The sequence below is a fragment of the Rhinatrema bivittatum genome, chromosome 3 (genome assembly GCF_901001135.1).
Source record: "Rhinatrema bivittatum chromosome 3, aRhiBiv1.1, whole genome shotgun sequence".
Classification (NCBI taxonomy): domain Eukaryota; kingdom Metazoa; phylum Chordata; class Amphibia; order Gymnophiona; family Rhinatrematidae; genus Rhinatrema; species Rhinatrema bivittatum.
The window spans coordinates 335,170,087-335,314,265 of NC_042617.1; positions in this window are offsets into that span (position 1 = coordinate 335,170,087).

Here is a 144,179-nt window from a genome sequence, read left to right on the forward strand (position 1 = left end):
AAACAGGATGCTGGGCTTGATGGACCCTTGGTCTGACCCAGCATGGCAATTTCTTATGTTCTTATGTTTTTGTCCTTGAACTTTTAATTATATGCAGATATTTTCTTCTTTTACTTTATTGAAGCTTGCTAAATACAGTAGCTAAATGTTTCTGTCATATATCCCCTTCCCCTTCTTTTTTTCTAGAGCGTGCATCCTTAACTACCTTATTCTTTTTGTACTTGATTTACTGTGTAATCCCTATGGCATTTTTATGGCCCTCCTTCAAACTACCTCTATCTTGTCAATGATCTTTTGTAGTTGTGGTCACCAGAACTTAACACAGTTCTCAAGCTGGGATCTCACATGAGAGCTGTAGAGAGGTAATATTACTTACATCTGATCTTTCTACAAGTGATACCTCTCTTTATGTACCCAAGTATACTATTAACTTTCCCACTGCTGTGCTGTGTCACCTTGGCTGGCTATCTTGTCATCAGAGATGATGATTCCCGTTTCTGTTGTTTGGTAGCTGCTAGTTCTTTACCTCCAAAAAGATATTTGGCCCTTAGATTTATGCATCCTGCTTGCATGATTTTACATTTTTTATTAAAGCATACTTGGTATGCTTTTGACCACATAGTCTTGCTATGGTACACAATTGCAATAATTGATAACACGGTACTTTGCAAATCTTTTTTCATGTTTAAGGAGCTCCCTGTTAGGACAAATTAACAAAATGACTATTATTCAATGCAATAAATGTGATGCCTTTGTCTTAAGACAAACCATCTAGAGGCTTGGAGGTTGCCTCATTTGTTTGCAGCTCTCTTCAATGAAAAGGGAGTTGACTCAACTCAAATTAGAATGAGCTACAATATAAAAGGCTATACAGGAATTAGTAACCACCAAAGAAGCCTACCCCACTTTACAGCATTCAGAGGACCTGCCCCCATTCACACGGAAGATTAATAAACCCAGGAATAAATGGATTATAGTTGACTTTGGTAGGCCAAGATCTGTGACACAGAGAAACCCACACTCTCAGATGATACTGGTACAAAATGCCTTTTCTGTATTGGAAAATTAGGATATTCTAGCAATGGAAGCTGCAGAGGTTTCTGAAAGGAAAGAAGATACCCAATGCACAGAAAAACCCCATAAGACTATTACAATTCATAACAGAAAGATCCTTGTGCTGAGGAATTCTGATATACTAGAGACAGTGACCATCTTTTCCCAGTCTCTTGTAGGTCGGCCCAAGGGTTCACTAAACAGTCTCCCAAAACAACTTCCCTCCCTCATTTTTTAGTCTTTTTTATCTCAAAAACACACTCTGGTGAAATTTGCTCTTCATAGCTGCCCCTGTCTCAGACTTTATACAGGCTGAAAATTATTCTCTAAAAGACCATCAGACTTCATTCAGATGGTGAAATCAAGCAGATAACCTGACTGGCCTGAGAAACAGAACCAGATCCTCTGTGCCTCTGCCTGTCAGTGCGTAGTACATATGTCACATGTATTCGTTCTGTTTGGTTTCGCTAGTTTACGCACATACATTTTTTTTAATATGTGCAAAATTGTATTAATGTGCATAAAATTGATTTTAGCAGCAAACACAAATGCACTTAAAAACACCTTTTACATATATAAGTCACAAAATGAAACCAAACAAAATTTAAAAAATGCAATGGAAAAGGATAGAAAAGGGAAAGAAAAGGAATAAAATTGCTCCCTGACCCGTGCCTACCCCCAGTGCACTGAGCCTCAGGTCTGGGCTGAGTAGAGGTTTCAGCTCAGAATCCAGGCACCAGATGTGGATAGCACAAGAAATGCTTGAATATTTTGAAACCAAAAGGCAAATGCTCACTTCATGCAAATCACAAAGTATGGCTCCTGAATGTAGAAGATATAGATTCTCTTTGCATTTCGTGACCTGGGTTAGTGATTTACAATAAATGCCGTCATATTTAATAAAGGTGTTTTTCCTGTTTTTCAGTTCCTGCTGAAGCTAGTTAAGCTGAAAGGAAATTCACGTTACTATACAGGCAAATGTAAAATATTTTATACAGACATATCTTTGCCTGACAAAATGTGTATGATTAGAAAAAAGAATGTGCAATCAGAGCCTTTTTAATGGTAACTGTATTCACATGTATTTATTTAGACATTTCAGAACAGCATTAAAAAAAAAAAAGGTTCATGTGTCTATTTTTTTAAAGGCTTTATTTGACATTTATAGATGGCCCAGAATTTCAGCAAGGCTTCCTAAAAGACAGAATTTGTTCACATACATTTAATTTAAATAAAAATATCCAAAGGGGAGATTTTAACATGATTTCAATTTGAAAAAAGATCAGTAGCTCTATGTTTTAATACACCTTATTGCTGGGTTCCTGTTTTATTTTGCTACTTCATTTGCTGGCATTTTATTTAGGATCACCCCTGATAATCTATGAATTTTACATGAGACCAAGCAACCATGAGAAGAAATACGAAGAAAACCCAAAGGTTTCTTGCTTATCATCACTGCAACAAAAACATATGGGCCGCAATATTCAAAGATATCCAGTTATCTAAGTTATCCTGATATTAATTATCCAGTTAACTTAGAATGGATATTCAGCATGGCTATGCTGCGGAATATAACCAAATAAGTGCTAGTTAACCGGATAAGTTATATCCGGATAACTTTACACTTGCTAATGAGCTGGTCTAACTTATTCAGTTAACTTAACTGGACAAGGCTGAATATAGGCACTTATCCAGTTATGATAACCGGATAAATTGCCCCGCCTTAATCTGTCCATTACCCACCCCTAAGATATCTGGCTATCTATTAAATGGATAAATACTTATCCAGATAAATGGCAGCTGCTGAAAATAGCCAGATATTCAGCAGCTGCCACTTAGCTGGATAACTCCTATTTATCCCCACTTCATCCATCTCACTCCTCCCCTTATCCCTCGTACCCTTCTCTCTCTCTCTCTCTCTCTCTCTTTATCCCTTTTTGCCTCAACCTTGGTTCACTTTCCCCTCACCTCTTATCCCATACCCCTGATACTTTCCCTCAATCATCTTGCCTCCCCCCCCCCGCCCTTCTCACTACTACCACAAGGGCAATGAGTTTCTTCAGTCATTTCAGCCCCAGGTTGTCAGCCCATACTGTTTATGTGACCTCTTGCCATGCCACTTTTCTCATGTTACTGATGGAACTCACCATTCCTGTGGACAATAGCTGCCCCACCAGCCAACTCTGCCTCCATGGTCCTGAACCAAAGCCCATGGCTCCAACGTAGCTGGACTGCTGCCAGTACTTTTTGTGGCATGCCTCTCCTCTCCTCTGTCTTTTTACTACCAGGCCCCATGCAGCACAAATATCTCGTGGCCCTAATGGTGCTCCCTCCAAAACTGTGGCCTTACGTCTTCAGTGCTCTGTGCAGCTTGGAATTCTGACCTCAGTGGATGCCAGCACTGCCACAGATACAGCTGGAGCAATTCTAAAATTTCCAAAACTATGGGGACAGCACTACAGCACGTGCGATTCAACAAAAACTGAGCCCTTTGAAGGGCATCCGAGCAATTCATGTGCCAAAAGCTAACTGACCTGGATATCTTGTGCACATCAGCAATTTTTTGCATGCTGTTTTGTTTGTCCAGATCAGGAAATGCAAGAAGCTGCAATGCCAACAGTAGCCAGAATGTGTCAGTATTATATATATTACATTAGCAGCATTCTGCCACCTTGTGGCTATTGCTGGAGTGATCGTTCACTGACAGACAAATACCATGAATCTACAAATGTATTATTATATACTAGCAGACACCATGGAAATTTCCTAGAGTCAACTATGAATTGCCCTCCCCTATAGCACCAGCACAGTTTACTCTCTAGTTCTGAGCCCCAATACAGCCTACTCAGCCCCATCACAGGCTGCTACCCTCCCTCCCCAAAAGCCCCAGGAAGAGCACAGCTTGCCTCTACCCCAACTCCTCAGCCCTGGACTAGGTTACCCCTCCCAGCCTCTCAGCCCCAGCTGCAGCACAGTTGCCCATGGAAATTTCCCAGAAGCTTCTATTATCACCTTCCTCCCAACCCCAGCAGCCTGCCCTCTCCCCCCTCCAGCCCCAGGACAGCCTACCTGAACCTGCAGCCCCAGTCTGAGACCCAGCCTACTCTACCCTCACCCCCGCCAACAGCTTCAGCACAGCCTGCAGGCCCTCAGCTTCAGCAGACCAGTCCCTAGCCCCAATACATCCTGTCCTTCCAGGCTCAGCCCCTTCCCTCAGCCTCAACGCAGCCTGCACCCCTCCCTACCAGCTCGAGACAAAGGCACTCTAGCCTCCAAATATTGGACTCATTCTCTGAGGGCTAGGAGCTCTTTGCACCAAGTGCACAAATACAAACTCTCACCATCTGGAACATAATCATATATATGAGGGCAAAAGACTGGATATCTCCCCTTTCACAGATGGACTACTCTCTCTGCATCTTAACTTTCTTCAGTTGTTAGCGATTTAAAATTTCTAATGGAGTGGGATGTTCAAGCTATGCTAAAGGATTTGTAATCTATTGGTTTATTTTAATGTTTGTCTTTTAGTTGTTATGGTGTTATACATTTTATGTATGTTGTTATTGTAACTTGCATTGGTCTGTGCATGGAAATTAGTAATAAATGCAATAAACTAACTAAACTATATTTGTATGTCAGTCATCCTCTAGAGACTACAATTAATCTACTTATAACTACTCAGTTGCACACCTTATTGACCCTTGTTTTGAACTAATTATCTGTTATTATAGAAAATAAATAAATCTGTTGTTCAAAACTAATAGGAGTTGGTATTTTGGTGCATACCTTCTGATCCTCTGTCGCTGGAAAGAAGAGGGATGTGGAAATTGAAGCCTAGAGTGCTCAGGGCTTTCTCTAGAGACCTCTGCTAGGGCTGTTGGGAGAAGTATGCAGATGAACCTTCTGGTCCTCTGATGCTATGTGTGAGTGGTTAGTGAATGGGTTCTGTGTAGTGGAAGGTTAATGGCTATGTGTTGAATGTGTTAGGTTTTTTTTTTATAAATGCACAATAAACAGCGTTTGTAAATCACAGCAATATTGGGTGAGATTTTATTGATGCTACTCCTTTTTATATGTATGTTTGTGTGTATATACATATATATATATATATATATTATATATATAGTTTTCATTTACCCTCCCAGAAGTGAGGACTGTGAAACTGTAATCAGCTCCAGCCTGATGATGCAAAGGACTCTAAAGTCAAATTAGAGTGATAACCCCAGATGCCACTCTTGAACCTGCGGATGTTTCAGAAAACTGTTGTAGGCTAATCCAGAATGGTCCGAGGGATACTGCACAGTTAACTTGCCTGGTGTAGGTTGAGCTTGTGTTGAACTTTTGGATCCTGCATAATTACTTAATTAACCTGCAGAAGTCTAGGCTGTGTTTGGATGGAGATTTTCAGCCGTCAGAGCGAAGAATTAGTGAGAGACTTCCTGACAATAGCAGAGGGAGCAGTTTTCTCTCTCTGCCCTGCAGTGAGTTATTGTATACAGGGAAGGAGCTGCTAGCCTAGAGGTTAGGTTTAGTGGGCTTTGAACCTTGGCCTTTTTGAAACTCAGGAAAGAAGAGACCATCTAAAAAAAATTCTACTTGTGTTTGTTTCTCTTCTTCAGATCCTAGGAGGGTGGATCAGTGGAGAAGTGCAAATTCTCCCATACTCCGGGAAGGTAGCTCTTGCTACAGCAGATTTTGTCAAAGAAGGACTCCTATTTGTGGTCAGAAGTGATTTTCCAGGTGGTTTGCTAGTAAGGGATCTGGAAACCCCATAGCTACCCACTGTAGTTCAGTGACTGGAAGAAACTTTATACTAACTCTCCCAGGTGCTAACCGGGTTCTACATTTCAAGAGAGAAAGGAGCATACACCCATCTGGTACTTAACCCATAAACACAGAGGAGAGGTACAGCAGAGCACAGCCTTGGAAATTCATGTACCAGGAAGGTAAGGGCTCTCTATAGCCTACACATTAAAAGGTACAGCAAGGGGATCCTGATAGATTGTGGATTGTGACAGCAAATGGAGGAACCAGATTCATGCCTATGTAAATGTACCTTGTTTCAGAATGTCACTATATATTTATTTTAAGAATTTATATACCACTTTACCCAAGAGAGCAGCAGAGCACAGCCTTGGGAATTCAAGTACCAAGAAGGTAAGGAAAGGACTCTCTGTAGCCTATACATTAAAAGTGCTCTAAGATCTTTACAAATATTGCAGAACACTGCAGCCCATATCTTATCAGGCACGAGAAAACATGATCATGTTACACCTGTATTAAATTCAATACACTGGTTGCCATGCGGCTTACAATGAATATATACATAAAGTATGCTATTCTTGCATAGGGATAACCTGCATGAAGAAGTAGTTGCTGCCATGGGAAGCTTGCTGGGCAGACTGGATGGAATATTTGCTCTTTTTCTACCAACAATACTATGTTACTGTGTTACATAGATTGCAAAACTGAAGAAGTTGAGCTTTAAGTAAAAGCTTAGGGGCAGATTTTTATTCTACACATTAAAAGTAGGGATGTGAATCGTATTTCTGACGAAATATTGTATGATATTTTCAAAGTCATCAGAAATCGGGGGCTCCCCGAAACCGATAGGAAAACCACACAAAATTGTTTGTGGGGGTTATCTTATCGTTTTGGGGGAGGGCGGGAAAAACGGCACACAAAAATAATCCCTAAACCCACCCCGACCCTTTAAAACATCTCCCTTAGCTTCTCCCACCCTCCTGACCCCCACAAAACTTTTTAAATAACCCGGTGGTCCAGTGGTGGTCCCGGGAGCGATCTCCAGGGTCGGCGTGCGCAAGAGGGTTCCGGCGCCTCGCTGAACGACCTCCTGCAGTCGATCTCCTGCCGGCGCCATTTTCCGTACGAAAACGATTCGCGGCGGGAAATCGCTCCCTGACCCCCGCTGGACCTCCAGGAACTTTTGGCCAGCTTGGGGGGGGCCTCCTGACCCCCACAAGACTTGCCAAAAGTCCAGCGGGGGTCCGGAAGGACCTCCTGCCGTCCAATCGTGTTCGTCTATGGCCGCCGCCATTTTTCGGCGCCATTTTGGAAAATGGCGCCGGCTGAAGACAACAAGATTCAGTAGCAGGAGCCCGTTCCGGACCGCTGCCGCTCCGGACCGCCGCTGGACCCGCAGGTTATTTAAGTCATTTGGGGGGGGGTTCGGGAGGGTGGGGGATTTAATTTAAAGGGTCGGGGTGGGTTTTAGGGGGTTTTAATGTGCCGGTTTTGCGATTTTACGTTTTTTCGATTTTTTACGATTTTTCACGATTTTTCACGATATTTTACCCCCCCAAACGGCAACAATACGATTCCCTCCCCCTCCCAGCCGAAATCGATCGTTAAGACGATCGAGGACACGATTCACATCTCTAATGTGGACTAAAACCTACAACCACAGTTCTTTGTTGGAGGACCAATCTATGAGTGAGGGGTGGTTTATTGAAGTCCAGCTCTTCAACCCCAAGGATCTAAAAGTCTATCTTCCCTCACCCACCTCCCCTGCTTGGGAACAGCCCAACATGCACATGTTCCTCAAAGTCCTTCCCCCATTTTTGGGGAGGCCATGGGTAAGGAGGCTACCATTTTCTTCAGTGGACAACATTCTCTATTTAATTATTTTAATTTGATTCTACCTTTCAAGACTTCAAAGTGCATTACATTCAGGTACTGTAGACATTTCCCTATTCCCAGGGGACTTACATGCAGGTCTTCTATTTTGGAATGAACTACAAGTGGCTTTAAACCTCAGTGTTGAAGTTTAGTAAAATGCTTAAAACCTGTTTATTTCATTTTGCTTTTGATCAGGATTAGGCACCGTCACCATCTAAGTGCTCATTTATAGATTGTAGAATTTGAGTTATACCTGGCTTCTGGTCTGTTTCTCTAGGCAACAGCATTTTTATCTTACTTCCTTTCAGGTGGTTGTATTGATACATTATAGGATACAAAGCAGGAGTTGTATGATAATTGGCTTTGTGCCTTTTTGTTATTAGCCATTTCTATTGTATGTTTTCTTTAGTATTGTATTTTATGATTGTTTGTTTGTTTTAAAAGTTTTTTGTTTTTATATTTGTTAGGGATGTGAATCGTTTTTGAACGATTAAAATTATCGTCAGATAATTTTAAAATCGTCCAAAATCATTAGAGTGCAGATACAAAACAAATGCCCCCGATTTATCATCAGGGGCATTTGTATTGTATCGTTAAATAGGGCGCGAGAAAACCGGCACACCAAAAAAACCCTAAAACTCACCCCGAACCTTTAAAAGAAATTCCCCACCCTCCCGAACCCCCCCAAAATGTTTTAAATTACCTGGGGTCCAGTGAGGGGGTCCCGACGCGATCTCCCTCTCTCTCTCTCTCTCTTTGGCCACGGCTACATTGAGAAATGGCGCCGGTGGCCCTTTGCCCTTATCATGTGACAGGGCGACCCGTATGACATAGTGAGGGCAAAGGTAGCGCCGGCGCCATTTTGAAGGTTGGCAATACAGCCCGCGTGCAGGAGGTCGCTCCCGGACCCCTGCTGGACTTTTGGCAAGTCTTGTGGGGGTCAGGAGGGCCCCCCAAGCTGGCCAAAAGTCCCTGGGGGTCCAGCGGGGGTCCGGGGGTGATCTCCAGCAGGCATGACATCGGGAGCCAGGAAACAAAATGGCGCCAGCGCTACCTTTGCCCTGTCACATGATAAGGGCAAAGGCCACCGGCGCCATTTCTCAACGCAGCCGTGGCCAGAGAGAGAGAGGGAGATCGCGTCGGGAACCCCCAATGGACCCCAGGTAATTTAAAACATTTTGGGGGGGTTCGGGAGGGTGGGGGATTTATTTCAAAGGTTCGGGGTGGGTTTTAGGGTTTTTTTGGTGTGCCGGTTTTCCCGCCCTCCCCCGATTTACGATTTTTAACAATTTTTTAAAACAAAATCCCGATAATAAGATTTCCCTCCCCCCAGCCAAAATCGATCGTTAAGACGATCGATCACACGATTCACACCTCTAATATTTGTCTATAATTCTTTAGCAATTTGATTATTATATATGTAGATTGTAACCCGACTAACATTGTAGATAGGTGAGATATATAGATTGATAGGTAGATAGATATAGATATAGATATATTTAAAGATAGGAGGATAACTATGAAACAGCTGCATGCCTACCCAAATACTCATGTACAGGGGCATGCAGAAATCTACTCCTATATTTTATAACCTGCACGTATATGATATATGTGGGTTATAAAATTCATGTAAATCTACCCATCAAACCTATGCATGTGTATAAAAAAGCACACAAATACATATTGGACTTATCTGGATAAGTTCCTGTTTATCTAACTACATAGCAGATAAGACTTAAAAGCGTTACTTATCTGGTTATGCCAGATAGCTGGATGTCTTAAATAGTGCTACATATCTGGATAAGTAGCCCTATTTGAGATTTATCTGCCTATCTTACTTAGCCAGATAAGCAGCACTTTTCAAACTTATCCGGCTAATTATCTGGATAAGTGGTACACAAATACTATATCCACCTATTTTTACTTCTAACTTTAAAAATATGTGTGTGGTGACTTTACCTCATAATTCCATTATTCCGTAAGCTGGGGAATTTTCTCACATGTGTGTAGCAATGGAATTACCAGTGTTACCATTTAGTCTACCTGTTTGCTCAGTCCATTTTCAGGTCATTGACGTGCTCCTGGCTCTTCAGCCTCATCTCCCCCCATTTCCCCACCAGTCAGTATTTCACTTTTAAGATGTTTACAATTATGTACAACAGATAAAGAACAGGTGTAAATATATGCAAGTAAGCTGCCAAATCTACATATGCAAATCTCTTATTAATTAGCAACTTACACATATAAATGGTGGCCCTGCCCAGGAGCACTCCGGACCACCTCCTTCTACACATGTATATTTATTCATGTAACCTTACTTATGCGTATAGTAGGTTTCTAAAATAGCATATATGCTATTTACATGTGTATACATGCACAGCTTTTGAAAATGTAGCATTACGTTTTTACCTGAGGCAGTGGGTAAAGTGGGTAATGTGACATGCCCAAGGTCACAAGGAGGGACAGGAGGATTTGAACCCTGGCTTCTCTGGATCGCATCTCATTATGTACAACATGTAAGATATACTTTTTCTGTTCATCTGTAGGCAGTAATACTGCACAGATTGTGTTCCCTGGTAGCAACCTCTGCTCATAACAGTAAGTAACATAATTTTATCATTATAGATTGCTCAATGCAGGCTACAATAAAACATAAAAAATAGTCAAAATTTAATAGAAATAGATGTATAAAACTTAAAATAAAACAAAACAACAATGAACAACAAACGGTACATAAAAAATGTTTAAGGACTCGCTAAAAGACATTGCATCAATTGATGTGTACAGATTACAGTAAATTATTCTATCAATTTGGAACTGCAAAACATAAGCCAGTGATTTTAGACCATAGCTGAATTAAAGGACTTTGGTGGTGAATTCATTGGATAATTAACCTTTTATGACCACAAAGAGTAAAGTAGAAAGCAGGCAATCAGCTGATCAACTAAATAGTAATTTAAAAGATGTGGTGGTACGTTTAATTAATGTCTTCATTATTCCATATTTTTCAGAAAGTGACACAAGAAGCCGACTTTTTCATGCCAGTTCAGGACATTGACAGAGGCTGTCTCCCTGTGTAACTCCATGATGGAAGGGTGACTGCATAAGTGCCATGGGGCTTAGGGGATACCCTTACCTGAATGGCTCCCTATGGCATATGTAGCATATCCATTTCACCCTTCCTGTGAGTACTTTTATTTCATTCTTTCTTGATTGCTTTCATAATTGTACGTATATAAATGCTAATTTCTTTTCATGTTGTGGATTTTTTTCTGATTCGCATGCAAAAGCTCATGAGTGTTGTTCTAGTTCTGGTGTTTTGGTAGTTTTGTCACGAGAACTAAAATTGTTCTCTGCTTTGCTGTTCTTTCCTAAGGTTAAGCTGAGTTTTTTCATCATCATGGTGTTTTATGACTTGATACCCTCCTTCTACTACCTGTACTGATCATTGGGTTGAATTTCAAATGATTTATAGGGTTAAAATTGTTTAACTGCATAAGTCTAACTGGTTCAATATAACCCCCAGTTAATCAGCTAAATCTGGGTGCACAAAATCATTGAGCACATAAATTTAGTCAGTTTAAAAAGGGGCCAGGTCAGGTCATGCCCAGGATAATCTCTTCAAATTTAGCCAGTTAGCATGATATTCAATGTCACCCTTCTAACTTTGTATAGCCAACACCATCCACACAACTGACTGTACTAAATCAAACCACACAACTGGATATTCAGCTTTACACTTAGGGGTAGATTTTATAATTTAGCGGGAACACGTACTTTTGTTCGCACACCAGGCGCGAACAAGAGTATGCGGGATTTCAATAGATATGCGCGTAGCCGCGCGTATCCATTAAAATCTGGGATCGGGGCGCGCAAGGCTGCCAATTTTGGGCAGCCTGCGCGCGCCGAGCCGCGCAGCCTGCCTCCGTGCGCCGAGCCGCGCAGCCTGCCTCTGTTCCCTCTGAGACCGCTCCGAAATCGGAGCGGCCTCGGAGGGAACTTTCTTTCACACTCCCCTCACCTTCCCCTCCCTTCCCCTACCTAACCCACCCCCCCCGGCCCTATCTAACCCCCCCCCTTACCTTTATCACCAGATTTACGCCTGCCAGAGGCAGACGTAAATCTGCGCGCGCCAGCGGGATGCTGGCACGCCATCACCCAACCCGGGGCCTATTCCGGAGGGCGCAGCCATGCCCCCGGAATGACCCCGGGCCGAAACCACGCCCACGGCACCGCCCCGAAACGTCGCGTCACCCGCGCCTCACCCCCGAAACGCCGCGTCACAACCGCCATGCCCCCCGCCATGCCCCCCGGAACACCTCTCCATGCAAGCCCCAGGACTTACGCACATCCCGGGGCTTGCGTGCGCTGCCGAGCCTATGCAAAATAGGCTCGGCGCGTGCAGGGGGGTTTTGGGGTAGGTTTTCGGGGGGGGTACGCGCGTATTCTACGCGTAGGATACCACCTGATTGGTGGGGAAATGCTACGCATATCCTACGCGCGTACCCCTTTGAAAATCTACCCCTTAATTGATTATTGCTTCTGAATACAGGGACAAAATTAACCAGTTATGTCAACTGTTAGCTTTCTTCTCCTCTGTCCTACCATTCAATAAAATCTTCTATGCACTATCTATATATAAAAAGGATAACTGTCCATTAATTGATGCATGCTAAGACTTTTTCAAGTGCATGCAGAATAGTGTGCTATATATTAAGCGGGCAATTTTCAAACATCTTGCCAAAATTAGGAGGCAAAAATGTGCCTAAGATACATCAATTTTCAAAGTGAAGTTATGTGCAGAAGTTCACTTTGAAAACTAATCCACCAAATTTACTCGCACACAATTATGTCAACTGTTATATGCATGGAACATTTTCTGGAAAATATATATGCATGCTTCTGAAGATGCAGAAGTATTCACACAAGTCCAAACCCCTTCCTCTCTTCACCCTGAGTATGCCTCTACTTAGTCTCGATAAATGTATGCGTGAGCAATGTATCCACGGGCAAGTTTGCCAACATATTGTGCAAACGGTTTTGTAAAACAGTTTTGTAAAACGGTTTACCTGCATTTCCTCTGAGAGGAAATGCAGGTAAAAATCTATTTTACCAATGGGAGTGTCTTTAGAAATTACCCTCCCTGAATTTAGCATGCTCACTAATCCAATCCCAGGAACATTAAGGGTGTCATTTTCGTAGCGTATCGCATGTGAAAAGGGACCAGCTTGGGGTGGAGTCAGTGCAGAGTCGGCCCCGGAAGAGGAGGAGTTGGGGTGTCGTCGGGACGGGCGCGGCGGAAAGATTGCTGGCTGCGAAAAGGTAAGAACCCTTTTCGCTTCCAGTAGCGCGCCCAATAGCACCACCTTTTACAATGGCACTATTGGGTGTGAAAGCCGGCAGCGATCGCACCGCGGAGGTGCGATCGCTGCCGGCTTTCGCAGGCCCGCCCCCCGCTTCATCCCCATTAGCGCCGGGATTCACTATTCTCTGCAAGAATAGCGAATCCAGGCCTAACAGATTCTAGTTAAAATTAGCATGTTTGGCCATGGACCAAGCTTGTTTTATCTGGCTCCAGTTACAATGAAATGTCCAAGGTCACTGGCACTCGCTGTGACCTTGGGCAAAGTCATTTCACCCTCCATTACCTCAGGTACATACTTAGGGGTAGATTTTCAAATAGCGCGAATTGGCCTACTTTTGCTGGCGCATCAGGCGCAAGCAAAAGTAAGCTGGATTTTAGTAGATATGCGCGGAGCCGCGCGTATCTGCTAAAAACCTGGATCGGCACGCACAAGGCTATTGATTTTGTATAGCCGGCGCGCGCCGAGCCGCGCAGCCTACCCCCGTTCCCTCCGAGGCCGCTCCGAAATCGGAGCGGCCTCGGAGGGAACTTCCTTTTGCCCTCCCCTCACCTTCCCCTCCCTTCCCCTACCTAACCCACCCACCCGGCCCTGTCTAAGCCCCCCCCCTTACCTTTGTCAGGGGATTTACGCCTCCCGGAGGGAGGCGTAAATCCCCGCGCGCCAGCGGGCCTCTTGCGCGCCGGGACGCGACATGGGGGCGGGTACGGAGGGCGCGGCCACGCCCCCGGACCGCCCCGGGCCGTAGTCACGCCCCCGTACCCGCCCCCAAAACGCTGCCGACACGCCCCAAAAACGCCGCTGCGCTCGGTCCCGCCCCCGACACGCCCCCAACATGCCCCCCTCCGAAAACCCCGGGACTTACGCGAGTCCCGGGGCTCTGCGCGCGCTGGTAGTCCTATGTAAAATAGGCTCACCGGTGCGCAGGGCCCTGCTCGCCTAAATCCGCCCGGATTTGGGCGGATTTAGGCGAGCAGGGCTCTGAAAATCCGCCCCTTAGATTGTGAGCCCTCTGGGAACAGAGAAATACCTACAGAGCCTGTAAAAGTGGAATATAAATAAAATAAGTAAATACAAATAACAGTTGCATAAAGCTCCATCTATTTTGTGCCATTGACATTGGTTGAAATGTTCTTGCAAGCTGTTATTTTCTCTCAGCAATATCTTATCCCCATTTTTGTCTTTAGCCTGTCTACTATTGTTTCCTAGGGCCCAACATCCTATCTTTTTAACTGTGCTGGCCTCATGTTCCTCCTGTTCTGTCACCCAATTCCAGACAAATGGGTATTCTAGAAGAATCAAAACGTGACTGGTCTGACTTCATTGTGTTAGTCCACAAATCAAGTGATTCAGTACAGTTTGGCATAGACTTCCCTGAAATAAAATCCAGCTCCAAGAGAAACTGTTAGATCCTTTGTTAGATTCGGACGAAACCAAACGCTAGGAGAAACTGGTCTGAGAGTCAATTCTTTGAAAATGCATCCTGGCTGAGGAAGAGACTTGTTACCTTGAGTTCCTGGTAGGCCATGGGCAAGTGAAACCCCTAGTGAACAAAGTCCAGGTGGTAGCTTTTTTTCCAACTCTCTCTGTCTCAAAAAGAAAAAGAAAACAAGAGTCAGAGTATTTTTAGAACAGTTGGCTATTAGTGTAGTTCAGCCGGTGATTTTTTTTAAATAGCAGCTCCGCTGATGGATCTAATTGAAAACGAGACTGTAAATAAATGGAGTGGATAAGGAAAGGCAGAGAAGCATTTGATAACCTAAAAATTACCTGTGTGAGCTACCAGTACTCCACAAAGCACGGAGTACAGTAAGTGATTCCTCCTCCAAACAAATGATTCTGAGAGGAAATGTATTTAACAGTGGAAAGTTATAACTACAGTACACCACCGTATAATACAGGACACCAATGATTAAACTTGACTCACTGCTCACAGAGAATCAATTTTTTAAAATGTTTTCAGGATTCACAGCCAGGTTAAATTGATTGTCAGCACAATCACAATTTCCCTTGGTGTTAGACCGATGAGTAAATAAAGGTTTGTACCTGCAGTAAGCATTTCTTGCTTGACTGGGATGCTACCGGTTCAGAATTCAATGTTAAGGGAGCTGCCTCAGCTAACGCCTTATCAGCCAAGCAGGCTGGTGAATCCTTCAGCTATAGAGGACGATAAAAAAAAAAAAATAAATAATAAATACAACCAAAGCTCTGGTGCTTTTCAGAGCTGAGCCCTGCGTTGTAGCAAGAGTGTTAATAAGGTCCAAAGGGCCAGACGTACTTAAGGGTTTCTCTTTTTATGCGCCTGTAAGGGGTGGAAAAAAAGTGCTTAACACATGTAACCTAAAGACTTCTCAGCTTGTAAAATCCTTTCGTAGCCAGTTCTGTGGACACACGGTATAAACTAGAGCACCAAGCTGCTGAATATTAAAATAAATCCTTTGGAAGCTTGCAGCATTCTGAGCATTCTTGTCTTACTACAGCAGAAACAGGTCTCAATGGCGCAAATCATTTCTTAGAGAAAATCCCCCATCCCAATGTTGACTGCAGACGGTCACCTCGGCATGATCAACTATTTAAAAAAAAAAATAGTAGAGTGTTATGAAATTTATCATCCATGTCTCCCTCTCTTCAGGAGTCTCTTTTCTTCCTTTTTGTCTGCCATCCTATTCATAGCGTCAAAGGATGGTCTTGTGGGAGTGATTCTAAGTTTGGAATTCTTAGCTGAGATTCAGTATAGCTAAAGTAAGACATTACTTGATTTGAAAAATCTACCAGCCTTTCTTCACATGTCACCATGGGCAAATGGCCATACTGACGAATCGCACTCACTGTAGGCACAGGATTGGGTTCACGGGTAAAAAAAAATAAATAAATCACATTTTCATTTCCTTTGCTGAAAATACATTATAAAGTCAATTTTCAAAAGCTTAAAGGTGAATTTTCAAAAGTTGTGCGTGTAAAAAATATCACCTCCACAAGTAAACTAGCATATACGTTAGTATATTCTATTTTAAAAAAAACCCTCAACATTCACGCGGAAATCAGGATCCGTAAATAAATGTACACACATAAAAAAAGGAGGGGGGCCAAGGATGTTCTGGGGGACTGGCCACCATTTACACGAGTAACTTGCTATTTTATAAGCAAGTTACACACGTAAATGTGGCACCTTATGTGGGTGTATTTACTCCTGCTCAATATCAGTATCTCGAGTGATCGTAAACATCTTAAAAATGAAAAAATGACTGGGTAGGGAGTCTGGGTGTAATGGGGTGCTCCCAAGCTGAAGAGCCAGGAGAGTTTGCACAAACTGCAAAGGGGCTGGGGGAACTGATAATCTAATTGGTAAAATTGGTTATTTCATGGCTACATGCATGTTAGAAAATAGCCTGATTTAGCCGACTTACTGGGGATAAATGCATCTAAATGACATGAGTAAAATTCAGTTGCAAATCCTTTTAAAATTTGAAGTACAAATATGTGGATATAACATTTGCACATACTTATCTGACTGAATTCTGATTTATGTGCCTATGTAGCACCGTTATGGCTACTTAGACAAAGTCAAAATTATCCGGATAGGTAGCAACACTTATCCAGCTATATTCTGATTTAACTGGTAAGTATCAGCAAGATCTACTTAGGCAGATAAGTCAGAAAAGCGCCACTTAGACAGACAAATAATGCATTCCAGATGTTTCCGTTTAAGTGTTGCTACTTATCCAGATAAATCCGAACTTGGGCAGCGCATAGTTTTACATATGTAAGAATGTTTAAATGCATAAGTACTCATATTTTATAACTTGCACATGTCGTTTGTGCACAAGTTGTAAAATACTGTGGCAAATTGGTGCAAGCCCATATACACACATATTTGGGTGCACGCAAGCAGTTCCGAAAGTTATCCTCCCTACCGGGATATATGAACATAAAACAGGGACTCACGTGTGTCAATTGATTGGATACACTTTCATTGATTTTTAACCTCCTAAAACTTTGTACATGAATTTATAACACACACAAACCTATCTGCAAAAAACACATGAGAAGAATGTGTTGGACCTATAAACATACCTTACATTTTCCAAAGATATATGCATAGATGGCATACTGCATAAATTTAGCTGCATAAAAATAAACATTTTTGTATTCAATTTACATGGGTACCTTGCGTTTGAAAATTAGCCTGTTTTGTGAGGGTTAAAAAGTATGAGGATTACTTTCAGACAACGCCACATGGCCCCATATAATGCACGTACATGCGGAGATCTACCATAGTACTATTTTATAACCTGCACATATCTGGTCTGCGCAGATTACAGTATACGCATATGTTTGCTTGCATATGTTTCATTATGTGTGAATATCAGCAATGATTGAGAGAATGAACTTTCTCTATATATTTTGTAAACATAATGCAGGAATATTTTACAAGCAAAAAAAAAAAAGTTGTAAAAGCCTGATTTATATGTGGAGTAGGTGTATTTTAAAAAACGCACACATAATTGAAATCTGCAGTTTGCTGATACTTCCACCAGTTCACCCAGTCCATCTCTAGTACTTCACTCTGAACTCCCTCCAGGTCACCGAAACCTCGAATCCAACAGCAGACAACAGACAATTGTGCTAGATAATTAGCAGGGATAAAATTGAGAAAATAAGTTGCCTAATGTTTTCTTGTAAATTTCTTAAAAAATAGCAACTTCCCTATGTTCCTCTCGGCCCCACCCTAGAATGCCCCTTTTTTTGCTCAGGTAAAAGTGTGCATGAAACCAAAAATATACACATACTTTTGATTTTTATAAAATAGTATATACGTGAGTACAGGCTACTTATGTGTCATAGTCAGGCAGGCTGGAATCAGGGAGCACCCCAATAGAAGCAAGACAGGGCTGCAGGACAGGACTGGAGCTGGTCTTCTGCCTATCCAAGCTCCCTCCCCCTCAGGTTGAGCCCTTGGGTTCTGGGGGCTTGTCTTCTGTGGAACATTATGGTATGGATGGACCTGAGGCAAGCTGGCTGGACAAGGCAAGACTGGAAGCTGGATACAGATATTGGCTAAGGACTGGACACAGGTGCTGGCTAGGAGCTGGACACTGGTGCTGGCTGGGGCTGGATACTAGAGATGTGATTCGGCCGAACCTATTGGTTCGGCCTTCGTTATCGGCCTGCCGCAGGAAATTTCATTTTCCTGCGGTTCGGGATGATTTTATTTCGGCTGCCCCCCAAAACAAAACCCGAAACCCGCTCCAACCCTTCAAATTGAATTAATTATGGGGGTATGTAAAAAAAAACAAAAAAAACCCACCCCAACCTTTCAAATTTAATTAATTGCAATTCCCCCACCCTCCTGACCCCCCAAAACTTGCCAAAATTCCCTGGTGGTCCAGCGGGGATCCCGGGAGTGATCTCCCACTCTTGAGCCGTCAGCTGCCAGTAATTAAAATGAAACCGATGGCCCTTTGCCCTTACCATGTGACAGGGGCTATCCTTGCCATTTGCCGGCCTCTGTCACATGGTAGGAGCAATGGACAGGCGGCGCCATCTTAGAAAATGTTGCGGGCCATCCATTGCTCCTACCATGTGACAGGGGCCGACCAATGGCACCAATAGCCCCTGTCACATAGTAAGGGCAAAGGGCCATCTGCGACATTTTGATTAGTGGCAGCCAACGGCCAGAAAGGGGGAGATCGCTCCCGGGACCCCACTGGACCACCAGGGACTTTTAGTAAGTCTTGGGGGGGGGGGGGGTTGGGCTAGTCTTGGGGGCGTTGTAATTAATTAAATTTGAAGGATTGTGGTGTGCCCTTTCTCCCCCTCCCCAAAATGATAAGAAAACCACATGAAATTTCATGGGTTTTCTTATTGTTTTGTCGCCCCCCCCCCCCCCCCCCCCCCCCCCCCCCCCCCCCGGAACATGACAAAATAGGAAATATTGTCTCTATTTCCTATTTCATCGCAAACGAATGCACATCCCTACTGGATACAGACCACAAACTGAGGCTGGATACAGGACACAGACTGGGCTGGATACAGGGTAGAGATGGAAGCTGGATACAGGGCATAGTCTGGCGCTCCACATAGGATACGGAGTTAGAATGGATACAGGGCACAGACTGGAGCTGGATACTGGGCATAGACTAGACCAGAGACAAGAGCAAGGACCAGGAAACAGACAAGGGATTGGACTGGGTGGTCTAAAACAGAAAAAGGACTGGATTAGACAAGGACAGGACTGGACTAGACAGAACAATCAACAGAAAGCAGGAAAGCCCAACAGGGCACAAGGCTGAACTTAGTAGGCTCCGAGAACTTAGCAGGCTCAGAGGCCACAGAGCAAGACAAGGAGGTTGAAGAAATTCCAAAGAATTTTAGGTCTCTGGGCATTCTCTGAACTCAGATGAAATAAAAATCACGTCCAAGTTAACATCAATAAATATTACCACTTTATTGATATGCATATGAACAAATCTCATCAGAGTTCTAAAAAAACATAGGAATACCCTAAAATGTGCATGCATTACATATATCACCATTCATAAGTCACCCTGACCTGTAAATTTCCATTTCTACTTTTTATTTTCTGCAAGCAGACATAATTTCATTTTGGCATATTTTTATATGTGCATTGCTAAGCATGACAGAACATCTTTTCTCTGTAACCTTTCACTTTCTTCTTCTTTTCATCCTGTCTGACTTCTGACGTTAAAACGTTAAAACCCATATCCTGCACAGCTGTAAGAAATCAGACATGCTAAGTATATACTACTAATTGCTTGTCTCAACATTGCGCAATCAATGACCTCTGGTTCACTTCTGATAACTTGCACCGAACAAGCTGAAAGCATGGCTTGGCTATTCATGACAAGCCTAAGAGGTCACAGAGCAAAGCAAGAAGGCCCAAGAAGCCAAAAGGAGGCCAGGAGGCCACAAGGTAAGGAAAGGCCTGGTTAGATAGAATAACGAGAAAGAGGTGGCCAAGGTGATTGAATGAAGAGGCACTGAGGCATTGAGCAGGCTGGATTAAGTAGGGCTGAGGCTTGGGCATAGTAGCATCAATGAGCAAGGTTCACTGAGGTCTCCTGGTGGAGGAAAGACTCCACAGCAGGCAGAACCTTGGCAAGGTAATGAACGAAGCTTGTTGGAGGCCTCTGCGGGTTGCCTGTCATCTGCCTTCATGTAAGATACCAGGGCCCCACCATTTTGATGTTGTTGTTGTTGTTGTGGCATACAGACAATGACTGAAACATTAGGGTGTTCTATATTTTTGGGAACCCAGTGGTTAAGATTTATCTGTTGTTGGTTAAAATCTTACAACACTGTCTGGTCCTAACTGGCAGAGAATATTGTCTGCAATGAAACTTATGCATGTTTGGGAATCACTGATGCAGGGGTTTCATGTTCGGCTCTGCTTAGCGATAGAGATGGTAGGATCAGCACATGCACTGCAGTTTTCATTCAGTTTTGCTGCAAATGCATTGGAAATCCAAATCCAACCTTCTTTAAAGTGAGTTCCAAGAGTTAGATAGGTTATTTTGCAGTTTTAAACTGGCTTTAAGCTTATTTCAGTGGAGGTGGATTTTAACTGCTAAATGAATCGTCTTCAATCATTTTAGGACAGATTGCATATTGATTACATTGATTGTAATTACATTACAAAGATGGATAAAGGAGAGCTGCTCTCTAAAGTGAAGGGTGTGTGGGGAGAGGGCCAGCAGCTGCCACATAGGCACCTAAGTAAGGATAAAGCAGAGCACTGACAAGAGATGGAGGTCCCTCATAAAACATTCTGCGGGAAGCGCTTTGCTGAATGCATCAGAGAGGCAGGATAGATAAAGGGGCACAAAGTCTCCTGTGGTGCTATTGCAGTGCCTGCGTCAAGCCTTTCATCTTCCCAAGCTAGCAATTTTGCTGTAGTTTAGGAATTCACAATGGAACTCGTGCATGATTGTACTTGGAAGCTCATGTAAAGGAGCCTGTGTACTATAACACTTGATACTTTTTACATTTGCATTTACTACATGTGCTAAAAAATGGTATAAGGATTTCTATGATTATGCTGTAGCTGGGAGGATACTGCCCGTTTCCCTCCCCCTTCTCTCTCTGTGAGAAGTGACAGGGCTATTGAAAATTACTACTTATTACCTTAATGTGCGATCCCAGAAGCCGAGGAAAGGATAACCATTTATCTCAGAATCAGGGCCTTTTATTTCATGCATGTCAGATTTCAGACATGTCAGATTTACAGCTTAGAATAAAACAAACATCTTATGCCTCTTAGATAAGAAACTTACACTACAATCCTAAAAGTAACATCCACTTATAATGATTAAAGCTTAGCATATTATTGGTGAACTCAGAGCGGTACACATTAGAATAACTTTCACTTGCTTAGGATGCTATTAATAACTTAGCTACATGCCCCTAATGCTTAAGGGGTACAATAATTACGTGCAATCCCTCTGTCTAATGTATGAACATAATAACTATGCCAGAGGTAAGTAGGCAAAAATCCGAAGCCCAATAATTAAATAAATTTATTATGTATATTAACTTAGTATAACATGCTGGCTTATGTGAAACATATGTGCATCCTAAAATCTAATATCTTAACATAAATATTATCTCATTCATACTGCATACATCCATTCAATAAAATTACAAAACATATACATTGTAAACACCATGACATTAATTAACACATGTCCAAAAATACCCCTGTTAACATCAATCTACCCGCTCCATATATATTTAACATATACTTAAATCCTATACTCCATGTCCAAAAATACCCCTGTTAACATCAGTCTACCCGCTCCATATACATGTATATGGAGCATAGGATGCCCGTCCTTCAGCTCCTCCTCTAGTGCTGGCCCCGCAGTATTGAACCCTCACAGTGCTAGCACTTCCTATATTCTCATGAGATGAGGATACAGGAAGTGCTAGCACCACGAGTGTTGAATTACTGTGGTGCTAGCACAGGAAGAGGAGCCGCAGAACGGCTTTTCTCCATAAAGGAACAGGCTGGCAGCAGCAGCGGAGGAGGAATGATCCATGGACCCTGACTGACTGGTCTGTATGTATGTGTGTGTGTGTGTGTGTGTGTGTGTGTGTGTGAATGGAAGGCTGCCTGAGATGGGGTTATGTGTGTGTATGGGAGGCTGCTTGTGATGAGGGTTTGTGTGTGTGTGTCTGTGTGTATGTGTGTATTTATGGGAGGTTGCCTGGGATGGGTATGTGTATGAGAGGTTGCTTGGGAATAATGTGTGTGTGTGTGTGTGTGTCTGTGTGTGCCTGTGTGTGTGTGAGGCTGCCTTGGAGGGAGTATGTGTGTCTGTGTGTGTATATATGAGACTGCCTGGGATGGGTGTGTATCTGTGTGTGTGTGTGACTAGGAGTCTGCCTGGAATGTGTGTGTGTGTGAATGGGAGCCTTCCTAGGGTAGGTGTGTGTGTGGGTGTGTGAACATGCATGCATGTGTGCCTTCCTGGGATGAGCAGAGTGTGTGTGCATGTGTGTGTGTGTGTGTGTGTGAGAATGAAACTGCTTTCTGGGATTTGGGTGGATATGGATGGGAGCCTGCCTGGGGTTGCACTTCCTGTATCCTCATCTCATGAGAATATAGGAAGTGCTAGCACTGTGAGGGTTCAATACTGCGGGGCCAGCACTAGAGGAGGAGCTGAAGGACGGGCATCCTATGCTCCATATACATGTATATGGAGCGGGTAGACTGATGTTAACAGGGGTATTTTTGGACATGGAGTATAGGATTTAAGTATATGTTAAATATATATGGAGCGGGTAGATTGATGTTAACAGGGGTATTTTTGGACATGTAAATGGGAGCTTGTCTGGGCTGTATGTGTGTCTGGGCTGTGTGTGTGTGTGTGTGTGTGTGTGTGTGAGAGAGAGAGAGAAAGAGAAAGATAAAATGGGAGGTGCAGGTGGATTCCAACCAGCTAGCAACTGAAATGAAGATGAGGGCCTGGGGCTGCTGGTAACCAACTAAAGAAGAGTTGGAGATGCCTGCGGGTTTCTCTGAGAGGGAGTGTATGTGTGTAAGAGTTTGTGTGTGTGTGTGTATATAGATAAGAAAGAGAGGAGAAAGTTTTTCATCCTATTCCCACCACTCCACGACAATCCCAGGGTGACTGGAAATCAAATGTTCCCAGGCATGGAGAACTTGAATTTTTAAAATCCGTTTTAGTTTTATTTTCCAGGTGTTATTTGCTGTGTCTGGTATTTTGAAGTATTTTATTGGTTTTTGGAACATCTAAAAAAACTTGTATATGAGTTTTTAATTATTTGTATTTATAAGCTTTTTGAAATATTATTATTAGTATGTTTTTAGTATTATGATTATGTGTTTATTTTATTTCTTGATTTTATTGTTTGATGTTTGAGGAATGGTGATGGTTCTGTTTTTTCACTGTTGCATTGCATAGAGAGTCTGGCTTCTTGCAATTTCCAGTTCAGGTTTTGTCTGCACGTTTGTATTTCTACTGTATGGTTCCTCTATTCTGTATTTGGTGAGGCTCTGTTTAAGTTCTGCATGTGTGACTGAGATGAGGCATTCTTCTAATAGGAAGTGTTTTAGGGCTTTGAGAGGGTCAAGCCCACACCCAACACACATCACAATAGGCCTAATACCATATGGGGTCCAAGTGTCTTTTTTGCAAGGGTTTCTGGTTGGCATCACAGCAGTGCATAGAAATATAATGTAAGTGATATTTTTACCTCAGAATACTGTACTTTGATATTTTTCATGTAAAATATAAGGGGCGGATTTTAAAAGCCCTGCTCGCGTAAATCCGCCCAGATTTACGCGAGCAGGGACTTGCGCGCCGGTGCGCCTATGTTCCATAGGCCTACCGGCGCGCGCAGAGCCCCGGGACTCGCGTACGTCCCGGGGTCTTTCGAGGGGGGCGGGTCGGGGGCGTGTCGGGGGGGCGTGTCAGATCAGTGCGGCATTTTGGAGGCGGGATGCGGCGTTTCGGGGGCGGGCCGGGGGCGTTGCCGCGCCCTCCGGAACAGCCCCCAGGTGGTGTCTTGGCGCGCTAGCGGCCCGCTGGCGTGCGGGGATTTACTTCTCCCTCTGGGAGGCGTAAATCCCCCGACAAAGGTAGGGGGGGGTCTAGATAGGGCCGGGGGGGTGGGTTAGATAGAGAAAGGGAGGGGAAGGTGAGGGGAGGGCGAAAGCGAGTTCCCTCCGAGGCTGCTCCGATTTCGGAGCGGCGTTGGCGGGAACGGCGGCAGGCTACGCGGCTCGGCGCGCGCCGGCTACACGAAATCGGCAGCCTTGCGCGCGCCGATCCAGGATTTTAGCGGATACACGCGGCTACGCCCGTATCTACTAAAATCCAGCGTACTTTTGTTGGCGCCTGATGCGCCAACAAAAGTACGCGAAGGCGCACTTTTTGAAAATCTACCCCTAAATGCATAACTCTTAACTGTGTGTGTGTGGAATGGGGCTGGGGTGGGGGCATTGTGCAAAGCTATAAGGTTCACCTAGGGCACCTAATACCCTTCCACCAGCCATTGGTACGGAGTGGGGGGGGGTCAGTTTTTAAAGGTTTTTTTTATCACTGAAGGGAGCTGGGCTTTTTTTTGGTGGGCCCGGGACAGAGAATGAATGAACGGGGGGGGGGGGGGACGGACAGTAATTGTTCACACAGGGCAGCAAAAAACCTAGCACCGGCCCTGGGGCCAGGGCCATTATTGTCTGGTTGTCTTTGGAGAGGACCGTTGTCTCGTGACTGCAGTTCAACTTTTTTTTTTATTTGGGGGAGTCGGGGGCCACCTCAAACGGTGGCCGGGGTTGAGATGGGCCGACCCCAGGCTCAACCTCCCAATTTTGCCGCAATTTTTTAATTTTCTGGCCAGCTCTTTAAATGTGAGGCAGGAGTTTTGGGACCCGCGTTAGGATCCTGGGCCTCCCACCTCGCATTTGACGCTTTTGAAACAGGTGTTGTCATTTTGTCGTGGCTGACCACCTTCTCAGTCGGCCGCAATAAAATATTTGCATAGGAATGCCTGTGCATTTACCTTCTTTGCATGCAAGCAAATCACAGGCAAAGAAGGCCATTGCAATAGGGGAGGGAACCTGGGCAGGGAGATGCAAAACACTGCAGGCATCTCATGCGATATAACATGCGTTCGAGCATTACCGCAGCTTGATGACTCTCCGTGTTAGTATATTTAAATAGCATTAGTATGCATGTAATAATAATATACCCATTATGGTGGGATGGGCGCACTATTATGGCTTTTCAGCCTTAATCTGTCCACCCACCGATCGTGGGAGAGGGAACATAAGAACATAAGAACATAAGAAAATGCCATACTGGGTCAGACCAAGGGTCCATCAAGCCCAGCATCCTGTTTCCAACAGTGGCCAATCCAGGCCACAAGAACCTGGCAAGTACCCAAAAACTAAGTCTATTCCATGTAACCATTGCTAATGGCAGTGGCTATTCACTAAGTAAACTTAATAGCAGGTAATGGACTTCTCCTACAAGAACTTATCCAATCCTTTTTTAAACACAGCTACACTAACTGCACTAACCACATCCTCTGGCAACAAGTCGTGTTCAGCAATCTAAGAGAGCAGCCTCTTGGGTAACTTTTCCTTGCAAATTTGCCTATTTAAAGTGCGCGCTCTGCAGAAGGCAGGTCAGAGATGGTACTCATGCTACCTTTTGGATAACAAGTTTGATTTACTCTGCATAACCTAATCCCGGCTGTTAGACTCAGCCACTGTTTTACTAAATCAAACGTGTCCCACTAATTATGCCTGGGTTCAACAGGCCAGGGAGCTACAAAAGGGTGGGGGGGCGGGGCGTACTTTTCTTTTTTTTTCACTCAGAACAGCAGGTTTCCACTTCTGTGATTAAAGGCTGTGAGGGCTTACTTGTCACTTTTAAACACTGTACTTTGGGGTTGGTGTATATTCCCTCCACCCCGCGTACCCACTGGATATTATTAAGGCAAGTTTTAATTTTTTTTTTTTTTAGTGGTTTTAGGTTTCATCCCGTCCCAGACTGTAGAACCTTCACCTGATGGGGGTAAGGTTTAACTTGCTGGGAAAGAGTGTTTACAATTTATTAAGAAACATTCTTAAAGGGTTAAACTGTTACTGGCTGTGCTAGCTTTTTAAGGCTGGTATTTGTTTGCAAACGTTAAGAATTGTGGGGCAGATTTTAAAAGCCCTGTGCGCGTAAATCCAGCCGGATTTACGCGCGCAGGGGACTTGCGTGCCGGCGCGCCTATGTTGCATAGGCCGCCAGCGCGTGCAAAGCCCCGGGACACGCGTAAATAGTTAGGGCTGGGGGGTGGGTTAGGTAGGGGAAGGGAGGGGAAGGTGGGCGGGGGGGGGGGGCCGGAAAAAAAGTTCCCTCCGAGGGCGCTCTGATTTCGAAGCGGCCTTGGAGGGAAAGGAGGCAGGCTGCTCGGCTTGGCGCGCGTAGGTTGCACAATTGTGCACCCCCCTGCACGCGCTGACCCTGGATTTTATAACATGCACACGGCAACGCGCGTGTTATAAAATCGGGCGTAGATTTGTTCGCGCCGGGTTGTGCGAACCAATCTAAGCCCGTGCAGAACTTTAAAAATCTACCCCTGTTTGTGTAGAAGTGGGGTGACATCATTGTGCTTTTTGTGTATGTCAACAAAGTCCCACTAATACCTTGACTTGTGGCTGTGACACTGGAATAAGCTGCTGTATGTCCCTTATATGTTCAACGAGAATGTGCACGCAAAGAGTTAATCAATGCGCAATGGATTTTATTGCTAAATACTGTGCTCTCTGCTGTATGCATTGTTCCCCAGTGTGCTTTCTGCAAAGTATTTCTTTCACATACTTGGCCTTTTTTTTTACGCTAGAGATGTCCACTTCCACTACATGTTGCATAAACCCTCTGTCATGTAAATGTGAAAACAGGTGATTACCGATTAGTCTATTTGGGTAATGTCATAAAAATCTGCTACACAGTGTAGATAACCTGTGGCCAATCTAGGTGCTGTTTTGTTTGCATTAATGATTGAATAAGTGAATTTATTCTCAATTCTGCTGCTATTTCATTATTGCACAGAGGCAGAAAAAATTCACACTCCAATCTGGCAGTATCTGACTAAACCTAATGAAATTACCTTGATTGGCAGCCAATTGAATCTTTCAATTTTTGTCTTCTAGCTTCCCAGTAATTTAATTAAGACTGGTGCTCTATTGTTTATTGTAGCTTAACACCATAAATGCCAGCTACAGTACTGGTTCTTTACATCTGAGTTAACTATTGCCTGAGCTCATCAGGTGCCTCTACTTGAATAGGATTTAATGCTTTATGAGATAATTTCAGTACTGACCATAAAAGGCCCTATACTGAAGTGTACAGAGCAATGACTTAACGTGGTAATGTATTTCTGGCACTCCCCTCTTCTCTCCGCCTACTTCCTAGCATCCCCCTTCCTTCCCCTGGCCTAGGCTGTAATTCAAGCCTCAGTTAAGAACGAAATCCCAACAAGGCTTGTGGAGTCAGGGAGGATGCTGGGAATTTAGGGAAGGCTATGTGGATGGCTGTTTAAACCCTGGTGTGGTCTTCAGATATTTTATTGGTGCAGATTGCTCTGATTGACCTGGGCTGGAATTCACCTGTGGCCTGACTCCATTCAGGCAGCTTGTGGTTCCTGCCTCACTCCTGACTGGCATGTGTGGGGAGCTACTGCTTTAGCCTACCCATCCAGTGCTTCATCAAGTCCATGCAGCTGGGGTGGCATCACTCTGTCATAATGTGTGCCCAAGGAAGCCTGTGGCTGCCATTTCAGTACTGGGTTGCTACTGTAGGCTGCCTCCTAGGTCTGCTGCCCTTACTGATCACCAGGTGTGGCCAGGGTTGCCATCCAGCTCCAGATTTTCATGATAGGTTGATCCGCTCCTGGTTTTACTCCTCTGCACTCAGGCACTTATAGCCTTGATTATCTTAGGGAATGCAATAGGTAAATCAGAAGAAGTCCCAGCATTCAATGGAGTAAAACCAGGACTGGATCGAATGGTCCTGAAAATACGGAGCAGATTGACAACCTTAGATATGGCTGTTGCATCTCTATGGCCCTCTTACCTCTGGCATGATTCCCCAGTGCTGCTGCTCCATACCACGACTCAGGTCCCTTTCACTGTAACTCATCTCTCTTGCTTTCCTTCAGGCTAATGCACAGCTCTACAAGACCCTTGACCAACTCTTAAAAGGTTTTCATCTTCACTAGCAGGCCGATACAGTACAGTGCGCTCCAGTGGAGTACACTGTTAACTCGTGTTTTGGAAGCGCTAGCTTTACCCCTTATTCAGTAAGGGGTAATAGCGCGTCCAAAACGCTGTCTTGGCAGGGTTAGGCGGAATCTCTTCATCTCCCACCCCACCCCCCACACACAGGGTTTCCATTTCAGATTTTGTCTGCATTATTCCGTTCTTAATCTGTGGTCCCTTATTATGTAAGGTCCCTTATTCAGTAAGGGGTAATAGCACGTCCAAAACACGCGTCCAAAACGCGCGTCCAATCGCGGGTTAACAGTGTGCTCCACCGGAGCACACTGTACTATATCGGCCTGCTAGTGAGGGTGAAAACCTTTTAAGAGTTGGTCAAGAGTCTTGTAGAGCTGTGCATTAGCCTGAAGGAAAGCAAGAGAGATGAGTTATAGTGAAAGGGACCTGAGTCGTGGTATGGAGCAGCAGCACTGGGGAATCATGCCAGAGGTAGGAGGGCCATAGAGATGCAACAGCCGTATCTAAGGTTGTCAATCTGCTCCGTATTTTCAGGACCATTCGATTCAGTCCTGGATTTACTCCATTGAATGCTGGGACTTCTTCTGATTTACCTATTGCATTCCCTAAGATAATCAAGGCTATAAGTGGTCAGATTTTCCTGGCTAAAACCCAATTTTAGCTGGGTACATCTTTCCAGAATCAAGCACCATGATGTTTCCTATGTTGCTATTCCCCCAGAGATGGCATTCATCCTCTAAGGCAGCGCTTCTCAACCGGTGTGTCGCAACACCCTAGTGTGTGTACAACTAGGAAAAAGGGAGAAGGAAAGTACAAAGGAAAAAGGGAGAAGGAAAGTACAACGGGGCAGTGTCCCACTGCCCCGTTGTACTTTCCTTCTCCCTTTTTCCAGCCCCCACGGGCCAATTGAAAGCCTCCTTTCTTCCTACCCCCACTGCCCAATGGGAAGCCTCCTTCTTTCTGCCTTCCCCCGCGCAGGCCAATTGGAAGCCTCCTCCCACCTGCCAGTGGGAGTAGGAAGAAGGGAGGAAGCCTTTGATTGGCCGGTGAGGCAGGCATGGCACTGCCCGGAAGTGGGGTGGGAGGAATAGCAGTGTAGAACCCAGACAAAGCAAGGCCGCTACGGGAGCCCATCCCCGTAGCGGTGAAGAGGAAACCCCGACCCCGACGGTGCAAGGCTGCTATGGGAGCCCATCCCCGTAGCGGTGAAGAGGAAACCCCGACCCCGACGGTGCAAGACCGCTATGGGAGCCCATCCCGAGCGGTAAAGAGGAAAACCCGACTCCGATGGTGCAAGGCCGCTACGGGAGCCCATCCCCGTAGCAGTGAAGGAGAAAACCCGACCCCGACGGTACAAGGCCACTACGGGAGCTCATCCCCGTAACGGTGAAGAGGAAAACCTGACCCCCAGCGGCGAAGAGGAAACCCGACCTCCGACTGAGGCACCCATCCCTGTGGCACCGAAAAAAGAAGGCCCGCCGGATTAAAGCCGCGGCGGAACTGGACCCCATCCCTGCAGTGAAGGAAGAAGTTATTTTTGGTGAGAGCTGGTGTGACTGTGTGTGAATGGATGCCTGGATGAGAGCTTGTGTCTGAGGGTGTGAATGGATGCCTGGGTGAGAGCTTGTGTCTGAGGGTGTGAATGGATGCCTGGGTGAGAGCTTGTGTCTGAGGGTGTGAATGGATGCCTGGGTGAGAGCTTATGTCTGAGGGTGTGAATGGATGCCTGGGTGAGAGCTTGTGTCATTGGGTGTGAATGGATGCCTGGGTGAGAGCTTGTGTCTGAGGGTGTGAATGGATGCCTGGGTGAGAGCTTGTGTCTGAGGGTGTGAATGGATGCCTGGGTGAGAGCTTATGTCTGAGGGTGTGAATGGATGCCTGGGTGAGAGCTTGTGTCATTGGGTGTGAATGGATGCCTGGGTGAGAGCTTGTGTCATTGGTTGTGAATGAATGCATGGGTGAGAGCTTGTGTCTGAGGGTGTGAATGGATGCCTGGGTGAGAGCTTATGTCTGAGGGTGTGAATGGATGCCTGGGTGAGAGCTTGTGTCATTGAGTGTGAATGGATGCCTGGGTGAGAGCTTGTGTCATTGGTTGTGAATGAATGCATGGGTGAGAGCTTGTGTCTGAGGGTGTGAATGGATGCCTGGGTGAGAGCTTATGTCTGAGGGTGTAAATGGATGCCTGGGTGAGAGCTTGTGTGTGTGGGTGTGAATGGGTGAGAGCTCGTGTGTGTGGGTGTGGATGGAAGCCTGGGTGAGAGCTGGTGTGAATGGGTGCCTGAGTGAGAGCTTGTGGGTGTGAATGGAAGCCTGGGTGAAAGCTTGTGTCTGTAGGTGTGAATGGAAGCCTGGGTGAGAGCTTGTGGGTGTGAATGGGTGCTTGGGTGAGAGCTTGTGTGTAGAGGTGTGAATGGAAGCCTGGGTAAGAGCTGGTGTGAATGGGTGTGAGAGCTTTTGTGTGTGATTGAGAACTTGTATATAAGAGAAAATGAGTGTGATTGAGAGAGCGAGACTGGTCAGGGTGGTGATGTGTTTCTGTGTGAGAGAGAGAGACTGGTCAGGAAGATGACTGGTGTGAAAGAGACCGAGACTGGTCGTGGGGTCTAATTGGGGGTGTGTGTGTTGTGAGTGACTGGTTGTGGGTGCTAAGGAAGAAGATTGAGGACAGAGCTTCAGCAGCCCTTGCTGCTTCTGGTGAGTGCTATTGGCCTGGAAGGGAAAGGAGTAGGAGAGTTGCTGGAGAGGGTAAGTAAAGGTGTTTTTTTTAAATTTATTTTTCTTGATTGCCATTTTAATTATTGGATATTATGCGATGTCTGCTGTTTTGAAATATTTTATTGATATTTGGACATGTTTTAATAATTTTTATGAGTATTTAATTGAATACTATTCTATTCAGCAGCTATTTTGTAACATTTTTGGTATAACTTTACAATGATTTCTGTGTGGGGCTCTGTAGCAGCTTGGCTTATTCTGTTTTCCCAATAGGAAATGTTTTAGTGTTTAGGGCTTGGTTTAATAGTTGTATTTCTTAGATAGGGTTGTTACTGTTTGTATGTGTTCCGTAATACAGGTGTAACTTTGTGCGTGTTAGTTTGTGTGCATTATTGCAAATCCTGAATCTGTTAGGTGCTATATTTCTCTTTCCATTTTTCCAGGTTCACACTGCATGCAGAGTGGCTTTTTTGGTTTTCCATTCCAGTTTCTGTCTCCATATTTATAATTTGTGGCTTTTCTGTACTTGGTGAAGGTCAGTTCTGGGTGTGTGACTGAGGTGAGGTATTTTACTAGCATGTAGGCATTTGTATCAATCTTATTTGTTGTGTTTTCTCAATAGGATATGCATTAGTGGTAAATTACTGTCTTTTCATAAGGAAGGCTATTGTGCCTGGTAGTAAAGGGAGTTTGTTTTGCTTTTACTGAGATGTCATCAGAACCAGAACATATTTTTTGTATGGTGAGTTGTACAGGTTATGCCCTAGATCTGCATCCTGAGGATGCAGAGTGCATGTTTACATTTAGCCCCGTGATGGTCACATGTTCAGTGTGTCACGCATGTGAGAACCATTTGTCAGGTGTGTCCCGGCCAAAAAAAGGTTGAGAACCACTGCTCTAAGGAAACACAAATCAGCGGAGACCATCGGCCCTGAAGTCAACAAATTTGGAAGTCATCTGCAACTTCCTCCGATGACCTCCATGTTTTGGAGCAGATAGAATACGAGGAGATTATTAAAGACAAAGCTTTATGGTCTCTGGAATTCCCAAGACAGAAACGGCTGGCACGCTTGTATTGTGATGCCAAGCTTTCTTTGGATTAGGTAGAGACCGTTAGATGCCATTCAAGCAACATTGATCAAATGATTGTTCCTCTAATGGGCAGTCCTAAATTCTGTATTAGCACATTGCTATCCTTCAGTGTGAATCTTTAGCAAACTGAGTTCAGAAGATCAGTGCAATCTTAATTGTATAGTAATTTGTACAGACTGCCTTTCTAGCATCTCTGTGAATTGACTGGCGCTGCAAAAACTGCCACCATTCAAATTTGCATTTTCATTCAGTCTTCATTGTGCTTAAACTCTCCATAATGCACTTCCTTTTAAAGACTTCTACTCTGTTTTACTCCATTTATTTGGCATAATGGCAATAAAAGTCCTATTTAGTAGGGGTTACAGTGAGAAAACAGCTCCCAGCTTTACAATAAAGCTCAAGGTGTTTAGAACCTAATGAGAGCTGATTATGCTACTGGAACATGTATTGAAAATGTCACTGCTTTAATACATTTACGTTTCATGTAACAAAGAATAGCTTGAAAGGTTAAGACTAACATTCAGTTTAATAGGTTTTGGGAATTGTGGTTAAAAAGGAGAATGTGTATAAACGAGTGTGAAAATAAAGGCTCTGTGTAGGATGGGTCATCTCTAGTTTGGTTCTATCAGTAGCACCTCTTGCCTTTAGAGTCATTATTAGAAAACTGAGGTCATCATTAGAGAATTATTGTTAGACTACTGAAAATTAATCATTAATTCTTGCCTACTATTAACATAAATGATTATAACACAACAAATTACAGTTTATGAAATTCCATGCCAATGTTAGCAAAAGCAAACGAGTCTGACTGGATTGTCCTAGCTCTGAGCCCTGACTGTTATTTAATGGGTGTCAACCTTAAAGATAATCCAAAGAAACAATGCAAGGCAGAGTAAAATAGAGATGTAAGCAGACCAGACATTGCTATTAGCAGAGTAAGATGTGTCTTCATGAAATCTTTTGAAAAATGAAAGGTTTTAAACAATCAAAGGAAAGAGTTTTATGTCCATATTTGTGCACCATGAAAAATATAAGAGGGGCAGTTTCCAGTATTAAGGGCACAAGTTTCAATACAATAAGGCTGATTACAAACTCCCTCAGAGAATTTGCACCTTTTCTCAGAGAGAAAAGTGGATGCGTATGTTCCCTTTGAAAATCACCTTAAATTTTATAGAGAAGGACTTAACAATCTTAGGGAAAAGTGTTGGGAATAACCAAAGTTGAAAAAATAACCCAGTGCTCTTCACTAATTATTAAACCTTATCGACGCTGCACAACTGTAGATACTAGAAAATGACCATCATAATAGGCTTCCTCGTAAGGGCTTTCGCCTAATTCAACTCGGCCTTATGTATAATCATAGGTCATTATTATTCAATCTCAAAAAAGGTTCTCACTATTGAGATACATAAAGGAAAAAAAATTTTTGAGTTTTTTCTTTGCATTTAAAATGTAAAGTCATTGGCTGTTTCTGCCTTCAAAAAAGTCACTTATGAAAAATCCATCACTTGGAATATTCCAACTTATCTTAAGATGCTTCACTATTTCAGTCCAAAGCCATAACGGTGTTCTCAGTGCTGATAACCCGACACGGAGCCGTGTTTCAGACTGCTACTGCCATAGTGCCATCTACCAGTCCTTCTTCAAGGGTAATAATTAGGTTTGTCGAACGTTTTCAAAAATGGCGCTTTAGCTTTAGCGATTTGGAAAACGCTAAAGCGCCATTTTTTACATTTTATAAAATAAATTAATGCAGATTAAGGAATTTTTAATATTGGTAAGTGCTTGAAATAATAGAGTTAAAATATTCTGAAAAGTTTCACTCATGATGCATAAGGGCTGTTGTAGACTACTAATACTAAGGCATTATTTATTAATAAGAGTACAACTAGTAGGGTTCATACCTGATGCCTACAGCCCACCCTTGTTAACCTTGGGCCCACCCAAAAAAATCAGTTCTGGTTACATCACTGGGAGGAGGCGATTGACTGCCAGAGAAGAGGAGGCCCACGGCTTCCAGGGGAGCCCATCCAGTCTGGCACCAAAAGAGGAGGAGGCACATAGATGCCAGGGGAGCCAATCCCACCCAGCGGCAGAAGTGGAGGAGGCCCACGGCCACCGAGGGAGCCCATCCCACCCATTAGCAGAGGTGGAAGAGGACTGAAGCCAGAACCACCTATGTGTGTGTGTGTGTGTGTGTGTGTGTTTATGTGGAGGAGATTGGGTGGAGCCAACATGTTTGTGTGTGTGTGTGTGTGTGTGTATGGAGGAAAGGGAGTGGAGCTAGCATGTGTGTGTGTGTTTGTATGTTTGTGTAGGAGAGGGAGAGAAGCCATTGTGTGTGTTTGCCTAAGAGAGGGAGCCAGCCAGCTTGTATATGTCTGTGACCACGTGTGAGTTTTTAAAGAATATTTGTGTGTGTCTGTATGAGCTTGAGGATAAACTTGTGTGTATATGAGGGAGAAGAAAGTTTGTGTACCGCCCTTCCCTCCCACTACTCCACAACAATCTCAGGTTGACTGGAAGCCGAAAGTTCCCAGGTATGGAGAGTGAGTAATTTTTTTTTTTTTTTTTAATCCTTGTTAATTTGAATTAATCGGGTGTTGTTTGATTTGTATGCTGTTTTGAAATATAGTCTTGGTGTTGGGGAAATGAAAAAAAAAATAGCCCGATTTTAAATGGCCGTGCACATTTTAGAAGAGGTCCAACTGTGCACGTAACCCCCATTACACGCACAGGAGCCAGGCCTCTTCCAAGGAGTAGTCCCGGGGGTGGGGAGGGGCGGGGAGAGGGATGGGCATGGACAGCACCTTAATTGGAGCGGAATGGGAGGGAACTGGGGAAGGCCGCAATGCGTCACCGCACAAATTTGAAGAATTTTACACCCCTTTGCACACATGGTCCGCCAATTTTATAATATGCGTGCACCTGTGTGCATGTTATAAAATCAGCACGCATGTACGTACTAAAATCTACCCCATGAGTTTTTAATTATTGGAGGTTAATCTGTTCATCTGCTGTTTTGAAATATTTATTCTTGTTATTAGTATGGTTTTACTATTATGATTGGTGGTTTATGTTTTTTGATTTTATTGTTTGATGTTTTCTGAAGAACGGTGATGCTTTTGTTTTTTTATTGGTGCACTACACATGGAGTCTGACTTGTTGTGGCTTTCAGCACGCACCTCATTCACATGCCCCTCATGCTCATGCACACATCTCATTCTCCATCCTCATACCTCTCACGCGTACATGCTCCTCTCTTGCACTCTCTAAACAGCAAAAGACAGATAGACAAACAAAACACAAACTGGACACTCCTTTCTCTCACACAAACACACACAATAAAAGACAGCATAAAAAGGGGAAAGTAAACAGTTGAGACACAAGCAAAACTCTATGGCACAACACTCAGGTAATCAAATTTGAACTGTCCTCACTCTTAATGCTCACAAAACTCCTACCACATCTCTTTCTCTCTACAAACTCCTGACACATCCTGAAAGGAGATGCTGCAGCAAGCTGCATTATAATAAACATAGAAAATATCACACAACACAATGCAATCATCACACAATTCAATATTAGTTTACATGATGCAATGTCACTGAATTTGCTGAACCACACCTCTTTTTTTCCCACACAAGAATTAATCACTGTTTCATACAATATTCTTTATCATAGCTAAGTAAATCTAGCTGTAAACTTGCATCTGAAGCAATGGAGGGCAAAGTGACTTGCCCATAGTCACAATGAGTGGTAGACTGATATGAACCTTGGTTTGTAACCTGCTGCTCCACTCCATTTAATATTCTACCTTATCCCAAAGTTGGTGTCAAGGTGGATTACAATAAATGTAAATGAACAGATGCAATATAACATCATACAGTCAAATCAGAATTTGCAATGAATGAAGCATTGGGATCCAATATAGGAAATTTCATTTGTGAATAGTTTCAAGACCCATTTATATCCCTGTTGTGTATAACAGAGTATCTCGTCAGGAGTTCAGGAAGTTGGGCAAAGGTATGGATGTGGATTATTTCCTGAACTTAAGGTAGCATTGCTCCAGATGCTGGGATAGTGATACTTTTTTCATATTTTTGATGAAAACACAGAGTCTCATGCAGGACAATTTGATAAGAGTCAGGGGAGGAGAGTATCGAAGAGCCATTTTGGTGGACCAGAATTCCCTTAAGGGTGCATAAGGGGAGAGGAGTTGAGAGAGATATTAATTCAAGCAAAGTAGAGAGTATTAAATTTTAATCTGTTCTCTACAAGGAACAGTAAACATGATGTAGAATGGGCTTGATATGAGAACTTGCATTTGCACCTACCAAAATTCTTGCAGCAATATTTGTAGGAGATAGAGGCACTTCAAACTGTATTGTGAGATGCCATTGTATAAGGAATTGCAGTAATCGATTCAGCTAGTGATTAATGCATAGATTACAGTAGCAGGATTGTATTTTTCAAGGAAATTACATGGCAGATATGATGCTGAGACGTGAAGAAGGACCTTACTACTTTCCAAATTTGAGGTTTATGAAGAAGTGGTCCTTTTTCCTCTCCTTAACCTGTGCAGGACCAGGCATCTAGCTTGATCCACCTTAATTCCCATAGTGGGAGAGAGCCATGTGGGTAGGACCCTGCTAAGAGGGGAATAAGTATGCGAGACCAGCTATGATCAGGAGGCCCCTGCATCTCCAGGAATAAGAGCTCCTGTCCCTCTCTGGTGAAGGTTTGTGAGTTCACCATCATGAGGTAAGGCAGAATACTAGTATTTGTAAGCTAGAAATGTTAAATAAAGCTGAAAGTATATGAAGAAAAGGCTGTAGTCAGTTAATGTCTGAGTCTGCAGTCTAGAAAGATTGCTTGGTATCCCACATATGGTGGTAGAAGTAGGAGTTTTTATCTAAACTTCACTCAAATCCCAAGCAGTTTAGAAGTAAAGCATTGCTGCTAGTTGGGCACAGAGCTCTGAAGAAGTAAAGCACAAAGAAGAGCACACAGTTTTTCTTTAAGCCAGAGAGTGGTCTTTGGGGACCTGTAAGGCGTTAAGATAGGTTTGATATAAGAAAGATTAGCTCCGCTTGTTGTGAGTCAGGGAAATTAAAGCATCAGTGCTGGAAAAACAGACTTTTTTTTCCCTTTTTTTGTTTTACTTTTTTCAGAGAAAAAAAGAGAGAGAAAGAATTATGCAGAGAGACTGTATATTTTTAAATTGGGCATGGTTCCTGAAAAGAGAAGCTAAGCTGCTAGAATGATGTGTGATTGAATAGGGCTGGGGTGGCGAACTCCAGTCCTCGAGGGCCACAAACAGGCCAGGTTTTCAGGATGACCACAATGAATATGCATGAGATAGTTATGCATACATTGGAGGCAGTATAAATATAAGACCTGCTATGTAAGAAAATTCTTAATGAGATCAAGTTTTACCTTCATACGATGCTATTGGTGAAATAGCTATTGTGTCTATAAGCCATAATTTGTTAGGCTTCATAAATCATTAGGTAACTTGATCACTTAATCGCGTCTGCTTGCACTGCTTGCACTTGCTTGCATTTGTGCTTATTAAAGTCCACTTTCAAAATGAAAATGTTTTTACTGTGCCACTTATCTTGTGCTGCTGGATTAAATCTGGCCAATATTATGAAGCCATTGGAGGCAGAGCATGCAGATGTATCTTATGTACATTCATTGTGGTTATCATGAAAATATCGCCTGTATGTGGCCCTCGAGGACCGGAGTTTGCCACGTGTGGAATAGGATGCAGTCCTCCAGAAGCAAGCATGAATAAGAAAGCTTTGCTAGAACTGTGTCAAAGCCTCATGGAACATAAGAGCATAAGAAATTTCTATGCTTGGTCAGACAAGGGTCCATCAAGCCCAGCATCCTATTTCCAATAGAGGCTGCACCAGGCCACAAGAACCTGGCAATTACCCAAACACTAAGAAGATCCCATGCCACTGATGCCAGTAATAGCAGAGGCCATTCCCTATGTCAACTTGATTAACAGCAGTTAATGGACTTCTCCAAGAACTTATCCAAACCTTTTTTAAACCCAGCTACACTAACTGCACTAACCACAACCTCTTGCAACAAATTCCAGAGCTTAATTCTGCATTGAGTGAAAAATAATTTTCTCCAATTAGTCTTAAATATGCTACTTGCTAACTTCATGGAGTGCCTCCTAGTCCTTCTATTATCTGAAAGTGTAAATAACCGATTCACATCTACTTGTTCAATACCTCTCATGATTTTAAAGACCGCTATCATATCCCCCCCTCAGCCATCTCTTCTCCAAGCTGAGCATCCCTAACCTCTTCAAGCTTTCCTCATAGGGGAGCTGTTCCATCGCCTTTATCATTTTGGTTGCCCTTCTCTGTACATTCTCCATCAAACTATATCTTTTTTGAGAAGCGGTAACCAGAATTGTACACAGTATTCAAGGTGAGTTCTCACCATGGAGTGATATAGAGGCAATATGACATTTTCCGTTTTATTAACCATTCCGTTTCCTAATATTTCCTGACTTTCTGTTTGCTTTTTTTGACTGCTGCAGCACAGTGAACTGATGATTTCAAAGTATTATCCACTATGATGCTGAGATCTTTTTTCCTGGGTGGTAGTTCCTAATATGGAACCTAACATCGTGTAATTACATCAAGGGTTATTTTTCCCTATATGCAACACTTTGCACTTGTCCACACTAAATTTCAACTGCCATTTGGATGCCCAATCTTCCAGTATCACAAGGTCCTCCTGCAATGTATCACAATCCACTTGTGATTTAACTACTCTAAATAATTTTGTATCATCCGCAAATTTGATAATCTCACTCGTCGTATTCCTTTCCATATCATTTATAATTATATTGAAAAGCACCGGTCCAAGTACAGATCCCTGAAGCACTCCATTGTTTACCCTTTTCCACTGAGAATATTGACTATTTAATCCTACTCTCTGTTTCCTGTCTTTTAACCAGTTTTTAACTTTTTAATCCACGAAAGGACATCACCTCCTATCCCATGACTTTTTAGTTTTCTTAGAAGCATCTCATGAGGGACTTTGTCAAATGCCTTCTGAAAATCCAAATACACTACATCTACTGTTTCACCTTTATCCACATGTTTATTAACCTCTTCAAAAAAATGAAGCAGATTTGTGAGTCAAGACTTCCCTTGGGTACATCCATGTTGACTGTGTTCCATTAAACCATATCTTTCCATGTGCTCTGTGATTTTAATCTTTAGAATAGTTTCCACTATTTTTCCCGGCATTGAATTCAGGCTCACTGGTGTATAGTTTCCCAGGAACCCTTTTTAAATATTGGGGTTACATTGGTCAGCCACCAGTCTTCAGGTACAATGGATGATTTTAATGATAGGTTACAAATTTTAACTAATAGATCTGAAATTTCATTTTTTAGTTCCCTTAGAACCCTAGGATGCATACCATCCAGTCCAGGTGATTTGCTACTCTTTAGTTTGTCAATCTGGCCTACTACATCTTCCAGGTTCACAGTGATTTGGTTCATTTCATCTGACTCCTCACCCTTAAAATCCATCTCTGGAACTGGTATCTCCCCAACATCCTAATTAGTAAACACAAAAGCAAAGAACTCATTTAGTCTTTCTGCAATGGACTTATCTTCCCTAAGAGCCCCTTTAACCCCTCAATCATCTAACAATCCAACCAACTTCCTCACAGGTTTCTTGCTTCGGATATATTTTTAAAAAGTTTTTATTATGAGTTTTTGCCTCTATGGACAACTTCATTTCAAATTCTCTCTTTGCCTGTCTTATCAGTGTTTTACACTTAACTTGTCAATGCTTATGCTTTTTCCTATTTTCTTCAGATGGATCCTTCTTCCAATTTATGAATGATGTTTTTTTTAAGATGTGCTTTGTTTTTATCTGCCGGGTCGGACGACCCGTGGAAAACTTTATTTTCCAGTGGGTCATTTTTTTTTCTCCACAATTTTCACCGAAAAAAAAACCCGGAAAAAAAACCTCCATCCCAACCCGTCAAATTTACTTAAATACACCCCCCACACACACCATCCCGATCCCCCCCAAGACTTACTAAAACCCCTGGTGGTCCAGCGGGGTCCCGGGAGCGATCTCTCCCTCTTAGGCCATTGGCTGCCAGTAAACAAAATGGTGCCGGTGGCCCTTTGCCCTTACCATGTGACAGGGGCTACCAGTGCCATTGGTCGGCCCCTGTCACATGGAAGGAGCAATGGATGGCCCGCGCCATTTTCTAAGATGGCTCCGGCTGTCCATTGCTCCTACCATGTGACAGTGGTTTACCAATGGCACCGGTAGCCCCTGTCACATGGTAAGGGCAAAGGGACACCGGAGTCATTTTGTTTACTGGATGCCGACAGCCTGAGAGTTGGAGATTGCTTCCAGGACCCCTGCAGGACCACCAGGGACTTTAGACAAGTTTTGGGGGGATCGGTAGTGTGGGGGGTTATAATTATGTAAATTTGAAGGGTTGGGGTGGGTTTGGGGTTTTTTTTAAAATAAATGTGCCCCTCCTCCCTGCACTAACCTGAAAAATGATTTTTTCCAAAATTCTCGGGGAAAACACAATCATTTTTCGGGTCCTCTGATCCCTACAGAATTGGACAATTTCATTGAAATTTTCCAATTTGGCAAAAATGAATGCACGTCTCTAGTTTTTTTGGCTAAAATAGCCTCTTTCATCTCACCTTTTATCCATGCCGGACAGATATAAGTGCAAACCTGGGTTAAGAGAAGTCAAATTGTCTGGACATCTATTTTGAAAGAATGCAAAGCAACAGCACTGTTCTTAAGTGCCAATATGACAAGAGTGCAGCCAGACCTTGATACAATGCAAGTGAACACAGATGAAGAGGATTATAAAAGCAGCAATGATGCTGATGACAGAGAATAGCCTTTGGATACTGGATAGTATGATAAGAAAACTTGGATTGGAAATAGGGAGCACACCACTGGAACAGGTGGCACAAGAAAAGCCTGACTTACAAAAAGAAAATAAGAGTCAGCTGATGGAACAGGTTGTGAGTGTGACTGAGACACAAGGGAGATCATGATAGATCTTTACAGTCTGGCCTGAGGATAAAGGCATCACAGATTTTCCAGAAGGGGGCAGTACAGACTGACCACATGAAAATAGCATGGACTGGCCTGAGGAAGGCACTAACATGCCAGGGAGAAGCGCTGGCGAAAGTCCAGAGTGGGGTGCTGCAGAGGAGCCAGAAGGAGATGCTACAAAGAGCCTAGACAGTGGCACTACAGAGAGTCCAGAGAAAGGCGCTGTAGTATGCCAACACAATCACTGCAGAATGGCCAGAGGGAGATGCTACAGTTGGATACTGTGCAGAGAAGTCAGAATTCACAGTGGCACTTTTGAGAGAGAGAGAGAGAGAGAGAGAGAGAGTGCAATCCTGGTGGAGGGGGAGATGTGCAACAATTGGAGAAAAAGCCATCAATGGAACACCCAAAGACAGTTCAAAGAATCCATGGGAGTAGAATTGGAGCTGTGTAAAAGTTTAAGGACTGAGGATGGACACTGGGCAAAGGATACAGTGGGTGACGGTTATGGTGGTGGGTGTTGGGGTAATCCTAGCGAGAAAGGGAGAGCACAGCCCTATAGCATCACCCAAGACTTTTCCTGTGGGAGGCCAGGAAGAATCTTTTGGGGTGTGAAGCCGCTTCCCTTGATGGGATCCAGGGTGAGTGAGGACACTTGCTCCCATTTCAAGCTGAGGGGGAGGGTATGTGAAGAAGTGATCTTATTTCCTCTCCTTTACTTTTGCAGGACTAGACATCTATCCTGGTACACCTTAAGTCCCATAGTGGGAGAGAGCCATGTGGGTGGGTCCCTGCTGGGAGGGGAATAAGTATGTAAGCCTATCTGGGATCAGGAGGCCCCCATATCTCCAGGAATAGGAGCTCTTTTCCCTCTCTGGTGAAGGTTTGTATGTACACTGTACTGAGCTAAGGCAGTCTACTATTGTTTGTAAGCTGGAAGTGTTAAATAAAGTTGAAAGTATATGAAAAAAGGATGGAGTCAGTGAGTGTCTATGTCTCCAGCCTGGAAAGTTTGCTCAGTATCCCACAAACTTCAATTATGAGATTTTGGTCGAGCTGAACCCTTAGGAGTTATACTGACTCCTTAGGATATAAGGCAGTACCTGCTAGTGAAGTAAGCAATTTTAGGAGGTGGTCTCGGCGGCTGAGCCAAAAGAGTTCCAATTTAGATGGGTGTAGTCTTTTGTTTACTAAGCCAGTGGGCTACCTCTGTAAGACAGTTATTGAGATTGGTAATAGAGGATGTTTGGTCAGATACCATTTTGATACAGAGGTGTATGTCATTTGTGAATAGGAGGCATTCAATATTAAGGACTGGATGAGATCACAGATAGGATGCATGCAGATATGGAAAAGTGTCAGGGAGGACCAAGACCCTGAGGCACTTCACAGGTGATCTTCCTAGGGCAGGATGTATTGTTAGTACATTTGCATTCTATTGTCAATTAATGATTCAAACCACTTTAGGGCAATGCCATCAATGCCAATGCCCTTGAGTCACTGGATCAGGAGATGATGATAAACCATATTGAAGGCAGCCGAGAATCAAGTAGGACAATGAGGGGGTCACCACATTGATCAGCATGGAGCTGGATACTGTTTATGATTGCCAATAGAACTGATTCTAGATATGTGCATTCATTTTAAACAAATTAGATAATTTCAACAAAATTGTCTAATTTGTTATGGTTCAGGAGCGCTCTGAAATGATCAAAATTTTTCAAAAATTTTTGAAAAGTTTGTATTTCATGTTAGTGTGCACTAACATGAGATTTGAGAACCACAAAAAAAAATTCTGAACCATGGAAAAAAAGAAATTACCTGTGTGGGACCAAACCTGAAAATGAAAAAAGAAAATGATACACATCGATTCTGTTCCATGACCTTTCCTGAATCCATATTGGTATTGATGTAGGATATTGTCCTCCTCTAAGAAATCTAAGAGTTGGGGGGGTAAACTACTTTTTCCTTACCTTGGATAAGACAGCAATGCTGGAGACTTGGCAATAGTTGTTGATTATTGTTAGATCAGAACCAGATTTTTTTTATTATGGGTTTGATATCAGCCTTTTTGAGTGATCTGGGTAGCAAGCCTTGGGTTAGAATGGGATTCATTATATTGTTTAGCCAGGAGGCTAGAAGAACTTGTTTCAGATTATAGATGAATCTTGTGTAAATTGAATGTGATTGATGTACTGGAGGACAGTTTCCACTTCTTATGGAATGATTATTCTGAAGTATGACAATGGGATTAGGTTTGGAGTTGGTTGAACAGAATTTGCCTGTTGCAATTGTTGCATTAATGGGTGCCATGAGCGTGTGAGGTGGAGGAGGTAGTGGCCGTGGGATGAATAGCTTGTATTTTTTCAGTGAAAAAAATGGCATAGTCTTCAGTGATGTGACACACTGTGTTGAAAGAGGGAGTTTGGTTTCCCAGTTTGGATAGTTTCCATACTAGGTTAAAAAGTATGCTTGGATGGCTCATGGACAGTTCTATTTGTTTGGAAATGGAATCTTTTTTGGCTTGCCAGGTGGCAGCTTTGCATTTTTTGTAGTGTTCTTTGCAGAGACAAAGGTTTTATGTTTCTGCCATGCCTGTTTGAGTTGTTGAGATTGTTGTTTTAGGAGCCAAGGAGAATTTCTGTGAATTCTAATAGAAGAGGAATGAGAGTGGCTAGAAAATCAATTGCTATAGAGAATTTGTCATTCCATTTCTGATAAAACTTCTGCTGGGACCGAAGTAATAGTTGTTATGGGTATCTTGATAAGATTGCTTATGTTTTCACTTGAAATGCAGGATAGGTTCCTGGTGGGAGGTTTGGTTGTAGGAGCAGTGAGGATTTGATTTGGGAATGGGATAGTACTAGTTCAGACAAGTTTATAGTCTGACCATGAAATCGTGACCACTGATATTGAATCGGAGTTTATCTTGATGCCGGCAGCTTGGAAAATTAGGTTGAGAATGTGACTATGTCTGTGTGTAGGGATATTTATTAGTTGGGTGAGGCCAAAGTCATCCATGTTGCACAGGAAAATTGCGGTGTTTAAAAGAATTTCTGCCTGATAGTTGATATCTCCTAGAACTAGGAGGTTGTGTGTAGTAGTACCCCATCCTGAGGTGGGGGGGGGGGGGTGGTTGGCTGCTTTCCCAACACTTACAGCTCTTTAGGATTACTGCACCCCAGATGCATGACTCTGCACTTCTCGGCATTGAATCCCAGCTGCCAAATTCCTAACCCAATCCTCAACCTTTCTTAAATCATTTTTTATTTTCTCTACTCCTTCAGGCATATCCACTCTGTTGCAGATATTAGTATGGACAAATTTTACCTTCTATCCCTTCTGCAATGTTGCTCACAAATATATTGAAAAGAGCCAGTCCCAAAGCCGAAGCCTATGGCACTCCACTTAACACCATTCTTTCTTCACAGTAGGTTCCATTTATCATTACATGCTGCCTCCTTTCAGTCAACCAGTTTTCAATCCATGCCACTACCTTGATACTCACTCCCAAGCTTCTCAGTTTGTTTAAGAGTCTCCTATGTGGGTCCGTATCAAAAGCTTTACTAAAATCCAAGTAAATCACATCAAGCACTCTTCCCTGATTCAGTCCTCTAGGTACCCAATCAAAATAATCAATCAGATTTATCTGACAGGACCTACCCTTGGTGAATCCATGCTGCCTTGGGTTGAGCAGCCCACCAGATTGTAGATAGTTCACTATCCTTTCCTTCAGCAGTGTCTCCATTTTTTTCCCACCACCGAGGTGAGGCTAACCAGCCTGTAGTTTCCAGCCTCTTCTCTGCTCCCACTCTTTGAAGCAGGACCACCACCACTCTTCTCCAATCTCGTTGGCACTTCTCCTGTTTCCAGGGATCTATTGAACAGGTTTTTCAGCAGACCCACCAGCATATCTCTGAGCTCCTTTAATATACGGGGATGTAACTCATCTGGCCCCATGGCCTTGTCCACGATCAGTTTTCCTACATTCGATGCATTCTCCTCTGTACCGGGGTTTCGTCTACTCTACCCCCATCTATGTCTTTTCAACCAGCAACAGTCCTTCTTCAGGGTCTTCTTTAATGAACACCAAACTGAAGTATTTGTTTAATATTTCCATCATGTCTTCATTTCTCTCTGCACATTGATCCTTGTCACCTTTCAGTTTCACTGTACTACTTCGGACCTTTCTCCTTTCTCTGGTATATCTGAAAAATGTTTTCTCACCTCGCTTTACCTCTTTGGCAGTCCTTTCTTCCACCTGACCTTTTGCTTTCTTGATTTCTTCATCTCACTCAGTTTCACCTGATATTCTTCCCTGTGTTCCTTTTTTTTTTGGAATCCTTTACACTTCTTGAACGCTGTTCTTTTTTTCCTTTATTTTTTCGGCCACCTCCTTTGAGAGCCAGATCAGTTTTTTATTCCTTTTGAATATTTGGTTAAAATTATCCAGGTAACTTTGCCTGGATAGCTTAGCAACTGGCCGGCTTGCTGAATATGGACCTCCAAGTTTGAAAAAGTGCACCTTACAAAAATTCATTTGGTGAGTTTTCAGGAGGGCACCTAATTAGATTCTAATTGCCAACGTTTTAGCCATACAAATCCAGCCAACTTTCAAATATAAGGTAGCCATGTATTTTTTGTTTGAGTATCAAGCTGTTATATGGTTAAAAGTAAACGTACACTTAAACCAGATAAAATGGTCAAGTCATGTCATTGGGAATATCTCTTTACATTATGCATAAAATATGCATTTTGTGAAATTATGTGCATACTTTTAACTGGCTGAATAGCCACTTAGGGCAATTACGTATTCTAACCAGATAACCTTATATTTTATCTGCAAAGCTCCTGACTAAATCTTTCAAAATTTTCCCCAATATTCCATAAGGGGGAGGGGGGGTCCCAAAAAATAGAAGCTTCAGAATACATCTTAAAATCTTATGGAAAACCTTAAACGGAATTAATGCTGAAAATGATGGTAAGTAAAACCATTCAGTGAATTGGGCACTTTGGGGTAATGCCAAAACCATAACAGCTTGAAGAGTTTACCCTAGAACCCAGTGGCATTTTAAAATTCTCATTATAAAACAAGTGCTTGCATCCCTGCGGGTTTACTTAAATGGACTTATGTTGATATTTAAATTTACAAATCTCTGCAGCAAGCACATTGCAGTCTTTTAAAACACAGATACTCAACTCCCATGAAATACCCATTTGTCGCTGTTCCAATGTCTGTTCATTTAAACAAAATAGTAAAATGAGAGCAGATGTTCTTCTAGTATTCTAGGTCATTATGCTTTCTTTCCTTTGCAGATCTTTTATTTACTCCTCATTGATTGACCTGCCATGCACTGTATATAACATCGTCATAAAGTTAATGAAGCGTTAATGAGGAGATGAGAGATTGAGTGGGATCTATGGCACCACAGTCAGCAGGCATAAATGGGTGGATCAGGTGATTCCTCCTCTGACAGCATCTTCTCTGTTAGGAATCTTCAAGTTTAATTCCTGCATGAGCATCTTTTGCTTGACGAAAGTTGTGTTTTTTGTTTTTTTTTTAACACTACTATACTTGCATGTCAAAAAATGAATTTACTTGGCAAATCAAACAAATAAATAAATGATTTCCCTTATTGTGCTCTCTAATTATATTTCTTTTTTTTTGTAGAAAAATAGGAGAATTAATAGGCAGGAGAATTTTTCAAGTCAATTCTTTGTGTAAAATATTACTTACATGCAGAAATGGGTTTTTAGAAAACTGCTCACTCTCTGTGCGAGTAACCGTAAATGTACAGTGCCATTCTGCGTGTCATGCCATCCACATGTGGGGAAGACATTTCTGAGGGCATGGGTGGGGACAGGGGTTGAAGGAGCACGTATATTTTTTGAAACTTTCAAAAGTACGAGCCTTATTTTACTCACCCAAAAACAAGTAACAGTACAAAACGTTAGTGCAAGGTTGTGCAGATATTTGTTTTCTTAGACAATTTTCAGAGGGGAAAGTTTTTGCTTTGAAAGTGCCTACAGGCTTTGCACTTCTGCAGGCAGCTTGAAAATGACCCAAGTTATGGATATTTGCTTGACTTAGTGCCACTGTGCTGCTTTTTATCAGAGCTGCACACACACAGTCTATCAAGAAGAAAATTCTACTACATTGGATGAGCTTCGAAGGGCGGTTAAAAATATTCCCAAGGGCCTCTGCTGCTGCCCTCCAGTTGCTTCCCTTTCCATCACCCCCTCTCTCTATGCTTCCATGCCCTCAACTCTTCACTTCCCTGCTTGACAACTTTGCATCCGGTTGTCTTTACTTATGTCTGGGGAGGGGTGAAATGGAAATGTTCCCAGGAGGGGAAGGAGGTGGGGCAGTGGCATCCAGGGGCTTGTGATGATGTGGTAACTCCTGGTCCTTGAAGTCACATGCTGATTCAATCTGGTGCATGGCTGGTAACTGTGGCAGGAGACTCCAAACTGAACAGAAGCTGCAGGGGTTGAATGGGAGGAGATGGCCGGTGGATGTCTAACAGAAATAGGAGAGGGGGTTAAAGGAGAGGAGGGGGACTGACAGAAACCCCACTGGAGGAAGTGGCAGCTTAAAGTATGGGGGAAAGTGAGAGGCTGAGGTCTGGAAGATGGGGGGAAAATCCAGGGGCCAGAGCCAGAGAAGGAGGATAAGCAGCCCTGCATGCAGGATCAGTGGAAGCATCCAGAGTAAGGCAGCAATATGTGAAGCTATCATGAGATGGCAGAATTTAAATTATAAGTTCAAAAGAAGCAGCCAAAGAGTTAGCTCAGGGAAGGAAGTTTTCAAAAGGGGAGCTGTCGTATTAAATCATCCCAGTCTTTAATATCAAAATAACATGAGAAAACACCCCAGTGAATTAAAAAAACAAAACAAAGGGGAAGCTGTAACGTCAAGAAACAGGTACATTTATATTTTCAGCATGTAATGTTATTGCTGAAAATATAAATAGTTGAATAATGTTGTGTATTATTGGTATATGTAAAAATGCACACATTTGAAAGCCTTGACAATATATGGTTTGGTCTAAATTTAGAAAAGAATAACTAGAAAGTATTAGCAGGTATCCTGCCTATAAGATGTTGTGAGGTAAAATGTCTTCTATTGCTGGGATTCAAGAGATAACACATAAAACCCACTGATTCTTTCTAATTCTACTTTCCAGAACATTCCTTTACACTTTTTTCCCATTGCACATTCTTTTATGATACACCACAGAATGCAATTCAATAGGACACCGCCATTAAACTGTGGAGAATGGTCATTGCATGCAACAGTCACACAAACTAGTTTGTAACCATTCCTCACACTACAAAAGCATAACTGTCACCCCTAGGGATATCTGCTTTATTTCAAAGAAAATGATATGAATGTTCTTCCCCTAAAGATAAGCACAGTTTGATTATAAAAGGACACTAGCAAAAGTTAACAAAATAAGATTGACTGCAATTTGTTTAGGATCATGGACAAGCACAAACAAGGCAATTTAATCAGAAATACAATTAAATTACTTAGGAACTTGAATCTTTTAGAGTGATTGGCTTATTTTTGCAAGTTGCTTTAGTTTGTCTTTCATTTTTCTCTGTGGTACACCAGCAATCATATGGAAATTGAACTAATGCATTTACAGAAGCTACTCTAAAACTATAAATCATTGCTGCCCACTGTAAGTATTTGTATTAGCTCTCTACAATTGTCAGTCAGAACATATTATCTTAGGAGGGGTAGAATGGGGATTGCAGCTTCTGATTGGGTCTATTAAGATGTTCTGTATTTTATTTTTGATAGTCATGTTAGATGTGTTTTCCTTTTGAGAAGCTAGTATCAGCCATATAAAATCGAAGTCTGTACAAGGGCATTAGGCATCCCAGTTGAACCTTTAGCTGTGCATTCCCTCCTCACTCCTCACCCAGCCCTACCTAAATCCCCCCCCCCTACCTTTTGTTGTCAAAGTTCTGCCTGCCCGAGGCAGAAGTAACTTGTGAGCGTCGGCCAGCTGCCGGCGAGCGAACCTCTGGCACAGCTGCTGTGCTCAGGACCGCCCCCGGACCACCGCCCCACCCCGGACCACCCATTTTTGAAAGCTCCAGGACATATGTGCGCCCCAGGGCTTGCGCGCTCCGCCAAGCCTATGCAAAATAGGCTCGGCGCGCAATGGTAGGTTTTCGGGGTTTACGCACATATATTACACGCGTAACTCTTTGAAAATCTACCCCCTAATTTTTAGTAACTCAGTGGGGGAGAATTTTTTTTAGGAAGATCTAGACACTTGACTCTTGAAATTAAGCATCTAGATCTTTTGAATATCTATGTTACTGAAAGATTGCTTGTTGCTAGGCAAACTATAAGGGGATGTAGTGAGCAAAGCAGATGTTCCCTACTGCATGTCCATATGATGATAACAAGGGGAGTAGGGGAGGAGGGAGAGTCAGCAGCTTTCTTCTGCCTTCCATCCAACAAAAGAAGGGAAGAATCAGGGAACTGCCAAATAGAGTCAGAGCAAGGACTCCATGTGGCCTTATAGTGCTACCCATGTTCCATGTTTATAGCAAAATTACTTTCAAAACAGTGCCAAGGGGTTTGAGATGGAAACAAAGGGGAAAATATACACACACAAATATATTGCATTTATATATTTTGCTATGATATTGTATTGATTTCTATTGTTTAATTAGACATGCATATTTTAGGACTATTGTAACATGTATTGGGTGTGGTCTTTGCCCACATAAAGGCATGAGTAAACTGACATGATAGATATTCACCACTTTATCATCTTAGAAAAATGGGGTGACCCCCAGCTAGTCATGTTTTCAGGATATCTGCAATGAATATGCATGAGATGGATTTGTATGCACTGCCTCCCTTGGGAACCACTGTCTTAGAGGACATTTTGCATTGATCTAAAAAGTAATTAGGGTGAAGCTATCCTGAAAGAGTTCTGTAATTAGAGTTCTGTAATTAGAGAACATAAAAAAAACTGGAAGTAGCAGTGGTATGCGGTCAGGGCCTTCAAGGGATTCAGTGAATTTCCAGCCCTGACTGATTTCCTTTATTTATTTATTTTCTGCTAGACCCCTTTCCAAGCCAACACTGCACTCAACTACCCGATCTACTTACTTATCCCCACAGCCAGCAGCAGAAGTTGTATAAAAGTGAATATCATCTTCTGCTACAAGAGTCATCTTATAGCTTATTGCAAGATTGGCCCTGCAGCAGCAGGAGATGACTTTGCATCAATGTGATTCCTGTGACAGTCCACATCACATAGAGAACCTGTGAACTGGAAGTCCACCACGGAGCCCATCTTGCTGTAGCTGAAGAAGACAGGAGACCCCATGGACACCATTGTAGCCCATCCCATTGGTGGCTGAAGACAAGTCCTGGCAGGCTGCAGTGAAGGCCGAAGAAGAGAGGGCCTGTGACCTGGTGGCATAATGAAAAGGTGGTGAAGAGAGGGGGAGGCCCAGAGCATATGTGAGTGAGTGAGAAACAGAGTGAGTGTATCTGAAAGTGAGCAAGCCACTGAATGTGCGAGAGTATCTGAGCCTGTGTTTGTGTAGAGTGAGCCACTGAATATGAGAGAATACTCAAGTGTGTGTGTGTGTGTGTGTGAAGGAGAGAAGGTCACTGAGTATGCGAGTGCATGTACATATGAGGGAAAGAGAGCCACTGAGTATGAGAGTGTGCCTGTGTGTATGAATGTGAAGAAGAGAAAACCACAGAGTGTGAGAGAGTGCCTTTGTATGTGTGTGTGTATGTGCGTGTGTGAGTGTGTGAAGGAGAGTTAGCCACTGAGTGTGAATGTGTGAGAGAGAGAGAGAGCCAATGAATATGAGTGCCTTTTTTGTGAGAGAGTACCTCTGTGTGAAAAACCCAGTGTTAGAGAAAACCTTTGTCTGTGTGTGAAGGAGAGAGACACTGAGTGTGCAGTGCACCTGTGTGTGTGAGGGAAAGAGATCAACTGAGAGTGAGAGCATGCCTTTTTGTGTATGTGTGTGGTGAGAGCCACTGAGCAAGACAGTGTGCCTGGATGTGTATGTGTGAGGGAGAGAGAGCCACTGAGTATGAGAGAATGCCTTTTGTGTGAGACCTTGCCTATGTGTGTATAGCCAGAATGTGAGAAAGTGCCTTTGTGTGTGTGTGTGTGTGTGTGTGTGTGTGTGTGTGAGATCGATAGAGCCACTGAGTGTGAGAGTGCCTGTGTGGGTATACAAGGGAGGGAGAGAGCCACTTAGTGTGAAAAAATGTCTTTTTGTGTATGTGTGTGAAGAAGAGAGAGCCACTGAGTCTCAGAGAGTGCCTTTGTATTTGTATATGTGAAGAAGAAAGAGTCACTGAGTATGAGAGAGTGCCTGTATGTGTGTGCGAGTTCCAGTGTGGTATGGATGAGAAAAAGAGGATAAAGTTTGTGCACCTTCCTCCCAACTAATCCAGGGTGACTGGAAATCAAAAGTTCCCAGGTATGGTGATCAGAGGATACATTTTAGCCCTATTAGTTTGAATTGTTAGATGTTATTTAATAGGGATGTGCATCAGGTGCCCAATCGTTTGTGCTTTTGGGTTCATCTGGCCGCGGGAAAATCTTGTTTTCCCACAGATCGTCATTTTTTTTTTTAGTAAAAAATCATTTTTCGGCTTAGCGTGCACTAATGGAAGTTAGCGTGAAAATTTCGTGAAAATCGTTTTTCAGGTTAGTGCGCGCACTAACAAAAAATAAAAAGTAACAAAAAATAACAAAAATAAACGAAAAATTGCGGGAAAAAGTGTTTGTTTCACGTTTAACCGATATATAACAAATTAAGAAATATCGTACAATATTTCAATTCATTATAAAAATGATTCACATCTCTATTATTTGATATGTCTGTTTTAAAATGTTTTGATATAATATCTGCAGTGATTCTCTTTCCTAGGTAGGGTGGTTGCTATTCAAGTCCTGGGAGTTAGTGTTGTTTTGATTACAACAGATTTGTTTCTTGGGGTAAACTGTATTCTTGACAGCTTGTAATAGCGTTTATTGGACTATGCAAGTATTATCCCAAAATATTGTACGTGAGTTATTGAGACACTATAGGACCCATCTTTAGATGTGAATGTCCCCATTCTGACATCTGAAAAAGATACCTATACAGTTTTAAAATATTTTATACAATATTTTTAGGTAAAGGTATTTTTACTTTTATTTTGTAGGTATTTTTAGGCAGCCTGGCTTGTTGTGTTTACCTAATAGTGTATTGGTGCTTAAGCACCTGATGTAATATTTGCAGTGTTGCCTTCTTATAGGTGGGGTTGTTACTGTTTGAGTGCTGGCAGTTAGTACTGTTTTGGTATGGGAGATTTACTATATGTTAATTGTATATTTATGGCTTTCTGAAGGCCAAGCATACACCCAATACATATTACAAAAGGCCTAATGTCACATTGGTTTTAACTATCTTTTGTACGTTATGGAGAAGGGAGAGAGGAAGTGAGACTGCTGAAGGCTTCAGGAGAGGTGTATGGGAGAATAGAGAGGATGGTGGGAGCGAGATTGCTGGTGACTCAGGAGTGGGGATGTTGCTGGGAGATGTAAGTGGAGAGGGGATGAGACTGAATCATCTACTATAAATGTCACTGCGTGCCACTGGGAATTTTTTTTTTTAATTTCTGAAATTGAAGGTCTCTAAACATATCGCAGGGACATAATAGTAATATGCAACTTTTCTGAAGAAAGCCACTTGAGAATTTGCAAAATCTTTATCAGTGGAGTTGAATTATTTGCCATTAAGTCCATGTTTATATGCCAATAAAAAGCTATCATCCTATACTATATATTTTGTGATTTTTATTTTTTAACCTTTATTTCTGTGCATTCAAGTGAATTAACATGGTAACCACACTACTTTATCTAAGATGGAAGAGACTAATATAGGATAGGAGAGAACTGATCATAGATTGCCATTCTGATCAGATGAAGACACCAGAAAAGCACACTGTGATCCCTGTAAGAGAATTCAGGAGATTTAAAAAAAAAAAATCATAGAAAACTACAAAAAATATTAAGATTTCTGTGCACCATGGGAACTGATATGACTGCAACAAGTCTTTCAGTCCACGAGGACTTTCTGTTATTCTGTTTTATATTTCCTTAAATGTTCTCACTGCTAATTCCATGGAGAAGCACATGGGAGAAGTTTGTACTTTCCCTGATGTTACCCTGGTTAGGGGCTCTATGGAAACATTTCTCCTTACCTCAGTGACATTGGACCCGTTTGGGAATCACTGGGAGTTTCATTGGGTAAGGGCTGACCAAACAGCTCCCAGTCGGAAAGTTTTCAATGTCTCTGGAGAGACGAGAGCCTCCCATGCAGCCAGAATTTCTGGCCTAGTCACCTGAGTTGCAGACTACCATGATAGACCATCATGCTCCTGAGAAGATGATGACTGCCCCCAATCCAGAGGATGCTTCATTATAACCATATTCTGATAAGTTTTACTTTCTACATTCCATCATAATATCATATTCTGATATTCAGAGAGATAGCTGTGTAGAAAAAGAGGCAGGTGGCTTGTTAAAGACTAATTTATTGAAGTATGAGCTTTCAAGGACAGAGTCCACTTCGTCAAATGCATATTCTGATGTTTCATGTACTGCATCCCTAATTAAAACAGACACAGGAACTGCAATGATAAGTAGACATGTAAAAAGCATGCAGGAAATGTCTTGCAGTTAAGGTAAGTAAATCAGCCTTTTCCCTGATGTATTTGCCCTTTTATCTTTAACTCCCATCACTCAAATCAGGTGTTCAGAACGTTTGTGGAGCTGGATTTCATGAATTATTAATTCTGCAATTCGGTTTGAAGAGTTAGTAGAATGAGAAAAAAACAATTTGCAATATTTTGTTAAAAGAAAAAAGAGGAGAAAGTTTATTAATTCAGTTCATATTTCATCTTGGAAGTAAATGAGATGTGTTTTGCTTTTATAAGTTATCAAAAGCCTATTCTGTGCTATTCAAACTCAAATGTCTTTCTTTCTTTGAAGAACAGTCATACTTATACACCATAAATTCCTTAAGATTAGCCTTGGTGATCATTATGCCACTTCAATGATGAAATAAAAAAAGTCTCAGAACTCTTGAGAAGAATTTGTCATTGAAACATGCCAGTGAATCCTGTTGTCATCATTAGAGGAATAAGAAAATGTGATATTTCACTGCATGAATTATGTGAACATTTGAGTACTTTTCACCATAGGATATTGAGAAACAAACTCTTGCATGAATAGCCGAAGTGAATAGAAAGACTGTAACTTTTTTTCAATAAAGCTGTGTAGCCATTACTAGGGGTGTGCATTCGGATTGACCGCATTAGTAAAACGCAACTCATATTTTTTTTTTACTTAAAAAATTGATTCGACATAAACGATCGGATTTCCCACATATCAAACATAGATATGTTCGATATGTGGGAAATCGCGATTGTTGAGCCAAAATAAAAATATAAACCCCCTCACCCTCCTTAATCCCCCCCCCGACTTACCACAACTCCCTGGTGATGGAGCGAGGAGTGAGGACGCCATTTCTGCAATCCTTGGCGAGAAGCATGTGACGTCGGCGGCACGTCGAGTGACGCCGGCGTCACGTGATTCCCGGCTCGTTCGCGCCGGACGGCTCGTTCGGCCCAAAAAGAACTTTTGGCCAGCTTGGGGGGGTCAGGAGGCCCCCCCAAGCTGGCCAAAAGTTCTTTTTGGGCCGAACGAGCCGTCCGGCGCGAACTTGCCGGGAATCACGTGACGCCGCGTCACTCGACGTGCCACCGACGTCACATGCTTCTCGCCAAGGATTGCAGAAATGACGTCCTCACTCCTCGCTCGATCACCAGGGAGTTGTGGTAAGTCTGGGGGGGGGATTAAGGAGGGTGAGGGGGTTTAAATTTTTTTTTTGCACATATGTACATATACCCAACTCATTGGATTTTTTTTATGTCCATATTGGCCGCAAGTGGGACCCCCTTTCGGACATAAAAAATAAGAACATAAAATTTTGCTCTGCACATCCCTAGCCATTACAAATAAGTTAATGTGAGATACATACTCTACACTTTAGATAACATTTGTTTTTAAGATGATTGAATTAGGAATGTACTGAATGTGAAAGATGCATGAATGGACACAGCAGCCAGGATTGAAGACTTGACGACTGGTGCTACAGCGTGTGCTAATTCAACCCTTTTGTTAACAAAAAGGTAAAAAGCTAACAGAGGACATAACCCCATTTCTATCCTCTCCGGATAGATCAATGTTGTAACTTTATGTTCAGAAAGCACTGAGTGATTGGTTACAGGTTCAGGACTGGTATAAAGCACTCAGTTTTAGAGGGCAGGGTGAGATATATTGGAAAATGTCTGCATTATACAGAGTCTTGGAGTCCCTGAGAGGAATTAATGGATGAATGAGAATGGTTAAATTGTAGTTTAGTTTTTCAAGGCCTCAAAATGAATAAAACCTTAAGGAAACTACCACAAATATGTATATATCCCCTTTCTCTCCATCTTCTCTTTGTTAGAGAGGGTGCCACCTTCAGCACTACTGAGTCCTTGCAAACCTGCTGCATTCCATGGGTTCTTCCAGACAGGAGGGGGACCACCTGCTCCTAGGCCCAAGGACATTTCTAGGACAATCACCAAAATAAAAGGAGTAGCCTAGTGGTTAGAGCAGTGGGCTATGATCCAGGAGAGCAGGGTTTGAGATCTGCTGTTGCTCCTTGTGACCTTGGGCAAGTCACTTTACCCGCTATTGCCTCAGGTACAAACTTAGGCCTGGATTTATCAAAATGCAATAAGTATCACATGTGATAGCAAAAGGGGCATGGTTTATGCTAAGTTGCAATTTGCACTATTTACCTATGTGAAGAGCTAAGTTAGTGCACATTGTGATAACCTTTTCAGACTTTGTGATAAGTGCCAGACATAAGAACATAAGAAAATGCCATACTGGGTCAGACCAAGAGTCCATCAAGCCCAGCATCCTGTTTCCAACAGTGGCCAATCCAGGCCATAAGAACCTGGCAAGTACCCAAAAACTAAGTCTATTCCATGTAACCATTGCTAATGGCAGTGGCTGATGTATTTCCTGCATTCAACCACTGGGGGGGAGAGAGAGAGAGACTAGCCAATTTAGGGATGTGCAGACCAAAAGTTTAAGTTCATAAGTCCATAAGTCGAAAGGGGGTCCCATTTGCGGTCAATATGGACATATGGAGAATTCCATAAGTTGAGTCTATGTCCATATGTGCAAATAAAAATTTAAAACCCCTCACCCGCCTTAATCCCCCCCCCCCCCCAAGACTTACCAAAACTCCCTGGTGGTCCAGCGGGGTCAGGACGCCATTCCTGAACTCCTTTGCAAGGAGCACGTGACGTCGGCGTCACGTCGGAGTGACGCGCCGTCACGTGATTCCCCTCGGGTTCGCTCCCGGACCCCTCGTTGGGCTCAAAAGGCACTTTTGGCCAGCTTGGGGGGGCCTCCTGACCCCCCAAGCTGGCCAAAAGTGCCTTTTGGGCCCAACGAGGGGTCCGGGAGCGAACCCGAGGGGAATCACGTGACGTCGGCGCCACGTCAGAGTGACGCGGAGTCACGTGATTCCCCTCGGATTCGCTCCCGGAACCCTCGTTGGGCTCAAAAGGAACTTTTGGCCAGCTTGGGGGGGCCTCCTGACCCCCCCAAGCTGGCCAAAAGTGCCTTTTGGGCCCAACGAGGGTTCCGGGAGCGAACCCGAGGGGAATCACGTGACGTCGGCGCCACGTCAGAGTGATGCGGCGTCACGTGATTCCCCTCAGGTTCACTCCCGGAACCCTCGTTGGGCTCAAAAGGAACTTTTGGCCAGCTTGGGGGGGCCTCCTGACCCCCCAAGCTGGCCAAAAGTGCCTTTTGGGCCCAACAAGGGTTCCGGGAGCGAACCCGAGGGGAATCACGTGACGTCGGCGCCACGTCAGAGTGACGCGGCGTCACGTGATTCCCCTCGGGTTCGCTCCCGGAACCCTCGTTGGGCTCAAAAGGAACTTTTGGCCAGCTTGGGGGGGCCTCCTGACCCCCAAGCTGGCCAAAAGTGCCTTTTGGGCCCAACGAGGGTTCCGGGAGCGAACCCGAGGGGAATCACGTGACGTCGGCGTCACGTCGGAGTGACGCATTGTCACGTGATTCCCCTCGGGTTCGCTCCCGGACCCCTCGTTGGGCTCAAAAGGCACTTTTGGCCAGCTTGGGGGGGCCTCCTGACAACCAAGCTGGCCAAAAGTGCCTTTTGGGCCCAACGAGGGTTCCGGGAGCGAACCCGAGGGGAATCACGTGACGTCGGCGCCACGTCAGAGTGACGCGGCGTCACGTGATTCCCCTCGGGTTCGCTCCCGGACCCCTCGTTGGGCTCAAAAGGAACTTTTGGCCAGCTTGGGGGGGCCTCCTGACCCCCCCAAGCTGGCCAAAAGTTCCTTTTGGGCCCAACGAGGGGTCCGGGAGCGAACCCGAAGGGAATCACGTGATGCCGCGTCACTCCGACGTGACGCGGACGTCACGTGATTCCCCACGCGTCCGCTCCCGGACCCTCACGGAACTTTTGGCCAGCTTTGGTAAGTCTTGGGGGGGGATTAAGGAGGGTGAGGGGTTTAAATTTTTATTTAGATCAACAATCGCGATTTCCAACGTATTCAACATAGCTATGTTGAATAAGTTGGAAATCCGATCGTTTAAGCCTCATCTTTTTTTTAAGTTAAAAAAAAAAAAAAGTTGCGTTTTCCATTTAAGTTCAAAACGAATGCACACCCCTACTAGCCATAGTATCCTCTCCCTAGATAGGTATTTGTATCCCTATGGTAGGCCCACCTAGTAACTCGAGGTGAGGGTTAGGTATTGGTGTAGGGGGTTAGGGGCCACTTTGACATTCAATGTGAGACGTACAAACAGAACAGTGGTCTCTTGTGAATATCTGAGGTCCGATGGAGAGAGGAAACTCACTCCAAAATGAGATTTGTGCAATGTTCTCTCCACCTAGCTTGATGTTACCCAGGTAGAGAGTCCATCAAGAGTTACTAGGTCCTCGAGTTACTAGGTGGGCCTATCATAGGGATACAAATACCTATCTAAAGAGAGGATGCTAGTCTCTCTCTCTCTCTCTCATCTATTCAAACAGGCCTTTCAGGAGACATCGCAAAATGTGATAAAACCTTACCACCCGGTAACACAAGCTATCGCACGGCTTAATGCTATTCAAAAAGGTGTAGTTAAAATCGGCATTAAGTCTGTGCGATAGCCTTTCGCAAACTGGCATACCCAGCTGTAAGGGATATTGCAGAATCAGCTGCAGCACTGACATTCGGCCTGGAATGGAGATGACCTATCCTTGAACTGCAAGAACAGATAGTGAGCAATCCTGTCCTGGCATAAATAAGTTTGCACTTGGCATACAGTAGGCTATAAATAAGTTTGCACTTCGCATGCACCCTTCGGCACCTGGCATACAGTAGGCTATAAATAAGCTTGCACCTGGCATGAAGATAAGATTACTTCGCACGCACCCTTCGGCACCTGGCATACAGTAGACTATAAAAGAAAGGTAACTTTGGACGACAAACTGAGAGAGAATTCCTTTGCAGAAGAGCAAAGTGATGTTTTGTCCTTTGTAGACGTACAAAGTGAAGACCCCTTTTTTTCGCCTGTGATGTGCTCTCTCCTTGCCAGGCTGATGATGAAAAGGGTGTAGTGAGTATTGGCCGAAATATTGTGCACGGATACAGATGTATATGCTTAAGCTTAGAACTGTATATGCTTAGAACTGTATATGCTTAGATACTTTTAATACTTGGACTTAAGATTGTATACCAATAAACATATTATTTTACTTTTACCTTATCCTCGCCTACCTGATTCCTTACATTTGGCGACGAGGATGGGATGGCTTTATTTAAAAAGAAAACGAAGCAGCCATCCGAACCTGTTACCCCTGTGGGTGTTAAAATCCCGGCACAGGAATGGGCAATGAATATGGGATTGGCAGAGGTATGGGATGCAGGTGGCGAGCCTGTAGATATTGTAAAGAAGCTACAAAAGGTCCCAGTAATTAAAGGGAAAGAACTAGGGACAGTAAGAAGACGTGGTTGGAAAAAAAAAAAAAAGTTCAGGGTTCTCTGGTGAGAACTTGGAGCCTCACTGTGCACTGATGAGTGGCGCAGGATCTTTCCCGTTGATAGCTACGGGAAATGAAGTATGTGTACTGTAAATAAAGCTATATTTTCATTATTGTATATCTCTTATCTTGTATCATAGTATGTGTATGTGTGTGTTTAGTACTGTGCAAAGTCTGCCTAAGAAAGAACAGAAGAAGGGCAGAAAAGAATTTGAAGGGGCAGAGGTGAAAGCCCTAGCAGAAATTCCCAACTGGGAAGATGTAACTTACTCACTGCTGGTCAATGAGTGGGGGTGTAATATGGGGTTATGTGAAAATTGTGATAGGAAACTGGGCACAGAACCCCACAAGGGGATAGATATTTCTTACTAGACATAGGAAAGCTCACTTAAGGGTTAAGGAGTTGCAGTAGCAACTAGCCGCAGCCCGAGAAGAATTAGAGATATTAAGGCGGCATAGAGTGGCGTTGCAAGGTCAGTTGCAGCTTTATAAAGATAACGTGGATATGTAACCAGTGGTGGCAGAGAGGGCAGCCGTACAGGTAATATAAATACAGCGTGGCGCAGTGAGCTGGGTTACGTAGGAAATGAAAGCATATTAGTATAGCGACTTCCTGGATATTCCGGGATGGGAGAATAAATCATATAAAATGCTATAGGAATACTGAAAATCAAAGGTGAAAGTATAAATGAGCCTTTAATTTGTGTCTGTGTATTCCTTGATCTTTTACTGTGAAGGTCTGATTTGTTTATATTGGGAACGTCTGGCCTGTGTTCAGAATTGTTCTTGTAATTTACAGACAGCAGGATAGTGCATAAGAAAATCTATTGCATATAGAATATTCTGTGTGTGTGTTTAACTTTAGCATTATGTGGCAACAAAGTGTCGCTTGTTAAGAATCACAAGGACACTAAACTAGAATTAAAAGCAGCAACTAAAAAAAAGCACTTTTTAGAGCAGCAGTATGTGGGATGAATCCATGGCATTCTAATGCCTTAGCAGACAAATCCTTTTGATGATATAGAAAATAAGATTTCTAAGTATATTCATGCCCCAATGCTCAAAAATGAGCACAGCCTTAATATGGCTATTGTTAAATATTACAAATGCTTGGTCACAACGCTTTAAGATATTGACAAGCAAACTGTAATTGGTTAAAACTAGAGAATTTTTTTTTTCTCCTTCCCCTTTCTCCCTGCCCAGTTGGCAGAAGATAGACAATGCTATGAGCAGTGTGAGACTGATTTAGATAAGAAGCTAAAAATTGCTTGTACTCAGAATGAAATTTTAAAGTCTGAAATTAAAACCCTTTGGGAACACCGTAAACCCAAATCCTCCTCTGATTATAAAAATGAAAAAGAAGTTAACATGCATCTGTGACAGGATGTTAAAGGGAAGGCATATATTTAGTTAGAAGTTTTGTGGCATTTGGTATCGATGCAGGAAAAAAGGACATACAGTAAAAAATTGTCATAAACCCCTGAATTTTACTTTCAGTATTTACCTTCCCTTCCCGGCAGGCCCCTATGTGGCCTCCGCTGATAACCTAATGAAAAGCTTGTAATATTTTAATTGTGCAGCTATAGATTTAGCTAAAAGATTTTACAGAAGATACCTCAGAGAGAGACTAAACTTTTTTTTCTTTCTCCCATCTATCCCACATGACTAAACTTGAAAGAATGTAAACAATTCTGGTTTCTGTGATTAAGCAATTAGAATCTTTTAGTTAGAAGATACTCAAAGTAGTGATTTTTAACCTTAATGGTGCTGCTCAGTTACTTATAGCTAGCCGTTTAATACTTTGTAATGTGATTTAAAAGATTGGAATTAACCTCTCTTTATATGTGAGATTTTTCTTTTACAGACTTACAAGAATAAAAGCTGCTGTACAGGAAGCTGAGGGTTTTTCTTTCTCCTTGATTTTGTTTTGTTTTGTTTTTTTTAACAGATCTGTTTTACAAATTTTTTTATTTTTGCTTAATTTTGGATCCAAAGATTTTTGTTTTCACTTTTAAAAGGCCTACTTTTTGAACTTTAATGTTTGCTAATTGTTTTCTGTTTGTGGTTCTCTGTCATTATGTGTTCTGTTTGTGTATCATTATGTGTTGTACATACATGACGACAGAGTTTACTGACTGTAGAAAAGTGCACTGAATACACAATAGCTTTTGACGTCATTTAAGTGAAGCAGTCACTGCTAAAGTTTTATGGACAGACTGTTTTAAATACTGTTCTAGAGTATATTATGCTATTCAATTTTTAAGCTCACAATATGTGTTAATTGTTGTTTTGTTTTTTGTGCAATGAATAGATGTGTGACAGTTTGAATGAAAGGATGTGTAAGCATCTGGGTTGCTTTTGTCTGAATATTGTGTTACTTTATAGAAAAGTGGGGAAACAAAGAAGGGATTAGATATTATGTAACTGTTTCCTTGAATTATGATAACATAATATTGGATATCCATATGAATAGTGTATATAGGGCTTATTGCATACGAGAAGTTATTGATGTTTATTGTAAAGTTTCTTATTTACTTAATTTCGGTTTTTATTCATCTTATATCAAGTATTAATCCATACACACAAACATCTGAATTAGTGCTGGGAGTGCAGCGGCTGTACTTCGAGGACAGCTTCCAGAGTGCTGTGCTGCAAGACATATTCACATCATTTGTCATTGACCTCATAACTTGAAATCATCCCACCCTTTGCCACAGAAGACATCTTGAATCTTTCATTTTATGGACTGAAGTGCTCAGAATTTCTTTGTTCCATGGGGGTGGCCTTACTTAGACAATGTTTTTAAGTAATATGTATTTCTCTTTGAAATGTAATAACTGATAATTATGATGAAATATGATTGTGATACACTGAGTAGTACCTAGTCACATTGTTAGTTGCAATTGTTATTATTTTGATTCTCACGTTAATGATACTAAATTGATGCAGTTTTATTGCTCTGTAGTTGCTCTTCTCTGTGTTAATGGTTCAGACAATATATATATTTTTTTTTTTAGAAAGACCTAGACTAGATTTTTGAAACAGTAATTTTTGTTGTTTTCTGTTTTGGCACCACCAAGGGGTGGGGGACTATGTACTACACCTGAGTTTAACTGTTCCAGATACCTAAAAGATCATGAGATTAGCAGGCTGCATGCTGTCAGTGGGAGATGCTGTTGAGCAAGGACCTAAGACCATCGAGGGGTGGAGAGGCACCCAAATACCTGCACATGTGGACGCAGGCTATACTGAGCGCAGTAGGCCTGATGCTGGATAATCAATGAAAGGTGGCCTATATATATCTCCTGATGAGCTGGGTGTCCCCCAGAAGTCAGAGAGGCCAACCACATACAACAAGAAGAATGGAGATCGCAATGGATGACCAATCACTGTGGACACTCCTGGCAGGCCACAGGCACGCCTTGCTACTGTTTTAAATTGGGCAGATCTCTGGGTCAGTTCAACTCCAGGGCCATGCAGTTTAGATGGGGCTTAGGTATTGATAAGGATATTCTGACCCATTACTCAGAAGGAGTTTTTCTTGCCTATCTTGTTTTTCTATTTGCTAGTCCTGAGAGGACCAGCGTTTCATGCATGTTCAATTACATATTGTTTTGACCTATGTAAATATAGATTAGCACACTGCCTCTCATTAATTACAGCACATGTTAGCCTGTTTGAATAAGTCTATAGATATTGTATCACTTAAAACTCTATTTGTAGCTGAACATCTTCATTCTTTGAGTCACAAAATCATTGACGACCGGTCGCTCCGCTATCATACTTGTCATGTGTATTTGTATCCTGTGTTGACCCATTGTGTTCACCAATTAAGTTGACCACACCCTCCTACTATAGCCTCTTCCACTGCTGTGGATTGCAGGACATGATTACTCAGGGGTGGAATGTAAGGGATATTGCAGAATCAGCTGCAGCACTGACATTCGGCCTGGAATGGAGATGACCTATCCTTGAACTGCAAGAACAGATAGTGAGCAATCCTGTCCTGGCATAAATAAGTTTGCACCTAGCATACAGTAGGCTATAAATAAGTTTGCACTTCGCATGCACCCTTCGGCACCTGGCATACAGTAGGCTATAAATAAGCTTGCACCTGGCATGAAGATAAGATTACTTCGCACGCACCCTTCGGCACCTGGCATACAGTAGACTATAAAAGAAAGGTAACTTTGGACGACAAACTGAGAGAGAATTCCTTTGCAGAAGAGCAAAGTGATGTTTTGTCCTTTGTAGACGTACAAAGTGAAGACCCCTTTTTTTCACCTGTGATGTGCTCTCTCCTTGCCAGGCTGATGATGAAAAGGGTGTAGTGAGTATTGGCCGAAATATTGTGCACGGATACAGATGTATATGCTTAAGCTTAGAACTGTATATGCTTAGAACTGTATATGCTTAGATACTTTTAATACTTGGACTTAAGATTGTATACCAATAAACATATTATTTTACTTTTACCTTATCCTCGCCTACCTGATTCCTTACACCAGCCCACTCCCCGCCCCTAACAACTCCTCCTCTTTTTCAAATTTGCATCGCACCATACGATGTGGTGCTATTGCATGCGTTAATGGGGCTTTTTGCATGCGATAAGCCCTTAATGCATGCGAAAAAGCCTTAGCGCATTTTGATAAATGACCCCCTTAGATTGTAAGCCCTCTTTTGATAAGGAAGTACCTGAATGTAATCCACTTTGAAGTGCTGAAAAAAGTGCAAAAAGTGGAATCTAAATCTAAAATAAATAAAAACCTCCTTACCCCAGGAAAGTTGTTTCAAATAAAAGAAAAGTTTATTGCTTCAGATACTGCAGTCAAAAATCAGGATTACATGATCACAAAAGAAAATAAATAAAGCACATACAAAGTGCAATGATTGAAGATCCTAAAGTCCCTTTGGCTTCCTTGCCTTCCAAGATTTTCATAGAACAACAGTGGAAAGTTTTGCTGCTTCTACAAACTATCCCTGTATTATGTGCATTCTGCTGCTCCTTGGAGTGCATTTCCTGTCCTCCAACCTTGGATGGCTACCCTCCTGTGGATGCAGATACCACAGACCTTATACAATCTCCAGCTTTACCCTTGCTTTCCCACCACTAAGATTTCTCTGTGCTAAGTCCATGCAGTTTTCAATTCCAGCACACACAGACCAAGGCAGCACCAACGGTGGCAAGAATACACCTTCTCCAAAAGAGGTCAAAGGAAGCAACGGTGGCATGAAAATGCCAAGCCATGCTAAGATACGGGCCGATACAGAAAAACCCGTGGGAGAGCCAGCGAGCACCCACTCTGCCAACGCGCACCCAGGCCACTCTCCTGGGCGTCCAATTCAATAAGAAAAAATATGCTAATGAGAGCCGCGATAAAAGGAGGCGCTAGGGACACAAGCGCGTCCCTAGCGCCTCCTTTTTAACAGAAGCAGTGGCTGTCAGCGGGTTTGACAGCCAATGCTCAATTTTACCGGCGTCAGTTCTTGAACCCGCTGACAGCCACTGGTTCGGAAAACAGACGCCGGCAAAATTGAGCGTTTGTCTTCCAACCTGCGGGCAGGCGTTAATTTCTCAAAGTAAAATGTGTGGCTTGGCTGCACATTTTACTTTCTGTATCGCGGGGGAATAACTAATAAGTCCATCAACATGCATTTGCATGTTGCAGGCGCTATTAGTTTCGGGGGGGGTTGGCCGCACGTTTTCCATGTGCTATTACCCCTTACTGTATAAGGGGTATAAATAGCGCGTCAAAAATGCGCGTCCAACCGGGGACTAACAGTGCGCTCTGCCTGAGTGCACTTTACTGCATCGGCCGACAGTGAGTGGGCAAAGTAGACCAAACAAAGGCATAAACAGAGCAAGGCACCACAGAGGAGCAATGGAGTATCAGCAGTGGCATGAACACCCCAAGGTGCTTAAAGCTGGGGAAAAGGCACTAACAACAGTGAAATAAATGCACCAAGGCACCAAAGGAGGGATAATGTAGTACCAACAGTGACATGAACATTCCGATTTCGGAGCGGCGTCGGAGGGAATGGAGGCAGGCTGCGTGGCTCGGCGCGCGCCGGCTGCCCAAAATCGGCAGCCTTGCGCGCGCCGATCCAGGATTTTAGAGGATACGCACGGCTATGCGCGTATCTTATAAAATCCAGCGTACTTTTGTTTGCGCCTGCTGCGCAAACAAAAGTACGCAATCGCGCTGTTTAAAATCTACCCCTAAGTGAATTATCTCATTCTATGTTTCCTGCAAATAGAACAAATTAAGTATATTTCTTGTGAGCTGATTGGTAGTATCTATTAGATCTTATGGGAGCACTGTGAGGAGATGGCTGAAGAAAAATTTGTAAGTACTGCTTTGGGAAATTTTAGAACTTTAAAAGTTTTGGGGAGAAGTAAACTATTGGGTCATATTCTTTAGTGTGTTTGCGTGTTAGAAGGCAGAGAGAAGCCAGAAGGTTGGGCGTTTTGATTTCCCTCACGCCCTCCCACTCACCATCCTTTGATTCATAGGTAAAAAACACTTTTACATAAATAATAATAATAAAAAAAAATCAGCCTTTTAACTTTAACACAGGATTTCCCCAGGCCTTATCAAGAGTTTAATCATCCCCTTATAGGTCACTATGAGATAAATAATGAATAAACTAATACATTTAAAGGACTCAAATTGCATGCATCCCTACACCCATAGCAACCTAAACTTAACTAGGATCTGAACAAAATTAACATGAAGGCAGCAGTCCAGCAGTAAAAGGGGGGGCCTTCCAGTCTTTTACATCAAGGGTCACATATATTATTTTTTACCCACCAGTGAGTTATGTATGTCTTCATCTGGTGCAAAGAGCTCTTGTCTCTCAGAAAACAAATTTAATCTCTGGAGACTAAAATAGTAGATCTGGAGAAGCTGAGGCAGACAGAAAAGTATACAGATGAGGCCTTCAAGGAAAGGTAGCCAAGTCCCAACTCCAGTCTGGCAGCCCTGTTGCTGCATTGGAGGAGTAAGGTCTCCTGGTCAGAGAGCAACAACCTGGAGTGGAAGGAGATGATCCTATAGCAAGGAGATGATGCATTGCCCTCTTGCACCGAGGATGTTTCTCCTAGGTTTACTGCCCAGGATGGAAGGGTTAGGTCGACCGTCATAGTTGGTGATTCAATTATTAGGAATGTAGATAGCTGGGTGGCTGGTAGGTGTGAAGATCACCTGGTAAACTGGTGCAAAGGTGGCAAATCTCACACAAGACTTTTTAGACAGTGCTGGGGAGGAGCCCGCTGTTGTGGTACCTGCGGGCACCAACTACATAGGAAAATGTGGGAGTGAGGTTCTGGAAGCCAAATTTAGGCTCTTAGGTAGAAAGCTGAAAACCAGAACCTTGGGGTAGCATTCTCTGAAATGCTTCCTGATCCACAAGCAAGTCCCCAGAGGCAGTCAGATTTCCGGAGTCTCAATATGTGGATTACTTGATGGTGCAAGGAAGAGGGATTCAGTTTTATAAGGAACTGGGGAATCTTTTGGGGAAGGGGGAATCTTTTCTGAAGGGATGGGCTTCACCTTAACCAGGGTTGAATCAGGCTGCTGGTGATAACCTTTAAAAAGGAGATAGAGCAGCTTTTAAACTAGAACAAAGAGAAAAGCCGACAATCGCTCAGTAGCACATGATTCAGAGGGAGGTATCTTCGAAGGATAGTAATGAAGCATTAGAATTAGGGCATCCCAACAGAGAGTTTCCAGTAATAAGAAAAGTAGTCCATTTGCCTGTAAGTAAAAAATCACCTGAGGTAAAAGATTCCAAATTATCCCTGATAACTGGAAAGCAGAATGTTAATACAAACAAAAAACATGCTTTGAAATGTATGTAAGCTAATGCCAGACGTCTGAGAAGTAAGATGGGAGAGTAAGAATGTATAGCAGTGAATGATGGCAAAGACTTAATTGGCATCTCAGAAACATGGTGAAAGGAGGTTAACCAGTGGTATAGTGCTACACCAGGTTACACATTATATAACAATGACAGAGAGGAGCATCCTGGTGTGTGGTGGTTCTTTATGTCCGGGATGGCATAGAGTCCAACTGATAAAGATCCTGCAAGAGGCTAAAGGCATAATCAAATCTTTTTGGGTAGAAATCCCTTATGTGTTGGGGAAGAGTGTAGCTATAGGAATATACTACCAGCCAGTTGGCCAAAAATGATCAGACGGAGTGAAATGCTAAGAGAAATTAGGGAAGCTAACCAAATTGGTAGTGCAGTAATAATGGAAGATTTCAATCCCCCCAATATTGACTGGGTAAATGTAACATCAGGACATGCTAGAGAGAAAGTTCCTGGATGGAATAAATCACAGTTTTATGAAGCAATTGGTTCAGGAACTGACAAGATAGGGAGCAATTTTAGATTTAATTCTCAGTGGAGACAAGGATCTGGTGACAGAGGTAACATGGTGGAGCCACTTGACAATAGTGATCATAACATGATTAAATTAATGACAAGAAGGTGGATAGTAAGTAAATCCATGGCTCTAGCACTAAAATTTCAAAAGGGAAACTTTGACAAAATGTGGAAAACAGTTTAAAAAAAAACCTGAAAGGTGCAACTACAAAAGTAAAGAGTGTGCAACAGGCATGGGCATTGTTTAAAAATACTATCTTAGAAGTACAGTCTGGATGTATTCCACGCATTAAGAAAGGTGGAAGGCAGGCCAAATGATTGCCAGTATTGTTAAAAAGTGAGAGAAAAGAAGCTATTTCAGCCAAAAGATCTTCATTCAAAAATTGGAAAAAGACATTGATAAGACAGGCTAAGAGAGAATTTGAAAATAAGTTTGTCTTAGAGGCAAAAACATAAAATCTTTTTAAAATATATCCGAAGTAGAAAGCCTGTGAGGGAGTCAGTTGGACTGTTAGATGATTGAGGGGTTTAAAAAGGCTCTTAGGGAAGATAAGGTCATTGCGGATAGAATAAACACGTTCTTTGGTTTGGTGTTTACTGAAGAGGATGTTGGTGAGATACTCATTCCAGAGACAGTATTCAAGGGTGATTCAAATGAACTGAACCAAATTATGGTGAACCTGGAAGATGTAGTAGGCCAGACTGACAAAATGAAGAGTAGTAAATTGCCTGGACCAGATGGTATACATCCCAGGGGACTGAATGAACTCAAAAAGGAAATTTCAGACCTATTAGTAAAAATGTGTATCATTAAAATTTTCCATTGTACCTGAAGACTGGAGGGTGGCTAAAGTAACCCCAATATTTAAAAAAGGGCTCCAAGGGTGATCTGGGAAACTATAGACCAGTGAGCCTGACTTCAGTAACGGGAAAATAGTGGAAACTGTTATAAAGAATAAAATTACAGAACATTTAGATAGACATGGTTTAATGGGACACAGCCAACATGCATTTACCTAAGGGAAGTCTTGCATCACAAATCTCCTACATTTTTATGAAGATGTGAATAAACATATTGACAAAGTTGAATAAGTAGATGTGATGTATTTGGATTTTCAGAAGGTATTAAGCAAAGTTCCTCAAGAGAGGTTTCTAAGAAAACTGAAAAGTCATGGGATAGGAGATGATGTCCTTTTGTGGATTAAACGATCAGTTTTTATAATGGAAATAGATAAACAGTGGAATGGCTCAGGGATCTGTACTTGGACTGGTGCTTTTTAATATATTTATAAATGATCTGGAATGGGGTACAATGAGTGAGGTGATCAAATTTGTGAATGACACAAAATTATGCAGAGTAGTTAAATCTCAAGCAGATTGTGATGAGTTGCAGGAGGATCTTGTGAGACTGGAAGATTGGGCTTCCAAATGGCGGATGAAATATAACGTGGACAAGTACAAAGTGATGCATATAGGGAAAAATAACCCTTACTGTAGTTAAAAAATATTAGGTTCTATCTTAGGAGTTACCACCCAGGAAAGAGATCTAGGTGTCATACATTGAAATTGTCAGCCCATTGTGCTGTGGTGATCAAAAAAGCAAACAGAATGTTAGGAATTATTAAGAAGTGAATGGAAAATAAAACAGAGGATATCATAATGCCTCTGTATCGCTCCATGGTGAGACCACACCTTGAATACTGTGTGCAGTTCTGGTCACTGCATCTCAAAAAGGATATAGCTGCACTGGAGAAAGTGCAGAGAAGGACAACCAAAATAATAAGGGGCATGGAAGGCTACCCTATGAGGAATGGCTAAAGAAGATAGGACTCTTCATTTTGGAGAAGAGATGACTGAGGGGGGATATGATAGAAGTCTACAAAATCATGGAAGGACTTGGAGAATTTAATGTTAATTGGTTATTTACTCTCTCAGATAATAGAAGGACCAGGGGGCACTCCATGAAGTTAGCAAGTAGCTCATTTAAAACAAATCAAAGAAAATTCTTTTTCACTCAGTGCATAGTTAAGCTCTGGAATTCATTGCCAGAGGATGTGTAAGTGGGTTTAAAAAAGGTTTGGATAAGTTCCTACAGGATAAATCCATAAACTGCTATGACGGGAACTAATAAGCAACAGTAGCTTCTGATCTATCTATTTGGGTACTTGCCAGGTACTTGTGACTGGGATTGGATGCTGTTGGAAACAGGATTCTGGGCTTGATGGACCCTTGGTTTGACCCAGTATGGCAATTCTTATGTTCTAACTCTTGGGTGTATGTCCATTCTTTTCACAGCAGGAACAATTGGACATTAGTGATCATCTTCAATGCTTTTGAGTAAATGCTGACTGCTTTAGGCAGACGTGCATATTAGAGATGTGCATCGTTTTTTGTGTTCATGTCGTTCTTCGTTTTCGGCCGCCATGGAAAATGTCATTTTTTTCGGTTTGGTTCTTTTTTTCGCGAAAAATCAATTTTTAGTTAGCGCGCACTAACAAAAACCATTAGATTTTGTTACTTTTTGTGCGCACTAATCGGAAAAACAAATTTTTGCGAAAAAACGGGAAAATCCTGATTTTTTTCGGGCTCCCTGAAACATGCCGAATTGGACAATTTTGTTGCAATTTTCCAATTCGGCAAAAACGAATGCACATCTCTAGTGCATATATCAACAGGAAAATCGTGTTCATTTGCAATGCTTTTATACAATGGACTTTACAGAGAGGAAATGCCTCAAAAGGGTGTTTGGTTTCTAAATACTTCTATTGTTGTCATCTACCATTTTTTAGGATGTACCTTTGAAAGATGTAATTATAACTTTTCTCAAAATCTTGAGGAATAGAGAGATAAACCACCCAGAGATATAAGCATACAATTACAACTTTTTTAAATCTTTTTTTTTCTTTATATATCATGAATAGTGTCCCCTTTTTAAGATCTTGCTGCACATAAAACTGTCGATTGGGGGTTTACCTTCTCTTATATGGCCCTTTTGTTGTTTCCTTCCCTCCTCCCGATTATGCAGCAACCACTAGTTACTCCTGGTAGACACAGATGGCCTGCAGACCCCCTTTCCCAAGCCTCCCTCCCCCCCCCCCACACACACAGACAGTATTATTTGTTCAGCTGCCACATTGATACCCTGGACCTCACACAGGGTCTGCCTCCAAAGAGGTATGGCCTCTCGTTAAATGTGTTCTGAGGTTTTTTTTCTTAAAGAATCCCCTACAATATACTTATAATGTCCCTTGAATTATGTGTGCACATTAGTTTAATCCCCACTCTCTTTCCTAAGATTGATTGCCATAATCCTCCTGCACACATCAGACCTCAAATCCCCTTTACTAACCATGTGACTTTAATTTGTTTTCCAAATCACAATAACATCTCAAACTCATGCACCACAATATCTTTTAACTATTCTTGTGTTGGGCCACTAGAAAGCATTATGGCCTACTGAGATTCCAGTTTTCTCAGGAGCAATACAGCTCTTTGTACTGTACTTGTGTAGGGGGAGCCCATTTTTGTCAATAAAATGGTATCCCTGCCCCTTACAAACATGCATTTGGGAGAAGCAAGATGGCAGCTTAGAGAGAGGACATGGTTTCAGAACTCCTCAATATTACCTGTTGCTTGTATTTTCATGCTTCATATAAAGCGTGAGGGCTGGATCCGAGAGAGGCCCCCAGTTCCTCCAATGGTTGATCCCTCACAGCTAAATATTAAGACCTTCTTAACCTAAGCCTCTGATGTTTCTCTTGGGGCTAGTTCCATTATGAGGAAATCCGTTGAGTGAGCAGTGACCTTGTTGGATGTCAAGTCATTGCGGATTCCAGGAGTACCAAGAACTCTTCTCCCTCCATCGTCATCAACGGACGACTCTGCGCCACTGTATGGATAACTTCTGTATACTGAGGAAGCGGTGTCTGGGAATGTTTCACTCATGCTGAAGGGGGTCTTCTATCAGGTTTTCTCAATGAGACAGTGCCCTCCATGTCAGATCTTGGTAGTCCCTAAGTGAGTCGAGGTGCCACAATGAACTTGCAGGCTCAGACTTCAACCCCAGTTGATGGAAGAGAGGCTACTGGAAGCATTTTTTTCTTCTTTTGCTTCCAGTAAAGAAATTGAGGTAAGAACTATTCAACATGCCATGCTTGAGAAACTACAAGTTGTGGCATTAGATTCTGCTTGGTCCGCCTTTGTTATTTTGGAGAAGTTGATTTCCTCTTTTGTGGATGTTACTTCAGATATTAATACTAATATACAAATTATAAAATCTATGCTTTGATCTCAGAAGGGGAAAATTGAAGATTTAGAGCAACATGTGCATATATTACAGAATGCACAAGTGAATTTTATTCATAATGATCTGATTACCTTTAAGTAGATAGAAAATATTGAAAATTCACTTCAATATTTAAACTTGAGTGTCTTGAATTTTCCTATTCTTGATTTAAATATGACCTGTAGAACTCTATAAAACATATTTACTTGAAGTTTTGAAATTTCCACTTGCTAACATTGTGCCTATTGCTAAGGTTTACTACTTCTCCAAGGAAACTCCAGTTGACCAGGGTCAAGAAATGGATATAGACCTTGTTGCGGTTCTGGCTGCGAGCACCACGGCCAGGCCCTTACCTCTGGGTTCCCGGACCTGCTCCCGCTTCCAGAGGCCTGGTTTGCGGCCTAGTTGGCGGTGTCTCCACTGGGGCTGTGCCGCTGCAAGCCCTCCCATGGACGCCCGGCTCCTAGGCGCTTGTGCGCCACTTAGGTGCTTTTCTAGGCCATTTCCCACCAGTGGTGACTCCGCCCAACTTCTGATGTCAGACGCCGCAGCCTTGGCCGCAGCCATCCAGTCTTTGCCTTGCAACGGGTTAGCTTCCTGGTTTCCTGTTGCGCTGTGCCCCGGAGTGACTTGCCTTGCTTCAACACTCCATTCCTGCTACAGTACCTGCTTGGTTCCTGCTCACTTGCTACAGTACCTGCTGGTTCATGCTTGCTTGCTACAGTACCTGCTGGTTCCTGCTCACTTGCTACAGTACCTGCTGGTTTGTGCTTGCTCGCTACAGTACCTGCTGGTTCCTGCTCTCTTGCTACAGTACCTGCTGGTTCCTGCTTGCTTGCTACAGTACCTCCTGATTCATGCCTGCCTTCTCAGTACCAGTTTGGTTCCTGCCAGCCTGCTACAGTACCCGGTTGGCTCCAGTCCGCCTGCTCCAGTTCTTGCCTGGTTCCAGTACCTGAATCCTGCTACAGCTCCTGCCTGGTCCCAGTACCCGGTGCCTGCTGCCATTCCTGCCTGGTCCCAGTACCCGAATCCTGCCACAGTTCTTGCCTGGTTCCAGTACCCGAGTCTCGCTTCAGTTCCTGTCTGGTTTCAGAACCCGAACCCAGTTACAGTATTGCTACTGTCTTAGTCTGGTTCCAGTTACCTGGCCTGATCCACAACCCGCCTAAGTCCCAGCGGCCAGGCCCCTACGGGCTCCTCCCAGGGGGGCTTCGGCTTCCAAGGGTGAAGCTGCCTAAGTCCCAGTGGTTGGGCTCCTACGGGCTCCTCCCAGGGGAGTACCAGCTTCCAGGGTGAAGAGCATCTACGTCCTGCCTGAACATCTGCCTCCCGGCCTGCTACTCACTAGAGACTTTGACCATCTTTCCCCATCTCCAGCAGGTCGGCCCAAGGGTCTACTAAACAGAGACTCCCATAACATACCTGACTAGAATTTTGGAGTCTTGTACAGAGTCTCAGTTTTAAGTTCTGGGACTTTATTGATTAAATTTGGGTTTCCTCAAGATCGGGACTCAGTTTAACAATATTTTTTCCATAACAGACCATGTTTATTCTATGGCTGGAAGATTTGGTTATTCCCAGATATTATCAGAGTTTGTATCAGTATCAGTTATGTAAAAAGAAATGTTTGTGAATGCGCCAGGAATTTTTTGCTCTTGGCATACAATTTGTTCTTCGTTACCCATGCAATTATATCATGAAACTGTCTGCTATGAAATTTATTTATTTAGAGCCTTTTCAGTTAATTTGGATTCTCATGCTAGTCATGGTTAGTCAACTTCTAATTTTTGGCTTTTTGATGTGTACAGGATGCTTTTCTAACTTATCTTTTTTCCTTTTCCTTTTCGTTTTGGTTAGTTTGGTCTTGTCTCTCTCCTAATTTCCTGTAATATATGGGGGGGTTCAGCAATATATTACTTTTCTTTTATTCAGCTAAACTTTTGCTGCTGAACGTCCTCATCTTTTTCTGTGACAAGTTATGCTTCCGTTTATATTAATAAGAAAATAAATAAAAAGTTTAAATAAACAAAGATGCATTTGGAGGCTTCAGCTGGTCTGAGTACTCTCAGTGACAGAGGTCTCACTAGACTTTGTCTTCCTGTGATGTCAGTGTAATAGGGAGAAACTTCACTCCCTAATGGGAGGGATGATGTGAGGTTATAAAAACCCCTGCACCCACTGGTGCAGAGGAGAAGCTAAGACTAAGGAGTGGGATTCCAAGATCTGGAATCTGTGTGTGGTTGGGACCATCTCTTCACAGAGTGGTGCCTCTGGGCCTTTCTCTTCACAGAGGGGGCTCAGAACAGAAAAAGTGATTCTGCTTGAAGGAGGTGGCTGGGTCCCAGGGAGAGGTTGGCCAGGTCTTATCTGAGAGAAATGACTTCAAATAAAGGGAGTTCCTGGGAGTCCAGAGTTTGAAGATGGTGAAGTGTTCTGAAGAGCATCAGATCTGAGAACTCCTGAATGAAAATGGATTCCCTGGAAAGTGGAAACCAGTGTGCTGGGAGGTGCCAGTACATAAGAACATCAGAAATTGCCATGCTGGGTCAGACCAAGGGTCCATCAAGCCCAGCATCCTGTTTCCAACAGAGGCCAAACCAGGCCACAAGAACCTGGCAATTACCCAAACATCAAGAAGATCCCATTCTACTGATGCAATTAATAGCAGTGACTATTCCCTAAGTAAACTTGATTAATAGCACTTAATGGACTTCTCCTCCAAGAACTTATCCAAACCTTTTTTGAACCCAGCTACACTAACTGCACTTACCACATCCTCTGGCAACAAATTCCAGAGCTTATTAATTGTGCGTTGACTGAAAAAGAATTTTCATGTGTTGAGTGAAAAAGAAGAGTCATATTCCCTGGAAAAGTCCACCAAAGTCAAAGTTTGAGTTTAATAAATTCAGCAAAAACTTGAAAGAGAGAGAGAGAGAGTGAAAATAAACCCTGAAGGAAAAGAGTTCAGCTACCCAACAGGTACTGGGAAGGCCCATGGTGGAAGGGGTACCTATCCCAAATATCTGACCTGTTTTTGGGAGAGGTGTGAGATGGTGATTTTTGAATTTTGTTACTGTGGTGCACTGTTGAGCATTGTAACATTTTGGACATTGTTTTACCCTGTTACAGAAAAGGACTTTGTTTTTGAAGAACCACGATTCTGGATTTCTTTTTTTCTGGTGTGACTGTACTGGTGAGCAAGAAGAGCCCCTGTCCGAACAAAACACAAAGGGCCTCGAAAAGGCTGTACTTTCCCCCCCCCCCCCTCTGTGTGGGAATCCTGGGAGGTCATGGGGCCTTGCACAGTCCGTGACCCTCCCCTCGTGCCCACATGCCCAGAACCAGAATGGGATAGGGCTACACATGACACAACAAGGAGGATCTTTGGCACTGTTTCTAAAACACGACAAAATGTAGCTGGAAGTATGAAGCTGGGAGAAGATAGATTTGCCTTTCCTTATTCTCATTATGATATTGTTTCCTTCTAGTCCTTATTTTGCTGTTTGATTTTTTTTTTTTTAAACTGAATATAAATAGCAGTGCAGACAATTTAATGCCCTTGGTACCTATGGGCACTGATTACTTTAACAGCAGAAAGTACTCATTTCTCCTTGGGGAACTTGTTGACGATGAAGAGCCCCTGAAATGAACTCTCTCTCTCTTGCTGCTTTGAAAAGTGAAATGTTTTTATAATGGCAGAAGTAGTGAGGTTGATAATATGCGTGTGCTGCAGGTCTTTTCATTATTGCACGCACCTTCACTGTATGATTGGGCTTTAATAGATAAGAGCATTAGTGTCTCATGGAACACCAAAGATTTCCTACCCAGCCTACCTTTTTTCAATTTAGTTTAGCTATATTTTCATTAATATTTTATTGAGGTACTATTTTTAAGTCCTAGGCTTAGAAATGACACATAAGTACTATACAGCATGATTCTCTGCATGTTGTGCTACAGGCACTGATGCAGTTTATCTAACAAATGATTTTATATAATAAGATATATATATAAATACAAATGAGGACTTTAAAATATATATATAAATACAAACGAGGACCTTAAAAATCCAAGGCTTATAAACTTCCAGTAACGTGCATGACCTAACTAGGTTAAATTGTTCCTCGTTGTATGAAACTGTGTTCAAAACAATGATTGTTTCTAGTTATCAAAATGTAAATTTATTTTTAATTTGTTCTCTTTGTGGTATAATGTCCAAACAAAATGTTATAACATCCAAGAAAATGAACTGAATGGAATGCAAGCCATATAGATGTTTATAAAAATACAGTTTGATACCTTAAATTTAAAGGTTATTCACAATCGGGGTAATTTAAAAAAGAATACAAATGAGGCCATGAGTGCACGCATTGGCACACAAGTGGAGATATGCTGCAATTTTAAATCATGCATGCAAGTACGCACATCATTTAAAATACCCCTCGTGTGCGTGATCTTAAGAGATTGCTTGAGTAAATGTCCCGCTAGCAGCTTTTATGTGCATATGGAGGCGGATTTTAAAACATGATCTTGTGAGGGAAAATCCAGTTTTGGCAAATAGTCTGTTTACCCAGTTCATATCGACGTCTTCAAGACCCCTTTGGTTCTTTATCCTTCAAGCCCCCTACTTAACCCTGAACCCTCATGCAGTTCTAAATAGGGGAGTGCATTCGGTCCCTACGTATTGGCAATCCGCAACGGATGTTGCCATATTTGTTGTATTCATGGGGAAGCGAAACGTATCGCGATTCCCCATGAATACACAAATCTTCGCCGAATTATTTGGCCGCCTAAATAAATCAATTTAAACAAAACCCCCACCCTCCTGACCCCCCCAAGACGTACCAAAACTCCCTGGTGGTTCAGCAGGGGGTCCGGGAGCCATCCCCTGCACTCTCACACCCTCGGTGCCGGTTTCATCATGGCGCCGATAGCCTTTGACCTACTATGTCACAAGGGTTACCGGTGCCATTGGTCAGCCCCTGTCACATGGCCATCGGCACCATCTTGTGCTCCTACCATATGACAGGGGCTGACCAATGGCACCGGTAGGCCCTGTGACATAGTATGGGCAAAGGCTTTCGGCGACATTTTGTTTACTGGCAGCCGATGGCCCGAGGGCAGGATATCGCTCCAGGACCCCTGTTGGACCCCCAAGGACTTTTGGCCAGCTTGGGGGGCCTCCTGACCCCCATAAGACTTGCCAAAAGTCCAGCGGGGGTCCGGGAGCGACCTCCTGCACTCCGGCCATTAGATGCCAGTACTCAAAATGGCGCCGATCGCCTTTGCCCTCACTATGTCACAGGGACCGATGGTCGGCCCCTCTCTGATATATTTTATAGCAAAAATATTAGTTTTAAAGCAAGCTATGCACTGACTTTGTACATAATAATGGAGTATAACTTGTTCTTTGTCTTTCTAACATCTTGTTTGCCATTTTACTAACTTCTGATCATAGTAGAGGAGGGGGGAAAGAGGGGGCTGTGAAGCAAGAGCTGTAACACAATGTTTCTTAGTAAACTTAAGCACAAAGCTACATGCTTTAACTGAAACTCATTATAAGCAAATCATAAATGCATAATGGGATTTCTCTCTCATAAGGAACTAAATTAATTCTTTGTGTGCTCTATCAAGATTACGTCCACAAGACTGTCCCTATCCAATAATACACAGGGGCAGGGGAGCATTTCTTGTGACAACCCATAAGTGGCTAAATATTTATGTCCTTGTGGAGGTGTTAGGGGGCACTGTATAAGTGTTACATTATACAGCACTGGGGGGGGGGGGGCATTCTTTAGGCAGGCCTCTTTCTGAACTTATTTCTGCCTCAAGTCCAATGATCAATTTCAGGTGCTCCAGAACAATCAAAAATAAAGCAATGAAAATCTGATAATTACCACAATTTTGGTCCAGAAACTTTCCTCCAGAAACAAAGCAAAGCAATATCATTATTCTATCGTGATTATTAGACTGGAAGCCAGCATAACACAGCTTCAAAATTTGCTTTTTGAAGAGAATGTATTTACCAGGTAAAACAAGGAAGGATAAACAGAATAGAACCGCAAGCCTAACTCTAAGCACTAACTAAATATTTATCAGGGAGTGCCTGAATAACAAGGGACAGTCTTTGCATATAAGCCATATCAAAACCTGACTCACCCTTCTGAACATTTCAGGCCCGAATCATCTCACCCCTTACACCCTTGTCCCTCCCTTCCAAAGGCAGAGGCTCTATTGGATTATCTCCTTCATCTGGCCTCCAAATCTCTGATCTATGCAGCTTGATTCCCAGTTACAACTGAGGAGGCCTCCTTTTGTCAGGTGTCTGGATTGAAGCTCTCCTTCTGTCTCTGCTGCAAGCCTCGCTTGTTTCTTGCTGCCTTCTCTTTTTCTAGGACAAAGAGGGTGTGGCCAGTCTTGGAGCAGCTTGGTCTTTCCCACTCCCAAGTTTTTGCCCCAAGATCAACCCCCTCCTGTTTTTTCCTTTTCTTTATTTTTATTTTTAGTACTTTTTTGTCTGCTCTTCTGTTCCTTTTATGGAACTATGTCACCTTGTGGATTCCTGCTCTCTGGGGTGCAAACACTCTGTCACACACATTTAGGAATTCTCTCTTGCTCCATCAGCCTTGCCTGCTTTAGGTGGTCATTATCATCATCATCATCATCATCAACATATTCCACAAGCACGGAATCTGTGAAAATTCAGATTCCAGTGCAGGACAAACATAAACATAAAAAGAAAACTGTGACAGTTCTTAATATAAAATGCCGCTTGTTTTTTGCCTTTTTGGAAATCGGTGTCATGACCTCATTTACTGATGACTGTACAAACAAAGAAAAAAGATTATCAGATTGATTTGGATTATTTATGATTCTTTTGCATGCTTTATGTGTGATTTTCATATTGTATAGCTTGCTGTAAATATATTTGTAATATGTATCAAGGCTGTGGGCCGGATTTTAAGACATATGCGTGGGCGTAGATTTGTGTGCGCAACCCGGCATGTACAAATCTACGCCCGATTTTATAACATGCGTGCGCAGCCGCGTGCATGTTATAAAATCCGGGGTCGGTGCACACAAGGAGGTGCACACTTGTGCACCTTGCGCGTGCCGAGCCCTAGGGGAGCCCCGATGGCTTTTCCTGTTCTCTCCAAGGCCGCTCCAAAATCGGAGCAGCCTCGGAGGGAACTTTCCTTGAGCCCCCTCCCCCACCTTCCCCTCCCTTCCCCTTCCTAACCCACCCCCAGCCCTTTCCAAAACTCCCCCTTTACCTTTGTTAAATAAATTGCGCCTGCCTCTGGGCAGGCGTAAGTCGCGCGCGCCGGCCAAGAACCGGTGCGATTTCCCCCGGCATGGCCGCTGTGCCGGAGGCCTCGGTCCCGCCCCTGCCCCCGGACCACCCCACCTCACCCACTACCCGCTCCTTTTTTCAAGCCTCGGGACATATGTGCATCCTGGGGCTTCGCGCGTTGCCGGGTCTATGCAAAATAGGCTCGGCGCTCGCAGGAGCGGGTTTTTGGGGTTACGCGCGTAACCCTTTTACCATCCACCCTGTATGTTTAGGATTTTCATGCATAAGACTAGAAATGTATTGTAAGGAGGTAGATTAACAATCTTTATGCATGCTGCTTTAAGAGACACAGTTCATACTTTTCTGCACTTCCCAGCTCTATTAATTGTCTTCAAAGCAGTCTAACATTGTGACCTGGGAATTTCCAAATACCATAAGTTTATGGGGGCAATGATCAAATTCTGAGGCTAGTTTGCAGTCCTGTTGGTACATTGTACCTGTGGGCCTGCATGCATGTAGGGCTTCCCTTTGAAAATGTGGGCCAGCGGGGAAAGGGGCTGCAGTCTTAGCATGTCTGTTTGCACCTGCTTTGAAGAAGATACAAAGCACTCATGGAAAGTACGGGCCAAGGCTATGAAAATGCACGCCCCGCATGTACTTACCCTTCCCACAAAAAAAAAAAAAAAAAAGGATGGGGTTAACTATTGCTAAAAGTAACCATGCTATGACCAGTATGGGTACTTTTACTTATAATAAAGGGAAATCTCCACATGTCCCTGGGTAAATGAAATGATTTTGATTATCGCTCGCTTCCAAGAAAAATATCTATGAATAGGCCTAGTTCCAGAGAAGCATAGGCCACTGCCAGCCTAACACCATCCAATGTCTGAGACCCAGTCTGAAGGACTGGGGCACTCGAGTGGCACTGAGAAGGCAGTCTTCTGTATGCAACACGTCACCCGAGAGATGGCAGGGGAATTGATACTGGGCTATCATGGTGCATTCAGATATTTTTTACTTTCTCTTTACTATGCCTTGTTTAGGTAATCACCAGACCCTACCTCTGATCACCCCACCCCTGGGTCCCTTTCCACATTGATGCCCTAGAGACACTACATAGGATCACTACAAAGCTTGTCTGAGATTTTCTTTGGCTTCTTCATGCCCTGGAATAGTAAATTCAGTATCTTCCAGCTTTCAGATGGTTTGATTAGTCTTTTACCCTATACCCAGGTGTGAGAATTGATTTGTACATCAGTATCATTCATTAGAGACCTCCTTCAAAGATTTTCTTGCTTTGCCTCTCTGGCAGTGCTTTGTGTTCATGACTCTGACGTTGCATTTTGCCCCTCTCACATTGCCTTGGGCTCTTCATGCTATATTTGATGATGCTTTGTCCCTCTCACAGTGCCTTGGGCTGTTCATGCCATTGTTGATGGTGCTTTGTCCCTCTCACAGTGCCTTGGGCTGTTCATGCCATTGTTGATGATGCTTTGTCTCTCTCACAGTGCCTTGGGCTGTTCATGCCATTGTTGATGTTGCTTTGTCCCTCTCACAGTGCCTTGGGCTGTTCAAGCCATTGTTGATGATGCTTTGTCTCTCTCACAGTGCATTGGGCTGTTTATGCCATTCTTGATGATGCTTTGTCTCTCTCACAGTGCATTGGGCTGTTTATGCCATGGTTGATGATGCTTTGTCCCTCTCACAGTGCCTTGGGCTGTTCATGCCATTGTTGATGATGCTTTGTCCCTCTCACAGTGCCTTGGGCTGTTCATGCCATTGTTGATGATGTTTGGTCCCTCTCACAGTGCCTTGGGCTGTTCATGCCATTGTTGATGATACTTTGTCTCTCTCACAGTGCCTTGGGCTGTTCATGCCATTGTTGATGATGCTTTGTCCCTCTCACAGTGCCCTGGGCTGTTCATGCCATTGTTGATGATGCTTTGACCCTCTCACAGTGCCTTGGGCTGTTCATGCCATTGTTGATAATGCTTTGTCCCTCTCACAGTGCCTTGGGCTGTTCATGCCATTGTTGATGATGCTTTGTCCCTCTCAAGTGCCGTGGGCTGGTCATGCCATTGTTGATGATGCTTTGTCCCTCTCACAGTGCCTTGGGCTGTTCATGCCATTGTTGATGATGCTTTGACCCTCTCACAGTGCCTTGGGCTGTTCATGCCATTGTTGATGATGCTTTGTCCCTCTCACAGTGCCTTGGGCTGTTCATGCCATTGTTGATGTTGCTTTGTCCCCTCTCACAGTGCCTTGGGCTGTTCATGCCATATTTGATGTTGCTTTGCCCCTCTCACATTGCCTTGGGCTGTTCATGCCATTGTTGATGTTGCTTTGTCCCCTCTCACAGTTCCTTGGGCTGTTCATGCCATATTTGATGTTGCTTTGTCCCTCTCACATTGCCTTGGGCTGTTCATTCAATTGTTGATGATGCTTTGTCCCTCTCACAGTGCCTTGGGCTGTTCATGCCATTGTTGATGATGCTTTGTCCCTCTCACAGTGCTTTGGGCTGTTTATGCCATTGTTGATGATGATTTGTCCCTCTCACAGTGCCTTGGGCTGTTCATGCCATTGTTGATGATGCTTTGACCCTCTCACAGTGCCTAGGGCTGTTCATGCCCTTGTTGATGATGCTTTGTCCCTCTCACAGTGCCTTGGGCTGTTCATGCCATATGTGATGTTGCTTTGTCCCTCTCACAGTGCCTTGGGCTGTTCATGCCATTGCTTTGATTTTCTTGCTTTGTCCCTCTCACAGTGCATTGGGCTGTTCATGCCATTGTTGATGATGCTTTGACCCTCTCACAATGCCTTGGGCTGTTCATGCCATATTTGATGTTGCTTTGTCCCTCTCACAGTGCCTTGGGCTGTTCATGCCATTGCTGATGATGCTTTGACCCTCTCACAGTGCCTTGGGCAGTTCATGCCATTGTTGATGATGCTTTGATCCTCTCACAGTGCCTTGGGCTGTTCATGCCATTGTTGATGATGCTTTGTCCCTCTCACAGTGCCTTGGGCTGTTCATGCCATATTTGATGATGCTTTGATCCTCTCACAGTGCCTTGGGCTGTTCATGCCATTGTTGATGATGCTTTGTCCCTCTCACGGTGCCTTGGGCTGTTCATGCCATATTTTATGATGCTTTGTCCCTCTCACAGTGCCTTGGGCTGTTCATGCCATTGTTGATGATGCTTTGACCCTCTCACGGTGCCTTGGGATGTTCATGCCATTGTTGATGATGCTTTGACCCTCTCACGGTGCCTTGGGCTGTTCATGCCATATTTGATGTTGCTTTGTCCCTCTCACAGTGCCTTGGGCTGTTCATGCCGTTGTTGATGATGCTTTGTCCCTCTCACAGTGCCTTGGGCTGTTCATGCCATATTTGATGATGCTTTGTCCCTCTCACAGTGCCTTGGGCTATTCATGCCATATTTGATGATGCTTTGTCCCTCTCACAGTGCCTTGGGCTGTTCATGCCATTGTTGATGATGCTTTTTCACTCTCACAGTGCCTTGGGCTGTTCATGCCATTGTTGATGATGCTTTGTCACTCTCACAGTGCCTTGGGGTGTTTATGCCTCCGTTTGGGCTGCTTTGCACCTCTCATAGTGCCTTGGGCTATTCATGCCCCTCTTGGTTCCACTTCCCTCCACTCTTGGTGCCTTGGTGAAATCTTTCTTCTGTTGCTGGTGTCTTCTATATTCATTAAACTTGGATAGAAAACTCCTAAAGGAAGCATTGACTTTATTAAATAACAACTAACACAATTTCATAAAGGGGTACATTTTAAAAAACAGCACGCGCGCGTACTTTTGCTCGCACACCAGGCGCAAACAAAAGTACGCGGGATTTTATAAGATACGCACGTAGCCGCATGTATCTTATAAAATCCGGGGTCGGCGCATACAAGGGGGTGCAGATTTGGCACCTTGCGCGTGCCGAGCCCTGCGCGCGCTGCGCGTTCCCTCCGAGGCCGCTCCGAAATCAGAGCGGCCTCGGAGGGAATTTTCCTTCTACCCCCCCCGCACCTTCCCCTTCCTTCCCCTACCTAACCCACCCCCCCGGCCTTATCTAAACCCCCCTTACTGTTATTGTAAAAGTTACGCCTGCCATTGGCAGGCGTAACTCACATGCGCCAGCTGGCTGCTGGCGCGCCATCTCCCTACCCGGGGGCTATTCTGGAGGCCTCGGCCGCACCCCCCGAACGCCCCTGGGCCAGCACCACACCCCCTGACACACCCCCCAGAACGCCCCAAACGTCACGCCACCCACCTGACACTCCCCCTGACACGCCCCCCTAGCGAAACCCCGGGACTTACGTGCGTCCCAGGGCTTGTGCGCACCGCCGAGCCTATGCAAAATAGGCTCAGCGCACACAGGGGCTTTTTAAAAGGGTTACATGCGTACCTTATGCGCGTAACTCTTTTAAAATCTACCCCAAAGCTTCTGGCTCTGAACTGAATGAAACAAATCACCAAACTAAAAGTTTTTTCCATGACATATTTAATTCTTTCTTCCTATAGCAACTCTCAATGTCTAAACTAATTTTCATCAAACTATGTACCAATCTGGCAATAAGATTACGAGAACCACACACACTTGGTAAAAAAAAAAAAAAAAAAAAGTGTGGACCACATAAGAATAAAAGCATGTTAGTAAAAAAATGGAAGCTCTGAAAATATAGGGGTCCATATTCAGCCGCTGAGCAGCTTGTTAAGTTAGCAGAACCACCTATATGGCTAACTTAACCAAGATATTCAGCAGCACATCAGGTACGTATAGCCGGCTAATTTTAGATCTGCCTACAGCTCAGCCAGAGTTAGCCGGTTAGGTTCACTATTCTTGCGCACACTTGATGTAACATTAGCTAAATCTAAACAATAATGGATTGTTAAAAATAATCTTAAATTGAAATTTTGGATAGAAATCACAAAATATGCAGTCATACTATGCAGTCAACTATACAGCAACCAATGGTGTGAGCATGTTTCACATAGTGCATATGGTTGCAAAGCATGCAGGAAATTTACTGTGCATACCTGCAGGTAAACTTAATTTGTCTTTCGATGATTTACTATTATAAAGTGCATATGCACTTTATAATAATTAATTTGTCTTTCGATGATTTACTATTATAAAGTGCATATGCTAAAAGTGTCCAGTAATTTAATCCTACTATTTGTTGGTGGCCAGCAGGGAGACAGTCGATATAATTGCATGCATGTTTTCGAAATCCCATCCATGCATGTGGCTTGACACACTGACCCAAGTACTGCCCTGGGGATGCCACGCATTGAAATCAGCTAAACATAGCCCACATGTTTTCAGCTGGGCAGAGGAATCAAATTTTCAAACAAGCCAATTTACTCTTGGAAATGGCTTTGAAAATTGCATTCATAATACAGTAACATAGCAAATGATGACAGATAAGCATCCAAAGGGTCCATCCAGTCTGCCCAACAAAGTGTTTAGGATTACAACTGCTGCTCTAGGCAGGTTACCTGTTTCGGGTTGTAACCGTACCCGCTGCTCTGTGCAAGTTAATCATCTGCCCTGTGTACTTTAGCACAACTCCAAACAGCCAATGATGTTCCATACTCCTCAGACGAAGTTGTTTGCAGCAGTTTGGGCCCAGGAAGATTTCATAAACCATGTTACATTTTTGGAAAAATTAATAACAGCAATCCAGTGGGAGTACTAAAAGGAGAGGATCACCTTGCTGGTGGCTGGAAAGAATCAGTAAGTACTGCTTGGGGACATTTTTAAAATGTAAAAGTATTGGAGAAGTAATACTATTAGTGTGTTTGTGTGTCTGCATTGAATAGCTAGTCAGAGGGCAGGCAAAAACCAGGAATTTTTTGTGTTTTGTATTAAATAAGTAGTCAGAAAGACAGGCAAAAACCAGGAGTTTTGTGTTTTGCTGAGCTGTACCCAGGCAATGTGGCGCCTATGGCCAAGTGAAAAACTGTGCCCTCACTCATTACACAACACATGACACCATGAGTTGGGAGACTTTGTTAAATGTCTGTACAGCAATGCCCATGGCAAGTGCAAGGGTATTAGGTGCCATCCACCCCATCACACACATTTCAAATTTATGCATTTATAATAACATTTTACATGAAAAAGAATATTCAAAGCACAGTCTTCCGAGGTAAAAATATCACTTACATCAATAAAATATTTCAAATAACACTCAAATAATACCCATTAAAATTAATAAGGATTTTAAAAAAATCCACTGTTATCCATATCTAGAACTTTTGATTTCTAGAAGCCCTAAAATTGTCATGGATTACCAGGCAGAAAGGAAGTTTCTCCACAGCCCCCTCTACTCACACACATGCTTTCTCTGTCTCCCACACTCATGCTCTCTCCCACACATGCATGCCCTCACTCTCATATTCAAGTTCTCTCTCCCTCCCACACACATACACGCATGCTCTCTCTCTGTCTCCTCCACTCCCTAGCACTCCCCAATAGGAATTTGCAGTAGTTTTTCCCGAATTAGGCAATGTCAACGATATTGCCTAATTCGGAATGGTTCGGGAGAACCGAAAAACGATTGAATTTTTTCCAAAATTTTGGAAAAAATTCATTTTTTAGTTAGTGCATGCTAACTCCCAATAACGCGCACTAACTCTGCCAGGTTAGCGTGCACTAACTCCCAATAGCGCACTCTAACCCGAAAATCGGGGCCCCCGACAAAAAAACCTGAACTGTGGGAAAAGCGAAATTCCTGCGGGGGGGGGGGGGGGGGGGGAGGGCAGGAGGCCCGAAATGAAGCCTGACACAAAATTTTTACCCGAAGCACATCTCTACTCCCTAATGCCCCAGCAGTTTTGCTCCTCTCTCAGACACTGCACTCCCCAGGAGTCTGACTCCCCAGCCCCTCTCCTCTTCCAGATCCCCCACTCCCCAGCAATTTTGTTCTCCAGACCCCTCTCCCATTCTAGAAATCCCACTCCCCAGGGTCTTACTCCACAGCCCCCTCTACTCACTCAGACCCCCAATACCCAGCAGTCTTACTCAACAGACCATCTCTCCAAGTCTTCCACTTCCCAGCAGTCTTGCTCCCCCAGTCTTTTTTTCCACCCAGCCCACTACTGCCCAGGGGTCTTGTCACCCCCCCCCCCCCCACTCACCTTCTCACCCACAATCCCTTCACTTACCACAGATGGCCGGTGCATGATTTCCTTAAAGCTGCTCACCCCCATGGTGCTACTGCGATATCCTCATTCACCCTCCTAACTCCTGAAGAATGGAAGGATTGGGCCCTGCAACATGGGCTGCTTATTCCCTCCCAGCTGCCGGTGCTGGAATGACCACATCAGGTGCCGACAGCCAAAGAGGAAGAAGCAGCCCATGCTGCAAGGCTTGATCCTTCCATTCATAAGGAGCAGGGAGGGTGAGTAAGGGGATCTCGGTAGTGTTCATGAAATCATGTGCCATCCCACTGCCATGAATGAGGCTTCTCCCATCATTGGCAACTCCCCATTTCAATGCCTATGAGTGGAAAAGCAACATGGCTTTGCCAGAATCATCAGTGTGGCCGGTGGGCCACGTTGCTTTTCCACTATGATGGTGGCACTATGGTGCCTTTTGGTTGCAGCACCGAAGGTCGTGGCCATATTGGCCATAGGCATGCTGTGGCTCTAGTGTTTTGTATTTAAATAGCTAGTCAGAAAGGCAGGCAAAAAACAGGAACAAAATGAGGTGAGAGAATTTTAGTCAAAAGATCTTCATTCAAAAACTGGAAGAAGGATTCATCAGAAGAAAATAGGATTAAGCATAAGTATTGGCAAGTTAAATGTAAGACATTGATAAGACAGGCCAAGAGAGTATTTGAAAAGAAATTGGCCGTAGAGGCAAAAACTCACAATAAAAACTTTTAAAAATATATCCAAAGCAGAAAGCCTGTGAGAGAGTCGTTTGGACCGTTAGATGATGGAGGGATTAAAGGGACACTTAGGGAAGATAAGGCCATCGCGAAAAGACTAAACAAATTCTTTGCTTCAGTATTTACTGACGAGGATGTTGAGGAGATACCCATTCCAGAGATGGTTTTCAAGGGTGATGATTCAAATGAACTGAACCAAATCACAGTGAACCCGGAAGATGTGGTAGGCTAGTTTGACAAACTGAAGAGTAGTAAATCACCTGGACAGGATGACATACACCCCATGATTCTGAAAGAACTAAAAAATTAAATTTCAGACCTATTTGAATTAATTTGTAAACTATCATTGAAATCATCCATCATACCTGAAGATTGGAAGATGGCCAATGTAACCTCAATATTTAAAGAGCTCCAGGGTGATCCGCAAAACTATAGACCAGTGAGCCTGACTTCAGTGTCGGGAAAAATTGTGGAAACTGTTATAAAGAATAAAATCATAAAACATTTAGATAGACATGGTTTAATGGGACACAGCCAGCATGGATTTACACAAGGGAAGTCTTGCCTCACAAATCTCCTACATTTTTTTGAAGGGGTAAATAAACATGTGGATAAAGATGATCGAAGTAGATGTGGTGTATCTGGATTTTCAGAAGGCGTTCAACAAAGTCTCACATGAGAGGCTACTAAGGAAACTAGAAAGTCATAGGATAGGAGGTGATGACTTTTATGGATTGCAAGCTGGTTAAAAGACAGGAAATAGAGAGTAGGATTAATGGTCTGTTTTCACAGTGGAAAAAGGTAAACAGTGGAGTGCTTCAGGGATCTGTACCAGGACCAGTGCTTTTTAATATATTTATAAATGATCTGAAAAGGGGTACAATGAGTGAGGTGATCAAATTTGCATATGATACAAAATTATGCAGAGTAGTTAAATCTCAAGCGGATTGTGATAAATTGTAGGAGGACCTTGTGAGACTGGAAGATTGAGCTTCCAAATGGCAGACGAAATGTAATGTGGACAAGTGCAAAGTGATGCATATAAGGAAAAATAACCCTTACTGTAGTTAGACAATATTAGGCTCTATCTTAGGATTTACCACCCAGGAAAGAGATCTAGGTGGTCATAGTGGAACAGGATTTTCACTAATAGAATTTTAGGATTTATTAAGAAGGTAATGCAAATAAAATGATGGATGTCATAATGCCTTTGTATCGCTCCATGGTGAGATCGCATCTTGAATACTTTGTGCAATTCTAGTTGCCGAATCTCAAAAAAGATATAGTTGCGCTAGAGAAAGTGCAGAGAAGGGTAACCAAAATGATAAGTGGCATGGAACGGCTGCCTTATGAGGTAAGGCTAAGGAAGTTAGGGTTGTTCAGTTTGGAGAGGAGATAATTGAGGGGGGATATGATAGAGGTCTACAAAATTATGAAAGTACTTGAAAAAGTTAATGTAAATTGGTTATTTACTCTCTCAGATAATAGAAGGACCAGGGGGCACTCCATGAAGTTAGAAAAGTAGCTCATTTAAAACAAATCGAATAAAATTATTTTTCACTTAGCACATAGTCGAGCTCTGGAATTCAATGACAGAGGATGTGGTTACAACAGTTAGTATTACTGGGTTTAAAAAAGGTTTGAATAAGTTCCTAGAGGAAAAATCCATAAACTGCTATTAATTAATAAGCAATAGTAGCTTGAGATCTATTTAGTGTTTGGGTACTTGCCAGCTCTTTGTGACTTGGATTGGCCTCTGATGGAAACAGGATACTGGGCTTGATGGACCCTTGCTCTGACCCAGTATGGCAATTCTTATGTTCATATAAACAAGCTCTTACCACCTCTGGAATTTCATGTCAACAGCAGATGTAAAGGACTAAGAAAAGAAAAAAAATCATTGACTATGCACCTCCCTGACAACTTACAAATTCTTAAATCCAAGTTATGGAAAATCGGTCAAATTTGGCAAATCTGTGGGAAAAAAGTTCCAATGTTTCAAGTTCAACAAGTTTTACCCATGAGCCAAGGGAAAATCTAAAGCAATCAAGCCAGGCTGCTAATTGCCCAGTTTGAGTATGTCCTTCAAATTATACTCACATCTCTCCAAGCGATAGCAGTTTAATAACTCTTCTTAAAATAATATCTTTTGTAAAGTAATGAAGCAATGACCGATGATGCAAATGTATGGAATCAATTTTTACATAAAATAAAAGGAGCCAAAGCTTGTTAAGAGTTTATGGACACAGCACAGGGTTTGGGGTCTCAGAGGACAAGTTTCAAAGTCCTTCATCTTGAGAAAGAGCAACTTGGGTACATAACTTGGTGCTGAAAATGGCCCTCTCTTGCTTGATAAGGTTAAAATCATATACGGAGTTTCACAACACACACACTTTCAGCCACATTTAGAAGAGGGTTTCCCTGGGGCACACATTGCGTGGGATTGGGAAACCATACACTTAGATTGTTTATTTCCAGCCTGCATGCCTTATTTCTGTGGAAAATCTGCTCTCGCATGGAGCAGGTGCAAAAGTCTGAGTGTGTGCGTGCTTTCCATTTCAAGCATGATGCAAAGCCCACAGGTAAACAAAATGGCTGCGGGCTCTGTCCAAAACTTAACAGGGCTGAAAAGGGGCCTCTCAGGCTTAGCTAGTAGATAAGAGAGTGGCGCATCTTAGGCCTGACAAGGGTCATCACATTACTTAAAATGCAACAAAAAAGGGGAAGGTCTAAGTGTGGGGTTAGGCCAGGAGCAAGAAAATACATGTGTAGATTTCCTTTTGAAATTCTTGCAGCATACATTATGCCGAGTACCTTACACCTGTTGTATAGTAAGTACAACAAAGCCACTTTTTGAATAGAAAACAGAGGAGTTCCCTTTTGAAAATTTGCTTGCAGGTCAGTGTGTACAAAGCCTTCATGGAACTTCAGTCTCCTGGACCTTTATTAAAATTGCCCTCTAAGAAGGTTACCTTAGGCTTATAATAGAGAGGGGTCAAGGTATGAAAAAACTGTAGTAAGTTGTGATAATTTATCCAGGTTCTGTAAATCAGGGGAACCTGGAGATATGAAACTTGGCAGCCTGTGCAGAGCAGCTGCTGTCACAAGTCAAGGCCCATTACTGAGCACGGTGTGGCCAGATGGTTTAGAGATGCCTTTATTAAATTGTTAATGCTGCTTGATATTAAAATTCTTATGTGAGTAATTAATGACCGTAGTCAGGAAGGTTTATTATGGAATTATATTATTTCTCATTATAATGGTTTTCAAATTTCATTTCTTTCTGAATAAATGTAAATTGGAAGGTTATTCATTATTATGAGTACAGTTGTGAAATTAAATTCCAAAACAACAAATTTTCATGTCCTTTGCGGAATTGGTGATGATAATGGTGGTGGTTAAGGTTGGGGGTAAGCAAAGGAGGGTCAGAAAGTTAAGAATCGGGGATGAGAGTATGCTATGCCTGTGGTAAGTCTACCTGGTCCTCATGTACAGTTCAGGCAGGGATCCTGACCTGCTGTGATTCCGTGGCCACAGCAAGGGCCACAACATCTGATCCTTCCATAAAATTGTCAGATCCAGCAGAACAGCAGGAACCAGCAGCCAGGAAAAAAACTATATCTGGTAAAATTGAAAGAGGTAGGGAAAAGTCAGGATGGCAAAAATGTGAGTGGAAGAAAAAATAGCTAATTAAATGAAGCAAGGAGATAAGAACTTTTTTCAATTACATCAGTGAAAGGAGAAAGACTAAACATGGGATTATTAGTTTGGGAGGAGATGAGCAGAAACGTGTCGCAGTGCACAGGGAAAAAGCAGAAATGCTAAGCAAATGCTTCTGTTAGATATTCATTGCAAAAGGGATTGGAGAAAGTGCACTGCTCATTGGCAAAGGTGCATTGGGGAACAGGTTAGATACTTCTTCATTTACAGAAGAGTATGTTTGTGTGGGAACCAGCAAAACTGAAAATGGACAAAACCATGGGGCCAGATGGGATGTATCCTAGAATACTAAATGAGATCACAGAGGTTCTGGTAAGCCCACCGAAAAGAGTGGTCTGTATCTATTAAATCAGTAAGAGAAACAAAGTAGTGCCACTGTTGTTCTTATGAATTTTTTTCTTGTGAGTCTCTTAGAATATGAAAGAATGCGGCACACAAATGCATTAAATAAGTAAACTAGTCGTACCTCAGTAATGGTAACATCAATGGAGGTTCTACTAAAAGAAAGGATAATGAATAATCTACAATACAGTGAGTTCTGGGATCCAAGGCAGCATTGTCTTACCAGAGGGAGATCATGTCAAACAAGTTTGATGTTTTTTTTTTTAGTTGGATCACTAGAGAATTAGATCAAGGAAATGTGTTAGATGTGGCTTCAGCTTTTAAGTTAATCTAATAAAAAGACATCACCTTATACTATTTGTTTTGTTTGTTAAACTTTGTTTCTGTGCTTTAAAGTGGACTAAAATGCCAACCCACACTACTTTTAGCAAATTGTCCCTACTTTCCCACATTAGAGCTTCATTAATAAACAGATCAGCCTTGAGGTTAGGTCTCAAGAAGGAAAAGTGGATTTGAAACTGGCTGAGTGATAGACAATGGAGGGTAATGATAATAAATGGAATTCACTCTGAGACAATACAAATGATTAGTGGAGTACCTTAAAGATTGGTCCTGGCGCTGATTCTCTTCTATATCTTAGTGATCGCTATTGAAGATGGGATAGAAGGAAAGGTTTGCCTTTCTTGCAAGATGATACTAAGATCTACAACACACTAGACAACCCTGAAGAAGCAGAGAAAATAAAAAGTGATTTAAGAAAGGCTTGAGCCATGGTCAGATGCTTGTGATTTAAGATTCAGTGCAAAAAGTGCAGAGCCACTCACTTGGAGTGCAAGAATTGTAGCAAATTGTATTCAATGGGAGAGTAAGAGATGGGAGGGAGAAACTATTGTACTCCAGTCAATAGAGAAACTTAAGAATGATAGTGTCTGATCAAAACAGTGTGATAAAGTGGCAGCCATTGGTGGGGGTATTCTGGGGTACATAGGGAGAGGCATACTAGCAGAAAAAGAAGTGATAATATCCCTGATGGGTAGTTAATGAGACTTCACCTAGAATTTTGTGCCCAGGTCAAGATGCTGTAGTTCCAATAGACTGAATGTGGCTCAGAGAAAGGTGACCAAAATGATGTAGGGTCTGTACCAAAAGCCATATGAGATGAGACATAATGACCAAAATATGCATACTTTAAAAGAGAGGAAAGATTTAAATACTTGAAAGGTATTATTAATGAACAAGAAGTAAATCTTTTTCAATGGAAAGGAAGTTGTAAAGCTAGGGGTCATGACAGGAAGCTCTAAATGGATAGACACAAGAACAATGTTAGGAAATATTGTTTTCTCGGAAAGAATGGCAGATGCCTGGAATGCCTTCTTGGAATGGATGGTGGAGGCTAAAATGATAACAGACTTCAGAACATTATGGGATAAACACAGAGGATCCTTGTTTGAAAAAGAGAAGGGATAGCAAAAGCATTACCTAGTAATACCATAGGCTATGGAATACCCGCACAGAGTGGTGATTGTGATTCTAACAGCTTATGCTTTCAAGTAGGTATTGGAATAACCTGTAGGCAAATTCAGAGGCAAAATGTTTGTTTCAGCTCATTTATTCATTTTATAGGTCACCTCTATTTGTTTCATTAGTTTCAAATGAAAAATAAAATTCATTTTTTTGTTTTCCATCAATGTCAAAGGGCAAAGCGATGCAGCTTATTTGAACTTCATAACTGGAGTTTTCTAATTGATTCTAATGAAACGTGTTGGTAGACAACATCAGAAGAGAGAAGAGAACTCCAAGACACTGAGACTTTGGCAATGTGAAACCAAAAGTGGTATGAATATCCTAAGGTAAAATAAAGGGGCTAAAGGTTACCAGCAGTGGCAGGAGGTCTCTAAGGCATCATCAGAGGAGCAAATCAGTATCAAGACTGTCAAAAACAGCCCAAGGCTTTAAAATAGGGCACTGATAAGAGTGGCATGAACCCCAAAAAGCAGCTTGAGAGGGAAAATGTGGCACACAGATTGGTATGAACCACCTATGGCACCATGAAGAAGGATAAAAGCAACAAGGATGTCAGAAAAAACCTAGATACTTAAAGAGGTAGAAAGCAACACTAAGAGTGGCATAAAGACTCCAAGACACCATAAGAGATGCAAAGCAGCCACCCACATGAGCAAAAATACCCCAAGGTGTAGTCTGTGGTATGACAGCAAGTTAAAGTGGTAGTAAGACCCCCAAGGTGATATATCTGGGTATGGCAGTAACAATGAAAGGCAGAAAGACCCACAAAGTGTTAAGTCTGGGGCAGGGCAGCTAGCTATATTGACAGCAAGACCCCAAAAGTATAGCATTAGGAACATGGTAGAAAAGTAGAGTGAAAGCAAGTCCCCCAAGATAGTACATCAGTTGAATAGCTGCAAGGCAGAGTGGCAGAAAAACCAACAAGGTGTAGAGTGTGGACAATTGCAAACAGCACAAAAGCCTCACAACTCCCAAGGTGTAGAATGTGAGGAATTACAAACAGCACAAAGGCATGATAACCTCCAAGGTGTATAGTGTGCACAAAGGCATCAAAAAGGTTTCAAACCCCCAAAGCTTAGAGTGTGGAGAATCATAAACAGCACAAATATATAAAAATTAGGAATGTGCATTTGTTTGAAACAACTTAGACAATATCAATAATATTGTATATGTCATTTCACATAATTGTTTAAACTAAACAATGTAAAAAACACATTTTAAGTTGAATTTTAAAAGCCCAGCATGCACCAAAACTGGGAGATATGTGCACAAGTCATGCCACAGCATGCCAAGTGGATTTTAAAAGCTGCCCATATACAGGCTTATCTCCCACTATGCGCACAAATAAAAAGTTCCAAAAAGTGGCAGGGCATGGGGCATGGTCTGATTGGGGAATGGGTGTTCCTGAATTTAACCTTTAAATTAGCACGTAAACACTTACGCACACAAGCACGTGCTGTGATTCCCTGCTGCATAACTTTACTTTGCTATGGAGAACATATAAGCTGTAAAACAAAAAAAACTAAATAGATCAATGGGGTTTTAAGGGTTGTATCAAAAGTAGAGGAGGGAGGCTATTAAACTAGGGAGGTTTGGAAGTCCTTGTTGCAATGTGGCTCGTGGCAGGAGCCACGAGCCGCCTCTTACCTCTGTCGCTGCTCTGACTAGGCCGCAGTAGAAGCCGCGGCCTTGCCTGGGGCTGCCGACGCTGGGTGCTCCCGCGGCTCTGTTGCCATCTTGCCAGCATGACAGGAGCCATGCCGGGCCTTCCTGATGTGGTAGAAAGCCACTGACACTCCTTGCTCCCTCCGGGGGAGAGGTCCTTGCTTCTGCAGCACAAAGCCGCCTCTCCTCCTCCTCTTCGCAGCTAGATGCGCCGATGTCATCGGGGCCTGCCCTAAGGCCCAGCTTCCTCCTCTCTGGCTCAGCGTTGCAGCGACAGCATGACCGCTGTCCAGGGTCCTGCCCCTTCCTTTCTTGGGGGCGGGCCCGCAGCTTCTCTCCTGAATTAAAGGGCCAGCACAGGTGTGACCTTTGTGGAGCTCCTCCCAGGGAGTTGCCTCTTCTGCCTACTTAAGGACTCTTCACTCATTCCTGATGTTCCAGTCCTGATGACCCAGGTTCCGAGTAACCCATGCCTCTGGAGGCTCCTGTTTTTATTGTTGAGGTTCTGGCCCTCAAGTTCCCTAGTTCCAACCTCAGAGGATCCAGGGGTTGCTCATCCTTTCCTTGTGTCTTATCCTGAGCATGCCCGCTCCCCTCGTGGTACGCGACCAGCCTCCCAGCTGTGTAGGGCGCAAGGAGGTCAGTGTGGTCCATGACCAGCCTACGGGCTGAGTAGGGCGCCTGAGGCACTGTGCTCACCCGTCTCATCTATTCCAAGTTCCAAGACCTCGTCTCATCTGTTCCAAGACCTCATCTCATCTGTTCCAAGTTCCAAGGTCTTGCCTTGTCTGTTCCAAGGCCTTCAGCTAACCTGACCTCTGTCCGGCCTGCCGCCTCTGCTGCTCCCTGCGGCAGGTCCAAAAGGGCTGTGAACGGTCGAAGGACCATTCAGAGACCACCGTAACGCTGGTGGTCTTTCTAGGGCATGCAGGTCCGGCGGAGGTTCCGGCCCTCCAGATTCCTTGTCTCGACCCAGAAGGACTAGTCTCACCGCAGTGGCACACATCTGGTCTCGTGCTTAAGAGCGCCCCCTGGCGGTCCCAACCACCAAGCAAACAATACTCTCCCTTAACTGGACAATATGCGAACAAAGAAAGAAAACAGCTAACGTGTCAACGTTCGTGGATTATAAAATCCCCCCACTTACAGTAGAAGCAGCACATCCATTTAAAATTACATTCACATGTGCACACAGTCAGGCTATTCTATAATATATGCACATATATATGCATATGTTATAAAATGATTACATCCCCCAGCAAGGGCTGACCAATATTCACACATGTGAGACAATGCGACTATTTAAAAGTTACTGTCTGTGTTTTTTCTATCATGTTTGCATGCACTATTTGAAAATAGTGCACAGTATCAACAAATATCCCAATCTGAGGGTCTCCAGAGACCACCTTGTCCCACCATCCACCACCTCTGGTAATGGCTTTTTTTCCCCAGAAATTGTATTATTTTTAAAAAACAAACCTCTTGTCACACCAACATCTAATTCCTCTCCATTGTTAAAATATAGCTCTACTGGGAGCCATATCCACCACTGCCCACACTATTCTACTTTTCTGACCACCCCCCCCCCCAAAAAAAAAAAACAAAAAAAACACCTCACCAAATCCTCCCTGATGATCTAGTGTGGGCCTGGAACAACCCCTCTGTTTTGGACTTGGCCTGTTCCATTTTACAAAATGGTACCAATTGACCCTTTGACCTATCATATGACAGGGACTATTCAATGCATTGCTAGTTCCTATCACATAAGAGGAACAAATGAATGGCTGGTGCCAGCCCATTGTTCTATAGTGTGGCAGGAGCAATCCAATGTCATGATATACTACACCAAACCTCCCAAATTTTCTTCAACTGCTTTGATTTCTGATTCAAGGAATCCCAGACAAATTTTTTCTTCAAAATCATTTGTTGAAAATAGTTCCACCATTGCCAGAGAAGCAATAACCATAGAGGAGCAAGCTGTTGGTTTTGGCTAATGTAGTTCTCCTTTCCCTGTCCATGCCCCTGCCCTGCTAATGCCAGCTTTGGGTTTCTTTCTTACTGCTTTCCTCTGCTCCAAAATAAGAGGGAGAAAAGTAGAAGGTTGTGGCACATGCTTTCTAAATTTCAATTTTCTTCTACCAAGTGCTGACTTACATTCTAGCCATTTTGATGGTAAAAATAGGCTCTTTTCCGTTTAGGGGCAGGGCTGACTTTTATCTCACTGTTACTATTGGGCTGGGCTGGCTCTACAGAAAATCTTCTCATCCTGCCATTTCCTGCTCTGCTCTTTCTTCTCATTGGAATGATGGAATCTGAAGTGTCTACTGGAGGTTTTGATATCTCAAAATAATTAAACTTACTGATATTGTACCACTACTCATAATACCACTGTAAGTTTGCAGATGTGCATTCGTTTATAACAAATTAGGCAATTTCAATGAAATTGGCCAGCGTCATCTTGTGCTCCTACCATGTGACACGGGCCGACCAATGGCACCAGTGGCACCAATGGCACCAGTAGCCCCTGTGACATAGTAAGGGCAAAGGATATCAGCACCATTTTGAATACTGGAAGCCGAAGGCATGAGTGCAGGAGATCGCTCTGGGACCCCCGCTGGATCACCAGGGACTTTGGCAAGTCTTGGGAGGGGGGGGGGGGGACTCCTGAAGAAACAGGTTTTGGGGGGGACTCCTGAAAAAAATGAGTTTTCCCACGAAGCACCCGAATTGAAACCTGACCCGAGCCAGAAAAACAAAGCTCATCTCTAATGCAGAGTAGTTAAATCTCAAGCAGATTCTGATAAATTGCTGGAGGACCTTATGAGACTGGAAGATTGGGCTTCCAAATGGCAGATGAAATTTAAGATGGGCAAGTGTAACATGATGCATATAGGGAAAAATAACCCTTGCTGTAGTTAGACAATGTCAGGTTATATTTTAGGAGTTACCACCCAGGAAAGAGATCTAGGCATCATAGTAGATAATACATTAAAATTGTTGGCTCAGTATGCTGTGGTGATCAAAAATGCAAACAGAATGTTAGCAATTATTAAGAAGGTAATGACAAGTAAAATGATGGATGTCATAATGCCTCTGTATCACTCGATGGTGAGATCGCATCTTGAATATTTTGTGAAATTCTAGTCACCACATCTAAAAAAAAATACAGTTGCACTGGAGAAAATGCAGAGAAAGGCGACCAAAAAGATAAGTGGCATGGAACAGCTGCCTTATGAGGTAAGGCTAAGGAAGTTAGGGCTGTTCAGTTTGGAGTGGAGATGATTGAAGGGGGATATGATAGAGGTCTACAAAATCATGAAAGTACTTGAAAAAGTTAATGTAAATTGGTTATTTACTCTCACAGATAATAGAAGGACTAGGGGGCACTCCATGAAGTTATAAAAGTTAGGGATGTGAATCAGGCTTCGGACGATTGAAAATATTGTCGATATTTTCAAAATCGTCAGAAATCGGGAGCTCCCCCAAAACGATAGGAAAACCCCACGATATTGATCGTGGGGGTTATCTTATCGTTTTGGGGGAGGGGGGAAAAATGGCACACAAAAATAACCCCTAAACCCACCCCGACTCTTTAAAACTAACCCCTTAGCTTTCCCCCACCCTCCCGACGCCCCCAAAAACTTTTTACAGGTACCTGGTAGTCCAGTGGGGGTCCCGGGAGCGATCTCCCGCTCCAGGCCGTCCTCCCGCTCCCGGGCCATCGGCTGCCATTAATCAGAATGACGCCGATGGCCCTTTGCCCTTACCATGTGACAGGGTATCCGTGCCATTGGCCGGACCCTGTCACATGGTAGGAGCACTGGATGGCCATGTGACAGGGGCTGACCAATGGCACCGGTAGCTCCTGTGACATAGTAAGGGCAAAGGCTATCGGCGCCATTTTGATTACTGGCAACCGATGGCCCAATTGCAGGAGATCGCTCCCGGACCCCCGCTGGACCACCAGGGGCTTTTGGCAAGTATTGGGGGACCATCCTGACCCCCACAAGACTTGCCAAAAGTCCAGCGGGGGTCCGGGAGCGACCTCCTGCACTCGGACCGTCGGTTGCCAGTATTCTTGTGACTTGAATTGGCCACTGTTAGAAACAGGATACTGGGCTTGATGGACCCTTGCTCTGACCCAGTATGGCAATTCTTATGTATGCAAAAATGCCGCACACACACACACACACACACACACACACACACATATACAGTGTATCTGTGTGTGCACTATTAAGTGACTTCTTTTCTACTCAGAAAAAATCTATAAACAGAAACAAGAACGCTGGCAGCTTGAGCCTGTCAAGCCTCTTCTTTCCTTCAATGTTCTGCTAAACTCACTACACTGCACTATGCTTTGTCAGACACTGAGACAGACAGAAATTAAAAAATCACTAGCACTGCTTCAATCTTTTCTCCACTTCTATTATCTGCCATTGAATGAATAAAGCAAGCATTGCAGTGCTAATGCCTCTCTATTTCTGTCACAGTAAGTGAGACCAACAGAGAAGGTCAGAAACAACCCTTGCCAGTGCCAAAGCCAACGTTTTGTAAGTTTTTGAACTGTGAAAGAGCTTCTTAAAAATAGATCCTTCTCTACTAACTGCTAGAGAGCAAATAGTTTCTTTCACGTGCTCAGACCTTTTAGTGGGAGGAAATCAGGCCCATGATCCGTAGCTAAAAAATGTTTCACCAGAATTTTATATACCATAAAATCTACTCCTGACTTGCTGCAGGAAACTGGTGGGTCTGAGATCAAAGTTTAGTTTGAGGCTTATATAGTAGAGTTGATCTTACTCCCCTTCAGGTTATTGTTTATTTCGTAGAAATATTATTGCGACAAATCTGATTTTCTCAGCTTTGCTGATACACTAAATATTGGGCATTACTTCCAAAGCAGATCCTTGAATATACAAAGATGGTGATGGGGGGGGGGGGGGGGGGGCAGGGAGTCCCAATGAAACAGCCTTGCCAATGCCAAAGCCAACTTTTTTTAAAGCTTTTTAAACTCTAAGTCAACTTCTAAAAATTAGATCCTTCTCTACTAACTGCTAGAGAGGAAATAGAAATTTTCTTTCACGTGCTCAGACCTTAGTGGGAGGATGTCAGCATCATGGACCAGATGGAAGCTATAGGCTAGTTAAAAAGATGTTTCAGCATGATTTGTCCTCCATCTGGTCTCTATGCCAATGTATACTGCCTCAGCTCACAGGAGGCTGTGATGTCACACAGGCAAGAGTTGCTTGCTATAGTTACCAATTTTGTTTGTTTGCTCAGCAGTGCACATCCAAAGACTTGAATATGCTGTACACTTAAATGGGAAACATAAAGGAATGAGACAAAAGGTTTTTTGTTTTTTTTTCAGTTTTGTGGATCCCCTCCATTTGTTTCAGAGGACCACAAATGAAAAAAATTACTCATTTATTTCATTTTCCCCATGTTGTTTTTCAAATGAATCACATCCCTAATAACTTGTAAAGACCAGCAGTTATGGACCTAACACCAATGGCATGGTATTGGCTGCATTTGGGTTTTCATGAAGGTAGTGGGATAACCTGCTTGCAGTGATCATGGTTAAATCCCAAACCACAAAGTTTAGGGAGGTTGCATTATTTGTATAATGACTTCACTAGTCTGCATGAGTAATTGAAGGAAAGCTGGTATTGGATTTAGTGTTAATTTTGTAAGCATCAGAGAGGAAGATCATATGGCCCATAATAACCTACAAGTAGAGGTAGTAGAAAGTAATTTAACAGATTCTGGGTACCTTTCAGACTGATATCGAGGGCTTGAAATTTCAGGTAAAAGTCATGGTTGAGGGAGGGGGAACATGTAGGTCTGAGTATGAAAATTTCTAAGCTTATCTACCAAAGTGGAAGAATTGTGATTGGGCAGACTAAAAATGCCTTTTTGGTCTATTTCTGCAGTAATTTACCTATGTTACTGTGTATTCAGCATGGTTTAAAGTGTGAGTCATGCCCGAGAGGCATATGAGGAAAAGTCAACCTGAGGTTTCATTACTCTCCGCCTTTTGCTCACCTGACAAACAGGGTTGCGAGATATATCAGTGGGAGGAATGGGAGAGGGGAAAGGTGAGAAGGAATCATTGGAAGGAAAGGAGGGTGAAGAGGAGAGGAAAAATAATTCAGCTGTAAGGTTGGAAATACTGAGGATGAGACGAGACCAGTGAGGACAAGGTATAAGGAAGGACTGAGGTTTGGAGATGGTATTGGCTAGAAGAAAAAAAGAAAGGGGATTGGCTACAGTGTGTGTCTGTGTGTGTGTGTGAAAGATAGAAAAGAGATTGATAGTGGGTGTGTATGAAACAGGGCATGTGGGATTAGCGGGGTGAGAGAAAAGGAGTTTAGAGAAGGGAGGGAGGGAGGGAGAGGGGAGGGGAAGTAAATCCAGAGCCAAAAGAACAACACCATTCTCCTCCACAATTAAGATCCTTCCTTTTTAATCTCAAGATTCTCTTTCCCAGATACTGGAACCTCACTACCACTCCCTTTTGCTTCTCATATCTCAGGGACTTCCTCATTTTCCATTCTTTCCCCATCCATGGTCCTCTCATCCTTTCTTCATTCTCTCACACACTTTTTCCATCTTGCTTCCCTGATCCCATGCCCTATCCTCTCTCCACCCCTCCCCATCAACAGATCTCTATCTGCCTCAACCTCTCTCAGTTCTCCTTTCTCCATTACTGATCTTCTCTCTGTATGTATATTTTATATATATATATTAACCTCCAGGTTGACACGACTCCTCTATCCCCTAACTGTGAAGCCATTCTGGATTCCTTCAAGGCCATGGGGTTTAAGCAAATCATCAACAGCCCTACCCACAAAGCAGGCCACACCTTAGATCTCATATTCATAAATTCCTTCCTCACTCACACCTCTCCTCCCACCTGTACCCTAGTCCCTTGGTCAGACCACTCGATGATCACCACCAAACTCACGGTAAAAGAAAAACTAACACTCCCCCACCCCAAGACCACCCTCCACTTTCAAAACCCCTGCTCCATGGAGGACCTTAGTTCCCACCTCTCCAAAGAACTACTCAACCTAGATTATTCAAAAGCAGATGCAGCCATCTCCTCCTGGTTCAACACCATGAACCTTGTAGCCAACAAAATTTGCCCCTTAACAGCTAAAGAAATTAATCCCACCCTCAAAACCCCTGGTTTTCACCTGAACTAAAGAAACTAAAACAAGAGCTAAGACATAAAGAATATAAGTGGCGTAAAGACCCCTCCCCAAATTCGCTGACTGCCTACAAAACCTCCATGCACAGCTACAGGACTACCATACTACGTCAAAAAGAGACTTCCACGCCCGCAAAATACACAACTTTCACTACGACATGAAGGCCCTGTTCTCATATGTTTCAGAACTTACAAAATCCACCACCCCCTCCATCCCTGATAACCAAGCCCAAACTAAGTCCAACGAACTTGCTACATTCTTCCAGAAAAAAATGTACAATATCTTAACCCTTCTCACTTCCACTAATACCTCCCCGTACCCCCTTACAACTCCAACCTTGACCAGAGAGCCAAGTTTGATTCCTTCAAACTCACTTCATCCCTTGAAATCGAATCCATCCTCAAGAACATGAAACCCTCCTCCCATCCCTCTGAACCCCATCCCGACAAAATTACTGCTCACCATTCCAAACACCATTTCCAAACCCCTGGCCAAAATTATAAACTGCTCCCTGTCTCAAGGAATAAACCCTGACCCTCTGAAACTTGCCACCCTTAAACCCCTATTGAAGAAACCAAACCTTGATCCAGGAGACCCCCTCTAACTTCCGTTCTATCTCCAACCTGCCATTTATCGCCAAACTCATGGAGAGACTAGTCAACTCCCAACTCTCCGATCTTGATAAACATAACATTCTCTACCCCGTGCAGTTTGGCTTCCATAAATTCCTAAACACAGAATCCCTTCTAATTTCTCTCACAGATAACCTTCTCATAGGATTAGACAAAGGACAATCATACCTACTGGCACTTCTGGATATCTCATCTGCGTTTGATACTATGTAACACTCCACCCTCTTAAACTGCCTCTCAGACATAGGTATCTCAGGAACAGTCCTCAGATGGTTTGAGTCCTTCCTCAGCAACAGATACTATAAGGTCAGAATAAGCAATAAAGAATCCCCTCCCATCAGCTCTACCCTTGGAGTATCCCAAGGCTCTTTCTTCTCCCTTACCCTTTTTAACATCTATCTCTTACCCCTAAGAACATAAGAACATGCCATACTGGGTCAGACCAAGGATCCATCAAGCCCAGCATCCTGTTTCCAACAGTGGCCAATCCAGGCCATAAAAACCTGTAAGTACCCAAAAACTAATTCTATTCCATGTTACCGTTGATAGTAATAACAGTGGCTATTTTCTAAGTCAATTTAATTAATAGCAGGAAATGGACTTATCCTCCAAGAACTTATCCAATCCTTTATTAAACACAGCTATACTAACTGCACTAACCACATCCTCTGGCAATAAATTCCAGAGTTTAATTGTGCATTGAGTGAAAAAGAACTTTCTCCAATTAGTTTGAAATGTGCCACATGCTAACTTCATGGAGTGCCCCCTAGTCTTTCTATTATCTGAAAGACTAAATACCTGATTCACATCTACCCGATCTAGACCTCTCATGATTTTAAACATCTCTATCATATCCCCCCTCAGCCGTCTCTTCTCCAAGCTCAAAAGTCCTAACTTCTTTAGTCTTTCCTCATAGGGGAGCTGTTCCATTTCCCTTATCATTTTGGTAGCCCTTCTCTGTACCTTCTCCATCACAATTATATCTTTTTTGAGATGTGGCGACCAGAATTGTACACAGTATTCAAGGTGCGGTCTCACCATGGAGCGATACAGAAGCATTATGACATTTTCCGTTTTATTCACCATTCCCTTTCTAATAATTCCCAACATTCTGTTTGCTTTTTTGACTGCCACAGCACACTGAACCGACGATTTCAATGTGTTATCCATTATGACGCCTAGATCTCTTTCTTGGGTTGTAGCACCTAATATGGAACCCAACATTGTGTAATTATAGCATGGGTTATTTTTCCCTATATCCATCACCTTGCACTTATCCACATTAAATTTCATCTGCCATTTTGATGCCCAATTTTCCAGTCTCACAAGGTCTTCCTGCAATTTATCACAATCTGCTTGTGATTTAACTACTCTGAACAATTTTGTATCATCTGCAAATTTGATTATCTCACTCGTCGTATTTCTTTCCAGATCATTTATAAATATATTGAAAAGTAAGGGTCCCAAAACAGATCCCTGAGGCACTCCACTCCACTGCCCACTCCACTGCCCACTCCCTTCCTCTGCCAGTTCCTCGCAAAACTAAACCCAATTCATTTCATATACGCCGATGATGTGCAGATTCTGATTCCCGTAACAGATTCCCTCCCCAAACCCCTCAAGTTCTGGGATAGCTGCCTTCACTCCATCAACCTCTTCCTCTCCAGTCTAAATCTCGTCCTCAACACGGCCAAGACTGAACTACTGCTTATTTCCTTGGACCACAATAACCTTTCCCTCCCTGACCCCTCATCCGCCACAGCTGCCCAGGCAAGAGACCTAGGCGTAGTATTGAATAATCAATTAAACTTAAAAAAATGTGTTAACAACACAACAAAAGACTGCTTCCGGACTGTCCTCCAAGCTACCCTTTTCTCTAAAATCAACTACTGCAACTCCCTCCTTCTAGGACTCCCCGCAACTACCATAAAACCCTTGCAGATGCTCCAGAATGCTGCCGCCAGAATCCTAACCAATTGCAGCCGAGGAAAGCACATCACACCCATCCTCAGGAATCTCCATTGGCTCCCTATCAGCTTTAGAATCCTTCGTCTCTCACTATCATTCACAAAACCATCCACAATCAGCACTCACTCAAGCTAAAAATCCCGCTTCGACTCCACACTTCAAAAATACCAGTTAGAACTGCTTATAAAGGAACCCTACACGTTCCCCCCCCCCCCCCCCCCTCCAATCCATTCTTTACATCTCCACTGGGGAACATGCCTTCTCCACAGCTGGGCCATCCCTATGGAACACCATGCCTCCAGACCTATGCCAGGAACACTGCCCACTGACCTTTAAAAAAAAACTAAAGAAATGGCTGTTCAAACAAGCCTATCAATAACCATATAAGAGGTAACGTTACATTCTGTATTCTTAATTCTATATTGTATATATTGTTCTACATATTTATTTTATATATATTATTGTCATAACATATAGGGGTAGATTTACAAAAAGGGCGCCCTCGCATACTTTTGCAGGCGCATCAGGCGCAAACAAAAGTACGCGGGATTTTAGTAGATACGCGCGTAGCCGCGTGTATCTGCTAAAATCCTGGATCGGCGCGCGCAAGGCTACCGATTTCGTGTAGCCAGCGCGCGCCGAGCCGCGCAGCCAACTCCGTTCCCTCCGAGGCCGCTCCGAAATCGGAGCGGCCTCGGAGGGAATTCGCTAACTCCCTCCCCTCACCTTCCCCTCCCTTCCTCTACCTAACCCACCCCCCCGGCCCTGTCTAAAAACCCCCCTACCTTTGTTGGGGGATTTACGCCTCCCAGAGGGAGAAGTAAATGCCGCTGACGCGCCTAGACGCGAACCGGGGGCGGTTCTGGGGGGGCGCGGCCATGCCCCCGGGCCCGCCCCCGAAACGCTGCGTCCCACTCCAAAAACGGTGCGCCACTCGGCCCCGCCCCCGACACGCCCCCCTCGGAAAACCCCGGGACTTACGCTGTACACACATACTCATGTATGTGTGTACAGCTGTTTCTTTATCATACGGGCAAATACACGAGTATGTTATAAAATGGTCATGTCCATGTGCGCAAGCTGCCATGCGTGCATACATGTAAGTCCACGTGGGTGTTAAAAGTTACCATCAAGGTGAGCACAGAAGCAAAAATGATATAAAATCAATACAAAGCAAATCCTCATAATCACATATAAAATAGATAAAACATGATAATATAACAAAGCATAAATAACAAAAAGATATGGATAACTTACACACAGATTAAACATGGATTGTAAAACAGAAATTACAATATGAAATATGTAAAAAGATGCAATTTTCTGCAACTGCGGTGAAGAATTTCATAAATGGTGCTACAGAAATTTATAACATGCCACAAAATGAGCTGTCGCAGGAAACTGGTGGCTCCGAGCTCAAAGTTCACTTTGAGGCTCATATAGTTTGGTTGGCCTTACTCCCCTTCAGTTTATTGTTTAGTTTGGAGAAATACTATTGCAACAAACCTAATTTTCTCAGCTTTGTTGATACACTTAATATTGGGCATTACTTTCAAAGCAGTTCCTTCCATAAACAAAGGTGAGGATGGGGGGGGGGGGGGGCAGGGAGTCCCTTTGAACTACTGTGATCTTGAAAGATTTTGACTTGAGCTGACGTCAAGTCATGCAATTGTGATAGAGGGCAGGCAGTCTGCCAAGCCATTTCCAGTGGCTGTCATCGCACCTGTTCATTTTCCGTTCTTTTTTTTTTTTTCATTTCCATGAACATTTCCAGTGATTTTTAACAAGGGCTGTTACTTAGCTGTCAAAACTTGTTTGCTTTACCCAGCTCGGTGATTTGCTCTGCAAACCTTTCAGCCATGCATGCGCTACTCCTCTCAAACTCATCAAGCTCTTCAACACGATGGACGCAGGTTCACGATCTAAAATGGGCACCAAAGTCATTCACTATGGCTAAAATGCATTGCATTTGACAATCTTGTTTCAGGTATTTCTTAGCTTGCAACGCTAGATAAAATTACCAGCATCTACTTTACAAGGTAACTCCAATAGATTAGATATTACTACTTGATGGAGTGTGGCACATTTCCATCACAGAAAAAAAAAAAAGCAAAAAAACATCATTTCTCTTTCTCGGCAGTGTTTATGAATGAATAGGGCTGCAAATGATGTGCCGATTGCATAATGTTAAAGTGGACACATTGATTTTGCGTTATTTAGGGAACGTAAAGGAGGAAATGTAAACTTTTCAAACATGAAACAGAAAAAAAAATGTCCAGCATTTCAATGATTTTTCTTCCATTCTGTAGCTATGGAAACATTGCTGTGAATTACTTTTCCTAGAGAATTAATGGATCACATTATGCCTGCATATAGATGCTAAAGATAATTATGCATACATTGTAATGTAGGTAAGCTGCATAAAAAAAACAATTTATATTTATTTTCATGGATGGCTTGATGAATATGCCTTAGGCTCTATGTACTAAGCCTTTTCCCCAAAGAGAGCACGTTTTAAACTCCCCATCCAGTTGCAAAGGTCCACAGGTTTTTCCTACCCATGACCCTGGCATCTAACTTTCAATGGGAAAGTACATGCATATGTAAGGATCCTTTGGTTTCCTTTACCAGAAAGACTGAACCAGATTTTGAGAAGGAACAGAGAGAGAGTAGTTAAGCAGTGGTTTAGGGTTTGCTCCCCTATATGGGAAAAGGAGATGATGGGCTCAGAGCCTTTATAAACTCCTGCAACCATCTGGGATGGGAACTTTCAAACTGGCGTGTGTGTGCACATGTGCTCACATACGTCAGCCTGTGCCTAGGTACATGGCCATTTTATACGTGCAGGCACATATGCGTGCATGTTATATAAAATAGCATGGCCATGTGTACATGTGTGCTAAATTTTAAGTGGACACACGTGTGTGCGTAAATCCCACTTCTATGGCACAAATTGGGGTATTTTAAAGGAGGTGAGTGCCAAAACTATTTGCAGTTTTACCAGTTCAACCAATTAAGAAAGAGGTCCTCCAACCCTCCCCCCCTCCCCCGGTTTAATAGCCTTCACTCCCTTCCAGTTAGCCCCGACCCTTAAAACCCCGCAGATCGGCCTAATTTTGTTTGAATTTTACCTTACATGGCATCCAGAGCAGAAGTAAAATTACGCAGTGGGGGGGCCTCAGCTCGCGCCAGGTCGCAGCTGTATTTACACGCCCTGAAATGTCCATGTCCTGCCCCTTTTTGAAAACATGTGTGATGTGCACGCTGCAGGAGATGCTTTGTGTATCCCCGTGGCTTTTATGATCCGCTTGGCACACACCAGCCCAACTTCTTTGCGCATCCCCTAATTAATGCCTGTGTTAGGCTTTTAAAATGCACCTCCTAGAGCGTGGAGTCTTGAGCTGGGTTTCCTGAGTTACCCTTTTAAAGGGCAGCATGTCCTAGGCTGCTCCATTTGCATTATTTCCTTGGGTTAGGTTCTAGGGCCTCTCTGCATAGAGACTGGAAAAATAAGGAGAAGTAGTTCCTGTTCCCTGTAATATTTTTGCCTGCGTGTTGGTAACTGTTTCAGATGCCTGATTAGGAAGTTTTTCTACCCTTCCTGCCTCTAGTTTGCGTTTCCCCTTCTTGAGTAAGATTTTGTCTGAGCACCCTAGGGCCCGGGGCTTTAATTGCTGCAGGTCAGGAATCAGTGCTTTCTCCTTCTTGAAAAGATTGACAGGAAAAAGAAGAGGTGTCATCAAGGAAGAATGAAGTCCTATCCATTTCCAGGGAGAAGAGGCTGAGGTATGGTAAAAGAATTCTGTGTAAACCCAGGAATGAGCAACCGAGAAGTGTTTTGAGATAAGGTATCCCTCAGGTGCTACATAGAAAGACCTGGAGAAATATGATGTGAGTACTTGTTCTACAGATGCAAGGACAGTCATTTGGGAGAGTGAAAATCCTGTGCCCCTTGGGTACCACAGTGAGAAGTGAGAAGCAGTGAGGAATAGAAAAGATTATTGGAAAAAGTATGTCAACAAGGACTTTGTTGTGGTATTGGCAAATAACTTGGCATAGACGGCTTTCCTATTCCCATGGGAGGATATGGAGACCAAAGTATAAATTGAGAAGGTGTAAAGAGTCAAATCACTCAAGGAATTGAAGAACTGGTTGTTGGAGGAGTAAGATCACAAATTTATTGCAACTCAGCTTGTGACAATCAGCAGAACCGTTTTCACTTTTTCAGCTTCTCAGTAAAATTGAGTTGGAACCCACGTAGTTTTTCAGCCTGGTTGTTGTAGCTGCTAAGTGAAGGAATCATCGCTGCTGTTTTCAGGGTGTGAGCACAGAGGCTGGGATGTGAATAACGCAGAAGGGTCCTGAAACTGAAGCCTCCCTCCCCAGAGGATTCTGGAATCTCAGTGGTATGCTGCTCTGCTGAGAACTGTGCAAGCAGGGTTCAAAACGTGGAGATGTGAGCTTTTGGGGACATTTTCAGGGCTTTCTCACCCAGGGGTAATACTATACATATTTCCAGTTTAGGGTCAATATTCACAACATTTATGAGGTTAAAAAACAGGTTTTTTTTTTAATGGCATAAATCTAACCTGTTAACTATTCCCCCTGCTTTCCAGTTAAATTGCTTTGCTCACAGGTTTAGCAAGGCAAAGAAAAGACATGGGTTGGAACAGGTTTTCCATGAGTAGGTGGTTAATGTGAGATTCATTGCTGACTGCAGAAATTTGTGCTTAACAACTTTGTCCATGGATGTAAAAAATGTAACTTCTCAAGTTTTGTGCAGTTAGATTTAACCAGGTATTCAGCCATACACTTAACTGTTAAATGCAACTGAATATCCAGTTAAAGTTAGCCAGCTAATTTTGTGCATTCTACTGCTGCTAAATATCATCTCCTTGGAAAATTGCTATGGGTACAAAGTACTCGTGGACTCCTACACTTCATGTTTGTGCAGGTAAAAACTAATTGGAAAATATTGTGCATAGATGTGACCACATGTCTTATACCAGAGGTTCCCAAAACTGTCCTGGAGGACCCCCAGCCAGTAAGCTTTTCAGGATATCCACCATGAATAAGCATGAGATAAAATTTGCAGGAAATGAAGGCAATGCATGCAAATTTATCTTAAGTGGATATTCTGAAAACCCGGGGGTCCTCCAGGACAGGTGAGGGAACCAATGTTCTTTTCACATAATATTCCAGTCCTGCTCAAAATAACAACATGGGCATGTGTCATCTAAATGTAATTACTACTAAAAGAATATGAAATCACACACTTCCTCTATCCTGATGACATTTAGCTCCTCATTCCCATACAAAATTCGATTGAAGATACCTACAAGAAAACCTCAGATCTACTTATCTCAAACATCTCCTAAATTCCCTGAAACTCATAATCATCTTTGACAAAACTGAAATAATACTCATGGATAAAAAACCCAATCCAACTCCACCACCCCTGACAATACTTGACAAACAAATGATAACTATACTCCCTACCACCCACACCAGGAACCTCGGAGTTATCATTGATAAAGAACGTTCTTTCAAGAACCACATAGAAAATAAAACTAAAGAAGGATACCACAGACTCCTAACCCTAAGACACCTGAAACCATTTCTGAACCCCTACGATTTCAGAACTGTACTACAACTTCTTATCTTCTCCACCTTTGACTATTGCAACTCCTTACTAATTGGAATACCTTTTTCATCCCTCAAACCACTCCAAATACTGCAGAACTCAGCTGCCAGAGTCCTAACTGGAACAAAAAGAAGTGAACACATAACACCAAATATTGACCTCACTTCACTGGCTCCCTATTACTGCACGTATTGCTTACAAATCAATGACCATAATCCACAAAATCCTAAACAATGATCATCAAGGTCTTAACACCCTAAACATAATCCCTCAAAATCCTCTAAGAAACCTACGCTCTAATAACTCAGGTTACCTAAACATTCCCCCTATCAAAGATGCACATCTGGCAACCACAAGATAAAGAGCCTTTTCAATTGCCTCACCTAAACTTTGGAACACCCTACCTAAATTCCTGAGAACCCAACATGACCTAAAAACATTCAAAAAAGACCTAAAAACACTAATGTTCTGCAAATTCTACATTGACCCTCAGAAGTCTGATCATCCCAACTCTCAACTGAACTCTCAGTTGTAAACCTCTTAATACATTCTCTTCACCCTGAACCTGCATACCCTCCTCATCCAACCTATTAATGCTCTCTGGACTTGATATGCTTATTTCTGATATTGTTCAAATTATTTTTACTGTTGCACAACTGCTAAGAAAATGTATAACGTTCACATTGCTTTTCTGTTACACAACTGCTAAGAAAAATGTATACTTTTGTAAGCCGTTGTGATGGCTCTACTGAATGACAGTATATAAAACTCAATAAATAAATAAACAAATAAATTAAAAGGATGCAGGTTGTGAAACAGCTCATGTTTAGGCACATTTTATGGCAGGTATTTTAAAATCTGACATTCCATCTAAATAGGATTTACTGATTTAAAAATTGTCAGAAAATTACCTGCAGAAAGAGAACTTTTAACACAAAGGCTCGTTTGACAGAAGATTGACCCCATTTTATTTTTAAGGAATAACCCAATTTGAGGGTATTAGAAACATTGCCAACTGAAAGATGTTCTCTGCAAACTTTGTCTTCCTATTCATTCAGGTAATTCATTGTGGTTGTAGCGTAGAAGCAGCATGTCACTGTGTTGATATAAAGGAGATAAATAATCTAAGAATTACTAAAACTTTTCCTTGCCTACTTAACTAAATTGGGCCACTTAAACATAGGAGTCAATTTTCGAAACACAAAAAATGCCTGGTGCCTAAATGTAGGCATACATACAGAGAGTCATCTTTCCTTCATGAAAATCTTTACTGGGCATGCCAGAGGACTATGCATTTTGCATGTATTGCTTCAGCTGTTATGGCCGCCTGCTGCGGCAGTCCGTAACCGGGGCCGGTCACTCACCAGTGGCGTCAGGCCACCTCCGACGCACCTGTAGGAGCAGGCAGCCATCCCCAATGCTCTCTTCACGGCCGTTGCCACTGCTGAGGCCTGGCCACATTGCTTCCTTCCTGCTGGGCTGACTCCTCCCCCTCCAGGTCTGATTAGAATTGCGCGCGCGGCTGAAGACTAAATTTAAAGGGGCCACGACAGGAAGTTGTAGTGGCTCCTCCTTGGACTCCTCCTTGAGTTTCTGTATATAAGGTAAGGTCTGCTCCTCAGACCTTGCCTTGGTATCTTGGCTCCTAGTCAGGTTTGGTTCCTGAGCTCCGAGTTCCTGTCTTGATCCTGGTCCCGCTGTTGGTCTGCTTTGGTCTTGTTCCTGTACTTCTGATCCCAGTTTCTGCTTCTCCTCTCTCGTTGGACTGATTCTCCTGGTTTGACCCTTGGACCAGCTTCCGACCATTCTCCTGGCTTCAACCACTGGACCGGCTTCCGACCATTCTTCGGCCTTGACTACTGGACTGGCTTACGACCTGCTGGATGTGCCAGCTGTCTGGATTCCATGACCTGCAGGAGGCGCCTGCATCCAGACTTATTTTCAGTGTTCAGTGATTCACCTAAGTCCAAGCCGCCCAGGTCCCTATGGGCTCCTTCTGGGGGGACCGCAGGCTTCCAGTGGTGATGTACCTGTTCAACGTCTGCTTTACCCGGCCTTGCCTTCCGACGGTAGGGACCTAAGAGGCTTTATTGTCTCCTAGGTCCCTAACCCTTCCTCGGACTAAGGGTCCACCTCCATATCCATAACAGAATATCAAGGACATGGACCCGGCAGAGGCCTCAGCTCTACAGGCCATTCCTGGCCTGGCCCAGAAGATTATGGTGAGTTTACACAAAGGGTATATAAATACAACTCTCTATAGTCTTGTCATAAAGTACACAAATCTTAGAGAGCCAAAATATATATATGAAACATACAAAGTTTATTGAAAATCCCACCCATATATACCTACATAGACATTAAAACTAAGCTAGCACACTCACTCATTCATATCCACAAATTAAAAAATATGTCTTTTTGAGATACAAAAAAGTACAAATGTACATTGTTATTACATATTGATTTTACAAATGCCCATGATTTATCATAGTTGATCAATTGCCTATATTATATATTGCCACAATTAAATGGAGTCATTTGTTCAATGTATCCTGTGTCCGACAAAAGAAGATCCAAGATCTCTTCGTTTCACCCCTGACCTTCGGGGCTTCCTCAGGGACTGATTTTGTTCAATTCTTTTAAATATGCTTTCACACTGAAAAACACATGCGGACCATTATCACAACATTACACTAAACCATATTCCCCATTCTACAATTACCATCACAATTAATCTAGTTCTAACCATATTTCCTTAAACCCATTATCACATATGGAAGCATCACCTGTCAACTGTAATACCTCATTTTCCCTTTCTTTTTACCCGTAAATTTAAATCAAACTAATTGAAAAACCACACAATTTTTATTCTTACCCCATACTGAACACCCGAGTCAAAACTCAGGTAAAACTAGTCAAAGCCATACCTACCTAAGCATATAGAGTCTTATCATATATGTATCACCTCCGGGCTTCCTTCCAGGCTCATGCAACACAGCGTTCATTTCTAGGTCCTAAACACCTCTTCTCATCCTTTTTCACCCATCACTCAAACTTCTTCTGCCACAGAGGGGACGGTCGAAGAACTGATGCAGTTAGGATGAGGCCCTCTCTCTCCGGAGGAACGGCAAAGGCGCCGTAAGGCAGGTCTTTGCCTATATTGTGGAGGATCGGGCCATCTCATTGCTCGTTGTCCAACGCATCTGGGAAACTCTCAAGCCTAGGCTCCACTGGGGGAGTAAATCTAGGCATCACTTCACCGGCTCCCCCACTTACTCTGCATGTCACCCTGCTTCTTGGAGGCCACAAATTCTCCATGCTGGCCCTAGTATATTCTGGGGCCGGAGGAAGCTTCATCCTGCAAGATGTGGTGGAATAACTGTGCATCCCTACTCGTCCATGCCTAAGGCCATTGATTCTATCCTCCATCCACGGAGATCCTCTGCTGGGGAGAATAACTCATCACACGGTTCCACTGTTTTGCCACATTGCACCAAACCACACTGAACATATCACCTTCTATGTCATCCAGAAAGCCATTCATCCAGTTGTTCTTGGTATTCCTTGGTTGCAACGTCACAACCCACAGTTCGACTGGATGTCTTTAAGACTTATTCACTGGGATCCAGCATGCCATGAAACCTGCATTAAAGGAACAAATCCCTCCTTTATTTACATCTGTACCTCTCTTCTTGAGGATTTGCCTTCCCAGTACAGTCAGATTGCTGACGTCTTCTCCAAAAAGGCTGCAGATACATTGCCCCCGCACCGAGAATTTGATTGTGCCATTAATCTGGTTCCTGGAGCTACCCCGCCTCATGGTAGGGTCTACCCGCTATTCACCTTGGAGACCCGTGCTATGACCGAATATATCCAAGACAATCTGCAGAAGGGGTTTATTCAACGATCCAAATCTCCAGCCGGGGCTGGCTTCTTCTTTGTTGGGAAAAAAGATGGGACTCTGCATCCATGTATTGATTTCTGTGGGCTGAATTCTATCACCATCAAGGACCGATACCCATTGTTGCTAATAGCTGAACTCTTTGACCGCCTACAGGGAGCCAGGGTGTTCTCAAAATTGGATCTTCAAGGAGCGTATAATCTAACCAGGATTCATGAAGGTGATGAGTGGAAGACAGATTTTAACACCAGAGATGGCCATTATGAATATCTTGTCATGCCATTTGGATTGTCCAACGCTCCTGCAGTATTTCAGCACTTCATTAATGAGATATTTCGAGACCTGCTTTATGTCTGCGTAGTAGTCTACCTAGATGACATTTTGATATTTTCTTTCAATTTACAGACGCATCGGTGACACGTTATTCAGGTTTTGCAATGCCTAAGAGAGAACTGTCTCTATGCAAAGACTGAAAAGTGCATCTTTGAACGAGAATCACTACCCTTTCTAGGATATATTATCTCCAAACAAGGTTTCCAAATGGACCCCTCCAAGTTGAAATGTATTGAAGAATGGCCCCAATCTAATGGATTACGTGCGCTCCAGTGCTCCTTGGATTCGCTAACTACTATCATAGTTTTATTCAGAAATTTTCTAAACTGGCTGCACCTCTAACTGCCCTTACTCATAAAGGAACTGCTTGTTATGTGGATGTTTGTGCGGTGGCCAGCCTCGAAGCAGCCTTTTATTCTGACTGCCCCCCTAGGGTGGCTCCCGTATTTTATTCTTTATTTTCTTTCACAACCCAATTTTTTATTTCTCTTTTTTATTTGTTATTTTTATATGATTCAGAAAACTATTTTGTCCATTGTTCGGTTCCCCCGTCAATTCCCCTGTCTCGCGGTTCGACCCTTTACCTTCCTTTTACCTTCCGAAGTTTGTACTCAAATTTTCTTATCTATTGGCATTTTGCTTTTTGCCGCTGGATTCGGGTCTACTCTGCCGGCCCGACATGGGCCATGTTTCGGCGTTCTCTGCCTGCTTCAGGGGCCGCGGGAACTGATATAGGACGGAGTCTGCATATGAACCTAAAAATATCGCTATTATTAAATCTTACTAAAACCTAATTCATACCATTGGTTTTATGCTTCTAAAATCAATAATACCCCACTAGTCAAGCTTAAAATTACTTACTGTGTCTTGTAGTTAATTCATTACTGTGAGCGGCGCCTTCACTCGCAAATCCGGCGTCTCCCTCTATGCGGCTGTTAATATACTCATTAACGTCACTATGTGGGCCAATCACATTGCTTCCCTGAGGTCCTAGGTTACTCTAGGGTGCTCTACTACCAAAATGGGATGATGATGTCACCTATATGTAAAATGCGCTCGTATCTCTCATATCTCTCAAATCTCTCACGATGCTACCCGTCTCAATAAAATGAGTTTCTCTCAAAATATTCGTCAAAACAATAAATTGCTCTCAAAATGTACAACCATGTGCCATAATGATGTACTGGGCTGGGGGCATAAATTATCCAATGGTTGTCTAAGGCTGGGGGTCATATTTACATGTAAAAAAGGAAAAGAAAAAAGGAGAGAAAGAAAAAAGAAAAGGAGGTATACACAGCACCACATTGGGAGTGTTTAGACAACCAATGGATAATTTATGCCCCCAGCCCGGTACATCATTATACTATATATCTCACGATGATTACACCGACCATGAATTTTAGGGAGAATAGATGGTTTTCAAATCAGAGAATGGTGCATCTTTATTTAAGTTAATTTTCTACCTAAGGGGCATGACTAAAGAAATTTAATGGGTGATAGTGCCTAAGCAAAGTCGGGGGGTTCAGCCCCCGAGTTTATCAATCGTTGTACTCCATAAAGTTGATACAAGGATCAAGGCAATAAGCTAGGTTGAATTAGTACAGGCTGCTATTTGCTTATTAGGCTCGCCCGATCAATTTCCTGTGCCCTTCACGACAGCAATATATATGGCACATGGATGTACATTTTGAGAGTAATTTATTGTTTTGACAAATATTTTGAGAGAAACTCATTTTATTGAGACGGGTAGCATCGTGAGAGATTTGAGAGATATGAGAGATACGAGCGCATTTTACATATAGGTGACGTCATCATCCCATTTTGGTAGTAGAGCACCCTAGGGTGCTTGTAACCTAGGACCTCAGGGAAGCAATGTGATTGGCCCACATAGTGACGTTAATGAGTATATTAACAGCCGCATAGAGGGAGATGCCGGATTTGCGAGTGAAGGCGCCGCTCACGGTAATGAATTAACTACAAGACACAGTAAGTACTTTTAAGCTTGACTAGTGGGGCATTATTGATTTTAGAAGCATAAAACCAATGGTATGAATTAGGTTTTAGTAAGATTTAACAATAGCGATATTTTTAGGTTCATATGCAGACTCCGTCCTATATCAGTTCCCGCGGCCCCTGAAGCAGGCAGAGAACCCCGAAACATGGCCCATGTCGGGCCGGCGGAGTAGACCTGAATCCAGCGGCAAAAAGCAAAAAGCTAATAGATAAGAAAATTTGAGTACAAACTTCGGAAGGTAAAAGGAAGGTAAAGGGTCAAACCGCGAGACGGGGGAACTGACGAGGGAACCGAACAATGGACAAAATAGTTTTCTGAATCATATAAAAATAACAAATAAAAAAGAGAAATAAAAAATTGGGTTGTGAAAGAAAATAAAGAATAAAATACGGGAGCCACCCTAGGGGGGCAGTCAGAATAAAAGGCTGCTTCGAGGCTGGCCACCGCACAAACATCCACATAACAAGCAGTTCCCTTGTTATGTATTTGGTTACAGTGTTATTGCACAAGGCAATGAGGTTAGTTTTTGTATAGTTTATACTGGTTGAAAGGAAACCTCAAAAATGACCAGTGTCACATCGTGGGAAAACACATTGTCTTTCTCGGAGGCCAGATTACAGGCATTGCTGGCCGCTCCATCCATTTTTACATCTCAAGATGGACACCAACAGGACCAATGGGAATCCATGGAAGCAACACAGAAAAGATTAATACGTACAGAGCTTCATGCAGGTACGCTCATTGAATACTGCCGGATTAAACGTATCCCCAGAGGACTAAGAATACAGAAAGAGCCCAGATTGTATGGAGAAGATCCAGAATTTATCCAGAATTGGAATAAAATCTTGAACAAGTGCTCCCTGGATCTCATGATCCTTATCATAGAAAAAGCACAGACTACGGCGGTACAGATTAAAGAGGAAATAGAGATGACTCTGAATGACATTAAACAACAAGAGCCAGAAGCAAAATATCAACTAGCTTTGCATGAGTTGCAAGAAAAAATGGATAAATTCAAAGAAGAAATTAAACAATTCAAATTATCCAAATTCATCCGAGACGAAGTAGATTACAAAAAGGGCAACATTTATAACTGGATGTCCATTCAACGTCAAAGAAATAAGAAGCCTAAGGTCACTTTTGCAGAGTCATCTGAAGACTCCTCTGGAGAAGAGACCAAGTGACCTAAAGGAAAGAGTGGGAGTACAGTAACCACAGAAGAAGAAGGTCAGCATTTTTTAGATCATGGCACACAACCCAAAGACGACACGTGGGTCAAGGAAGGCACAAGCAATACACGTCGACCGTATGGAAGGACCCGACAAACAAGGAACAGGTAACAGAACGTGTAGGGGATGGTGTCATTAACATTTCATCATTGGTTCTTACAGAAGCTCAGTTATCCCTTCTAGATAAAGGGTTATCCTTCACACCGAATAATGAGTATTCAACTTTTAAAGGTGAAAGATTTTTGTACAGATTCATAAGACAATTGAGGCTTAGGCTATTTTTTGAAAATACTCCCTCACAAGGTAACACACCAGATGTTTTGGCACCACCATCCACGTGGGTCCCACCAGGGCCCATAGACCCGGTTATTCACACTTTCACTGAAATAGTTCGGAAAGAAAGTTTCTCTAAGAAATTGAAGAACCCACGAACAGTGAATCTCAATAAAACAGAAAGGGAAGCATTGGAGATCCTGCGGAACAACCAAAACATTGTTATAAAGCCCGCGGATAAGGGGGGCTCTATAGTTATTCAGGATACAACACAGTACATTCAGGAAGCCCAGAGACAGTTGAATGATAACACCTTTTACTCAAGAATAGATACAGATCCAACATGGCGTATAAAGCAACATGTGGATCAATTGATTGACCAGGCTCAAAAAGCCGGCTGGATCACACAGAAGGAAGCACGGTTCCTCACAGTAGAACATCCGGTGTGTCCAGTTTTCTACATGGTACCTAAGATACACAAATCATTGACCCAACCGCCAGGTCGTCCCATTGTGTCGTCCAAAGGATCCTTGCTAGAACCTCTTTCCCGCTTTGTGGATCGGGCACTGCGGAAATTTGTTCCAAATATTCCATCATATATCAGGTATTCGGCACGCTCGATTACCATCTTGCAGGATCATCCGCTGTTGGAAGAACCATTTTTTCTTGTCACTATAGACATTACAGTGCTGTACACCAGTATCCCACAAGAGGAAGCTCTGATCACGATCACGGAGGTTCTAGCAACAGAACAAATGAGACATTGAATACCCAATGCTTTTGTTATTGAATTAGCCAGAGTTGCTTTGCAACAAAATTATTTTATGTTTCATGGACAGTATTTTTTTCAAACCAAGGGCACAGCAATGGGAGCTACCATGGCTCCCGATCTGGCTAATTTATACGTAGCAGCGTTTGAAAAGAAATGGATCCAAAATAATCAATTTAGTGATAACATCAGTCTATGGAAGAGATACATAGACGACATTTTTATGATTTGGCAGGGAGAAGAGCACCGATTACGAGAATTTTCCAATGGCTGAATACTTGTAACCCTCACTTACAATTCACATATAAATATCACAAACAGAGAGTACCTTATTTGGACATTCAGATACAGATAAAGGAGGGTAAATTCAATTTCTCAATTTTCCACAAACCCACAGATAGGAACATGTTACTGCATTACACTTCATATCACCCGGATCATTTAAAGAACAATCTGCCCGTGGGCCAGTTCCTACGTCTGAGGAGGCTATGTTCCACTATACAAGAATATAAGAAACAAGCGGTGGATATGATAGAGAGATTTCTCCAAAGGGGATACCCGCGATCCATCATCAAGAAGGCCTATAAAAGAGCCAGATGGACTAACAGAGACTTACTGTTACAAACAAGACAGACACAACCAAACACTAGACTGGTGTGTGTTTTACCACACACACCACAAACTAATCAACTTAAAAAAAGCATTTTAAAGCATTGGCACCTTTTACAGATGTATCCAGTGTTCAAAGAAAAACCTATGTTCGCACTCACACGGGCTAAAAACCTTAAAGATCTAGTGGTGCATTCTAATTTACAGGTGCAAGATACAGGGAATACAACCCATCCAGCGGGACAAGGTGCGTGCAATAAATGTAATGTATGCAGCCATATGCACCAAGGTAGACAATTAGAAATCCCTGGGTGGCGGGTATTTCACTTTAAGGATTACTTTACGTGTGATTCCACTAACGTCGTTTATGCTTTATGGTGCCCATGCAACATGGTATACATCGGTAAGACCACAAGAAAGATCAAGACAAGAGTCCAGGAACATTTGAGCCGGCTACGGCATCAGACAGAAGGGGCACTGCTGGTAGACCACTGGCGAGAAGTAGGACATTCAATACAGGAATTTAAAGTAGCAGTTATTTTTCAAATAAAAAGTCATCCGAGGGGAGGGGATCTCAATCTCTAACGCAGATAGAACAGCGATTTATTTACACATGGGGAACAGTTGCCCCCCAGGGATTGAACAAAGAAATCAATTGGTCCATCTTTGGTTGATGTCAAAAATGGAACTTCAAGAATGGAGGTTTAGGGACCATTTACAGGAGGTCTTTAGACTAATCAAAATAAGCATACATTATACAAAATGGCAGAAGGTCCTAGGATACAAAAATCATAGCCAAATGAGGTAGTAGTCTCTTACGAGACAGTGAGACGCACCTATAAAAGGCTGGGGGTCATATTTACATGTAAAAAAGGAAAAGAAAAAAGGAGAGAAAGAAAAAAGAAAAGGAGGTATACACAGCACCACATTGGGAGTGTTTAGACAACCAATGGATAATTTATGCCCCCAGCCCGGTACATCATTATACTATATATCTCACGATGATTACACCGACCATGAATATTAGGGAGAATAGATGGTTTTCAAATCAGAGAATGGTGCATCTTTATTTAAGTTAATTTTCTACCTAAGGGGCATGACTAAAGAAATTTAATGGGTGATAGTGCCTAAGCAAAGTCGGGGGGTTCAGCCCCCGAGTTTATCAATCATTGTACTCCATAAAGTTGATACAAGGATCAAGGCAATAAGCTAGGTTGAATTAGTACAGGCTGCTATTTGCTTATTAGGCTCGCCCGATCAATTTCCTGTGCCCTTCACGACAGCAATATATATGGCACATGGATGTACATTTTGAGAGTAATTTATTGTTTTGACGAATATTTTGAGAGAAACTCATTTTATTGAGACGGGTAGCATCGTGAGAGATTTGAGAGATATGAGAGATACGAGCGCATTTTACATATAGGTGACATCATCATCCCATTTTGGTAGTAGAGCACCCTAGGGTGCTAGTAACCTAGGACCTCAGGGAAGCAATGTGATTGGCCCACATAGTGACGTTAATGAGTATATTAACAGCCGCATAGAGGGAGACGCCGGATTTGCGAGTGAAGGCGCCGCTCACGGTAATGAATTAACTTCAAGACACAGTAAGTACTTTTAAGCTTGACTAGTGGGGTATTATTGATTTTAGAAGCATAAAACCAATGGTATGAATTAGGTTTTAGTAAGATTTAATAATAGCAATATTTTTAGTAAGATTTAACAATAGCGATATTTTTAGGTTCATATGCAGACTCCGTCCTATATCAGTTCCTGCGGCCCCTGAAGCAGGCAGAGAACGCCGAAACATGGCCCATGTCGGGCTGGCGGAGTAGACCCGAATCCAGCGGCAAAAAGGAAAAAGCCAATAGATAAGAAAATTTGAGTACAAACTTCGGAAGGTAAAAGGAAGGTAAAGGGTCGAACCGCGAGACGGGGGAACTGACGGGGGAACCGAACAATGGACAAAATAGTTTTCTGAATCATATAAAAATAACAAATTAAAAAGAGAAATAAAAAATTGGGTTGTGAAAGAAAATAAAGAATAAAATACGGGAGCCACCCTATGGGGGCAGTCAGAATAAAAGGCTGCTTCGAGGCTGGCCACCGCACAAACATCCACATTACAAGCAGTTCCCTTGTTATGTATTTGGTTACAGTCTTACTCATAAAGGGGCAAACATCAAGGCTTTATCAAGATATATGAGCATTTGTTGATTCATACCCAACAGATGCTATTTAAAGTGGCTCACACCGCAAAGACATTTGCCGACAAGCATCGACGACCAGCTCCCCGGTTCCGTCCGGGAGAAAAGGTGTGGCTAAGCACCAGGCACATCCGTTTGAGAATCCCTTCCATGCGACTAGCCCCCCATTACATTGGGCCTTTCCCGGTGCTGTGACAGTTAGGTCATGTGACTTATCAACTTCATCTGCTTGCCTCATTAAGAATCCATATTTCCTTTCATGTGTCCCTTCTGAAACCTTTGGTCCTCACTTGGCCTACTCGGAAGGTTCCTGAAGCTCCACAGCCCAGGGCAGAGGAGGACGCTATATATCAGGTGTGTGAGGTGCTTGATGTCCGGAAAAGAGGCAGCAAATGGGAATACCTCCTAGCTTGGGAGAGATTCGGCCTGAAGAAAATTCCTGGGAGCCTGCTAAGAACATCCTGTATAAGACTCTTATCAAGAACTTTCACACTGAACACCCAGGAAAACCCAAGCCTTTTAGGGGGATGCCTAAAGGAGGGGGTACTGTTATGGCCGCCGGCCACAGTGGTCCGCGACTGGGGCCGGTCACACACCCGTGGCGTCTGGCCGCCTCCAAGGCACCTGCAGGAGCAGGCAGCCATCCCCAATGCTTTCTTTGTGGCCATTGCCGCTGCTGAGGCCTGGCCGCATCGCTTCCTTCCTGCCAGGCTGATTCCTCCCCCTCCAGGTCTGCTTAGAGCCGCGCACACGGCTGAAGACTAAATTTAAAGGTGCCACGACAGGAAGTTGTCTGATCCTCAGACATTGCCTTGGTATCTTGGCTCCTAGTCAGGTTTGGTTCCTGAGCTCCAAGTTCCTGTCTTGATCCTGGTCCCCGCTGTTGGTCCACTTCATCTTGTTCCTGTTCTTCTGATCCCAGATTCTGCTTCTCCTCTCTCGTTGGACTGATTCTCCTGGCTTGTCCCTTGGACCAGCTTCCGACCATTCTCCTGGCTTCAACCACTGGACCGGCTTCCGACCATTCTCCTGGCTTCAACCGCTGGACTGGCTTCCGACCATTCTTCGGCCTCGACTACTGCACTGACTTACAACCTGCTGGACGCATCAGCATTCTGGATTCCATGGCCTGCAGGAGGCGCCTGCATCCAGACCTATCTTCAGTCTTCAGTGATTCACCTAAGTCCAAGCGGCCCGGGTCCTTAAGGGCTTCTCCTGGGGGGACTGCGGGCTTCCAGTGGCGAAGTACCCGTTCAACTTCTGCTTTACCTGGCCTTGCCTTCGGATGGTAGGGACCTAAGAGGGTTTATTCTCTCCTAGGTAGCGCTAACCCTACCACAGACTAAGAGTCCACCTCCAGGTCCATAACATCAGCTCTCAGGCTATCCTGAGAACTGATGTTACGGAAATCCGAGGTGATTTGGAAATCCAAGGTGATTTGGATATGGTCACCGAAAGGTCTCATGCTGTGCCTGGCCTCACCAAACTGTTGGCCACCCTTCATTTCATGGCAAACGGTTCCTTCCAAATGACAGTAGGGGTCATGGGGAGAATGTCCCAAACCACTTTTTCCCGCTGTCTGGACCAGGTCATCACAGCAGTCTCTGACCACATTAATCGCTACATAGTGCTTTCTTGGGACAAGCAGGACTTGACGGTCTTGAAGAGAGAATTTTATGCCTTCACAAACTTTCCCAATATTCTGGGAGCTATTGACTACTCATGTGGCCATCATCCCACCCTGTGACAGGGGGGAGAACTTCCTCGACAGAAAGCTTTTCCACTCCCTTAATGTGCAAGTTGTCTGTGATGCTCGAATGTACCTCCTTCATATGGTGCCCAGGTACCCAGGAGCCGCGCATGATTGCTTTATACTTAGGCAATCAGGTCTGTAAGAAAATTTTGAGGACAGTCTGAATGGTGACGGTTGGCTCATAGGTAAGAGAGATGTTTCTTTGTATATGCATCTCTAGCTATGTGTTTGCGGCAAAAGACATTGGCGGGTAGCTGGGGGGGAGGTAACAGCATCACTGCCGTGACAAGTGGCATGAACACTTTCATCTGCAGGCCATTGCCCCAGGGCTTGGCTTTTTCATCCCATGCTGCAGAGGCCTGCTAATCTTGTGAGAACAAACAATGCACTGACCCTAAAGCTTGGTGTGTGAGCAGGCATTATACATTTTTAACGTGTTCATTTTCAAAATGGCCCTGTTCCTATCCTCCTATTGGGAGCTTTTTTTTTTTTTTTTTTTTAAATAATTTATTCTTTATTGATTTTTCCAATTTGAAACAATTTCAAAACATATTGTACAGCAATATGGTATTTACAAAGTAAATGTATATAAATACAAAATAAGGAAATTAGAATTTAAGATAATCATTCCCTTCTGTCTTACTACCCATTAGATCCCAATAATAGGAGGGGAGGTAGCATTGGAAATTTAAAGGAGACTAGAGAAATATATGAAATACTTTGTGAAACAAAGAATTAACTCAATACGACATGTATTGTATCCAATCCATTATGATGAATTAACCTAGATATTTCTAACTTGTGGCATAACCTTCCTAGAATCAATGAAGTTCTTTAACTGTTCCGGTAGAAAAAAAAACATAATTATCTCTATTATATTTAATAATACACTCGCACCAAGAGCTAAAGTTTCTTGGCATAAGGCCAAAAACCCTTTCCTTCTCATCTGCGTAGATTTAATCAAATCAGGAAAATCCTGATTTTTTGACCCATAAAGAGAGTATTTGATTTTTTAAAATAACTTCTCATTACATCACTCAAATCTTTCTCAGTGAAAAAAGATATCAAAAGAGTAGCTCTTTCAATTATTTCACAATTAGATGACTCTAAGAAAGCGGTTAAATTCTCTAAATCAAGAGGGAAGGCTTAAGATTGCATTTAGCACAAGTAGGCAAAAAATACACTTTGTCCAGTGGGGGAGCTGATTCTATTGTATACTCCAACACTTCAAGGAAATATCTTCTGAGGGTAACTTGAGAAACTTCTCCCACAACCCTGGGAAAGTTTAGAACTTGCAAATATAAGTGTCTCAAAGCATTTTCTATAAATTCCACCTTCCTATTTATAACTCCATAGTCTTGGATAATAGTAGACTGAACTCCTTTTACATGATGTAATTCAGGTTCCACATTTTTAAACTTTTCTAAAGTTTCCTGTCAATGAAAATCACTGTTCTTACATATAATATCCACTTGTTGAGATAATAAGTTGATTTTCAAGGAACACGCAGAGAATACTTTAGCCATTGATGATGTAAGGTCCCATAAGGACTCTAGGGTAACCACCACGGGTTTCTGAGATGCCACAGTTATGCCGGCAAAAGGGTGGGGATCAATTACAGGTCTCTCACCTCCACTTGTCGCCTGGTCAATCGCCCCATCCAGTTCTAAAATACTGGCACCATTCCCATTGACTCTGGAGGAACTCAGCATGGGAGATTCCAATGGCGCAGCTCCCTCATCCTCTGTGATATGGATTCCCTCTTTGGGGTTCCAATCAGAGTGTGGTGACATGGCTGCCCGTGCAACCAGCGGTGGACATTCATCCAGGGGGCTAAGTGAAACTTCCTCTGAGGCCATGACTGGCTCTTTTCCGCCAGTCTCGACAGCCGGAGCAATAGCCCCAGTTTGCAAAGTCATTCCAGTGCACTGCAGAATCATTTTCTTCCCTGCAGGGACCGTAGAATGTGAGAGGTACGTTCTCACTCTCGCTTTCCTCTTTGGAGGCAATTTAGGTAATCAAAAATAGGAAATCTTTGCAGGAATACCCAAGAGTGTGCAGAGCAGTGCAACTGGTCAAGCCACCATCTTGGCTCCTCCCTGCATTGGGAGCTTTTTAAATCTCACTGGTTAGTGACAAGCTTGAAATGTCTACACTGCTGGTACTGCATGATCATGTGTGGCTGGTTAGTGAGGCATCATCCAGATTGTCAGCCACAATTTGACTTGACACTCACACAGCTGAACCAGAAGCAGTGTACTGTGCATGTTGCTGACCTGGCATATTCCCCGTGTCAAGGCTCACAAATGGGTTTCTATGGAGAACATACTGCAGAACAGGCAGGGACATTCACATCACACCATGAAATACTGTTTTCAGCTAACGCAAGTCTTATGTATTACTTCAAGTTTGGCAGACTGCTACACACCAGTAGCCTTAGCTCGATTGCGAGGGCCTGGCACACAATTGTTGGAAAACTCAGATGCAATTTAGTAGTCTAGAAGAGCAGAGCTACTTTTGGCTACTGGTGTCCTGCACATAGACTGGCCCAGAACAATGTGACATGCACTTAGACTAGGCAAATCAACCTTTAAGGCTCAGGAATAGGTACAGGCTACCTTATACAGTCTTATAGGATGCTGTGGTTTGCAAGCCAGATCTTCAAGTGATGGTGCTATAATTGATAGCTTAAATCTGTCTTTGTCGCAGGAGATTTTGGGTACGGTTGCAGAACCTGGCTTCTCACCCCCTTTGCCATTCCCAGCATGCCGGCAGGGACAAAGTACAATGAGACCTTATGTGCTACCTGCTGTGTCATTGCATGCAACTTCAGAGTTCTCAAAAGTCAATTTTGCTGTTTGGACAATGCCCCACCCAAAGTTGGAGATATGGTGCTGCTCTGCTGTGTCTTCCATAATCTCACTCTACACAATGGACTACAGATGGATATAGTTCCTGATCTCCCCCTGGATCCCCCATGTGCCCCCCGCATGAGCAGAGGACAACACGCTGAGTGGCATCCAGCTTCGCCAAAACCTACAATGCTATTTTGTCTGATAGGTCTCCCCTGCCACATCCCCTTCCAGGAAGGGAGGCCAGTAGATGGTTAGCTGCTGCTCTCCTCTCTATCATTTTTCTTTCTCTCACTGTTTCTCTGTCTGTGTTACTGTGTAACTGAAAACACGTATGCCTACTCTGGATTCACCTTGACAATGGAGGCGTATAGTGTATTATAAAAACAGTATATATGGCTGCCATAATGTGTTTTGCCTCATAGTCACACTAAAAGAGGCATGTGTGACATGTGAATTTGTGAACAACTGCCAACACAGTGTTCATAGTTTGACCTAGCTAGTGCCGTCTGGCTTGCGGGCACTCCCCAGTGGACCCCATCCTAGCACTCACATGTGGATGAGATAGTGCCACAAGTGTGATGCCACCCCAGCTGGTCCTGGAGCATGAAGAGCTACAGCTCTAGAAATGCTGTAAATATCAAATAGCTCTGAAGCTTAAAGACACAGCCTAAAGGTACAGGTAAACAGTTAAGGTTTCAATGACAGAGTTCCCATTTTACTGCCTCATTCTGTAGTTGAGAAATATATGCTTGTGAATTTACACACCTGTACTGGATCGGCTTACTGTCACATGGGTGTGCTAAGCCACAGCTGACACCACTGTGTCACCAGTTTCGGAGCCACTGCTGACTAGGTTTTCAAACTGGATCCAGATTTCCAGGATATGTTGATCCATTCCTGGTCTTACTCCCATGCATGCAGGTATTGATACTCTTGGTTTCGGTAGGAAAAGCTATAAGGAAATCTGATGAAATCCCTGCATGTAATGTGTTCCAAACAGGATAGGATTTACCTGTTCTGAAAATTGGAAGCAGTTGGCAACCCTATTGCTGTATTCAGAGTTCTCTAGTAGCACGCCTTCCCTTACAGCCTTGGGTAAAGGACCTGAGCTACCTTGTGCCATTCCCGCAATGTTCCCAGGTCCTTCCAAGGTAGCATACCTCTTAGTGGTTGCATGTACCCCAACACACATGCCCCATACTACAACTATTTGTGTTATTTGTAAATGATAATATGCAGAAGGTGAGGGCCTTGGCCGTTGTGATACCATGTAGGTTTGATTACCTTCTTGACGAGCCTACACCAGGACACACGTTCGGCTCTGTGAAGGTACGATTGGGAATCAGATGGTGTCCTGCCTTCACTTGTATTTCCCTATTAGCTTGGAGATGTCACCATCACCATATAGTTTCTAATGACTCTAAGAGCACATCATCTCTCCTGAGCAAAGGTTGATATCATAGAAGGCAACGGTTAGCTGTGTTTGAACCTCCTGCCTTCAAATTAGCCGTCACAGGTAGCCTTACTCAGATATGGAGATGTCAGGCTGCTGCAAGACCCTTGGCCATTATGGCTGACTGATAGTCATGTGGTGCAGCTGTATGTGTACCCAGAAAATATGCAGAGTATTTTGCTTTGAGCAATAACTTGTATCTCTTACAGTCCTAGTACAATCTGTGACCACCCTTAAAGCACATAGGCTGAGCACTCCAGCGCCAAACTGCTTGCAGATAGTTCTGTTTCCAACGTCACTCCACACATTTCCGTGGTTCAATGGTTGCAGGCCCTTGCTGATTCACATGACTGTCACAACTCTTGGGGAATCAGGAAGAGCTCCTGTCCTCTACACTGTGTCTCATGTGGTGTAAGTCTCTTTTATAGTTAGTGGTGAGCAGGGCAGGTGTGCTCCTAAACTGTCAATGGTCTGCTCTGTGTATAGCATGAAGGCTAGAGAAACTGTTGTCGGCTGATTACTTCTGTGTGTTTGCGGCAGTCTGATCTTGCAGGATTTGGTTCTGCCTGTTAACGGCCCTCCTGAGACTCACTAGCTCTGCCCCTATGTGTCAGAGATGTACCCCATGCCTCCTTTCCAGCTGGTCCAGCTGCTCATCCATAAACTCCTCTGTTGCTAGGGGGCCCGGCACCAGCAGTTTGGTGCTGGTGCCGGGCCTGGTGCCGGTGATGGTGGCAGTGCTGTGATGGTGGTGTGGAGTGCAGGACTTTGGGCCTCCAAATGTGGCATGAGGGGGCTTCAGGGCTGCTCCTGCCGAGGTTGTGGTGCTTCCGGCTCATACTGGGGTGTGCTGACTCAAGGTTGTGATGATTCTAGAGGCTCCTACTCAAGGCTCTGTTCCTCCAAGAAGCCAGAGAGTTTAAGGGACACATTGAGTGGGCTAGGTGAACCCAGGGGATGCAGCATCTGCAATGCCTCCTGAGCCTGTGGCTGCTGCTCCTCCTCCTCCTCGTTCACCTGGGTTTGGGCATTCATCAGGAAGGGTCTGTGCAATAGGGCTTCTGCTCTGCTAGTCCCTGGGGCTTCCTGGATGGGACCGGCAGCTTCGTGGGCAAGAGCTGTGGAAACAAAACAAAGACATTAGTATTAGGGATGTGAATCGTTTTTTGACGATTTAAAATATCGTCCGATATATTTTAAATCGTCAAAAATCGTTAGAGGCGATATATAATTGGAATTCCCCCGATTTATCGTCAAAAATCGTAAATCGGGGGAAGGGGGAGGGGAAGGGGGAGGGCGGAAAAACCGGCACACTAAAACAACCCTAAAACCCACACCGACCCTTTAAAATAAATCCCCCACCCTCCCGAACCCCCCCAAAATGCTTTAAATTACCTGGGGTCCAGTGGGGAGATCCCGGTGTGATCTTCCACTCTCGGGCCACGTCTGCGTTAATGGCGCCGGCGCTATTTCGGTTCCTGTCCCCGACGTCAAGAGCGCAGAAGATCGCTCCCGGACCCCCGCTGGACCCCCAGGGACTTTTGGCCAGCTTGGGGGGGCCTCCTGACCCCCACAAGACTTGCCAAAAGTCCAGCGGGGGTCAGGAACAACCTCCTGCAGTCGAATCGTGTTGCCGTACGGCAAATCCTGGATCGGCGCTCACAAGGCTATCGATTCTGTATAGCCGAGCCGCGCAGCCTACCCCCGTTCCCTCCGAGGCCGCTCCAATTTCGGAGCGGCCTCGGAGGGAACTTTCTTTTGCCCTCCCCTCACCTTCCCCTCCCTTCCCCTACCTAACCCACCCGCCCGGCCCTGTCTAAACCCCCCCCCCTTTACCTTTGTAGGGGGATTTACGCCTCCCGGAGGGAGACGTAAATCCCCGTGCACCAGCGGGCCACTAGCGCACCGGGACGCGACCTGGGGGCGGGTATGGAGGCCGTAACCACGCCCCCGGGCCTGCCCCCAAAACGCTGCCGACACGCCCCCAAAACGCCACGCCGACCGGGCCCGCCCCCGACACGCCCCCCTCGCCAAACCCCGGAACTTACGCGAGTCCCGGGGTCTGCGCGCGCCAGTAGGCCTATTGAACATAGGCGCACCGGTGAGCAGGGCCCTGCTCGCCTAAATCTGCCCGGATTTAGGCGGATTTAGGCGAGCAGGGCTCTGAAAATCCGCCCCCAAACGCTTAAGCAACGCACCATGCATTATTTACCTATGCAATGCAGGAGCCTGCAAATTAGCCTAACCTTGCCCTTTTTTTTTTTTTATCACGGGCACTGTTTTCACTATATTTATAGCTTTTTGATGAATCTAGGTCTAAGTTAGGTACTTATTGTGTAAAATTAGTGTGAAGTCCCTTTTTTCTTTGACCTAACCCATCGCCACTTAAATTTGCCTTTCAGTCCCAGTTTATTTTTTAAAGAAGTCTATTAAGGTGCCCAACTCCCCAAGAAAGGCACCAAAACTCTTTGAAATGTGACCCCAGTGCTTGCTGAAAAGCTAACAGATGAAATGCATGGCTGAAGCAAAAACAGTAATAGAAAATAATGCTAGAAGAATGCAGTAGAATTCAAAAAAATTGTCGGAATGGCATCAGCATAAACAATGATGGCACAGCATCAGGAAGAGAGGGTGCAGATGGGAAAAGTAAATATGTAAGTTTTGACAAAGCATATCATATGCACAATACCAAACAGAAGAGTGACAGTCACCATTCCCCCTGATCTCATTCTGTTTTCCACTATCCTCTGTCATCCATCACTCAACTGTTTTCTAATCCAGTCCAGCACCTTGAGACCCAACCTCGGGCTTCTAACCTTATTTATGAGTCTCCTCTGCGGGATAGTATCACAAACAGTGCTGAAAACCAGATAAACCACATCCAATGCATGCCCCTGTTCTCTTTCTTTAGTCAACCAATCAAAGAAATTGATCAGATTTGTCTCTCCTGGTAAAAACATGCTGCCCCGGGTCCTGCAACCTGCTGAATTCCAGATACTTCACTATCATTTTTTTTTAAAGTATAATCTCCATAAATCTTCCCACCACTGAGGTAAGACTAATTGCCCTGTAGTTCCCAACTAACTCTCTGCTAACACTTTTATAAAGAATGATTTAATCCAAGACCCCTTGCACTTTTTCAGTGCTAATCCTTTTGCCTTTACTTTTTCAACCACCTCTTTTAAAAACTATACCAACCTAATTTTCTTCCTCCTCTTATTTATTCTCCTGACATAAAGATTTGTTGCCTTTACTGTAGCTCCTTTTAGTTTAACTCACTGTTCTAATTCTCAAAGAGCTTCACAATCCGCCAGTCCTTCCTTAAGGTGCTGCTCCATTTATTAAAAAAATAATAATAATAATGGCACCCCTGGATTCCAGGGCTTTGAGTTTATTATAATCCCTCTTTGCTTTCATTCTTATAGGAAATCATATCATCCGATGATCACTGGAGTTCAGGTCAAAACCTTCTTGGACATTGGGAACACTTTCACCATTTTGTAGCACTAAAGTCCAATTCTGCCTCCTCCCTCGTGTAGTATATACTGTGAATATTTGCCTTAGGGCAGCCTCTTGAATGGAGTGCAGGATCTCTCTACTGATTCTGCAGCTGGGCTAATTCAACCAACATCTGGTGGAATACAATTTTATACAAGCAATACCCCTCCCTCATTGCACTCTTACATATGTCTTTGACCAGATCTTTATCCAATTTTTTTTTTCATTCTGTGTGATAGTGATGTGAATCATTTTTGAACGATTAAAATTATCGTCAGATAATTTTAAAATCATCCTAAATCGTTAGAGTGCACGATACAATACAAATGCCCCCGATTTATCGTCAGGGGCATTTGTATTGTATCGTTAAATAGGGCACGGGAATTATTTGGAAGAGGGCGTGAAAACCGGCACCCCAAAACAACCCCTAAACCCACCCTGACCCTTTAAAACCAATTCCTTACCCTCCCCCACCCTCCTGAACCCCCCCCAAAATGTTAAGTTACCTGGTGGTCCACTGGGGGGTGTCCCGGCGCGATCTCCCGCACCCGGGCCATCGGCGCCATTTTGGCTGCCACTAATTAAAATGGCGCCGATGGCCCAATAAAAAAAAAACCCACCCGACCCTTTAAATCGACCCCCCTTAGCCTCCCCCACCCTCCCGACCTGACCCATGGCTAATTTGTTTTTTAGGGAGGCCCGTGCCGCTAAAAAAAAAAAAAAAACCACCCGACCCTTTAAATCGACCCCCCCCTCCCGACCCCCCCAAAACCTTTTATAGTTACCTGGTGGTCCGGGGGGCCTCAGGGGGGCCCTGGGGAGAGATCCAGGGGGGCCTCGGGGAGAGGAGAGATCCAGGGGGGCCTCAGGGAAAGATTTCCCGTTCCCAGGCATCAGCTGTTCTAAAAAAAAAAAAAAAATGGCGCCAATGCCCCTTTGCCCTTACCCTGTGACAGGGTATCCGTGCCATTGGCCAGTGGGGATCCCGGGAGTGATCTCCTGCTCCTGGGCCGTCGACTGCCACTAATCAAAATGGTGCCGATGGCCCTTTGCCCTTACCATGTGACAGGGTATCCGTGCCATTGGCCAGCCCCTGTCACATGGTAGGAGCACTGGATGGCCGGCGCCATCTTTAAAGATGGCGCCGGCCATCTTTACTCATCAGCCCATAGTATAATAGGGGCTGATGAGTAAAGATGTATACTGATTGGTAACAATAAATTAAAATCCATGATCTAGAAGTGCAAATTTACATCTGACGGACGGTACATTACTGTTTCTCCTCTGTAGGTAGGCATCATTAATGCAGACCTCTGTGTAGAGCCCACGGTGATTTTAAATGTGCACAACTCTCCCAGTGGCTGTGCGGGAATCCTATTGGGATTCAGTAAAATCCCAATTTTACTGAATAAGCCGACCTTTGGACATCTTCTTCTCGGACACCCAGCCTGTCCCGGTTCCTCGTGTGTGTGTGTGTGTGTGGGGGGGGGGGGGGGGTGGATCTGGATGGGATCTCCTGAGCTTGTTCTCCCTTCCTTTAGTTTACTTGTTCTTTCATGGGGGACTTCTCCTAAGAAAAAGTCAGTGGGATCAAGCTCTTATCCCTGAGCTGAAATCCTGGTGGGGAGGGGGGGTGTCATCCAAAGGCCTCTCCACTCTGTTTAAGTTCAAAACATACTTTAAAAGTCAAACCTGAATATCTTCTCTGACTCTCGCAGCAGGATCCATTACTATCTAGGTCTTAGAGTAGGCTCCATAGGTCTTTGGTCCCTGGTGAGAACCCTTTTTCCCCTAAAGGGTCTCAGGCTTAAAACCTTTCTCTCTCTGTAAAATAGAAGGACACTCGGGCAGGGAGTGCATTTCTAAAAGAGAGACATGGAGGCATCCAATCCAGAACCTCCATGTGGAAAGGACTGAGGGGTATGGATGGCTCCTTAATAGAGGGTTTTACCACATGCATAATGACATCTGGTGGCCAGATCGGCAGTGGTGCCACATCTGTGTCGAAGGTCTGTAGAACATTCAATTGTAAATAGAAGTGCCATATCCTCTTTCCGAGGTAACCGATGGCATTTTCTCTTTTCCCTTTTCTTCCTCCTTTCATAATCTTAGCATGCTCAGTGTATTTCCTCCATTCCTAATGTAGCTGACATCTCAAAGATTGACATACATATCTAAAAACTTTAATAAATCTTATGGCTTGTTAGAGAATGGGTAGTCTAAAAGGTGGAATGTGAGCTATTGTATTTTATTGGACTGTATATCACTTTCAGCTAATTATAGGAAAAGTGGTATATAAAATGAAGAAATAATTACAAATAAATTAATATGTTTACTCTAATATAAACCAAGCTACAAAATGGATGCCAAGGATATTGAGTCCAGTTGATATGATAAAAATTACTGTAGCCTCAGCTAGATAGTATCCTTTGGACAAACTGAACAAGACCTATTATTCCCTCCAAACTCTGGATATGGTAAACTATATAAGAAACATTCAAAAATTAATTTTGAAATCCCTTGCTATTTAGAAGCCATGAATATGGTAGCAATAGCAAATAAGGGCTGTATGGCCCAACCCATCTGCCCAGTTTACTTCTTTTTAAAATATCATTGTCCTTAGTGTTTTATTTTTCCCCTGGCTTTCCACACAAATATTTTACCCAGGGTTCATCTTGGAATTCTTGATAGGGCATTTGCATATTCTTATCAAGAATCCTAAGAAGACCACTGTTCTGTCTTCCCCATCTTTTGGGCCTTCCTCTTTTTGGGATGGCTGTCAGTGGGTTAAATTGTCACTGAGCATATTCAGACGGTTAGGAGACATTGAGAGGGAAGGAAAGGTTGCAGAACCTAGAGGGATGAAAAGGAGGCATTGAGTAGGTCCTCAAGGCTTAGTGAATTGAGAATTTTTTTAGATTTATAGTCTAGAGAAGATTGGGAGTATTCCTGATATTTTGGATCAGCTCTGGGCCCCTGGAAGAAAAGGCTGGATCCCTGTTTTTTTGCATCTTGCTTTCAGTTAATAGCAAGATGGAAGACAATTGGGTTTTTAAGAGTTTTGAGAAGGGTATTAAATAATCCATTTATTTTTTGAAGCTGGGGAAGTTATTCCATCACCCTTGGAGTATGTTGGAATTGGAAGAGAACTTACCTACCCTTACTGGGGAAGGCATTTTCAACAAGGACAACAGTAGCGAAAGAAGGAGGGTCATCAAAAGAGGCACTATGGGCATAGAAACCTATTTCTTTATTTGTATTTTTCTCATCTTATTTCTGATTTTTAAAATCATAGCCTAGATATTATTTTTCAAGCTTAAGGAAAAATTTTTATGATTTGATCACCCCCTAAACTATGAGCCTGTTATTCAAGTGAGCACCTTTAACTGACCTCTTCACAGGGACGGTAACTTTCAAACCGGTGTGCATGGACAAATTTATGCACATATGTTGGCCAGCACCCAAGTACGTGGCCATTTTATAACATATGCGCACATATGTGCGCATATGTTATAAAATAGCCTAGCTGCACATTCATGTGTGCCAAATTTTAACTGGACACGTGCATCAGCATGCAAATCCCACTTCTACCGCGTAAATCAGGAGATTTTAAAATGGGCGTGTGCCGATGCCATTCTCAGTTTAACCAGTTCATCCCCAGTTCACCCAGTTAAGAGATGGGTCCTCCAAACCCCACTAGTTTGATAACTTTCACGTCCCCCCAGTTAGTCTTAAGCCTTGAAATCCTGCAGATCTTCCTGGTTTTCTTTAAATTTTCACTTACATGGCATCCATAGCAGAGGTAAAGTTACATGGTAAGGGACCCTGGCGCGCGCCAGGTTATGTAAGTATTTACGCACAACATCTTAGGTTCATGCCCCAAAACTTCCATGCCCCACCCAGACCATGCCCACAACCCACCCCTTTTTGAAAACTTTCAAGATATGCACTGTGGGACATACGTGCGTATCTCGGCGTCTTTTAAAATCTGTTCGGTGCACGTGAGCTCAAGTTCTTCGCACTAACCCTAATTAATGCACGCTTTGGGCTTTTAAAATTCACCTATAAGAGTATTGAGCAAAGAGTTAAAATAACTGTGCAGCCTGGTTACACCACCACAGCACATAATGTCCCAGGTACTCAGGCCTTCTCCATGCCGGAAAGCCCTGGCCCCCAGGGTTGTAGTTTGTTGAAAATGTATGTTAGAGGTCTGGGACTTTGCTGTAGGCCTTGAATCAGGAACCCTCTGCCATCATGTTGTTGTACTGTTTTGTGACATAGAGATCGTTGAATATGATTATCCTGGTCTCTTTCCTGATTTACATACTTTTACTAATGCAGGGATATTGTTAGTCCCCTATTAGCTTTAGTCAGGTCTATACCATTCGGTGTGGGAGAGGTAGTTGGTAACAGTGTGTTTGCAGCTCCCCCATGTGGAATACCTGAAATGGAAGTGTCCTGTTGGTTTATACAGATTGATCACAATTTTATCTTTGCGGATCCTTTTTGCTTTGAAGGAGAAAGCATATCTGGTGCTCAGCTCTGACTTAACATCTTTAAAAATGGCACGGGCCATCCAGTGCTCCTACCATGTGACAGGGGCTGGCCAATGGCACGGATACCCTGTCACATGGTAAGGGCAAAGGGCCATCGGCACCATTTTGATTAGTGGCAGTCGACGGCCCAGGAGCAGGAGATCACTCCCGGGATCCCCACTGGACCACCAGGTACCTGTAAAACGTTTTTGGGAGGGTCGGGAGGGTGGGGGAAGCTAAGGGATGTTTTAAAGGGTCGGGGTGGGTTTAGGGGTTATTTTTGTGTGCCATTTTTCCTGCCCTCCCCCAAAACGATAAGAGAACCCCCACAAACAATATTGTGGGGTTTTCCTATCGTTTTGGGGGAGCCCCCGATTTCTGACGATTTTGAAAATATCGACGACATTTTCAATCGTCCAAAGCCCGATTCACATCCCTAGTAAAAAGAGAAATGTTGGAAACCACCAAATACTTTCTCATGTGTGTTATTGAGTAGTGCCTTCATTATCCTTTAAACTGTGATTATCAGTGCCGTATGCAAAGACTTAAAACTGGAAATCTAAAAGCAATGTGAGGGCTTTGAAAGGAAACCTCCCCCACCCCACTGCATGCAGGAAACCCTTAAATTATATCTTGTTGTAAATGATGTCCATCTGAATAGAGGTGTGAGATATAGCCTCTGGAACTAGTATCCAGATTCAACCAATACAGGGGTTACACTAAAATTTGGGCAGCTGTCCACTAGAGAGGGCTTTAGAGGAGTCTTTTGAAGAGTCAGGAGATGTCAGCAGCACTGCTCATTGCTGAATAGTACCACCTACTGGTGCCACTGCATCTAGCTCCAGTAGTTTGTTTGTTTTTTTTTAATCTTATATTTACAATTTTGTACTGCCTTAGTGTCTTGACAGCAGACCCAACGTGGTTTGCAACAGGTATAATAATGCATCTATAACATCATCAAAACAAGAAAAAAGTTCCCTAATGGAGATCCCCCACTTACCTACACTCTCTACAGGAACAAACAGCCATATTGCATACCTAAATTAAAGTATTCCCTCACAAACCATACAATACAATTACATCACATCATAAAAGTACAAGATAACCAAACAATAGCATTAATACAGTCTAATTATAGACAATGCCTTGTCCTCCGCAGCTCTGTTACTAGCAAGGGCTCTTCTGTTTGACTCAAATCTGTCATCTGCTGTAAAACTGCAACCTGAACTTTCCAACGCTGCAGCGAGCTGGTCCCAGCCGGACACACCCCCAACTTGCAACGTCTTTGGGGAGCGATGCTATGAAAGCCCGTGGCGACGCCGGAGGGGCAGAACTCTACCTTGACCTCCGCAGCTCTGTTACCAGCAAGGGCTCTTCTGTTTGGCTCAAATATATTGTCTGCTGTAAAACTGCAACCTGAACATTCCCATGCTGCAGCGAGCCGGTCCCAGCCGGACACACCTCCAACTTGCAATGTCACAGGGAGTGATGCTGTTAAAGCCCACGGCGACACCAAGATGTTGCACGCCGTTGGCGTCGCGCAACAAAGGAGCGAGACAAAGGGGCATGTCCCTTTGTGAGCCCCTTCATGAGACCTGAGAGTGACCTATTTGGCTTCTGCAGTACCCTGGAGATCCCTACAGTGACTGATAATGGACTGTATAATCATTCATTAAACTTTTACAATAGGCGTCGTATTACAAAGAATATAAACAGGCATTTTTTTAAATGTTATTACTCCAATGTTAACTGTTTGTTCTTTATTGATTTCTGCATTATCCATTATATATTGCAATGCCCAATCAGTTAGACAAAAAACACCGGTTTTCACAGATATTTTAAATGATAAAAAACCAGACTTTCTGCTAATTACAGAGTCATGGCTAGCCGAAATGGACACTGTAATTATAAATAGTTTATGTCCTAAAGACTACACTGCTTTCTCTGCCTCCAGAGTGAAACGCAAAGGAGGTGGAGCTTTTGCATTAATAAAATCCTCCCTCGGTCCAATCAGGAAACAGATCTCCAATACAGATCCTTTTGAACTGCTTGTAATAACCACATCGTCCCTAAATATAATAGTAGTTTATTGCCCTCCGACAACTTTAGAATCACATTTATCTTTGAAATCAATACTTCATTAACTCTAAACTTGAAAGAGACAATAATAATAGGTGATTTCAATTTACACGTAAATACAGTCGATCAATCTATTAATACCACCTCCTTTTTAGAAGCTATGTCAGGGTTAGGATGGCATCAGCTTATTACAGAAGCCACTCATGCTAAAGGCAATATTTTAGACTTAGTTTTCTATAATCCATCTCATATTGCATTACCTCTAGAAAAATACAGTAACTTAAAAGTTCCATGGTCAGATCATCACCTGATTTCCTTCACTATAAATGTTAAAGAGCAGGGTAAAACAAATAACTCGAACAGGGTTGTAAAAAAAGAGAAAATTCATCACACCTGATGATTTTCTCAAGGCCTTAGTACCCAAATTATCTTTGGCTTTGTTAGAAGATGTAGATAAATCCGTCGAAAATTGGAATACCACCATCTCGGAGACTTTAGATTTAGTAGCCCCAGTTAAAACTATAACAATACAAAAACAGAGGTCTAATCTTCCTTGGTACAATGACAAATTACACCGATTGAAAACAGCTCTAAGGAAAAAAGAGCGCTTATGGCAAAAGCATAACAACAACATAACCAAGAATAACTACTACTGCACATTAAGAATATATAGGCGAGAAGTAAATTTGGAGAAAAAAAAGTTTTATGTTAATAAAATTAATCTAGCCAACAATAATCCAGCCACATTGTTCAACATCGTCAAATCCTTGACATCTTCCTCCCATCATGATACCTCAGACATTGATGACTCTACCTGTAATCAAATAGCACTATACTTTCAATCAAAAGCTACTAATATTACACACGAGTTCAAAGATCTGCCCTACCCTAATTATAAGAATGAAGAGCCCGTATATCATTGGTCCTCTTTTAATAAAATTTCGGCTGAAACAATTCAAAAATTGTAAATAAACAAAAAATATATAATTATCCACTGAATCCTTGCTCTGGATTACTCTTTAAAAGCCTAGGAGAAATCTGTTCAGATTTCATATGCTTAATAATAAATCAATTGTTAGAAACTGGTAAATTTCCAAATTATCTAAAGCAATCTTCCATCACACCAATCCAAAAGAAAAAATCAGCAGCTTTCACTGACTTCTCCAATCTTAGACCAATTGCCACACTAACTTCTCTCTCAAAAATGTTAGAATCAGTTGTCCTACACCAGTTAAATGAATACCTGTTAGATCACGACATAATTAACCCAAATCAACATGGATTTAGAAAAGGCCACTCAACTGAAACTCTTCTTCTTTCTTCCTTTGACACATCATTAGAGGCTTTGACTCCAATACAGACTTCATATTAGTTCTGTTGAATATTTCTGCTGCGTTTGATACGCTAGATCACAACATTCTAATATCAAGACTTCAGTCTATTGGTCTGCAAGACACTGTTCTAAACTGGCTCAACAATTATCTTACTAACCACTGTTGTCAAATTAATATTGGATCATGTTCCTCTCACACTTACACTTAATCCACAGGAGTCCCACAAGGGTCCTCCCTGTCACCCATATTGTTTAACATATACCTATTACCATTCTGTCAAATATTATCAGCTCTAAATGTCCATTTCAAAATTTACGCAAACAACATACAGATCTTCATCCCGTTCAAATCCTCATGGACGGATACACTCTCTCTGATTCAAATTTACATCAAAACCATTGAACAATGGCTTGCACACAGCAGGTTAAAATTAAATGCAAAAAAACCTGAAATCCTATTTTTAAGTGTTATAGAAAATCCCACCAATAGTCCAACATCTCATATTATAATAGGAAATGAAAGGACTGAAAATAAAAAAGTGGCTCATAATTTTGGAGTTCTAACAGAAATCTATCATTGAGCAACATATTTCCAATACTGTTAAAAACTCGTCCTTCAAATTATATATCCTGAAATGGCTAAGGCCATTATTATTCTTGTCCGATTTCCAAAAAGTACTTCAATCTTTAATTTTTTCCGGTTTATACTATTGTAATGGACTATACCTAGGCCTACCATACTCCACAATTAAACCTTTGCAATTGATTCAAAATGCAGCAGCCCGGCTACTAACTGGTATACCAATGAAGCAGCATATCACCCCCATCTTATACAAATTACACTGGTTACCAATTACATTTATTTATTTTATTTTTTATTTATTTTAAGTCTTTTCTATACCGTTGTTTGGTAGGGACCGTCACAACGGTTTACATTAAGGCACATAAAAGTAATGATACTACAATTTGTCCGTTTACATAGGTGCCATAAGGTTCGGCAACATAGTTTGTTATCAATGTTAGATGTTAAATGTGATAAATATAGAATTAAATATAAAATATTGTCATTATTACACGCACTCATAAATAACCAAGATTCCATATGGTTGTGCACTTCCTTGAGACTCTACAAACCAACGAGAAACCTCAGATCCATCAGCAAGACTTTGCTTGAAATTCCTACAGTATGACTAGCCAGACTGAATATCATGAGAGAAAGGGCGTTTTCTGTAGCAGGTCCCATATTATGGAACTCTCTCCCAAGTGTTTTGAGGCAAATCACAGATAGTAAAAAATTAAAAAATCACTGAAAACATACCTCTTCGAAGAGGCATTTGCAGTTACAGACCAATAATAGCTCGGCAAATTAGAGAAAGCTCACATATTTGGTACTCTTTTTTCAGGTTTTTCGGTTCTTCGTTTTCTGGCTGTTCTTGATTTTTAAGGTAATCATAAGAATAGGGAGTTTAGTTTTATGACATATTAAGATGTCAGAGAAGTATAGGGTTTTAATATGGAAATTGTATTTTTCTCCAACTTATTTTATTTTATTATTTTTTCATTTTGTCTTTTGCTCAAATAATATAAGCTATATAATGTTGTTATTCTTAGTTATGTTCTCTTATTTTAGTTCTATTTTATTTTATGATTTTATTTTAATACTATTGTAAACCATTTTGGTCAATTATACATTGTTAAGACGGTATAGAAATATTGTAAATAAATAAATAAATAAATAAATAAATAAATAAATAAATAAATAGTATGCATTACTACCCCCCTCATATTACTTCCATTTAAATTTTAACCAGAAATATTACAGCAAACTCATCCCCAAACTTCCTACTGATCCCAAGTGCCAATCAGCAGTGAACAGTTTTTCTGTCAAGAGGGCTTTCATGCCTTTGCTGCTGGTGAATATAGATACCCTATGGAATCAAAAGTACAGGCTCTGGAGAGATGGAAGAGCAGAAGGGATTCAAGGGTTATTGCTGTTCAGTTTGTGAGGTTGGGCGACAGTAGTATTTGGCTTGGGGCTTGTAAAGGAATGAGGAATCTTTGGTGCTAGACTTGGGAGTTTCAGGGAAAATTAAAGTCATTGGGGTTCAGTTCAGGGGAGGGGTGAATCAAGAGAGAATTGAATAAATTAGTGTAACACTGGGGATCAGGAGAGGTGATTGTACCTCTATAAGTCTTGGATTGGCACGAGGTGTGATTGAAGGGGAGTGGATCACAATTAAGGGGGAATGGAGATTTCAGGGTGATGGATCAGGAGAAGGGGAGGATCTATGTTTTGGGAGGAGTGAGAGCTTATTTTCACTTTTGGAAGGGAGCTCTTTTTTTTTCAAACGAACTACCCATTTAACTTAAGCCAGTTAAATTATACTAATTTTGAGCTGCAAACCAGATAGCTAGGTTAATGCTGAAAATCATCCTAAAGAGAGCCAGCTAAACATAACCAGCTTTCTTGGCCTCTATACAGCTCATTGAAAATAGGCAACCAACTGCTAATGAAGAATTGCTAAGCTTCACTTTTAAGTTATAGAAATGTAAAGAGCGAGTTCCAATCTTTCTTGAAATGGTTTTGGTGTTACTCTGATTTACACAAGATCAGGAGTGAAGGAAGCCTGAAATGAAACATCTGTGAAGCAGAATTAATCCACTGGTTAAGAGTGGGTGAAGTAGTTTGAAAACTATCCAAGTGAGATTGAGGACCCCCCAGAGTCTTCTGGTACTAAGGGTTTTGGCGTGTTATTAATGACTAAGACGTGTTCTAATGGATGGTAATAAAGAACTTAATGTAAATCATAAAATGCCTAATGGATTAGGTATTTTTTGATTGCCTTGCAAAAGCAGAGACTGTTCACCTCTTTCCCCTTCACACCTTCAGGTAGCAGCATAGTTATATCTTATCCTCATGAGAGTAAAAGAGCACAATGCTACAAATAAAACAGCAAGCCATGCTCTGTGTGTTTGTCCCCTCTGAAGCAATCAAACTGCAGGGGACTTCTAAAGGTTATTGTTCAATTTTTAGGGCTTGGGTGAGCAATTTTCAAAAACTGCACAAGAACAAAGCCCACAGGTACTCCTTACCTACAGGCTTTGCACCGCTTTTCAAAGAGAGAGTCCGCCTGTGCTTTTGCTTTGAAACGTGTCAAAGGTACCACTACCCACGGATATTTGGACCTGCTTTTTTTTAATGTGTGTGGAAGCGATAAAAATAGTGCATGTGCAGAACCATTTAGACAGAGAGTTGGGAAACTCAAGGTAATGAGGCAATCCTCTTGTTTGTTTCTTAGATCAAAGTTTGGGTTCACAGTGACTGTTGACCAAATATTTCTCCCTTTTTTCACAATGCATTAAAATATTTATTTGAGATCTATTAACTGTGTTTACGGAAAGATTCAGCCAAAACAGTGTGTATAGCAAGTTAGCATTGACAATATGCAAATTTACATTAAAACTATAACAGAATACAGCTATAGTATTCACAATGGCCACACCGTACACATTAAAAAATAATATCCTATGGGAAATTGTTATGTTTCACTGAGACATGTTCCCTGGGTAACTCCTATTTTTTATAACTGTAGGAAAAGGAAATCTAGGGAGGGGCTGCAGTATTTTCCCAAAATGCACTGAAAGCTAAAGAGTTGGAAACTGGCTCTTTCTCAAGAATAGAGACACTGCCTGTGCCAAATTGACTCTGCTCTTAAATTAACTTTTCTTTTACTGTATGTTCCTCCTGAACCTTCTAACTTTATACTTTCTGAGGTAATAGTATTGATTATTGATGACTAACTTATGAGCATCTCTTGGTATTGGAAGATTTTAATATGCATGCTGACAATCTGAATAATATTGGCAAATGCAAATTTCTTACCCTCAGTGACAGATTTGAATTTACTGCAGTGGGTTAACTCTTCAATATATATGACTGGTCACATGCTGGATCTCATTTTTTCCTGTGGTGAGATTAATCAATGGAGACTAGGGGTGTGCATTCCTTTTGAACGCATATGTAAAACGCAACTTATTTTTTTTTTAACTTAAAAAAAGTGATGATGCGCAACGCATCGCATTTTCAACTTATTCAACATAGCTACGTTGAATACGTTGAACCTAAATAAACACTTAAACCCCCCACCCTCCTGACCCCCCCAAGACTTACCAAAACTCCCTGGTGGTCCAGCGGGGAGTCAGGAAGTCATCCCTGTATTCCTTTGCGAGGAGCACGTGACGTTGGCGTCACGTTGGAGTGACGCCGACGTCACGTGTTTCTCCGCGCCTCTGTTCCGGGACCCCCGTTGGACCCAACCGGAACTTTTGGCCAGCTTGGGGGAGTCAGGAGGCCCCCCCAAGCTGGCCAAAAGTTCCGGTTGGGTCCAACGGGGGTCCCGGAGCGGAGGCGCGGAGAAACACGTGACGTCCGCGTCACTCCGAAGTGACGCGGTCACTTGCTCCTCGCAAAGGAAAACAGCGATGGCTTCCTGACTCCCCGCTGGACCACCAGGGAGTTTTGGTAAGTCTTGGGGGGGGATTAAAGAGGGTGAGGGGTTTAAATTTTTATTTAGGGAACTGGTGAACGTATGGACAGACCCTCAACTTATGGGATTCTCCATATGTCCATATTGAACGAAATCGACCCTCAATTTCAACTTATCAACGCAAACTTTTTGTCTGCACATCCCTAAGACTCATTTCCTTCTTTCCTCTTGACTTGGGCTTACCATTTTCTCTGATCCTTTTCTTGTCACCTTAAGGCCCAACTTGCAGACAAGGCTTAGGCAGTAACAACTTCAGTTTAATGAATTAATCAATCAATTCATTAAGATTCTTCTATAATGTATATTGCAAATTAATTGTATGTAAAGCATTTTGTAAAACATTTATAAAAACAACAAAGCATAACAATAATAAAGCAATAAAAATTACATAGGGGTCCATATTCAGTAGGACATTTAGTGAACAAGTTATCCGGGTACAGGTAGCCAGATAATGTTACAATATGTGGATCCCAATAGAATAGAGTAACAGTACCTTAAATCTGAAGGCTGAATGGGTTTCTGAAAGGAAGTGTCAGGATTCAACATCTGAGCAATCCTGGATCCTGCAAGGGGACCAGAGACACGCAGCAGATAATCCAATGCCAGAGGCCAAGCAGGGGTCGAGGTAGGCAGCAGACAATCCAAAACCAGAGTCCAAGCAAGGGTCGAGGCAAGCAGCAGACCAATCCAAGGTCCAAGCAGAGGCAAATACGAAGAGATACACCACAAAGCTCCAGCACAAGTGAGCCTGTTGCTGAAACAGGAAGGTACAGAGGATGTGGTGATTAAATCCCCAAGTTCACGCTCT